Below are 144,179 nucleotides of genomic sequence, written 5' to 3'. Positions count from 1 at the left end.
ACTGAATAACACTACCTGACGATTTGTTATAATGTTTTGCTCTTCTAATCACTGAAAATATTCTATATGTAATTTGTGTTGTCTGCCCATCTAATCTCTGTAAATAATATATTTATTTGTTATTTGTAATATGTGACATGTTATGATGATTTGTTATTCCGTGGGGCTTTTCTCCCCGGGGCACCACTGAAAATGGACATGCATCCAGTTGGACTATCCTGGTCAACAAATGTAAAATAAATAAATTTTTTATATATATATATATATATATATATATATATATATATATATATATATATGGGTCTACTTCAGAATGTCGACCGTTCAGAATGCTGACCTTCATATGGTCGACACCATATGATCGACATTCCAAAAGACCAGCATCCTGAAATAGCACCATTTACCTACCTGTAAACACAGTAAAACTGTTATGCAGGGGGGCAAGCACCCCTACACCTTCCACATCCCCTGCTACTTAAATATTCTCACTCCAAGATCACACTACAGTGTAGGAAAGGGGAATCTCCCAGTCCCACACTGTAGTGGGATCTCCACTATCATTTGTCAGCCTTTCAAACATTCGCTTATATGGTGTCGGCCATATGAGTTTAGAACATTTGAAAGTTCGAACAAATGAAGGGCTCCCATACATATATATATATATATATATATATATATATATATATATATATATATATATATATATATATATATATATATATATATATATATATATATATATATATATATATATATAGTTTGCTATCAAATTTTAGATTGGCACTTGCTGTTTTTATAATGCTGATCTGAAAACCGTTCGACTCCGCAGTAGCGAATGGTAGTGTGCATTCGCTAATGTAGAATCAAAGTTCTGATAACAGATCGCACTAGAGTGGGGATTGGGAAATGTACCCTTTTTTCACTGTAGTGTGATCTCAAAGTTGGAATATAAAATATGTAAGTGGGTGGGTGCAGGAGGGCTTGGCCCCTTGCAAAAATGTTACTGGTAACACAGACTTTCGACATTGAAACTTCCGGTGTTCTAATGTCAATTCCATGTTACCATTTCCAAAATTCTGGTAATTCATTAATACCAATTTTGGCAAACTGATTCAATCAAAAGGTGGAAAATTATTTTGATTTCCAATATTTTGATAGTAAACCTCTCTCTCTCTCTCTACATATATATATATATATATATATATATATATATATATATATATATATATATATATATATATATATATATATATATATATATATATATATACATACATACACACATGCACACAAATATACACAAAGATGTGGTAGGACTGAAAACATATAAACTAACACAACAGATTATATATGCATTTACAAAATCTTATGCAAAACAGTTTTGGTTCCACAAAGGTAGTGAAAAGGTGTACTAATAGCATTCTGTTAAACTTCAGATCCTGAAATTAAATTACATTACATTATTTTGAAAGATAAATATGCACACATTGGACACAAAGGACAGGAATAAAGTAGAATTAGTAACAATGACCTGAGAACACTTCAGCAAGAACTTACAAATGATTGTATTTGTAATTCACCAGGTCATTAAAGTAAGAGGAGATTCCTCAGAACTGGAGACGTGCACTTGTTCCACCCATATTTAAGGGAAAGTGGAACAGGACAACCCCAGGTTCACACAGACCCATAACTTAAGATTGGGGCCATACACTTGTGCAAACAATATTTAGTTGATAGGGAAACACGACAAACCCAGAGTCACAAAGACCCATAACTTAAGAATGGAGACATGCACTTATTACACCCATATTTAAGGGACAGAGAAACAGGTCAAGAATAGAGTCACAAAGACCCCTAACTTAAGATTGGAGACATGCACTTGATCAAACCATATTTAAGGACAGGAGGGCAGGACAAACCCAGAGTCACAGAGACCCATAACTTTACTTTGTTTCTATCGAAAAGTAATGGAGAAAGTTGGTTATTTTACATAATGTATCATCAGCATTGAAAATACTAGCACTTGAAGCTCTATATAAGTATGCACATAGGTTCATAGGTTCATAGAACATGAGACAATTGCAACATAGTCTCTGGATGCCTATTTTAACCATGTTGGCTGCAATAACAGTCCGAAAGTGCAGTTTCATGGTTTCAATTGCTTGCTACTGTGGGCTGTATGGTGAGTAGTGTCTTAGAGATTATTAGTAGTTGCTTAACTGGAGTGCTATCTATCTAAAATGAGTAATACAAGTCTATACACAAACTAATTTATCGCTTTGCATGACTACTGACTATTAAGTTGCTCATACCTTTTGGTGTAGGTTGTATTGAAAAAGATTAGGTTCTGCGTTTGTACAGTGCACAGTTAAATGGCAATGTGCAAGAAGCAGTGTCTTGCAAACACAAGCAACTTATAATAGCAGATAATACAAGAACTTTGGTTAATCCATTGGCCAATAGCAAAACAGCGCAATTCAAAGTTGTACAAGCAGTCAGAGGCCTATAAATGGCTTAGTTCTTCCTCTACTCTCACTAGCATTTAAACCAGAGCAGTTCTGACTTGGATCACATGGCTGGCTGTGTGACACTGAGTGATAAAGCTCTGAGTATGATCCAGACATCCAGAGTTTGAGCTTTGCATTGGGTGCTGGAAGAGGCATGTGGAATGGATAGTCATGTGTAGTGAACTGTGGTTCTCCAGTAGTTGATGGGAGAGAATGTTCAGGTTGATCATTTACTACCCAGTAAATGTGGACTTGCAAGGCACTGAAATAGCCATGTATAGGAACATGGGCCTGATGCTTCAAAGCAGGTGATAATAGCATTCATTACTGTGTGGGTGGTACCATGATCCTTCACATGGAGGATATAGGATTCCCCACTGTGACAAGCCTACTCATGCCAATCACCAGGGGTGGGGTAAGGGCCTAAAACAGAAATGTCATTATTGCTATGATGCTTGCATATGTAAAAGCTATGTCCATGGTTGTCTGGATGATGGGCCATCATGGAAGGCTCTTCTCGCACAGGGGACTTTCTAGTTTTGGTTGGCAGACTTGCTCAGGACAAATCATGGGAACAGCTTGATAGTCTGCAGGCACTGAGGTAAAAAGCACCTAGAACTAGGGAAAAAATTCTTCAAAAATACTACAAGGTCACATGGTGGCACTGCACTATAGGCACATCACTTGGTCACAGGGAAAATGTGCCACCATGTGACTTTGTAGTATTTTTGAAGAATTTTTTCCCTAGTTCTAAGTGCTTTTTACCTCAGTGCCTGCAGACTATCAAGCTAGCAAACTAGTTTACATGTCAGTGTTTCATCTACAAATTCAGAGTCTGCTGCCCTTGAAGGATTATTTGTCTACATTACATTCAAAAATTGGTAAGCTGGTCGTCATACCAGTCAACCTCTTAGAGCAAGAAATCTGGACAAAGTCATAAATAAAAGTGGGACAAATGCCCAAAAATAGGGACATTTTTTAAATATTGCTATTACAGGCTTAGAAAGTTGATAGAATAACGGGCTTTGCTTTAGCATGCATTTCCTGAAGGGTATGAAGTCTAAAACTCCAATGTATGTCATTATTTGCTAACTTCAGTCTTTAATGACTTCCTACTTATTTGCCAGAAAACCACAATTTTATGAAAAACAGACCGAAAATATGAGGCAAAAATCTAGACATTCTGCGAAAATCTGTATAGTTGAGGTATGCGTGGTAGTTCTGCAACAGAGAATGACTAAAATACTGACGTGTTCATAGTTACTAGGCATCTTACACAATGGAGGACATTCTCAGGAATGCAGAACCCCATATCCTCCCCTTAAAATGCACCGAATAATCAGCAACTATAGCATTACATACCATACTTCAATACCTCGCCTCCATACCTTTCAACCGCTTAGCACAAGAAATCTGGACAAAGCATTATTTAATGGGGGGGGGGATAGGGACAGATTATAAATATTGCTCTTATAGACTTAGAAATTGCTAGAGTAACAGCATTTGTTGTAACATGCATTTTCTGAAGGAAATGAAGTCTGAAATTCAAATGTATGGCACTATTTAGTTATTTCAATCCTCAGTGATTTGCTATAAACCCACAAATTTTCTTTGGAGTAAGCCAAAAATATGAGGCAAAAATCTGGACATTCTACAAAATAACTGGACATTTTAGAGGTAGGCATACATCTCAACCTCTTAGTACAAGACATCTGCAGAAAGCCTCAAATAATGTGGATACAATGGCCCAAAATAGGGATATATTTTTAAGTGTTGCTCCTTTTAACTTAGAAAGTTGCTAGAATGACAGGATTTGTGTTGGTATGCATATTCTGAAGGATATGAAGTCTAAAACTCATATATATGTCATTATTTATTGACTTCAGTCCTCCCCTCTGATTTGACACAAAACCTGGAATTGTTTTAAAAACAGACCAAAGCTACATGTCTAAATCAGGACAGTTCATAGATAGTATAGTGTTCTTAACCAAGGGTTCCCACATCGAATCCCAACCCTGCTCAATAGCCATATATCACTACGTCCACTTTCACCTTCAAACCAATGAACTCATTCTATATAAAACAACTCAAACACAAACCATGCTCAGCTTCAGATGATGACCTTCCAAGTGAGTACCTTAAAATAGCAGCCATTAGCATTGCCCATCTTTTCTCAATCTGCATAAATGGGTCAGTCTTGGAATCTCATGTTCCCTTTCTTTGGAAACAATCACACATTATCCATCTACACAAAGTAGGAAATTCAACAGACATCACTAACCTTACGCCTATAGTGATCTTAGGTTCATGGGAGTATAGTAGGCTAATTTCCTTGAAGTCAGAATCAAATTGTGTATGCTGGGTTTATGAGGTGAATACTTTAACTACCATGCTAAACCCATCCTCTATGAAACACTTGAAAAACATGGCTTCCATGCCTCCCATAGTACTAACACTGCACTTCTAACCATTATAGATACTGTTAATAAAGAAAGAGATAATGACAAACTAGTCTCCTGTTCTTTCTATACTTGTCGCAGCCTTCAATACAATTTGCACAGCAAACATCTACTTCAGATGTCCCCATTAGGTGTATCACAGAGCACACTTCTATGGTTCAAAAGCTACTTGTGCAATAGGTATCAGTCAGTAAAATGGCACTTTACCCTCTCTCCATACCTCCCAGTCACCACCAGTGTACCACAAGGTCTTCTCCTCTTTACCACACTAGCGCACTCCACTGAGCCACACAACAAGCTTCCCTAATACAATATGCTGATGACTCCACACTCATGTGTGCATCAGATAACTTGGCACATCTCCAAAAAATTACTCAGGAAGTTGTAACAGACACTGAAACATGGCTTGTAACTCACATCTCATGCATAGTTTCACCCAAAGCGCTCTCTCATGAAAAACAACATTTAGAATCCTCTCACTTAATAATACATCATCTGAAGTGCCTTCTAATAGCAAATAATGAGGGCGGATAGTGGATGCTCATAAGTAATATTGAATAATAATAACAGTAATGATAAAAATGGATAACGGCTAAATTTGCAGATGACTGCAAGCTAGGAACAGCCACTGAATCCTCAAATGACTTGGCCACTTGGCCATCCTGTAGAGAGGTTTGCCTCAAATAAATAACTGGTGTCAAAATCATGGTGTGAAACCACATACCAAAAAATGCATTACTGTACCTTTTGGGAAGTCATCTGCCCCTGGCCACTACCTCATTGACAATACACCCGAAGACTTGAACCAGTTGTTCAGAATTTGTGAACTTATGTGGACAGTGACTTAACTTTTGAATAAACCAAGCAGAAACTTTGCAGTGTGGAGGGTGTGAAGTTCACTCCTTGAAATATGCTATGCACCTAGTTCACTAATAAAAATCGAATTTTAAAATACGTAGTACAAAATAAAATAAAGAGTTGAGTTAAGAATGGAATATGCTTTATTGAAACACACAATCAAGTGATCCTAGTCAAGTATAATGAAAATGAAGTTTCTGCTTGGTTTATTAGTCAACTAGGTGCACAACATATTTCAAGGAGTGAACTTCACACCTTCCACACTGCAGAGTTTCTGCTTGGTTTGTCTTTGACCCAGTATACTTTGCATACTGGGTTTTCTGAGACTTTGAGGAATACCACAGATTTTTCTTTTGACTTAAATTTTGACCAGCGTGTGTTTGTTCAGGGAAGAAAGTCCTTCTATATTGCATAGATTATAAATTAATTGATTGTGTCTAGATCTAGGGATGTCATTGAAACCTTAACTCAGCCTTCATTCGGCTAGTCATTGCACATAATGCTCCCTTTGGCTTATATCTGTTCAGACACATGCAACAACTGGAGCTCTCACAAAGATACCTTACTAAAAGGATACAAGGCCTAAACAACAGGTCCTACATGGACTGACTGAACCCCCTGTCACTACACTCGGTATCCTACAGACTCCTAGGATGTGACCTGTGTCTGCCATAGAAGGCATCTGCTGACCTATTACTAATGGACTTAATGCACATCAGTAAGTCAAATGGCATCAGAAATACTTTGCATAGGCATCTAAACCTCTTCTGCAACATTAAGAGAACAGTTTGGAAGGACAGGTATATTTCGCAGAGGATACCATTGCTGTGGAAAAAACTCCCCATCCACATAAAACAAAGTTCATCCCTGTCTGTTTTCAAGTGCAACTTAGAAATATGGATGGGAAACAGAAAATTTACCCCAGAACTGCCCCATGCACTGCAAATGGGCAGATACAGCTCCTAAATGCTTTATCCTAGGCATGGGTCCACTCAAATTATATGTGGTATGATCCCAGTTATTCTCATTAGGGCTAATATGCAATTATCAACCATGGAACAGGCAAGGACAATCTATAACCAAATGGGATAAGTTATTTCAAACACAAAAAGGGAAATTAGGTAGGTAAAATGGCTTGCAAGATCAGCTAGTCTAGTACTTACCTTACCTATGAACCTATAATCTTACATTTGACATGCACATACAAAAATGCATAGAAATACTGACCAAAAACTTGGAAGCTTTAGAGATCCAAAAACATTTTCACCAAGACAACTAAAGCTATACTCACCACTACTTATCACATCCCCAAACTAGTTTATGAAGCATCCATTCTTACTAACTTCCAAGCAGCACTAACAGCAGAATTTGAGCAATGCAATTGTAAAGTGTCTAAATTTGCAGCAAATGCCTCTTTCAGAACCCACTACTATATAGTATTGAAAGCCTAAATTGGTTAGAACTAACCCATCAACTGACATACACAGAGCTTCTTCCCACCTACAACATTAGCCAGCAATCATCTGCTTGTCTAGCACTAAATACCATTCTATACAACTATATTCATATTCCATCATTATGATTCAGTGAGGAAACATTTTGCTGCCCACATCCCTATCAAATCTGCAGAGCATGATCTATATTTATACCATTTTGCTAAGGCCTGGGACTCCTTACCTATATCCATCAGATCAATACCCTCCCTCCAGTCCTTCAAAACCATTCAGAAGTAGTTCTTAGCCAAAATCTGTCTCTGTTTTTCCCGACCTCAGCATCAAGATAACAATATTCCTAAATATGAACAAGTTCCTATTCATACCTTACACCTCCTTACTTCCCCTTTTCACTCACTTCCTAACTTTATCTTGATACGTAATAATTATTTTTTTTCCCGAACTTCATATTGCAATTCCTGTATGTATTATACTAGTTTACACCTTTAACTTCTAAGCACTGTCTAAAGACTCTCTGATAATTAAATTATTGTTATATAATTTGTAATTGTTTTAACTAATTTTGTCACATTATGTCCACATTGATATAATTATTTAAACTGTAGAAGTTTTTTTTTGAGGGTTTTAAAATTGTTTTCAAAATGTTTTTGATAAACTGTGGAACATTTCTCCATGGGCCTCCAATAAAAATGGACACTTACCCAGTTAGACTTTACAGACGTCAGTAAACAAATATTATGCTTGGCCTCATCCTTACAAATGTTTCCTCTGCCTACACACTACAAATATAATATAATATAAATGATCCCTACTAGATAAGTGAATTTACGTTTCACCGAAACGTAAATTCGCTAGCTGATTTACGGGAAAGTGCGTTTAATTGAAAACACACTTTCGTGTAAATCCAGCAAATAAAAAAAACACTTTAAACACATTTATGTAGGGGGGAGCCCCCCTGCACCCCCCCACTTTAATATTCTCACTCCGAGATCGCACTACAGTGGGGAAAAGGGAATATTCCCTCATCCCCACTGTACCACGATCTCAACAATAATTTCCTTACTTGTACATCAACACTAAATGTTGATGTACAAGTAAGGATACATTTCACCTCTTTTCTTTCTTTTTTTCTTTTTTGACAGCTGTATTTACACGAAAGTGCATTTTCGGCAAAACGCACTTTCGTGTAAATCAGCTCGCGGGCATACGTTTCAGTAAAATGTAAGTTTGCAAAATTCAAGTAGATCCAATATAATATAATATAATATAATATGATATGATATGATATGATATACAACTTGTGATTACAACTACCTAAATGAAAACCAAGAAAAAACTGCAACCATATAAGGACATCTTTGGAAATAACTGTTCACCCACACCACAACAAAAATCATTAGACTGAAAAAATGCAAAAGCAATATTACTGGTCATTAACTACTTCATACTGCCCAACTATCCCTGATTTGCATACTGAGTACTTTACAGACATCACCCATAGACCTGTAAACCAAGTGTACTTTTTGTCCCACAAAGTTTTCACTACTACCTGATAGCCCTACCTCCATAGATTAATCCCTAAAAGAGAGCAGCTGTCCAATTTGGCTTAACTGCCTACTCTAGCCCTAACTGAACTTACTGATTTTTTTGGCATTCTCATCTCCTCTCTGCTGGTATTGCTCCTTCTATCTTCTTCTCTTCATATTGCCAACTTGTAAAGCAAATTTCACACTCCTCAAAACCGAGGTGGAATCCTTCAAAGCCCCCGGGCCTGTGGAAAATATGGCCCAGACCGCAGAATCCTTTATAAACGCATTCTATGAATGCCTTCAGGAATGCATGGATCATGCAATCCCAAATAAAACCAAGACCCAATCCTCCAAAGGCAGACGTCCTGTCTGGTGGACCCCAGCCATAAACAAACTATACAATAGAAGGAGGAAGCTACTACATGATGGAGCAAAATCCCAAAAAGGGATACACTTCTGGTCTGGAGCATAGAGTCCCCATGTTGGTGAACAGATCACACTGGTTAACACATTCAGATAAATACATGCATTGAAATGCATAAGACATTTTAAACAGCTCAGCATTTAAACTTCTGATTCAATTAAATGAAAGGCAGTACAAAGCCAGAAACTAAGGCACTTAGCACCCCATCAAGTTGGATATGACCACTTTCACCTCTGCTGGCAACCAATGTTTAATTCAGTATGTCCAAGATCAAAAACACTTAACAGAAAGCCAAGGATGACTGTAGCAATTTTAGAATAATTAACATGCAAACCAATTGACTCAGGCTTCTCTTACCACAAACTGAGAATTATGTAACTATTTTTATGTATTTACTCAATGTTTTGCTTAATGTAACAAACTTTAAGAAAGGGAGTTTTCAGTGGAGACTGATAGCTGCAGAAAATGCTAATAAAGCTCTGTATACAGTTCTAAGTGCCCTATGTATAGGCTTGTAACACACTTGGAAGAGATGTGACAAAAATTAATTTCAGTGAAAATCAGGGGCACCACAAATATCAGCTGCCCAAGAGGAAAGTTGAGAAACAGAGGTTGGCATGAGAAGAAACACATTCATTTTAATGATGTGCTCCCCCTGCAAGAACCAAAACCTCTAAATGTATGAGTTGGGTTAAGCTTACAGAAACGGACATGTCAGGATGGCCTGAAACACCAAAGCAAAAAGTACAGTCAAGTATTTTGACTAATGTACTTTTTTGTTGTAGTCAAGTAAACATGTTATGGTCTTGAAATGCACTCACCAATGCACATACTGTCTGTAAAAATACCATGCCTATACCTTTTCTCCGAGTCTCTTGACACACTGCAAAAGATCTAAGCCTTAGTGCAGACAAGACGGCACATACTCCTTCTCTACTCCCACATACTGCAACCCCATACAGGTCACCCAAGAGTCACCAGGAAAGCAGGCCTATGCAAGTTATGCCCACTAACTCTGCTTCCATGCAAGGATGTGACTTAGTCATATGTCATAGGCTCATAGAAGCTGCACATCAATTAAGGTGCAAGGACATTTCAGTTTTGCCAGTACTGACCCTTAAGCCTTTCCTCTCTTTTCAAGAAGGGTCAAGTCATTCATACCAGAGACGAATATATCCTTTTTAAAGGCAGACAGTGTCACACTGTTTAACTTGTAGAGTTAGTTTGTTGTACAGAGGTGGGCAAGCACTGTGTTAGAAATCTATATCTCCACCATGTGCATTTACTTGCTGGAGTAGATTTATATCTTATGGTCCTAGTATTAGTTGGGCTATTTGGTTTTTGGATGTATAAGAGTTTCTGGATTACTGGATCCACTGTAACCAGCAAGGCCTCCTTGCTCCATCACAGTAGCACATGAGAACCCTGCCCCTAATTCGAACCTGCATTTGAAATAAAAAAAAAAAAAGCTGTACCCATAACACTACCACCTCAGAAAACAGTTGGAACTCGCATCACACACATGTACGTGGGCACACACACAAACACATGCACACTGAATTTATCCCATAACCTAACCCTAAACACTCTCAGTCACATACACACTCTTAATCTATCCTCTTACCCAATCTGTCCCCTAAACCTATAACACACACACACACACACACACACACACACACACACACACACACACACACACACACACACACATATGAACAAGTAAATAGTTTCATAGTTTCATAGTATAGTACTAGGCTATCGGCCCTGGGGCATTTGTAAGCCTAGCCATAGTGATGTGGCTTTTGCCACCCCATGAAATGGTACAAAAAATGTACAGAATAAATTTAGAATACTGTGCCTCTGTCTAGTAGTGACACAATGAAGGTCCCCTTATATAACAGAATTAGTTTACTGTGCCCCTGTCTAGCAGTGACACAGATGTGACCCCTGGGGTAAACTTACGATCTCCCATCCACTCATCAAGATTTCTCTTGAAAAGATTCATTGAGGGGCTCTACCTAATACGAACTGGGATCGTGTTCCAAAGCATGGAAAGCCTCTGGGTTATGAATCTATCCCTCCAGCATGTCCTATTCATACTTGTGCCGAGGTTTAAGTCTTTAGCTCTCGTGGTCCTGATGGATTTGGATTTTTTGAGGTGGAGCATGTCCATCAGATCCTGATTGGACATGGCCTTGTACATCAGGCAGAGATCACCTCTGAGCAGGCGGTATGCTACTGAATAGAGCTGAAGTTTCTTTAGTCTGGCAGAATAAGACATATGTTGGAGACCCTTGTTCCTCTTGGTGAGGTACTTTTGTGGTCTCTCCAGCTGTTGCAAATGCCGGGTGAGGTACATACCAAATGGGGCATTGTACTCAATCATGGGTCTGATGAGGGAGGAATATAGGGTACAATGACATCCTTGGATCTGGATGTGAATCCCTTCATGATGAGGTGTGCAAGGTAGAATGTTTTTCTAACCACTTTGGCAACGTGGGTGTCAAATGAGAGGTCGCTGTCAACTTGGGTCCCTAGGTCTCTGATTACTTTTTCCGTACTCAGTGGGTTGCTGTCTATGTGATAATTTGTGGGTACTTTGTTTTCCCAAAGGGGATGACTATACATTTTTTGGCATTTAGTTTAAGGCCGTGACTCCGGCACCAGTTGTCCGTTTCTGTGAGGCCTTTTTGTAGGATGTGTGTGTCTGCTGGTGTATCGACTATGGCGCCTAGTTTGTAGTCATCTGCGAACTTTGTCAGCCACAGCCCTCCCATGTTTGCTTTAACATCTGAGAAATAAATGCCGAACAAGAGGGGTCCCTGGACAGATCCCTGTGGGACACCACTTGTGACTGGCTTTGAGTCTGACATTGCTCCAGTGATTTTAACTTTATTGGTTCTGTCCTTTAGCCAGTTTGCAACCCATCTAGTGACATAAGGGTTTACTTTTAAGCTGTTGAGCTTATCTATGATGCCTGAGTGGGGTATTGTGTCGAAGGCCTTAGCCAAGTCCAGGTATGCTGTATGGACTGCTTTGCCCTCATCAATGGCTCTAGTGACTGTTTCGAAAAAGTCAACCAGGTTTAAAAGGCAGGATCTGCCCTTTACAAAGCTGAACTGGGTGGGGTCCAGTGTCTGTAGGTCCCCTATGTCTCTGTTTATGAGTTCCATAATGATTCTTTCCATAGCTTTGCAGACCAGGCTGGTTAAGCTTATGGGGTAGTTTCCAGGGTCTGTAGAGGCACCCCTTGTGGAGTGGGACCACTGTTGCTGTACGCCAGTGTTCAGGTACATATCCTGAAGTAAGGCTAAGGTTAAATAGCATTTTTATGTGTGGGTTTAGCTCCTCTTGAGTTCACGTAACACGCAACCCGGGATACCGTCAGGTCCCATTGATGCTGTGTTTTTGCTTTGTTTAGGGCAGTTCTCACTTGGACATCTGAGATGACAGGAGATTACATTCAGCTGGGATAAGTATTTCTTCTTTTGGGGGTGAAGGAGGGAGAAATTTGCACTGAACCTGTCAGCCAGAATGTTGGCAATATCTGGGTTCAGTGTATTTTATGTTGTTGTGAACCAACTCTGAGCATATCTGAGGGTTTCCACCCAGGCTTCTAACATAGCTGAAGAAGGCTTTGTGGTTATCTTTAGTGTCCTTAGCGATTTTTCTCTCAAAGTTGGCCTTGGATGTTTTATGAGAGAACGTAGTTTTCTGCTAATGTTGATCAGAGATGTCTTCCCTTCATGGGATTTTGCTCTGACGCAGTAGCTTCCTTCTTTGTTATACAATTTGTTTATGGCTGAGGTCCACCAGACAGGACGCCACCTTTGGTGGAGAGGGAGTTGGATTTGTTTGGGATTGCATGATCCATGCATTCTTGGAGATGTCCATAAAAGCATTTGTGAAGGATTCGCATTGTGGGATGTGGTATCCACTGGCACAGTGGGCTTAAAGGATACCATCTCAGTCTTAAGAAGAGTGAAGTCTGCTTTTGAGAAGTTTTTCATGGTGGTCTTTTGTGCTGGGGTGGAGGTGGGATATGTATATCCAGGGTGATTAGTTTGTGGTCAGATCTCACTAGTGAGGGGTATACTTCTGGTGTGGAGCATTTTGTCCCCATGTTTGTGATGATCAGGTCTAGTATATTATCTCCCTAGTGGGAGAGGTGACTAGTTGTTCCAGTGCATTTGAATTTATGAATTCCAGGAACCTTTGGGCTAGGGTATTAGGGCTAGAATAATGTACCCAATCTATGTTTGGGTAGTTGAAGTCTCCTAGTATGATGGTATTTTGTGATACATTCATATCCTCCAATGTCTTCAGGAAGGCTGAGTGGGGTTCTTGAGATTGGGAGGGTGGTCTGTAACATGCTACCAGTTGTATAGCAGTTTTGCCTATGGTTAGTTGCACCTGTATGGTCTCTGATGCTTCATGTGTTGCTACTAACCTGGAGGTGTGGGTGTCCTTGATGAATATGGACACTCCCCCTCCCTTTGTGGTTCGGACCGGGTTTTGGGGCTGAAAAGCATGATACGAGGTATAGCCTGGTAGCTGGGGTGCTCTCTGGAGCCTTGAACCAGGTTTCAGTTACTGCACAGACGCCGATGTTCTCCATGCTGAGGAGTGCATCAAGTGCCTGCATCTTGAGATTTAGACTTCTGGCATTGAGCAGCATTACCCTTAGTTTTTTCAATTTTTGTTTTCTAAGGAGGTGGGTTTGTCTTTTGAGCCTTGCCTAAAAAGGCACTATGGGGTGGCAAGAACCTTAGCCAATATCCAGAAGCCCAGTGGTGACAGGTGTAAGCCATCCCTTAAGCAGCGTGGCTTGTCCAACATGTCATCCCAGGCAGACAGATATTGATCCCCTTAGAATGACACCAGTACTTGAGCCAATTGTTAAAGCTGATCATCTTGTCTTTGTATTGTGGTATCATTCTTGGTGAGGGCAGGATGCTGCTCAGGGTCAGGGTCATACCAGCCTGGGCTACATAATCGGAGAGCTCCTCTATGTCTCTTTTCATGTAGTCCAGGGAGGTACGTCTCAGGTCATTCACACCAGCATGGACAATGACGGAGACATATTTGTACTTGCTTTGGAGTGACTTGAGTGTGTGTGTTATGTGGCGGATCCTAGCTCCCAATAGACAGCTCACAATCACCTTCTCCTTGTTCAGTCTGGTCAGCGGGGCATCAGTGTGTCTGACTATAGAGTCACCTATTACTAGTGTATCAGGCAAGGTGTTTGGCCTTAAGGGCTGTGATTGGTTGACACACTGATTTATTGAAGTATGTGTTGCATGTGTTTTGTTTTGAGGTGGTGGATTTTTGGATGTCTGCTTTGGGATCCTCTGTTGTTTTGGTAAGTTTTTTATTAGTGCCTCCAAGTATGTCTTTGTGTTTTTATGTGTTTGGTTTGCAGTTGTGGTAGGTATATGTGGGACTGGGATTGTTGTGTGTGTGGCTGCCATCTCCTCCTGTCTGGTCATGCCAGCCCTGAGTTGAGAGAGTTCAGCCTCCAGTTTGGCTATATAGTTGCATCTCTCACATGTATTTGTGTTTGTTGGGATGAGGAAGAGATGGTTGTCTGTGTACATGAGACAATTGTAGCATTGTCTCAAGATACCCAGATTGACCAGCTGAATTGGAGACGACGCCAGTAATCTACCACTCGACATGCTAGAACAGTATAAGGGAGTGCTGTACCTTTAAGGGAAGTGGATATTCACAGGGGTGGTAAGTAGATGTAGTGCTTTACTTAGTACGAGAGTGCTTACTTAGTAGAGAAGTATTGAGAACAAGTGCTAGGCTTATAATATAGTGAGTAGTCTGGTTATACTAAGAGTAGAGCTTCCTTAAGGGAAAATTTGAAGAGCAGACTTGGCGGAGCCAGAAAAAGTTTAACCTTGTTTAACCGGCACTGCCACAACCGCGCAAAGCCGTGCAAACATGGATTTTAAACAGTGAACTACAAAAGAGCTAGAAATGGTCCAAAACAACCAATTACTACAGCTTCTTGTGCTGAGGTCACTTCCTACAGGGACAGGTAGGCTGCTCAAGGCTCCCACTCCCACTGGTGAGCAAAGAAACTTCCTTCTATCCAAGTAAGGTAATGGACAACGCAGGAACTACACCACAGCCCAGAATACAGCAATGCCTGTAAACTGGTCTAAACTAGTCGAGGAAGGCGGGAAAACAAGGATTATTTTTTGTTTTTGTTGGTAGAAACACACAGAAAATGCAGAAACAGTGATAAATTAGTTACACAGGCTAGCACACTTTAGTGGGCAGCCTCCACAGTTAAATTAAACAAACAAACAACAAACTTTCGATCAAATTCGACTAAAATGTAACTTTAAGTGCATATTTTAAAATAATGCAGCAAACAGTTAAAAAACAGTTCAAGCTAATTCAGGGTAAGGTACAGAAGCTATTCCAAGTGAAAAAAAGCAAAGATACTTAAATCCAGAAAGTAGTCACTCTTCTGAGTTCCCTGCTGCTAGGACCACTCTGCAGACCCACGAGGAGCTTGTCTGAGCAGTATAGCCAGAAAAAAACGCCCAGAGATGGATTTTAAACAGTGAACTACAAAAGAGCTAGAAATGGTCCAAAACAACCAATTACTACAGCTTCTTGTGCTGAGGTCACTTCCTACAGGGACAGGTAGGCTGCTCAAGGCTCCCCACTCCCACTGGTGAGCAAAGAAACTTCCCTCTATCCAAGTAAGGTAATGAGCAACACAAGAACTACACCACAGCCCAGAATACAGCAATGCCTTTAAACTGGTCTAAACTAGTTGAGGAAGGCGGGAAAACAATGATTATTTTTTTGTTTTTTTGGTAGAAACACACAGAAAATGCAGAAACAGTGATAAATTAGTTACACAGGCTAGCACACTTTAGTGGGCAGCCTCCACAGTTAAATTAAACAAACAAACAACAAACTTTCGATCAAATTTGACTAAAATGTAACTAAGTGCAGATTTTAAAATAATGCAGCAAACAGTTAAAAAACAGTTCAAGCTAGTTCAGGGTAAGCTACAGAAGCTATTCCAAGTGAAAAAAAAGCAAAGATACTTAAATCCAGAAAGTAGTCGCTTTTCTGAGTTCCCTGCTGCTAGGACCACTCTGCAGACCCACAAGGAGCTTGTCTGAGCAGTATAGCCAGAAAAAAACGCACAGAGGCGGATTTTAAACAGTGAACTACAAAAGAGCTAGAAATGGTCCAAAACAACCAATTACTACAGCTTCTTGTGCTGAGGTCACTTCCTACAGGGACAGGTAGGCTGCTCAAGGCTCCCCACTCCCACTGGTGAGCAAAGAAACTTCCTTCTATCCAATTAAGGTAATGGACAACACAGGAACTACACCACAGCCCAGAATACAGCAATGCCTGTAAACTGGTCTAAACTAGTCGAGGAAGGCGGGAAAACAAGGATTATTTTTTTGTTTTTTTGTTTTTTTGGTAGAAACACACAGAAAATGCAGAAACAGTGATAAATTAGTTACACAGGCTAGCACACTTTAGTGGGCAGCCTCCACAGTTAAATTAAACAAACAAACAACAAACTTTCGATCAAATTCGACTAAAATGTAACTTTAAGTGCAGATTTTAAAATAATGCAGTAAACAGTTAAAAAACAGTTCAAGCTAGTTCAGGGTAAGCTACAGAAGCTATTCCAAGTGAAAAAAAAGCAAAGATACTTAAATCCAGAAAGTAGTCGCTTTTCTGAGTTCCCTGCTGCTAGGACCACTCTGCAGACCCACGAGAAGCTTGTCTGAGCAGATCCCTAACTGTCACCACACTGACTGAACCACTATAATGTATTCAGTTTAAACAAACAGAACTGAAAAATAAACCAAAAAAGGTGAAGATCACTGCAATAGTTAATAACTGTCTAGCTGAAAAAACAGTTAAATAGGAAAGTTGTTAAATAAAAAGTTACACTTACCTTTAGTACCCAGCAGCTACAGAAATATATGATTCAGATTGAATCTTCTGTCAGTATTCTTCTGCAAACCTGGTACCTTCCAAGTAATTTTTTCAAAAAATGTAGCCATGCATCCAACACCCATGTAACAAAGCATGTCTCAACAAGACATTTTGCCTTTCATAACAGAGTAGTAAAATAAGATTTTACTAAACTCTCCTTCGGCTTTTCACTCTGACTCTTTTCAACCTATGTAACTTTGTCTCATTTTTGGGAGGGTGGCCTAATGGTTAAGGTGTTTGCCTTACAAACACAAGGTGCAGGGTTTGAGTCTCACAAGGGATAATTGGCTAGGCTTAAAATGGCTCGCAAGGGCAGTTAGCTTAGTACTAACCTATGTAACTATGTATGTAACTATGTATGACTGTGAATTCTCATTTGAGCCAAAAATCCTGCAGGAAGTTCAAAACATGCCCCTTCTTCTACAAAGCCATACCCCAACCAGTAATGGGATCTTCACCACGTTTCATAAAATGCAATTACATTCCTTTCAGTGTGAAGGAATAACAGAATGGGATTCTATCAGACATGAAGAATGAACTTCTGTCTCCAGTGCCTCATAAATGTGAATGGGAATATTTTCACCTCTTTTAACTGACTTACCAAAATAAATGGAGAAGTTTTCACCTCCTTTCACACATTAAATTGTCTCAGCCTCTGAAAAGTTTTGTTTCTATTGAATATTCAAGTTATTAATGAACTCTACAACTGCTGAAACCCAGTTTATGGTAAATCACTACATTCATATAATATCACCATCTTTACTGTAAAGTACATTCCTTGAAAACTATGCTATTATTCTTATATCAATTATAAAATGTTATTTAAAATGTAGATAATGACATAGTTTACTGAAAATGAGAATTCTGTGCGAAGACTGACATGTAAACTGCCAACAACATTTTGAACTGGTTCTGTATATGGTTGCATTGACTGCCATCAACAGTAATGATTTGCAAATTAGCATATTTCAGTGGGATCCATACAGGTGATTGCATGCCACTGTCCTTTAGAATTCAAATAACTTCAAAATAAGGCAAAAAAACTAGTCATACAGGACAAAAAAAAACTACTTTTCCACTAAACTATCCTCCCTACACAATAGCCCCAAAAAATTCTGGAAATCTGTCTCCTCTCTACTTAATCTAGACACCCTACAAAATCCTTCTCCTTCACCTGAAAAAAAATCCACAACAGATCACTCATGAATTCAATACCCATTTCATTACTACCATCCAAAAGTTAATCAAAGACCCACCACCTAACCCAAACTCCCACAACAAGAATTGTCCAACACTGCTAAACAGCAACCTCCCCTCCTCAGACAACACAAATAGCACATACTCAGCTCCCTCCTTTACTATTCAGTCAGTTCCCACCTCTCTTGTATTCAAACTCCTATCCAAACTAAAACACTGCTGACAACCCCCCCCCCCCCAATATCTACAACTGGCAGCAAAGCAATTTCATACCATATTAGCATTCTTATAAATCGCTCCATTGCTGAATGCTATGTCCTCCCCCTATGGAAAAAACCCATAATTACTCCACTTCATAAAGGTGGAAACTCCCATAACCTCTCTAATTATCGACCAATCTCCATACTCTCTCCACTATCAAAAATACTAGAAAAATGTGTACAAATTCAGCTTCTTAATTACCTATCTACCAGTAACCTCTGTGCCCCAATATAACATGGTTTTCGTCCCAACCACAACACCATGACAGCCCTACTATCTTTCACTGATACTGTTTACAAATCCATTGACACAGGACACCCCACTTCAGTAATCTTACGAGACTTATCAAAAGCTTTTGATACTGTATCCCATACTAAACTCGTAAACCAGCTATCTAAATTAGGCTGCTCCCTCACATCTCTCACTTGGTTTTCCTCTTATCTAAACAACAGGGAACAATCAGTCAAATGGCACAACCAACAATCCAACTGTCAGTCAAATAATATTGGAGTTCCACAGGGCCCCTTCTCCTTAATGCATTCATCAATGATCTCCATAAAACCACCCAACTAAGTAGCCTCATTTAATATGCAGATGATTCTACAATTATCACTACTGCCAATAATTTCTCAGATATCCTGACAACCACTCCAAAGATCTTCTCAACCATAGAAACCTGACTAAATAATGCACTACTGCTGTTAAACCCCAAATAAACCAAACTATCACTTTTCTCCACAAAACAACCAGATATACAATTCAGGATCCTCTCTCTAGACAACACTGAAATTGAAATCGTAAACACAACACAATTACTAGGTATAACTATTGATAATACGCTCACTTTTATACCACATATTCTTAATACTATAAAGAAAACTCTTTTCAAACTAGGAAAATTATACCATCATAAACTTTACCTGGACAACCATACAAAAGTTAAACTGGCCATAAAAAAAAGTTTCCTATTATGCTCAATATATTTATATACATTTTCTTCTGATTTTTCTTGATCTTGTCTCACACTATGCTTAATCTGTTTGCCCAGCTTGTTTTTTTCAGTTTTCAAAGTTGTAGTTTGACCTCTCTTCCATTTCTTATATTTTTTTGTCTCTAACGTTAATCAGATGTCTTGTTATTATGCAAATATATCCCCCTGATGTTGTATGCCTAGATCCTGATGTTAAACATTGTTTTGACTTTTTGCACTCAGACAATTTCTCTTTCAAAACTTTCCACATTCCATCTGCAGTTTTTCCACTGAACACCTCACTCCAGTTAGTTTTACATATTGACTGTTTTGCTTCCATATAATCTGTATTTAACCTTCTGTGCATTGGTTTACATTTGAGTTTGGCAGAATTATCTAATGACAAATTAACCTTAATAACCCCATCATGACTGCACATCATGATGATAAAACCTGACTTGAAGTTACAGTAATTTCTTTGGGAACACAAACACTATCTAGTATCTTCCGACCTTTGGTAGGTTTTTTTACAATCTGAAGCTATTGTTGTTCCTGTATATACTCTGTGAATAATTTCCTTACTAACGTTGTTGAATCAATATTATTCCATTCTGTTTCTGGTAAATTTAAGTCCCCAGCTAATATTATTCTTCCCTCCTGTGTTTCATGCAAGAAATGTATGAATTCCTCTAGGTCATCTGCACTTGACTTTGGTGGTCTATATACTCTAACAACTGTTAGTGTTCCAGGGTTGTCTTTATTGTCACAGTTACACAGTCTATAGTATTGGTGTTATCACTGAACATGTAATAATCACAGGTCTCATAACTATATTTAATCCCTATCATAACAACTCCACCTGATTTTTTGTTAGAATGTCTGTTACAGTAAAAACATTTATACCCTGACAGAACTGGTTTCCAGTCATTGTTCTTTAACCATGTTTCACAAACTAAAACCACACCAATCTTGTGGGAATGTAGCAAATTTTCCAATAAAAACACTTTATTATTAATGCTCCTAGCATTGACAACCATCACAGATACACTGTATTTTGCTATGTGTGAACTGTTAAATTTTAGACATGGCAAAAAACCTGCCTAGTGTTTGTCAAATATTGCATCATATCTGCTGCAAAAATTCTCTTCCCTGATCTTGACAAATGCAAACCATCCTGTCTGAACACGTGTGCCCAAATCAAGGCTTGGATGCTCTACACATTTCCATTTCTTAAAACAGGACATTTTTTCCATGTAGGTGTTTATCCAAAAAATATTTTCATTCACAGTGACATGACTATCCTTTCTATAGGTGATTTGTGAAAAATACGTCCTAACAGCAGTACAAGCTATACTATCTAAGAGGGCTGTCAGTTCCCTATTAGCAGTCAGAGAATCCTTGCAGATGACATCATTAGTACCAACATGAATAAAAACAGATCCATACTTCCTTACATTAAGGCATTCCAAGGCTTGTTTCACATCTTCTATTTTTGCTCCTGGCAAGCATAACACTACTCGATGTTCATTATCTTCTCTGCAAATATGAGTATCAGTTCCTCTAATAATTGAATCTCCAATCTCCAATTATAAGAATATCTTTGCTGGCCATCTCTGAAGAATCTTCAGCTTCTAATACAGTCATTTCTGCTCTATCAATTGTTATGAAGGACAGATCTTCATCACTATTAGTCTTATTAATCCCACTGTTTTCATTGCATATTAAATTCTCATCCAGCTGGTATTGTAAATCCACAGCTTGAGCCATGTAGTCAACATCTGTCTTTCTCTTCTTTTTTCTTACAGTAATGTTCTTCAATCCTTCCATGTTCAGTTTTGATTTCTTCCTTTTATGGCCATTTTACAGTGTGGGACTACCTACTGGTAACATTCCTAATGCTGATGTTAAATCCAGTATCCTGGATATGGTTAATTATGTTTCACAGTTTGCCAAGTATATGCTGAAATGTGGTCATGATGCTGTGGATGCTACTGTTAGAGTAGCTGCCACTTGTACTTTTGTGAGCAGGCATGCTTAGATAAGACAATTTCTTTCTCAAGATGTTAAAGCACAACTTGTAATGCACTGTTAGACAAAGATCTGTTTAGAAAGTCATTTAAAATGTTTAAAAAGCTGGCTAAAATAGGAACAAATGCAAGGTGATAACTTTTACTTTCTCTATTTCTGAAGGAATGATTCTGCTAATTCATGACCTTTTTGCAATATTCCCATTCACGAGAATATTATATTCGTAAGATTCTGTGCTCCTTCAGAGCAAAATTCAATGACAGACAGACCTTCACAAGTGGATGCTGCACAGAGAGGTTTTCTTGCAAGTAGTCCACCAATGTGGTATTCTTCAGATAAATCTGATTGCCTCTAAATACAATTGGCTAAAACTGCCCTGCTCAGGACAACCTGCAAACAGGACTGGAAGACAGATACAGTATATTTCTCAGAACATGGATATTTGTATATGTCTCCACCACCTTTTCTTGCATTTACAAAGTTTGTCTCAAGCTAAGGAAGGACCTTCTACAGATACTGCTGCTGGCCTCCATACACCTTTTAGCCCAGATAACACCAGTTCTCCCTTGTAATGCACCTGGTTAAGGGCAGCTATGGCAAACTACCTCTCTGGATGGGCTTGCTTATAGAGAACAAAGGATCATTGATACATCCACATATTCTTCTTCTTCATCTCCTTTTCCCACTAGGGGTTGCCACAGGGAAACAACAGTCCACAGAATGATTGGCAGTAGAGTTTTAACTGTGTTGAGTTGCCAGCCCTGCACCCAACCTTCCACAGAAGGCACACACTCACACTTAGGGCTAATTTAGTGTGTCCAATCCACCTGCAGCATGTCTTTAGAATGTGGGAGGAAGCCCATATGACCACAGGGAGGACAAGCAGACTTCGCACACAAGGCACCCCAGCCGAGAATTGAACCAGAGAACCTCTTGCTGTGAGGCAACAATGCTAACCGCTGCACCACTGTGGCAGCCCTGATACATCCACATATTAAAACCATGAATCTAACAATTTGGTTGTTAGACTTTATGATTCCTTATTACAGCACTAAATAAAAGGGTGTCTCCTCCACTGGATTTAAAGATTTAAATGATTTGTTAGAAAATGTAACCCAAGCTCCCTTCAAACCAGCATGTATGTCTTCTCTTAAATTTTTACCTAGAAAGAAAATTGTTGTATTTCACTGTACTCTAGCCTAAACAATTTTTTTCTGATGCACACTCAAATATAGAGTAATTCACATTGTTAAATGTGGAGCACATAGGATTTAGAGCAACAAAAGCTGGAATGTGTGTACAGTGCATTTATTTTTGCACTGTTTACTGAATGAAGTAAGGATGAAGCATTTAAAGGGGAATTTTTACTGAAGACATATGGGAGCTACTAGGTGCCGAGACTCGAACTGCATTCAGAACATTTCATCATAATTTTAGTTCATATAGTAATTTGGCATAGTCTCGTATTCACTACTCATTCATAGGCTATCCATTCTTGGACTTGCTATCTCATTCCTCTCCTGGTTTGAAAGCTACTTAAGTGAGAGGTCTCAGTCTGTAAAATGGATAAATTCCTTTCCTTCTCCTCCTTCCTCTCTGCATCCATTAGGGTCCCTCAAGAATCCATCCTTGGGCCACTGTTCTCCAGCATATTCATAAATGATCTTCATACAGCCAGCTAGCATATCACCATAATGCAGTATGCTAATGACTCTAGTCTTCTGTGCTCTGCCAGTAACATGAACAAACTACAACAAATTACACAATAATTATTTAAATCTATTGAAACACAGCATTCAAACTCTCCACTGTTTCTAAAGCCCAAAAAATGGATACCAATGCTATTCAAAACAGCACACTGAACTAAAAATTGTATTTGTACTAACCTCTTTAAATCACTCCCAGATTGATTGCCTATCCTATACTAAACTGCTAGAGGTTACTACTGAGGAAACCTGAAATGTGATATCTATACAAGGGAAGTAGTCAGAAAACATTATCTCACTTCTGCTGCAATAAAACATTTAGTTACTACCTTCATACTTGCAGCTTTTGTCTACATTTCACTAATATTGCTTAACATATAATCCCAATTTAGATCACGTCTGCAATAAAATGACTAAACTGACCACCAATATGGACAAAACATTTCACTACTGCTTGGCATTTAAACAACTCCCTTGGCTAGAATTGCCAGACTCCATACATTCTTGCAGCCAAGATTTGCACATAAACTTCTTACTGGGCCTGATTAATGCCAAGTCCTGTCTAGTATATCATAAATTTACTCCTATTGATGGGCATCTGTAGAAATTCCTGTGCATTTGGTCCACCTGAGGAGGGACGAATTCGAAACTGCTGGGTATTTTATTCATTATCCCTGTTCCATATTTATTTTTAAATATTTTTTGTGAGAGGAGGAGTCTTTGTAGGGAAGTGCAGAATGAGATTGGATACTATAGGTGCACACCAAACCAGGGAGGTTTTGGAGCAAAAATCTCTGGACATTTACCCTTTTTATGTTTTTTTTTTTAAGGAGGACACAAGTGCTGAAATGGGGACTGTCTGGCACAAAGAGGGAGTGGTAACCCTGAGAAACTTACCAGAAAAGCAAATATTTTACAAGTCAAGGGCAAAATCAGGGCCAGATAATAGCTACAGAAATGACAGAATGTGTGCAAGCAGCATATTCTGTTACTGCTTCAAATTAAAACATCCAGAGATTCCAGGGAAGTAACACAAACTTCTAAGAGGCATATTTTTGTGCTAAAGAAGCTTATTCCCGAGTTATTCATTGATTTAATATTTAGAAATTAACGCCACCATATTCTGGCGACTGGTGGTACAGCAGTAGCATCTCAATTCCAAACATCCTGCAAAAGAAAAGGCTTGTGCTTTGGGTGTGCACTGCATTCTAAATTTTGGGCTGGTTTTAAGTGTGAAGAGCCGATGGTACCATGACAGCTACAGCATCGAAAATAAATGGCAACAGTTTGTAGTTAAAGTCATATACAAACTTAACTCACAGCAGTTATTTGCTTAAAACTTTATTAGTTTTTGCAACCATTTAAAGTTCAAATTTCTGTCATTCATACTACTAACCAGTGACAGACAAGATAACTCAGCATTTAGTAGGAAAACTTAACCTGTTTAATACTGTAGTGCAAGACAAAGCTAAGGTTGGTATTAAAGTGTCTGCAAGTCCTGTCCTCCACCATCATGCTAAATAATAATAATAATAATCACATAAAAGTGAAAGGTATATAATTGTGTTGATTTTATTATTGTTATCAAAATGCAAATTAGTCATATGAAGGAAATGAAATCCATTTTATTGAAACACTGCAAATGAAATAGCACTGTAGTAGTATCAGAAATATTGAAGGTAGCTAGAGATCACAATGATGTGAATGAAATGAACTCACACAGTCTTAAGCAATTATAAGTGCTTCTTTTTTCAATACAATTTCTGTTTTTGTAGAACGATCATTCATTGTGTTTCCTAAAGAAAGTAATCGCAATGAACGATCGTTCAGGATACAGGAAAGACATTAAATATTGCTCGCATACATAATAGAATAACATGATAGAATAACAGGATTGCTGTTAGCCATTAGAGTGACTTCAACCCTCGGATGTTTGCCTCTGCATGATTGTGAGAACAAAGATAATGACCACAGTGAATGACCATTCCAAAAACTGGCATTTTAATGTAACCAGCAGTTGTTAAGCAAATATAAGCCCATGCAGAGTTTTACTTTTATGTGCTTAGCAACTGCTTCTTATATTAAAACTTTGTTTTTTAGAACGATCATTCATTGTGGTTCCTACGGAAATGAACCACAGTGAACAATTGTTCTAAAAAAGATGATTACATGTGAAGAGTTAGGACAGGAACCAAACTGAAATGATAGTTGACAGTGGGAGACAAAAGAAGGCTGGACTTTATGAAGTACAGGAAAGTGAAAAGAAAAATGACACTGTGGGTGGGCATGTGAGTGATGTACCTAAAGTGGGTCTATATTAGAAGATCGAATGTTTAGGTGATCGAACACCTAAACATCGATCTTCTAATATCGAATCTCAAAATTGTGAACGGCCCAGGGAAACAAATCCTTTGGTCACTACAACAAAACAAAATTTTACATCCAAAGTAAGTGGGGGCTGTGCCCCCCACACCCCCCTAACTAAATATACCAACTCCAAGATCGCTCTACAGTATAGGAAACAGCAAAATCCGGTGAACAGCCAAGGGAAATGTTTCCCCATGTTAAATCGGACGTTCACCATTTTTTGCTTTCGATATTAGAAGATTGATGTTTAGGTGCTCGATCACCTAAACATTCGATCTTCTAATATAGACCCCCATAAAGTGGGCGTTACTTTTGTTAGTTTTAGTTGGACCCGAATTTTAGACACTGGGATTGTCCCTTTAAGGTAGCAAGGTGGTATCTACAACCTGACATGATGTGCTAAGCTTAAGAGGGAAATGATCAGCATGGGATGTGCAGAACCACAAGTATTAAGGAGTATTCACAAAATGTTATGAAAAATATGGCATTTTCAAGTTTACATTAGTAATGCAAAAATAATATAAGATGCTGTAAGATTGGGGTGGTGTATTCAAGCAGTGAGTGTTATTAAAAATTATATTAAAATATGATGGGTAATGTGAAGACATTCTGAGATATAAATTACCTTTTGGTAAAGCAGCTGCGACTGTTACCTATATTTTCATAACTGCATTAGTTTCATAAAAGTTGTGTTACCTACAGTTGAACAAATTGTGCCATCTTATACAAACCATTAAGGCACACATTGTTTCTCACTGATACTTGCCATCCAACACAAATTGTTTGAAATATAGTGTATTTATTATATGTATAATTTGCATAGATTGGGCAATATCACAAACAACAGTAAGCTATCCACTCTTGTCATACATCCTTGGAAAGCTCTTGAACAGGTTAACAATACCCTCACTGAAATATTGTTCTATGTTGCACACTTACAGATTTATAACCTTCTGTTTGACTATAACTAGTATTTTTGGCAAACAAATACATTTTTCATTCATAAATCTGCAATATAAAATCAGTATGTACAGATACATCTGTGATACTAACACCAGTGCATAGCCCATTGTATGCCAAAGGGGTATCATATTGTACATTTTTATAACCTATACCATTTATTAGATATTGTAAAACTAAAGAAGTAAGTTTTCATTGGGGGATTTTGGAGAAAAGCTCTCAGGAAGCAAATGGTTTCCTGCCTTAGAAGATCTCATGAAGTAAAAGTGTTAAATAGCCTCCTGCTGTTCAGGATTAAACAAGTTAAGTATTATGTCGGATACTAATAAGGCTTTAAGTATCATTATGCTTTGAGTTATGTAATCAGAATTTGATTATTGGGATTGTCGTCAATGGAGAGACTGTACTAGTTATTTAATTAGATTGTTGCCGCCTCACAGCAAGAGGTTCTCTGGTTCTATTCTCAGCTGGGGTGCCTTCTGTGCGGAGTCTGTATGTCCTCCCTGTGGCCGCATGGGTTTCCTCTGGGTGCTCCAGTTTCCTCCCATATCCCAAAGACATGCTGTAGGTGGATTGGACACTCTAAAATGGCCTAAGGTGTGAGTGCGTGCACGTGTGTGTGTGTGTGTGTGTGTGTGTGTGTGTGTGTGTGTGTGTGTGTGTGTGTGTGTGTGTGCCTGTGCCTTACTGTGGAAGGTTGAGCACTGGGCTGACAACTCAACACCATAAAACTCCACCGCCAATCATGAGCAGACAGGTGATCTGCTGTAGTGACCCCTAACCAGGAAAAGCCAAAAGAAAAAGATTGCTGAATAAATGACTTGTACTTACCAAGTATCTACATAAAAAGCAGAAACAGCATTTGCCAGGCCTATTGGTAGTTACATTCAATACAATGTATTCTTTAGTAAGCCAAGGAGCATAACTGGATTTAACTCTAATAGTTCTGGGACGAGCATGTGTGTTCAGGATATCTAAGAAAGTAGCATTGAAGTATTTAACTGCTTCATCAAGGCTGAGTAGCTTGAGTGGTTCCCATTTGCAAGTTTTTAGAGTTGAGTCCTTGAGTCCAATTGAGCCCTTTATTTACACTATGAATACTCAGGGATGTAGAAACCAACTATGTATGCACACACATGTATATCTAGCTATATATGTGTATATATATATATATATATATATATATATATATATATATATATATATATATATATATATATATATATATATATATATATATATATATATATATATATATACCAATATATTTTTAGATAACTATATATGCCTATGCATATGTATGTGTGTGCAAATATGTGACATAAAGAAAAAAATTCTCAAACAATCTACCAGCTATAGCTTATAGGGAAACTAAGGTGTTTCAAATCCTTTTACAACCACTACCTCAAACTGCAGTTCTTTAAAAAAATAATTAAGTTAAATGAAAAAAAAACAGAATATCATTATGTCAGTTTACTGCCTTACTGCCTAATCAACACAGTCTAAAACTGAACAAAGCAAATTATTCAGCATAAACAAGTTTCATGGCCACTGTTCATCTTTATTAATTTATTAAGGAAGCAATTAAATTTGTTCCAGGCACAGACCAGGGAGAGAAGTGAAGAAGTTAAAATACAATCTAATACATGTTGTTATTCTCTTGTTTTGACAGCTCCATATAGAGATGTGTAACATCCAGTGATCTTACTTACCTATTTGTTAAGTGGGTAAGCCATGATACCATACAGGGCAGACAATAAACTTTCATTAGCACTTTTCCCAGAAGTCAACAAGGCAGTCAGTTGTTCATTATGGCTACAAAGGGGATGTACCTTCTTTCTATTAAGAGACAATTACAGCCTCTTTCTTTGCCATCACTGCATACCAGAAAAAAAATCAAACCATACAGACTCTGTTGCAGTTCCAGTTGCAGTTGCCGCTCTATTTCCATCATTCGGCTCCATCTGTGCAGCTGATCCTACATGATGATAGGTGAGGGATCAAGTTTTAGCAAATAATAATTTAAAGGGGCCAATGGACATTTACTCTTTCCTGATAAGTAAAGGTATCTCATCCATTGACAAGGAGGTCATAGCACCCCTGTATTCTTCCCTTATAAGGCCCATTATTGAGTATAATGCCCCTTTCGGCATGTACCTCGCAAAGCGCATGCAGCAGCTGGAGAGACCACAGAGGTTCCTCACCAGGAGAATCCAGGGCCTCAAACATCTACCATACACAGATAGGCTAAAAGCCCTATGCCTGTACTCAGTTTCATACAAACTCCTCAGAGGTGACCTCTGTCTGGCATACAAGGTGATCTTGGACCCTGCCTCGATGGGACGGCTGCATATCCGCAAGTCAAGTTACACTCGAGTAACCTGCATGCGTGGCCTCAACCTGATCTGTGACATCAACAGGACTTGTTGGTGGGACAGATTTGTGTCCCCGGGACTCCCCCCTTTGTTGAACGACTCTCTCTCCACATCAAGCAGAGTACCTCTTTACCCCTTTTTAAGTGCAGCTTGGATAACTGGGTGGGAAACAGAAAATATACCCCCTGGGATTCCACCCATGTCCATGCTGGATAGGGACATTGGGTACTGACTTGTCTAAACATGGGTTACACTCTTGGCTAGGCTTATAAGGGCTTCAGGGCCAATAGCCTAGTAACTTCCTATGATCCTATATCTTTAATTTCTAAATTTTGTGTTTTAAGGCAAATACCACTCATTAGAGTGATATATTCTTAACATCTCTGATTTTGTCTTATATTTTTACCCTTTCTCTTGTTGGACATTTGACTGTTTTGCCGAATCCCTGAGGGTCATTTATAGAGCTATCTCCATAAACCAGCTTAAAAGGTAGATAGTGGTTAATTTATTTCCGCAGTTTTTTTTTTTGTTTTCTTTTTTTTTTTTTGCAGCAAACTGACTAGGAACTGATCCTAATCGTTCAATAATGTTTGAGGACTGATGTTTGCTAAGCTGCCGAAGAAAACCTGTACTGCAGAGTGGGAGCCTAAAGAAATCATGTATACTGCCAAAATGGTATGGTTGAGGGATAATTGCTAATGGAAGAGCTTTAGCTCCTCTAGCCCCCCCCCCAGTCTATCTGCCACTGTAAGGGTTTCCCTTTAACAAAGAATTAATAAATGAAAGAGACTCATTTATGATAGGAAATGTGGATCAAGGCAGCCTTAATCAGCTTAGTGCCCCAAATGCCTTTACTGCAGTGTTGAAACTCTTCACCTGTGTGACCTTGGCAATGCCGGCACACATGCTCTGCATAGAGAAGTCCTTCCTTATGATTTACCTACAAAAGCAGGTGAATAAAAAATGGAAAACAAATTATTAGGCAGCCATATGCCACTGTACATCAGCACCTAGTTAAGCAGAAGACCGCTGGGTCATTTGTCAGAAAATGCCACCTTGTAAACTTAGAAAGTAGTATAAATAACAAAAAACTCGTGCAGCATTTGATTTTGCTTAGAATAACAAAGCTGTAACTGACTTCTAACCAACAGTGGAAGGGAACCACAAAGAACAATTTTCATGTATAGAGCATTTGTTCCACACATATTATTGAAACTCCATGTACTACTAAAATGATCCTCCACTGAGGTTAATACTGAATATATATCACCGCATAAATACAATATTTATTTACCCCCCCCAAAAAAAAAAAAAAAACTTGTAAAAGAACACATTCTAAAAGACAAAATACATAGATTGAGTTGCTCTAAAGTTATTGTCTGTGGAGACAAAATGTGAGCCAAGATGCAACAAATTTTGAATGAATAAAACCCAAATGAAAAGTGATAGGAACATAAAATTAAAGCATAGTTGACACTGGGAAGCAAAGTGGGACTGGAACTGAACATATACAGGATATTTACAAGAAGATTGACACTGTGGGTGGGAATGTGAGTGACACACTAAAGTGGGCATTACTTTGGTCAGCTACAGCTTGGACCCAAATTTTATGCACTGGGATTGTCCCTTTACCAATGTCAAAGTTATTTGTTAAGAGTTGGTAGTGTTAAAAGTAAAGGTAGCAGAATCATGCCTGTTTTCTGATAGCTTTAGTCTTGTCCAGATAAACTCTGAGCAGTCTATGCACATCTAAGGTACATAGCTCCCTCTCACTGTCAGATTGTGGACAGGGGGAAAAAAGCAGGCAAATTAATGGACTGATTAAGTGCCAAGTCATTAACCACCTTGGGCATAAAAGAAGGATTAGTACACGAGGACACCCTGTCCTCATGAAATATCAAAAAAGCTGGACAAGATGTAAGGCCTTGCAACTCAGACACCCATCTGGCAGAAGTAAGAACTAAAAAAAGAACTGTCTTCCAAGAACAATGCTGCAAAGAAGTTGAAACAGCAGGCTCAAAAGTATCCCAAGTCAGTTTCTTCATAACGAAATTAAGATCCCAGGAAGGAGCAATAGGCTTCCTGGGAGGTCTAATATTAAGGATGCCTTTAAGAAATTGCTTACCCTCAAATATAGAAGCTAACAGGGGAGTTAAAAGCAGACAAGCAGAAAGAGCTGATAAGTAGGCCTTAATTGAAGAATAGGCCAAACCAGCATTAGGTAACTCACACAAATAAGAGAGAACCAAATGAACATCCACAGTAACTGGGTCCAGGTCACGAGAAGGACACCAAATAGAAAACCTCTTCCATTTAGACAAGTAGGATTTCCTAGTAGTAGGTTTTCTGGCCTCCCACAGGACCTGCAGCATGTCCTCAGAAAAAAATGTGTCTATGAGGGATCAAAACCTACACCTACAGTGTGAGTTGAAGCATGGAGAGGTGGGAATGGATGAGAGATCCCTTGTCTTGTGTGAGTAGGTCCAGCCTGTGAGGTAACTTGTGATGACTGCCCTTGGCTAGATGCAAAAGTAGAGGGAGCCAGTGCTGTCACGGCCAAAAGGGGGTTACCAAGAAGATTTTGGGAGCATCCTGTTGAATCTTGAACAGGACTCTAGAAATGAGAGGAAGGGAGGGAATGCATAAAGAAACATCCCCTTCCAAGAAAATGAGAGGGCTCCTACATTCCATACCAGAGTACCTGGGACTAGCACAAAACAGAGAAAGTTGCCTTTTCAGAGGGAAGGCAAAAAGATCAACTTCAGGAGTACCCCACTGGTAGATAATGTCCCGAAACACATCCCTGTGAAGTATGCATTCATAGGATTGAGTAAAGGACCTGCTCAGAGTGTCTACCACAATGTTCTGATCTGAAGAAAAATAAACTTCCTGAAGAGTCACTTGATACTTGACAGCCAGATCCCGGCAAGGAAGATAAAATCTTGTTTCCCCCCTGTTTGATGACGTACCACATAACTCTGGCATTGTCCATGAATTGCTTGAGAGTCCCACAAGAGAAAAGAGGATGAAATGTTGAAGAGCCAGCACAAGAGCTCTCATCTCTTTGATGTTGATGTGCTCCTTCTGCTGACAAGGCGACCATGCTCCCTGAACCTTCAGTGAACCAAACGTTGCTTTGATTCCCACATCTGAAGCTTCTGTGAACAGATCCTGACAGGGAAGAGGAGGATGAAAAGGGAGCCCTGGATTCAGTGACAACTGCTGAATCCACCACAGAAATTCCATCTTGAGACAAGGGAGAAGAGGAACTGTAAGTCTAGAGGGTGTGCATGTTGAAGCCACACCAACTTCAGAAACCAATGGAACTTCTTTATGTGAAGTTTGGACAGGGAAACCTTCAGAATGTCAGAAGTCATGAACCATAGATCTCTGAGAAACTCCCTGGCTGTAGTGGAGGCCAGGGGAAGAAGAGTATGAAAGCAAGAAATGAGAATTAAGGCCTTTGGACGAGGCAGGAATGCCAGCATTGGCACCATCTGAATCCTGGCACCCAGAAAAACATGATCCTTAGATGGAGTCATGTATGAGTTTTTTTAAAGTTTATTGCAAACCCCAGACTTTGAAGAAGAGAAATGGTAAATATGAATATTTTGCAAAAGGACCTATGGAGAGGATGCCTGAATCAGCAGGTCACCAAGTAAGGAAATATTTGAATCCCTTGAAGCCTGCAAAAAGCAATCACAGGAGTGAAGCATTTGGTGAACACTCTTGGGGCAGTGGAAAGGCCAAAGGGCAAAGCACAGAACTGAAAATGCCAGAAAGCAACAGAGAAACACAAAAACCTCCTGAAAAGAGGATTGCTTGGAATGTGGAGGTAATCATCCTTGAGATCCAGAGACATTAGAAAGACCTGAAGTAGCAAGAGAGGAAAAAAGATCTGAAGGAGGCCTAGAACTGGTCTCCAAGTGACTTATTTTCGGGGTGCTAGAAACAACCATTCTTGAATAAAACCCCTTGAACAGTCCCCTGAGACAAGAGATCTTGAGAACCTGTGGGAAAAAAGGGAGCTGTTCCCCAGAAGGCTAAGGAATGCCCATAAAAGGAGTATGGGAATTCCACAGTGTGAAGTACCCCTGACAAATGACTGACAGAACCCAAGCATCCTGGGTGATTCGAAGACAAATAGGAAAGAGAGGTGAAGAGAAAGATGAATATAGCTGGGAACAGGTGGGTACTCAGACATCACCTGGTTTGTCAGGATAGGAAGGCTTTAGAATCCCTGCAGTCCAATTGTCCTTAGCAGCAGAAGCCTGTTTGCCACCCTTTTTACCTTTAACAGGAGGGCAAGCTTACCAATGAACAAAGGCTGGCTGAGAAGGGTAGTTTCTCTGAAATTTAGGCAAAGGAGAAACAAAGATATGTTTAAGCTCCTGTAAGGCCTTCCCCTTGTCCTGAAGAGACTTAAACAAACCAACAGCCGCTTCCACAAACAAAAGTTTAGTATCTAGAGGAGCATCCAGCAACTTAGCCGCAATATCACAGGGCAAAGGTTAAAACCTAAGCCAAGCATACTTCCTCAGTATTAAACCAAAAGCATCAGCCATAGAACAGGCATCCGCTGCATCATAACTACATCTGATAGAATGATGAATTACTTGAGAGGAAGAGTCTAGCAAGGAAAGAGCAGAAGATTTACTCTCAGAGTCTGGAAGATAAGAAAAAAGCTGACAGGCCTGAGAAAGAAGAGCCAGCATATACCTAGACATATGGGTCTAATAATTAATAGCCCTAAAAGCTATGATAGCAGATGTATAAACCTTCATACCCAACTTTTCCATGGTTCTGCTGTCCATGTCAGAAGGCAGTAACTTGTACGAAGGAAGAAACTGAGACGGCTTATCAGAGACTACAGACACGACAGGGGGGTCAGCTGCAGGACATTTGAACAAAATGGAGCAATCCTCAGGCACCCCATAAAACCTATCAGACTTCTTGGAAGCACAGGGCAGAGAATCAGGCACTTTAGAGACATTAGAAAAAACATGTAGTAAAGCAGCCAAGACAGGAGGAATAGCCGTGGGTTTAGGAGATTCCATCTGCAATAACTCATAGTACCTCTTATGGATATCAGAAACATGAGCACAATCCTATGTAAAAAATGCCATCATCCTAGAGATTGTGTCCCCAAGGGAAATTTCCTCAGTAGGAGTACCTGGACTATTAGAGTCCTCCTTCTCAGACCCATAGTCTAAAGGAGAAGGAATCTGGGTGGAATAAGTAAGGGATTCATCATCAGAATCCAACTCTTCCTCGGAAGAATTTAATTACCTGGCACTTTTAGGTGAAGAAGACCAAGGATAAGCAGGAACTGAAACACCCTGAGGAGGCCTTAATGACAGTAAAGCATTAAATAACCCCTGAGTAAAGGCCTGACACTCACTTTGTGGATTCCTATGAGCAGAAGAAAGATGATGAGTTTTCTGTTTCTTTTTTAAGGGGACGTCTGTCCTTGAAAACTGAAAGGGCCCTGACTTAGGATGGCATTCCACAACCACAATAGGAACTACTTCCCTAAGATGACACTGTGGAACCCCTCCAGACCCCTTGGAAACAATTAACCATGGTTCCCCCTGAACATCTGGAACAGATGTCTGCAAAGCCTCATCGGATGTGCTGCCCACCCGATCCTCGCCAGCCTCCAACCCGCAGCAGAGGAATCCGACAACACAACCAGGTGAGTCTCCGGGTTTGTAATAACCTCGGAAAAACTCCTGGCAGAGGTTGGACAGTGGAAGACTTACCTTTTTCACCTTCTCCTTCCCTGACTGCTGATCCTTGGGGCAGGAAGTTCCATCCATAGTTTCTTTAGCAAGCAGCTTAATGATGGTTCTCAAGATAAAGTGAAAGGGAAGTAAGCCTACTATGAAGGGTTTTTGGTACAAATGCCTGACAAATAGAACAAGACATATAGTTGTGAGGAACTCCTAGGCAAAAAAGGAACTTATCTTGGCATTCTTTATGGGGAATATGTCTTCCACATTGGCATTAGCCCTTTCTGAATGACATTAACCCCGCAAACATCACAAAATATGAAATAAAGAACAAAAACCCCAATTAGGTACTTATCTGCAATTGGGGTGAGGACTTCAGCAAACAGCAGAAATCACAGGAATTACAATAGACAAAAAAAATGGCAAAAAATGGACAGAGGCCAACAGACCGGTTAAAAACAGTGCTCAGAGTGGTGGCAAAGAACTTCTGTGGATGGTATACCTGAACATCACCTTTATGTCCTACACGACATGATGAGTATGTAGGTGATGTTCAGCATGCCTTAAAGCAATGGTAGACTTTGGTAGACTGGCCGGGCAATGGGCTTCACGTCAGGGAATCCCATAAGTAATGAATACTACAGTGATGAATGTAAATACATCATCATTTGCAAGCCCTCCTGATTCCATTTCTGTTATCTGCACCATTTTCAACAGATCCTTTTATTTCATTCTCCATTGAGACAACTAAACTCTGCATTCTGATACTCCATATTGAACAAATGTTTCTACTAATTCTTATAATTCATCTGTAAACTGTCTTTAACACTTCTGTCCTTCTCCATGCTGCTACTTCATTTAGGCCTTTTCCTTGCATACAGGCACACATTTACATGTAATAACCTCATCTGTACAGAATGTGGAAGAAGGTCAACAATAATTTAATGACATTATTACGTTGTCTATTGGACAGTGTTAACATTTTCCTCGTTCCTTCTGTAAGTGGGAGAATTATGTGCTAGTTATTATTCAAATTTCATGCTCTTTAGATACCCCCATTTGCAGCCGGATGTTTGAAGGCCTTTATTCCATAGCTCTCAGAGACAAATGTCAACAGAATCAGAGACATGTAAAATTTTAGTGCTATTAACTAGGAGCATTGACTTAATAAGAGAATATGAATTAATATACATTTGCATGAAAGTAAAAGAAGCCTGTAATTCTAATTATTGTCATTAATTATTATTAAAGGTACGTCATGACCTTTTCTCCAAGGGTCACCAGTTTTACAAGGGATTAAGCAGGACAGAGCTAAAGTTGGAGTTAAAATCAAGGACATTTTAGAGATACGTCTTACGATTTTCATTGTTTGCAGGTTACGAGGTACGTTTATCACCCCCTTCAATGAAACACACACCATTAAATAACCTTTGAAGTCAGTGATATTAATGTAGTGATTGGTGGATAATTAGATGGAGAGAGTGACAGACAGATACAATGCCCCCCACAAAAAAAAAAAAAAATATATATATATATATATATATATATATATATATATATATATATATGTATAGCCCTACTCTGGATTGGTTTTGTGGTACACCGGGCTTCCATCAGTGAAGACAGATATAAAAAGAAAACAACAAAAATTATAGTTATTTTCAATTGAAAGGACAAGGGGTATAACTTGAACCTTCATATGTACACCTGATGTTGCAGCTAATTAAAGTAAAGAATTTAGAAATAATTTTAGAAAAAAACAGTTTTAGCAAAGCCACATTACACTCAGCAGAAGTTCCTTAGAAAACAATACATTGAATTACAAGATCCTACCCCACCGCTCAACATAAAGTGTTACATTTTAGAAGTACCCTAAGCAAGCATTGCTGAGAGGTGCATTTCTCTTTCTAGTTACTCCAAGGGTGTGAGACTTCATGTGTTGCGATATCTCTCAACATGGAGTTCACCGAGAATTACTGCCACACATTTTTAACAGCTAGGGCATCAGAAAATCTCCAGGTGACAGTTTCCAGCCTGCCACCCCACCCCTTTGACAAATGCATAGCACAGGTATGCTTGCAGGGTTTCATTTATGTTACCATTAGTACTGAAACTGTCTCATACAAAGATGAACATTTGTCTAGTAAGTCAAACGGAAAAGTAAAAGACATGCTGCCTGAATCAAATCCAACTATCAAAGTGTTTCTTGGAAGGGGCAGTTAATTATGTACATGGTGCCTTATAAGGAATTCGATAATGACATAAATCATTGGAGTGTTTTTTTTTTAAATTTAGCACAGTAATGAAAATAAAAAAAAGTTCAGTGGGTGACCACTTTGACAGACTACAGTCCCACACTTCACTAAGGTTCCACTGTCAGTTAGAAAGAAGTTACCTGTTACACTATCGGACTCCCACACCAAAACACAGTATAACCTGCTAGCCAGAACTCCTTCATCCTACACCAATGTACTTATACTTTGAGTGAACTTATAACAGGCTAACTTATCTCAATCAACTACATTGGAGAGGCATTCGATGAAGCAGCTCAGGATCGTTGTACAGGTCACCTAATTGCAACATCCAGCTGCATCTCCCATGCTGTTTTTCACTAGCAAAAAATAAAAATGTTGGTAGTTTAACCCAGAAGAATCTACCGTTTTGTATGTCTTACCATTTCAATACAGTAACATTGCAGCATATATTTTTTGTTTTATCAAGTCTAACATATTTAAAAAGGAGTGTCATGCCCATGCCATCATCTACTAATGTGAAAAAAAAGATGTAACAAAGACGAAACAGCAAAAATAGGAACAGATGCTTCACTATTAATTGTTTGCCAACTGATCCAGCCGATAAAAATTTGCTTTTTAGAACGCTCGGTCATTGTGGAAATGAAATTATAGAAACGATCCACAATGAACGAGCATTGTAAAAAAATATTTTTTTACTGGCAATAGCAGCTGACAAGCACTTAATAGGTGTTCCTTCCTATTACAGCTGTTAATTGATTGTAGCTCATTTCTGCAAATATAGAAAGTGTAACGATCATGCATCATTCCCAGGAAGGCATGTGTCATATTGCAAGTATCTCACAGAGTTCCTCCTGCTTACCAAGATGCCTTTGAGCCTTACAGCAAAAAGTTTGGATTAACCATAAAGTAATGCTGGCAGTTGGGAGGATACAGGGCAAAAGAGACATGGTGCTGCAACTCATATCAAAAAGGTTACCATAATGTTCAATCCACAATCCCTTGTACTTTTCAGACTTCAAAATCCTTCAGAAAACGCACTTTAAAACAAATGCTGTTATTCTACCAACTTTCTAAGTTTATAACAGCAATATTTAAAATACGTCCTTATTTATTGAGTCATTAACTCCCACCCATGTTGTCGGTCTTTGTCCAGATTTCTTGTACTAAGAGACTAAGAGGTATGACAACGAGAAGAAATAAGATGTGTGCATTCAGTTTGCTTTTTAGAACACGCGTTCATTCTAGTTACTACAGAAATTAACCACAATGAACAATCATTCTAAAAAGTAAACTTTTAGCAGCAGGTGCAGTTGGTAAGCACTACTGAAACACTGGAGCCTATTTCAGGTGTAATCTCAATGTGCTTAATTTCTAAACATATTGCTAGGTGTAACGATTGTGCATGCATGCATCATAAGGCAAGTATAAGGCAGAGTTGCTCCAGTTTACCAACAGGTCCTCTGAGCATTTTAGAGCAAGAAGTCTGGACCATGTCTAACGCAATGGTGGCTGGTGGGAGTTGCGGGAAAACAGCAAAGAAAGGACAGATTATGAGGGATGAAAGATTCTGAATTTAACCCAAACAGTAGAACGGGACCATTCAGAGCAGAGGGCATTTGTAAAACTGCGTGCACAGTGATAATGCATGGGCACATAAATACGAAAATAATTTATCAAAAAGACAGCTACACAACAAAAGAAAATAGCGATACTTCACAAATTGGCCAGTTTAAACATGATTAACAAACAAGCAAAACGTCTGTTTTCTCCTGGTATAAAATGTTATTATGTAAGCGCTTTCGTTTGAATCCGTTTAAGTTTGGAAATTGATTCAAACGAAAGTGCTTACATAATAAAATGTTATACGGGGAGAAAACAGCCATTTTGCTTGTTTTAAACATGACTAACTCTGGAGAGGCGATGTGAGGAAACATGCAGCAAAGTTGTAAGTGTATTTAGCAACCTGATAGGAACATAAAAATAAAATGTAGTTGACACTGGGAGCCAAAGCAGTATTGCAACCGAACTTATACAGGATGTTTAAAAGCAAATTAACACTGTGGGTGGGGCATAGGTCTCAACCTCTTAAGTGGCCAATGTGGAACACAGACCCTAACAATGTGTGACAAATGGTCAAAATGTGGAACACCCTATTTTCGCACTGCGCAAAAATACACTATGGAACATGGTAGAACTGTAACATTCAATAACACTTCTCAGAGCCAAAAACCTTTGTTTGACAATCTGCAATACCATAACCACACCATAAGTAAATGAAACAGCATTCAGAAAATGTAGTAAATGTGATTTTTATTTTTTGTAAACAGACATATTGCAATTCACACAAAGTTTAGACCAAGTTAAACATCCTATCATACGTCTGATGTAGACTTATTGTATGCTGCTGTGGCTTTCTTGGCTGCCTCTAAAACATGTTTTGGCAGCTTAATATCACAGACATCCAGTTCTTCATTCATTTTAACTGCCAACAAAGAGTTCAGTGTTTTTACACTCAGAGACTGACGCAGTTCAGTTTTCACTTTCCGCACCATACTAAATGCTCTTTCCGCTTGTGTATTAGAGTGTGGTAAGCAAAGTAGACTCATCATTGGCTGCTTAAAGAGTGGCAGTTTCCCTTCAATGCAAAGGTCCCTCAGAAGGTGTGCCCAGTACTTTGATACACATGAGTGGAGCCCGTCTACTGGGCCTGTCAGATTCCCTGTGTTTATCTGATATTGGGTAAACTCGTTTATTAATTTTTCAGTCTCAACATCATTTTCACATACACCCAGACGGAAGCCAACATCTCTGACAAGTCCTGAAGAAATGTCCAATTTTTTGGCTGGATTAATAAGTAATGCAGCATCTTTCAGTAAGTGATCCTGCATGGGAAACTTTTTTAGCATTTTCTGCAGCACTGCAGCATAAAAAGCTGCAACTTTTTTATAAAAGTTAAATTCAATGACTGTGCCGGCAATATCCTCCTCATGGCTGTTCATGTACACAGACAACCCTCTCCTCCTCCCACAAAACACAAATACATGCGAGAGATGCAACTATACGGCCAAACTGGAGGCTGAGCTCTCTCAACATAGGACTGGCAAGACCAGTCAGGAGGAGAAGGTTACCACACACACTATAGACCCAGTCTCACATAGTACCATTACAACCTCAAATCATACACATAAACACACAAAGACATACTCGGAGGCTCTGATCAAAAATCTACCAAAACAGCAGAGGCCACCAAAGCAGACACCCAAACAACCACCACCTCAGAACACAACACCTGCAACGCATAGACCTCACAGTCAGAGTGTCAAACAGTCACAGCCCTTAAGGCCAAACACAATGCCAGACACACTAGTCATTGGTGACTCCATAGTCAGACACACTGACGTCCCGCTCACCAGACTGAGTAAGGAGAAGGTCACAGTAAGCTGTCTGTTGGGCGCTAGAATCCGCCACATAACGCAAGCACTCAGGTCTCTCAACAGCAGGTACAAATATGACTCAGTCATTGTCCACGCTGGTGTAAACGACCTGAGACGTACCTCCTTGGACTACATGAAAAGAGACATTGAGGAGCTCTCTGATTATGTAGCCCAGGCAGGTATGACCCTGACCTTGAGCAGTATCCTACCTTCACCAAGAATGATGCCACAATACAGAGATAAGATGATCAGCTTTAACAATTGGCTTAACACTGGTGTCATTCAAAGGGGATCCAGTATCTGTCTGCCTGGGATGACATGCTGGACAAGCCACGCTGCCGCAAGGGACGGCTTGCACCTGTCACCCCTGGGATTCGGATATTGGCAAAGGCTCTTGCCACCCCATAGTGCCTTTTTTTGGCAAGGCTCAAATTCTAAACCTACCACCCTAGAACACAAAAAAGGAAAAAAACTAAGGGTAATGCTGCTCAATGCCAGAAGTCTAAATCTCAAAATGCACGCACTCGAGGCCCTTCTCAGTATGGAGAACATCGATGTCTGTGCTGTGACAGAAACCTGGTTCAAGGCTCCTGAGAGCACCCCAGCGCTATCAGGTTTTACCTCATATCATGCGTTCCGGCCCCAAAATCCGGACAATACCAAGAAAGGAGGAGGGTATCCATATTCATCAAGGACACCCACACCTCAAGACTGGTGGTAACGCATGATGCATCGGAGACCATCCAGGTGCAATTAACTGTAGGCAAGACTGCTCTGCAAATTGTAGCATGTTACAGGCCACCCTCACAAACTCAGGAACCTCACATGGCCTTCCTGAAAACACTAGAGGGATAAATGTATCACCAAACACCATCATACTAGGTGACTTCAATTACCCTAATATAGACTGGGAACACTACTCAAGCCCAAACACCCTAGCCCAAAAGTTCCTGGACTTCATAAACTCAAATGCCATGGAACAACTAGTCACCATCCCCACAAGAGGAGATAACATACTTGATCTCATCATCACGAACATGGGAGCACAATGTTCAACACCGGAAGTATACCCCTCACTGGTGAGATCAGATCACAAACTAATCTCGCTGGAGGTCCTCATCCCAGCCCCACCTGAAATAAAAAAGACCACAGTAAAGAACTTCTCAAAAGCCCACTTCACACTTCTAAAGACTAGTGTGGTCTCCTTTAAGGCCCCCGAACCGGCGGAAAACAGTACTCAAGCCGCTGAATCACTTACAAATGCCTTCTACCAGCACCTGCAGGACTGCATGGATAAGGCAATCCCAAGCAAAACAAAGACTCTTTGTACCAAAGGCAAGCGTCCAGTCTGGTGGACCCCAGCCATAAACAAACTCTACAACAAAAGGAGGAAGCTACTACAAGATAGAGCAAAATCCTTAAAAGGTAAGACACCCTTGATCACTATAAGTAAAAACTAAGAGCTCTCATAAAATCATCCAAAGCAAATTTCGAGAGAAAAATAGCTAAAGACTCAAAAGACAATCATAAGGCCTTCTTTAGCTATGTTAGAAACCTAGGAGGAAACTCCCAGATATGCTCAGAACTAGTTCAAAATGATGTGAAGATTACTGATCCTACAGACATTGCCAACATACTGGCTGACAGGTTCAGTGCAAACTTCTCCCCTCCCCCAAAAGGAGAGATATCTATACCAAACGATTGCAGCCCCCAAACATCTCCAGCGCCCAAGTGAGAACTGCTCTCTCCAAAGCAAAAAACACAGCATCCATGGGACCTGATGGTGTCCCCGGCTGTGTGCTCCACAAACTCAATGAGGAATTAAACCCACAGCTAGGACAGCTGTTTAATCAAAGTCTTACCTCTGGATACGTACCCAGGAGTGGCGCACTGCAACTGTGGTACCACTTCACAAAGGCGGTGCCTCCACCGACCCTGGAAATTACCAGCCCATTAGCTTGACAAGCCTTATCTGCAAAGCCATGGAGAGGATCATAATGGACCTCATAAATAAAGACATAGGGAATTTGCAGACTTTGGATCCAACCCAGTTTGGCTTTGTCAAAGGCAGATCATGCCTTTTAAACTTGGTTGACTTTTTCAAACAGTCACCAAAGCCATTGATGAGGGAAAGGCAGTCCATACAGCCTACCTCGATCTGGCTAAGGCCTTCGATACAATACCCCACTCGGGTATCATTGAAAAACTCATCAGCTTAAATGTTAACCCATACATCACAAGATGGGTTGCAAACTGGCTGAGTGACAGAACCCACAGGGTCAGAGTTGCTGGCGCCATGTCAGACTCAAAGCCTGTCACAAGTGGTGTCCCACAGGGCTCAGTCCTGGGCCCACTCTTGTTTGGCATCTACTTTTCGGAAGTACAAGCAAACACAGGAGGGTTATGGCTGACAAAGTTTGCAGATGACTGCAAACTGGGCGCCATAGTAGAAAACACATCTGACACAGATATCCTTCAGAAGGGTCTCACAGAAATGGATAACTGGTGCCAGAGCCACGGCCTAAAGTTAAATGCCAAAAAATGCATAGTCATACCCTTCGGGAAAAACAAGGTTACCCCTACCTACCAAATAGGTGGCAATCCACTGAGCACAGAAGAAGTTATCAGGGACCTGGGGACCCAGGTTGATAGTAGTCTGTCATTCGACACCCATGTAGCTAAAGTAGTCAGGAAGACCTTCTACATTGCCCACCTTATCATGAAGGGATTCTCATCTAGATCAAGGGAGGTCATAGTCTCCCTTTACTCATCACTCATCAGACCAATGATTGAGTACAATGCTCCATTCGGAATGTATCTGACCCGACACTTGCAGCAGCTGGAGAGGCCACAAAGTTCCTCACCAAAAGGATAAAGGGTCTCAAAATCTGTCCTATGCTGCCCGACTGAAAGAACTCCAGCTCTATTCAGTCGCTACCACTTGCTCAGAGGTGACCTTTGCCTAACATACAAGGCCATGTCAAACCCAGATTTGATGAATATGCTTCACCTCAAAAATCTAGATCCATCAGAGCCACAAGGGCGGAGACTTAAACCTCGACACGGCTATTAATAGGACGTGCTGGAGGGATAGATTCATCACCCAAAGACTCCCTATGCTGTGGAACAAAATCCCGGTACATGTGAGGCAGAGCACCTCGCTGGCCTTGTTCAAGAGAAATCTTGACCAATGGATGGGAGATCGCAGATATACCCCAGGGATTACCTCAGTGTCACTGCTCGACAGAGGCACAGCAAAATAATGGGTATAGTTCCCCATACTAAAGGGGTGGCGTAAGCCACAAAACGATGGGCTAGGCTTGTAAATGCCCTCGGGCAGATAGCCTAGTATGAACCTATGAACCTATGAACCTATGTACTGCTTGACTTCATAGCCAATACGAAGTTCACTATTTGGTAGAACACAGCTACTGTCAGTCAACACTGACACATTACTGTGTTTGATTAGTCTGACAGCAGATGCAGGTCTGAGGAGTCTGCCAGGATACTTCTGCAGGAGTTTATGCACAGTGGCATGCAGTGTCAGTAGCTGACTTTCTCTACTCTGAAGCTGTATGTTGAACTCCAGTAAGGGTTCCAGTGCATACTTAAGGAACATAAAAATCATATGCACTTCATGACTCTACAAGTTTTTAGAAATTAAGTCAATCTTAGCAGACCTTGGCTCTGCAGACAGAAAATACGAATTTAGAGCTGGCCACATGTCCAGGGTTCTGTTAATAACCTTACCAAGACTGAGCCATCTAGTAGGTGCATGTCTAATGATCTTGAGGGGGTCAGTATCTGTGAACAAAGAAAATTCCTGCAGTTTTTGTTGTCTTTGTGCACTGGAACTGAAATGGCAGTACAGATCTGATACAAGTTCTTCAACTGGTAAATGTAGTGCTTTCACAGCAGCCTTACTACAGAGATCTGCCAAGTGGCAGAGACACACCATGTTTACAATTGTGGGCTTCACCGCCTTTAAATGAGACAGCACAGAATTGTGTTTTCCAATCATTGAGGCAGCATTGGCTGAAGAAAAGCCCACAATGTTGGAAACTGGAATGTTAAATTTTGTCAGGCTGGACATTAAAGAATCAAACATTGCTTGTCCAGTTCCTGACACACATTCTGGCATATCAAGGAACCTTGTCACATTTTTGCTTGCCTTTTCATTAAGGTAACTAACAAGGATGACTAATAGTTTGTCATCTCCCATGTCTGTGCTTTGGTCCATATACACACAGAATGGTGATTTCTGGCAGGCTGCTGCAGCATCATTCTGGTAATGAGGCCCCAGCACATCCCGTGCAATGCATGCTGCCTTTGTCACTCCACATGTCATTTTCATAGTTTCATAGTTTCATAGTATAATACTAGGCTATCTGCCCTGGGGCATTTGTAAGCCTAGCCATAGTGATGTGGCTTTTGCCACCCCATGAAATGGTACAAAAATGTACAGAATAAATCTAGAATACTGTGCCTCTGTCTAGTAGTGACACAATGAAGGTCCCCTTATATAATAGAATTAGTTTACTGTGCCCCTGTCTAGCAGTGATCCAGATGTGACCCCTGGGGTAAATTTTCGATCTCCCATCCACTCATCAAGATTTTTCTTGAAGAGAGTTAGTGAGGGGCTCTGCCTAATATGAACTGGGATCCTGTTCCAAAGCATGGGAAGCCTTTGGGTTATGAATCTATCCCTCCAGCATGTCCTATTCATACTTGTGCCGAGGTTTAAGTCTTTAGCTCTCGTGGTCCTGATGGATTTGGATTTTTTGAGGTGGAGCATGTCCATCAAATCCTGATTGGACATGGCCTTGTAAGTCAGGCAGAGATCACCCCTGAGCAGGCGGTATGCCACTGAATAGAGCTGAAGTTTCTTTAGTCTGGTGGAATAAGACATATGTTGGAGACCCTTGATCCTTTTGGTGAGGTACTTCTGTGGTCTCTCCAGCTGTTGCAAGTGCCGGGTGAGGTACATACCAAATGGGGCATTGTACTCAATCATGGGTCTGATGAGGGAGGAATATAAGGGTACAATGACATCCTTGGATCTGGATGTGAATCCCTTCATGATGAGGTGTGCAAGGTAGAATGTTTTTCTAACCACTTTGGCAATGTGGGTGTCAAATGAGAGGTCGCTGTCTACTTGGGTCCCTTGGTCTCTGATTACTTTTTCCGTACTCAGTGGGTTGCTGTCTATGTGATAATTTGTGGGTACTTTGTTTTTTCCAAAAGGGATGACTATACATTTTTTGGCATTTAGTTTAAGGCCGTGACTACGGCACCAGTTGTCCGTTTCAGTGAGACCTTTTTGTAGGATGTGTGTGTCAGCTGGTGTATCGACTATGGCACCTAGTTTGCAGTCATCTGTGAACTTTGTCAGCCACAGCCCTCCCATGTTTTCTTTAACATCTGAGAAATAAATGCTGAACAAGAGGGGTCCCAGGACAGATCCCTGTGGGACACCACTTGTGACTGGCTTTGAGTCTGACATTGCTCCAGCGATTTTAACTTTATGGGTTCTGTCCTTTAGCCAGTTTGCAACCCATCTAGTGACATAGGGGTTTACTTTTAAGCTGTTTAGCTTATCTATGATGCCTGAGTGGGGTATTGTGTCGAAGGCCTTAGCCAAGTCCAGGTATGCTGTATGGACTGCTTTGCCCTCATCAATGGCTCTAGTGACTGTTTTGAAAAAGTCAACCAGGTTTAAAAGGCAGGATCTGCCCTTCACAAAGCCGAACTGGGTGGGGTCAAGTGTCTGTAGGTCCCCTATGTCTCTGTTTATGAGTTCCATAATGATTCCTTCCATAGCTTTGCAGACCAGGCTAGTTAAGCTTATGGGGCGGTAGTTTCCAGGGTCTGTAGAGGCACCCCCCTTGTGGAGTGGGACCACTGTTGCTGTACGCCAGTGTACAGGTACATAACCCGAAGTAAGGCTAAGATTAAATAGCATTTTTATGTGTGGGTTTAGCTCCTCTTGGAGTTCTCGTAACACGCACCCCGGGATACCGTCAGGTCCCATTGATGCTGTGTTTTTTGCTTTGTTTAGGGCGGTTCTCACTTGGACATCTGAGATGACAGGGAAATTACATTCAGCTGGGATAAGTATTTCTTCTTTTGGGGGTGAAGGAGGCGAGAAGTTTGCACTGAATCTGTCAGCCAGAATGTTAGCAATATATGTGGGTTCAGTGTATTTTTTGTTGTTGTGAACCAACTCAGAGCATATCTGAGGGTTTCCGCCCAGGTTTCTAACATAGCTGAAGAAGGCTTTGTGGTTATCTTTAGTGTCCTTAGCTATTTTTCTCTCAAAGTTTGCCTTGGATGTTTTTATGAGAGAACGTAGTTTTCTGCTAATGTTGATCAGAGACGTCTTCCTTTCATGGGATTTCGCTCTGACGTGCAGTAGCTTCCTTCTTTTGTTATACAATTTGTTTATGGCTTAGGTCCACCAGACAGGACGCTGACATTTGGTGGAGAGGGACTTGGATTTGTTTGGGATTGCATGATCCATGCATTCCTGGATATGTCCATAGAAAGCATTTGTGAACATCTTGATCCTCTCCACACTTCTTCATAAATTTCAGGATGTGTTCTCCTGCTGCAAATGATAAGTTGTGTTTAGCAAGGAGAGACACAAAACCAACCTCTGCCTCAACCACCTTTGTACTTGCTAAATTCTGTAGTCCAAAGAAATCCACCATAGATCTTCCAGCTGCATGCTTGCAATTCTGCCTGTGTTTCTCACTGTTAGCATGTTGTTGCAGGTCATGTCGTCCCCCATGATGGATTGTGAAATCTGTGTTACAAGTCTTGCAGAAGGCAAATTTCACTCCGCGCCTACTCATAGAAAGCCAGTCAAAGGCACTTGCCCAACTTGGCTAAAAAATTATGTATCTTCTCTTCTTTGGGGTGTGAGCTGTATCTACATCCCTGTCCTCACTGTAGTCTGGGTAATCTATACCTAGCAGGTTTGCAAAACACAGTGGTGTTAAAACAATAAAACAAATGGGGCTACAGTGCAGAAAGGAAAATTAGAAGATGTCCTCAATATCAAAGATATAAGACAATAGGGCTATAACCTACCCATATCACTGGAAGTTTCCTGACTTTGCACCCTCTTCTCTTGCTCATCTCTGCTCCTTTTGTTTACTGTAAAGGCCTGCATGCTTCACTTCCTTGCCTCAATGACACTTTCAATCCTCTGGTGCTCACTTGCCCACCTAACCAGTGTTGCAGAAGGGAAGAATGACTTTCATGACATTTAGTACTCAAAACATCTTTGATTATATCTCAAAATCCATGCCAAGGAACACATCCAGCTTAACAAAGGCACTTACACACATGACAATACTACTTGCAAATACTACTTACATTTTACATTCACCACTTTAGATGTGTTCTACCCCTGTCCTACAGCCAGGTGTGTGCCTGGCAAAGATGCCTAAAAAGGTACTTAAAACCAGGGCCCTCTGTACTTATACAATAATGTGCCATTTAAGACATCAAAGAATGCAGGATCAAGTTGCACAAAGGTCTACAGAAAACAAAACTGGATATGTTACAGCATCTCATTACTAAAACTCACTTTTGACATCCATCCTGACATACTTCTCAACTTAGTGCAAGAAAACTGGACAAAGCCCAACACAAGGGGGACAAGCAGCACAGAGACTTTAAATATTGCTCTTAACCTTAGAAATACTCTTATAAACCTAGAAAGTTTATCACACATTGTTAGGGTCTGTGTTCCACATTAGCCACTTAAGAGGTTGAGACCTATGGTGACAAGCAGCAAAAACATACAAACACTTTAAAAACTGCTCTTAATAAACCTAGAAAATTGCTAGAACAGGACCTGCCTTTGCATACAGTTTCTCCAAAAACAAAGTCAATTAGTTTCAGAGACGTATGAGGGTGACAAGCAGCAAAAACATACAAACACTAAATATTGCTATTATAAACCTAGAAAGTTGCTATATGAGGACATGTCTTTGCATACAGTTTCTCAAAAAAAGGCAATTACTTTGAGACGTACTAGTGGACAAGCAGTGGAAACAGGCAAACATTTTAAAATATTGCTCTTATAAACCTAGAAAGGGCAATTACTTCCAGAGACGTACTAGGGTGACAAGCAGCAAAAACATGCAAACACTTTAAAAACTGCTCTTAAACTTAGAAAATTCCTAGAACAGGACCTATCTTTGCATACAGTTTCTCCAAAAACAAAGTCAATTAGTTTCAGAGACGTATGAGGTGACAAGCAGCAAAAACATACAAACACTTTAAATATTGCTATTATAAACCTAGAAAGTTGCTAGAAGAGGACATGTCTTTGCATACAGTTTCTCCAAAAAAAAGGCAATTACTTTGAGACGTACTAGTGGACAAGCAGCAGAAACAGGCAAAAATTTTAAAATATTGCTCTTATAAACCTAGAAAGTTGCTAGAACAAGGACCTGTCATGTCCCCCCCCCCAAAAAAAAAAATATAAAATAGACATTAGGGATAAGTAGCAGAAACAAACACTTTAATATTGCTGTTTTAAACTTAGAAAAGTTTCTAGAACAGGATCTGTGGGATAAGCAGCACAAAATACAGACTAAACATTGCTTACACACTAAGAAAGTTACTAAAATCACAGGGTCTGTGCTAGCATAAGGGAAAGGAAACATTTGCAACCATTACAGCCTAAAGCACTTACCTCTGCTCTGCCTACCACTTCAGCTGAGCAGAGCTCACAATTCAAATACACAAACTCAAATCCCGGTTATCCAGCAGCACAGCAGAAAGAAAAATCTCAGCCCTTCAGTTGTATAACACCGTAAACGGACTTGCCGAGTCACCTCTCCTGGCAGGCTAACTTCCACCGACTCCCGTCCGTCTTCTTTCTTTTCCCCGGCCCTGATGTCTTTGATCTGGAGACTGCAACTGGCACCACTCCTTCCTTCAGCCTAGTGTGTTAAAACACCAACGAATCCAACGATCGACGAAAAAAAAGTAAAATTCCCCTGCTTCCTGGAAGCCTTTTTCAAGCCAATATTTTGGCACAAAAAGGCTTCCAGGAACATGATTGGTCTCTATTTGGGAGCTCTCATTGGCTCCCGTCCTCCTCAGATTCCCTGCTTGATTGGCTCGTAGACTGAGTTTGTGATTGGCCGTAAATGCGGTCTACAAGCCAATCAAAAACTGCAGAGCATAGCCAATGCGGAAGGGTAGCAGAGCTATGCATTGGTCTGTATACCCCAATGCCGATTGGCAGTAATTGCGGTACACAAACCAATCAAAAGCCTTGTAGCGGAGCCACAGCTGTTCAATGCGGAACAGCGGAACAGTGGCTTTGCTCTTCATTAAATGCAGAGCGTTCTGCATAATCTGGAGCACTTGGATGCTCAGGGGTGGGGATGTGAGTGACATAGTAAAATGGGCGTTACTGTAGCTAGCTATAGCTTGGACCCGAATTTTAAACTCTGGGATTGTCCCTTTAATATAGTAGCAGCTGCAGAGAGGCATTTGCTTCTTTATAATTTATTTATTTATTGACAACGGATTACTGAGAAAGTCTGAATAGGTAGGAGCCCATTTTCAGTTGATGCCGAGGGAGAAAAGTTCCAAAGTGTTAAAAAACATTTTTAAGACAAACCTTTTACAGTCTTTGAAAATAATACAAAAACATCAACAGTTTAAATAATTATACCAAATTGGACATATTATGAAAACTTTAGCTAAGAAGAGATACAAGTTATATGACAAAGGTTTAATATTTAGAGAAATTTTAGCCAGCTTAGAGAGAAGTTAAAGGTAAGTTAGTATAATACAAACAGGAATTGCAATATGAAGTGAAAGAAAAGCAGGCTCATTGTATATTTAGAGCAAATGCCAGGGGAGAGAAATTGATAGAAATAAGGAAGTGAGTGAAGAAGGGAGACTAAGAAGGTCTAATGCAGTGATGGCGAACCTGTGACACGCGTGTCAAAGGTGACACACCATGACGTTTTGGGTGACACGCCAGTGATCACCAACACTCAAGTTACCAAAGACACTGTTTTTGCATTCATTGGTCGTGGGAAGTGCATTGAATTATTTTGTGCCAGGAGCCAGTTCAACAACACTGTTGCAAAGGTAAGGAAGTTATTAACTTCAAAGACTATTTTGGTATACTGTCTCAATAGAGTCTGCAAAGGGCAAGTAGTCTGCATTTCTAAGTGTGTGCTGTTTTACATTCCTCTCAATCATCCTTATTAATCCCTAATAAAACTGCTACTTTTTACACTTAATAATAACAATAATTAGATTCATAGACTTATTTTACTTCAGAAAATATATATTAATTCATGCTCATTTTTTCTTTCATTGTCTCAAATTAATAGTATTAGTAGTTTAAAACTGTCCATGTCTCTTATTCCTAGATTTGTCCCTGATTCTGTTGAGATTTATCCCTGATGTATTGAGAGCTAAGCTGTTTTATTTATTTTTATTTATTCATTCATTTATTTTATTTATTTATTTTTGTTTGGGGGGCAACACACCAGCAGAGTCAAGGTAGGCAAGTCCCGTATTTTTGACATGCTGGTGTAATGTATGGCTGTATGTTCAAATTTAGGGATACAGTTTATCCTGGTGTTGAACAATAACAGAGCCAGCTTTTGGCTAGGAAGTCTTTTAGAATGGTTTTAAAGGATGGGAGGGAGAGTATTGACCTGATGGATACAGGTAAGGGGTACCAGGTTTTACCCACATGGTATGAGTATAGACTATGTCCAGCAGATTTGATAGAGTGGACAGGCAGGATTTTTTGGTCATTGGATCATAATGACTAACTGGGAACATAGTTGTGCAGAATGTTACTTAGTGTTGCCCAAGCAGATGGATTCTGAATAATTTTATAGGAGGTAAGAAGCTGTATATATGTTAGCTGCTGGATTAGTTCTAACCCATTTAGACTTTTTAGTGCTATACAGTGGTGGGTTCTGAAAGGGGCATTTGCTGCAAATTTAGCAACTTTGTTATAGCATTGTTCAAGTTTTGATTTTTGTGATGCCTGAAGGTTAGTAAGGATGGGAGCACCATAAATAACTATGGGGAAAAGATAAGTAGTGGCAAGTGTAGTGCTTTAGTTGCATCGATAAGAACATTTTTGGCTTTATAAAACATCAAGTTTTGATGAGTTTTTCTTATGCAATTTTGTATAGGTAGGTTGAATTTAAGATTACATTCATAATTATCCCTACTAATTTGCTATGAGTAATGACTTCAGTGGTTGTATTATCAACAGAGAGAGAGGGAGAGGACTTTAAATTCTGCATTTTCATGAGAGAGGAATTTGGGGAAAAAGTAGTTTTTTTTTTTTCAATGGGTTCTGCATGAGTTGAGAGTTACAAAACTATGTTTCACTTGCTGTTAAAGCTTCCTGAGTAATTTTTTGGAGGTGTGCCACATTGTCAGTTGTGCAAATGAGTGTGGAGGCATCTGCATACTGCATTGCAAAGGCCTGTTTTGTGGATGTATGGTGAGTGTTGGTAAGAAAGTTAAAGAGTAGGGGACGAAGGGTAGAGCCTTATGGTACACTGGTGGTGACTAGGAGGCAAGGAGAGAGGGTGGAGTGCCATTTTACTGACTGATACCTACTGGATAGGTAACTTTTGAACCATAGGAAGGTTGGCTGAGAGAAACCTAATGAGGACATTTGAAGTAAAAGGGGATGTCACATACTTATTATGTGAAGCAGTGTGCCTTTTTTGGATGTGAGTCATATGGCAAGTGATTTTGTGACTTGTGATCAAATGCTTAATAGTGAAGCAACACTGTACATCTCATGTTTCTTTAGGTCCTCATGCCTTGGTCTGAGGCATTAACTAACAAATCCTCTTCCACTACTCATCTCACACACATCATAGATTCTTTAGACAGACCTTGCCATTTTTGTTATGACTATTAATAAATGTAGATTTATGGTACATATTTATAAGGGGATAATGCTTTTATATCTATTTCCATTGGTAACTACAGTGGCATCAGTAGTAGCCGAGCCTTCTGAGAGAAAAACTTGTTAGTTTCATTCCTTTATACTCTACTTTATCTCAGTTGTTTGCTTCAATTTGTAAAGTCTGCCTTCACTTTTTAGTTCATTTAATTTAACTCATCTTTCCTGTACATTCCACTGCAATACATTGACCTGACTGTTTTACTTTAGGCATTCACTTAAGCTTGCACCTACCCAATAGTACCCTTGGAGGGTATACAGGTCCTTGATAAGGCAAAATATTTTTTCATGTATGGTAATAAACATTTGAGCTGTGCCTCAGTCTAATAAAGCCAAGCAAAATTATGCATAAGTCTAAGTACTTTTTGGTAGGGGAAAATGAATCATGGCCAAGGTGATATCTGCTTCCTTATTTCCATAGCTTAGTGATTTTGTCATCTTTGTTCTGTTTATTGTCAATAGTAGGAGATATGAGCTTCAGTTCTTGGTTGGTGTGACTACTGGATACTCCTCAGTACAGGTCTCATGGCAGTATCTGGCTAGTGCTGGTCATACTATAATCTTTGGCTTGGCTACTCACCCTCAGCACAGACACTCTGATTCACTTCTGTATGCTTTAAACTTACTTGTGTTATATTATTGCTACTCATTACTAATGCTTTTAGCTGCAGTAGTAGCTAAAGTTTATATGCTTTGCTACTACAAGTTACATTTGTTAATACTAATGTATCTTGCATTCCTTTGATATTACTTTATTTAGCTCCTTTTCTTTATGCACATTAATAGCCATTTCTATTTGAAACTCACTGGAAGGAACCCGAAAAAACTCAGGCAATTGTTGATAATTTTCAGATGTCAAATTAAATATAATTGAACCTGCAATTGTTTTTCGGTAATGTGAAAATACATATATAAACTTGCAACTCCATTTTAGATGACAATGCAACAAAGCTGAGGGATGGACAAAAAGTGTATAATCTTGCAGCAATGTTTTCTGTGAAAAGTAGCAGTGATGTAGAGCATAAAGCATTGTGAAAGGCCATGTGAATAAGATTGCACAATACATGCTAATGTTTTGCTCTGAGTTTCAGCTAACTGCAAAGTGACCTGCTTTTTCTCTCAGGGGGTTGGCAGCCAGAAGCAAAGACATACACTCCCCCCTCCCACACACACACATATACACATGCACTTACAAGTAGCCAGACTGAAGAGGAAATAGCTAGCTGAGGCCTGTTGCTTGCAGTTTGCATTTTGCATAAACACCTGGGCCAGGAGGCAGGAACCTGTTAACCTGATGCTAGACAGAATGAGATTTTTGGGGAAGACTTGTATTAAATGTATATAGCTAAGTAGTCTCTCATCCTGAGACACCTCTGCAGAGTCAAGTGATGTATCTTTTGCTGTGAAGACCCACCTGTTAATTTGGACTCAGCTTGAAGAAATCATTTTGGGAACAGTACTTTCTACTGTCTTGGATGTTAAGACAGGTCAGGTAATTATTATATCGTTATGAGATATTTATGTGGCTTACACTGACTTTTTCTTGTACAAAACTGTTTATTTTATGTTTCTTTTTGCAACTGCTTATCTCTCTACAAATTTAAATATTGTTATGTTACATCTCTCTCTGAATTTAAACTGCATTCTTCAATTTTCTTTTAGAATAAAACATATTTATTTAATTTTAAAAGCTAGTGGATGATTATGTATTAACTAACTGATAGAAGAATAATGAAATCTTGCAGCACTGGCATCCGCCTCTGAAGCAGAGAAACACTATTCCAACTAACACTGTTATCAGGTCTTATATTATATATGGATTACTTTCAAGTGTATACATTAACTGGAGTTTTATATCATGACTAAATTAAAATATATCCAATAACTCATGACCAAACAGCATGCATCAGGAATTTTTATTAGAGTATCATAAACATAGTCTTAAGCCTTTGTTAAAGCCTTCAAAGAGCTTCAAAATCAGTGTCTTGTCTTTCGGCTTTTCCCGGTTAGGGGTCGCCACAGCGGAACTCCGGTCCGCTAATAATTGGCAGTAGATTTTTACGTGCTGGCTTGCTGGGCCTAACGCACAACCTTCAATGAAGGAACGCCCATTCATGCATGTCGCCACACAGAAGACGTTCTAACTGAGAATCGAACGGGCAACGTCTAACTGTGAGGCTACAACGCTACCGCAGCACCACCACTGCTAGTTTCAACATCAGTGTAAAAACACAAAATCAAGCATTGCTGAAGAAGATGCCTCTTTATTTCAGTTATGTCACTAAACTTTAGAGGAAAATACTGCTCCCAGTAGAACAAATAGATAAGCGAAGAGACTTCAAATCCAAATTAAAACAATATCTGACTGACTCCAGTCTGTACTCATGTACTTCACCACAGTAAGTATCATATCTATAAGAAACCTGGCTTATAGATACCTTTAAGCACAAATCACAAGCTGCTTACATAGCTATTTTATTTTACAACCAATTCTCCACAACTTTCTCTATTTTCCCTCAGTTTTCAAGTTCTCATTTTTCCTTCTCATCTCTCCATTTCTTTAAATTGTATGATTAAATTACAATATTTGAATTTTAAAAAATGAATACCACTGGCAAAGATCTTTCTGTTAATATCAGGCATCCTTAGAATTCTATTAATTAAACTATTTTTTTTGCTGCTTCTATTCTTAATGTTGTATTTCATTAGCATTTTACATATTAGATCATTATTGTATGCTGTCTTTGTTTTGTTGTAGTGTTTTCCTTCTAACTCTGTGTAACAGAACATTACTGCATATATGTTTATTCTTATTGTTTGAAGTTATTCTTCCCATGTCTTGACTGAAAGTTTTTTTTTTCTTGCCTGGTCAGACTATCCAAGGCAATAAAAATAAACAAACAAACAAACAAATAAATTAAATAAATAAAGTTACAACTGTATAATGTCAGCATGCAGTTAACCTATCATATTTACCCAGTTGATTTCCCAATTTAACATTCTAGGTTTCAGCTTAACATACTGTGAAATATAAGCTGATTCTTTATATTGTACATGCCTGTTAAGGTCCATTGTTAATTCCACTAAGATGTTAGTTTTTAAGAGGCTTAAGAGAGTTGTGATGCAGAGTGTGTGATTCATGAGAAGAAAAGTTATTGCTTGTGGTTCCTAGAAATGATTGTGTATGTGTGTGTGTGTGTATGCACAATATTTGGTTCTTAGGTATTATCACAGCCACGTTGTTTGTATATTTGACTCCTTCCATTCTCCATAGTTACGCATTGCGGTTAGCAAATAATGACTACAATTACAGTTACGGGCTTCTTTCATGTCAGAAAATTCAATTTTTTATTTTGTGCCCTCTTTCTGTCATCTTTTTATGGGGTAGAGTAATTCTAGTTTAAGCAATAAGTGCCTGTGTTACACACCTGAAATGCAGCAAATATATAACTGAAGGGAAATCGCTTTTTGACTTGCAGTGCAAACCTTTTAGTTTATTTCAGAAGTTACTTACTTCATAGTTTTGATGTATTTCAGTTATATTTCTTATTCATGAGTCCTTCACAGTAAGCAACTATTGCTCACTGACGTGCTACTCCGGATGAGTGATGCACATATGTTAAACACCCTCATCTCTAGGCATAGTATGAATGTGGGTCTCCTCAGTTTAAAGTGTACCCTGATTTACAGTCCAATGAGTGTTAGTAACAGCTGGTGCATTTTTTTAAACCGGACTTGCAGACACATTGATTATACTGACGGAGGCGTTTGCCAAAATCGGTGTATGTTTATGTCAGACCACTGTTGCGACGTGGTTGCGATAATATGCAAGTACCCAATATTTATTAAAATTACAGTGACTACGGATAGACTATCACTATAAGGCATTGCTCTTAGCACTTATATCCTGTAATTCAACTTTGTGTTTGTTCAGTATGAACCCTATTTGCATGTTGAGGCTGTGGGCCCATAACCCAGTGAAAAAGTGCATATTTTCTGTACAGTCTTAAGGCCAGACTGCATATTTATTCATATTGATTTATATTGATTTTGATTTATATACTGTAGTATACTGAACACTCTGGAGACTCTGTGATTTACATGCAGTTTATTTAAAGAACAAGAATGCTAACTCAAAGCTATTTCCAATAAAAAGAAAAACAGAATCTACTGTTCAGGACATCTGCAGTTCAGTTTACATTTTACAGTCCATATAGTTCATTTTCTTGATGCTGCAGCTCAGAATCAGCTATATTTAATCTGCAAGCATTTCTACAACTTCAACTAATGGCAAAATACTTACAGCCCAAATTTTCACCATTTTGTTTCTTCAGGCATTTGTGATCAATGATGTGGTTCCTCTGCATTTTGTTAGAAATGTGGTAGCATGAAAGAGTGATGACAAAGGGCAGAGAGGAAAAGGACAGGTGAGAGGAACTATAGCTACCCTTCCCCAACCTCAGCTTTCATCTCTTGCTTTTCTTTGTAGTAATTAGAAAATCCTCAGTAAATCTTCATTGTTGCACACATTCATTCTTTTCATAGCTTTGTTTTCCCTTCTTGCGCTCTTCTGTATGGTGTCTTTATAGAGTCATTCCCATTCCTCTCGCTCTCTCTTTACTTTACCCATTCTGGGTTGTCTCCTGTAGGCTATTCGGTCTCTCTGACCAAAAAAAAATAATTTCAGGTGCACAATTTCCTATTCCCCTCTTAACTCTATTCTTCAACTTATCTGTTCTTTCACTTGTGTACTTTCTTATCACTTTCACTTTTTCCGTATTTTTTTTCCCTTTCTTTGCTTACATACAGAATGACCATTCATAGTTCTGGAGCTTCCTTGCTACTTTTTGGTATCTTATTAAATCAGACCTCTGGCTTGTGTTCTTGCAGTTGTCTGCAGTCACTCTATATATTATTCCACCATCCACTCTCAGCTCTCACCTCTACCAAGGCCATTAACTATCTTAACAAACATAGAGTAACAGTATCAGTGTCTGGAAGGGTCAATTCCTTGTTAATATCCTGTTAGACAACAATATGCATGTGTAACTGGAACTGGTAATACAATTATTTACATAGAGGATTATGACTGGGTCACCGATCATAACCTGCTTATAATGTGTGTGAGACATGAATGCCAAGAAATTCACCCTGAGAGCAAAGCTGGAGAGGTGAATCTTGGCATCCATGTCAAGAACATATAATTTAGGGTTATTATCCGTGAGATAATCAGAATTCTTTGTAGTGCATGAAGCTTTTTTTTGCTCCATATACTACTATTTAAAGGTGAAAATCATGAAGTGTTTTCCTGGCTTTCAAAGCTGTAAAAGACTTAGCAAGCACTATCAGAGAGGTTGTGTAATGTAGCGCATTACATTTACACTTCCATATCTCTCAACTGTCAAGATTTTTGCAGGACATCCACATTATTGCTTGATATTTTTGGTTTGTTCTTCATAAAATATGTGATTTTTGGATGAACCACTGAGGTTTGAAGTCACTAAATAATGACAAATATTTGAGTTTCAGCATTCACATTCTTCAGACTATGCAGGTGAGCACACTTTCAATTATTCTAGCAACTTTCGTAATTTTTTTTTTTACAAGAAGTGTATGGACATGTTAAGGGAATATTGAAACATGGCTGTTCATCTAGTACTGCCTCGCATCAGCCTTCTACATTTGATGTAGTGCTACACATAGGATAAACCAGTGGTGTTTACTCCTAGGGATTTCATCCTGGCATATTTCAAAGGGAAACTTGATTACAATGAATGGACAATTATTACAAATCTGCTCAATGATGATGCAGTTCTTGATTACCTTTGTCTGAGGCTTCTAAAAGTGCTTGCTAAACATCGTACGGCTAGGAGAGTAAGAGTCAATGAAGTCTGTCTCATGTGGTTCACCCCTGGACTTTTATGAAAATTGATGGACCATTTTTTTATGGAGTCAACAGCAGAGTGTGGTTTAGAATCCATCTATGGTAAATTATATCAACTTAGAAATGTATGCAACAAAAGAGAGCCTTGTGGTCAAACCACAACATATATAGGTTCATAGGTTCATAGGTAGGTACTAGGCTATCTGCCCACAGGCATTTATAAGCCTAGCCAGAATGTGTTGGCTTTCGCTGCCCCCTTACATTAGTTCCCTGTGCGTCTGTCCAGCAGAGCCATTGAAGTGATCCCCGAGGTAAACATTCTGTTTCCCATCCACTCGTCAAGGTTTCTTTTGAAGAGTGTTACCGAGGAGCTCTGCCTAATGTAGATTGGGATCTTGTTCCAAAGCATGGGAAGTCTCTGGGACAGAAATCTATCCCTCCAGCATGTCCTATTTATTGTTGTGGTGAGGTTTAGATCCCTAGAACGTGTGGCTTGAGGGGATAAGGTTTTCTTTAGGTGGAGCATGTCCATCAATTCTGGGTTGGACATGGCCTTGTATGTCAGGCAGAGATCACCTCTGAGTAGGTGGTATGCAACCGAGTACAACTGGAGTTTCTTCAGTCGAGCTGCATAGGGTATCTGTTTGAGGCCAGTGATCCTCTTGGTGAGGTACTTCTGTGGTCTTTCCAGCTGTTGTTGCAAGTGTCTTGTAAGGTACATCCCAAATGGGGTGTTGTACTCTATGATGGGTCTGATGAGTGATGAGTAGAGGGGCACAATGACTTCTTTTGATCTGGATGTGAACCCTTTTGTGATTGGGGGGCCACGTAGAAGGATTTTCTAACCACTTTGGCAATGTGATTATCAAATGTGAGATTACTATTTACTTGAGTCCCCAGATCCCTTATTACATCTTCTGTATTTAGGGGACTACCACCTATGTGGTAGTTTGTGGGTACTTTGTTTTTTCCAAAGGGGATGACTATGCACTTTTTGGCATTTAGCTTGAGGCCATGATTTTGACACCAGGTATCCGTCTCAGTGAGACCCTTTTGGAGGATGTCTGTGTCAGCCAGAGAGTCAGTTATAGCCCCTAGTTTGTAGTTGTCTGTGTACCTGGTCAGCCATAGTCCTCCTGTGCTTGCCTGTACCTCTGAGAAGTATATGCTGAACAGGAGGGGTCCTAGGACTGAGCCCTGAGGAATGCCACTTGTAACTGGTTTAGTCGGACCTAGATCCCACAACTCTCACCATGTGGGTTCTGTGGTTGAGCCAGTTGGCAACCCATCTTGTGACGTAGGGGGTTTTGTTCAGGCTGGTGAGCTTGTCTATAATACCAGAATGGGGAATGCTGTTGAAGGCCTTAGCAAGGTCTAGGTAGGCTGTGTGTACCACCTTTCCCTCATCTATAGCCTTGGTAACTGTCTCAAAGAAGTCCACCAGGTTTAGGAGGCATGATCCACCCTTAACAAAGCCGGGCTGGGTAGGGTCCAGTGTTTGGAGGTTCCCAATGTTTCTGTTAATGAGTTCCATGATGATGCACTAAGGCATATCCTTGCAGACCAAGCTAGTCAGGCTTATAGGGCGATAGTTCCCGGGGTCTGTTGTGGCTCCACCTTTGTGGAGCGGAATAACCATTGCTGTGCGCCACTCTATGGGTACATAGCCTGTGGAGAGGCTGAGTCTGAACAGTGTTTTTAGGTGAGGGGTTAGTTCATCTTTGAGCTCATGTAGGACGCAGCCTGGGACACCGTCCGGTCCCATTGATGCTGTGTTTTTGGCTTTCAATAGGGCTGTTTTAACCTGAGTGTCTGTGATTTCAGGGACTCTACATTCTTCTGGTATAGTTATGGGCCCTTTTGGGGGTGAGAGGGGGGTGAAGTTTGCGCTGAACCTGTCTGCCAGGATGTTGGCGATATCGGTCGGTTCAATGTATTTTGTGCCATTCTGCACTAACTCCGAGCAGATCTGAGCATTGCCACTTAGATTCTTGACATAGCTAAAGAATGCCTTGTGGTTATCTTTGGAGTTCTTGGCAATTTTTCTTTCAAAGCTAGCCTTGGATGATTTTATGAGGGATCATAGTTTCTTGCTGATACTGATCAGGGATGTCTTCCCTTCTTGGGATTTTACTCTTTTCTGTACTACTTTCCTCCTTCTATTGTATAGCTTGTTTATGGCAGGAGTCCACCAGACTGGTTTCCTTTTCTTAGAGGAGTGAGTCTTGGTTTTGCTTGGGATGGCATAATCCATGAATTCTTGTAGGTGCCCATAGAATGCATTAATTAAGGATTTTGCAGCTTGGACAACATTATCCTTCACCATGGGGGCTTTGAAACTTTCCACCTCGGTTTTAAGTAATGTGAAGTTTACTTCTGAAAAGTTTTTCACGGTGGTTTTCTTGTCCGGGGGTGGGGGCGGAATGTATATATCCAAAGTGATTTCTTTATAGTCAGATCTAACCAGCGAGGGGTTGACCTCTGGTGTGGAACACCAGTCACCCATGTTGGTGATGACCAGATCCAATATGTTGTCACCTCTGGTGGGAGTGTTGACAAGTTGAACCAGGGCATTTGAGTTTATAAATTCTAGGAAATGTTGGGCAAGGGAGTTAGTACTTGAGTAGTTCTCCCAGTTAATTTTTGGGTAATTAAAATCACCCAATATTAGGGTGTTTGGTAGGACCTTTATGTTTCCAAGTGTTTCCAGAAACACGGAATGGGGGTCCTGGGACATGGTGGGTGATCTGTAGCAAGCTACAATTTGAATTGCAGTTTTTCCCATTGTTAGTTACACGTGGATGATCTCTGAAGCATCATGCTGTGCCACTAACCTGGAGTTGTGGGTATCCTTGATGAATATGGATACGCCCCCGCCTTTTGTATTTCGGTTTGGGTTCTGTGGCTGAAATGTATGGTATGAGTTGTAGCCTGGTAGTGCTGGGATGCTATCTGGAGCCTTAAACCAGGTTTCTGTTACTACACATATATCGATTTTCTCAATACTGAGGAGCACCTTGAGTGCATGCATTTTGAGGTTTAGACTTCTGGCATTGAGTAGCATTACCCTCAGTTTTTTGTTTCTTGTGCTATTTACGGTGGTGGGTTTGTCTTTTGAGCCTTGCCTAAAAAAATGCACTATGGGGGTGACAAGAGCCTTGGCCAGTATTCGAAAGCCTAAGGGTGACAGGTGCAAGCCATCTCTAGTGAAGCAGCGTGGCTTGTTGAGCATGTCATCCCAGGTGGGCAGACACTGGATCCCCTTTGAATGACACCAGAAACTTAGCCAATTGTTGAAATCGAGATTTTTTTCTTTATACCATGGTATAATTCTTGGTGAGAGTAGGATGCTACTCAGGGTCAGGGTCATACCGGCCTGGGCTACATGATCAGAGAGCTCTTCCATGTCTCTTTTCATGTAGTCCAGGGAGGTATGGCTCCGGTCATTCACACCAACATGCACGACAGAGTCATATTTGTACTTGTTCTGGAGTGACCTTAGTGCTTGTGTTATGCGGCAGATCCTGGCACCTGACAGGCAGCTAACAGTAACTTTCTCCTTATTCAGCCTTGTGAGTGGGACGTCAGTGTGCCTGACTATAGAGTCACCTATTACTAGTGTGTTGGGTACATTATTTTACCTCAAGGGCTGTGATTGCATGGCACACTGGTTTTGTGAAGTATGTGTTTCATGGTTTGTGTTGGGGGGGTGGAGGTTGCTTGGATGTTTGCTTTGGAGGTCTCTGTTGCTTTTGCAGATTTTTATTTAGAGCCTCCGAGTATGTTTTCATGTATTTATGTGTGTTTTTTGCCGGTGCTGCTTTAATGGGTCTATGTGAGACTGGTGGTGTGATGCAAGTATTTCCCTTCTCCTCTTGACCGTCTGATCCAGTCTTGGGTTGAGAGAGCTTAGCCTCCAGTTTGGCTGTATAATTGAATCTCTGTACAGTACAAGAGGGTCTAGTGCTAGGGTTTATAAGTGCTTGCTATAAGTTTTGAGCAAGTGCCGGGCTGCGAAATGAATGGCTTGAGTGCTTAAGTTGAAAGTTTGTCTAGTTTCAAGGGAAAAATTGAAGAGGAGACTTTGTGGAGCCAGGAATAGTTTTACCCTAGCTGGCCGGCGCCGCCCGGCACGCAAAACCGGGCAAATATGGTATTTATAGCAGGGAAATGAAAGAGATAGAAATTAGCCCAAAATTGCCAATAAACTACTAATTTCTGTGCTGAAACCACTCCTCCTGGGACTGATAGGCTGTTCAAAGCTCCCCTCTCTCACAGGTGAACAGAGAACTTCCTTCTATCCAAGTAAGGTATGGGCAAACACAGAGATTTGTAACACAGCCCTGAATTCAGCACTAACCTGAAAACTGGACTATACTAGCTTAGAAAGGCAGGAAACAAGTATATATATATTTCTGGTTTGTTTTGTTTTGCTTTTTTTTTTTTTTTTTTTTTTTTTTTTTTTTTTTTTTAGAAAATAAAGCAGATACACTCAAAAAACACTTTAAATGCACAGAAAAGGATATTTATTGTTATATATCGCAGAGCAGAGTTGTAGTCAATGCCCCTAGTAATAAAGTAGGAAGAAACACAAATACAGTAAAAGCAGATGAATAAAGCGCAATTATATATATATATATATATATATATATATATATATATATAAAACAACAGAAAACGAACAAACTAATTTAAACAAGTTACCCAATTAACCAGAAAAAAAAGCTCAAAACTGAGCCCCGTTCCAGCAGTCTTCAATCAGACAGGTTCTAACTGCACACCCCTGCTTACTAGGGTGCAGGGGAACCTTCTCCAAAAAAGGCCTGGATCAGTGCTCAAGTTATACAAACAAAGCTAGATTCAGCAGGCCTGAATCTGGTCTATGCTACAGCAACAAGCCGCACCAGTTTCAGAAAGAAACAGTTCAAATAAGCAGGCACAATAAGCCTGTGACTAGAAATTCCCAGATCAGAAGGGCGGAATCCAGCCTCTCCTCCCACAAGAGTGCAGACCACAAACCTTCTTAATGTAGAATAACTGGCCTGAAGCCCAAGTGCTTAAGCCAGAACCAATACACTTTTAGAATAGCAGACACTGGGCCTTCAGTCAGCAATTCCTAGCTTAGAAGGATGTAAGCTACCTGTCCTGCCACAACAGTGCAGACCACAAACCTTCTTAATGTAAAACAGCCTGTATGAATCCCAAGCGCTTAAACCAAAAGACAGAATAACAGTTACAATTTAATCAGGCTACTACCAAGCAGTAATAAATGCAGTAGAATAAATAAAATTGAGTACTTTTAAGAAAAGCAAAATAAAGTAGGAGGAAAGACAAATGCAGTAAAAGCAAATGAATAAAGTGCAAGGATAGAGGAAGGAAGAACATAAGTGGGCTGGCCTTCTCAAATCTTCTCTCTGTATTAAGTAGAGTGAAAACTAGACTCAGAATATGATCTTACTGTACTCGGTTAAGTGAGCAAATGAGATGGACCCAGGAGGAGTGTTCTAATACAGACTTACAGGAGGGGCGGGTTCAGGTGTTTCTTGAGGTGCTGGATTTACAAAGAAATAAGGGGTGAGATAGGACTGGACCTTTCATGGCTCAAAAAGCTAGGCACGTGGGACTGATAAGGGAAAAATAAAAGTGTAGGGTGACTTCCTTGGCTCTTGAACATATTCCCTTGATAGCTAACTGGGACAGATAGAAAAATGTCCTGACTATGGTGGAAACATAATGATTGAATGAGAAAGAGTTGTCCACAAAAGTATCCATGTCTCTTACAACCATCTCTGTCTGAAGAGGAGTGCCATTGTCAAAATGCTTCTATGCTCCACTTTTATGCATTTAACTTGAGAACTATTTTAGTACACAGTGTATGTGCATATTGCAACCCTTGCCAGAGTTGCTTAGTATTAGTGGATGTATACTGGATTGGATGTCTGCAAAATAAATGCCAAACAGGAAATGGCCTAGGATGGATATTTGTGGTTCCTCACTTATTGCAAATTTACATTCAGAGAGTGTACCAGCAACTTTCACAACTTTGGATCTGTTGGATATCTAGTTTGCAATCCAGGGAACAACACAAGAGTTTACATTTAGTTTGTCTATTTTTTTCAAATTATAATATATTTTTCAGCGGTGTCGGCCATGTTATGATAAGCAATGTTCACAGAGTACCTACTGCCTACAGGTTCTGTAACCCTTTCAAAGAAGCCTAAAGGGGTTCAGAAGCCAGGAAATGCACTTCACAGAACCAAACTCAGTGGGCTCTAGTTCGAGTTGCCTATGTCTACATAAATGAATGACCCTATGATATATTCCATGGCTATGCATACAGTATATGGCTGGTGATGTGTCCCTATGTGTGGGGGAGTTACAGTGGCCGTTTCCCAGGCATCATGCCCAAACCCTGTAGATAGGCTGCGGTTGAATAGTTTACAGCTCTGACAATTGACACTGATGTGAATTCAACCCAGTATGTTGTCTGGTCCCATAGAAGTATTATTTTTAGCATTTGACAGGATTTGATTCAGTTCTGACTCATATATACATATATTTTTTATTTTAGTTGGTAAATTTTAAATTCTGCTAGTCCCCTGAATTGCTCAGTATAGAGTACTCCCTTGTGACTATAGACCAGGATATGTAAGTTACTGATACACTGGCTGGGATATGTAGAGGTGCATATCACACCTGTGCAGTGCTAACACTGAGGGGCTTACTGCACAAAGCATATGAAAGCTAATGAGGGACAAAATAGGGAAGGGATAGTTCCAGGATACCAAACAAAAGGCCACATAATAATGTAGATGGGCAGCAGTAAACAGACAGTGTAATGCTACAGCATCATACTGGTGGAGCAGTGCTAGTATAGTATGCATGAGTGATGTGCAGGCTATTATAATAAAGCTGTGTCTCTTATCTTGAAGTAGTACACAGGCTATGTGCAATGCTACACAGTGATAGGTAAGGCAGCATATAGCAGCAGAGCACCCAACAGGAACAGCAATGTGGTTGTGTACATCAATATGTCCATCCTGTTCATCATAGAAATGAGGTGGAAATGGATAGCTAGAATAGGGCAATGCAGCAAACAGAGGTAAAACACAAGGGTAAGCAGTATGGAACAGATGGTAGGGGGAATTGGATATACTTTTGGTGGGATGGTTCACATTTTCTTTATAAAAGAGAAGGGTAAATGGGAAAGGTAACAATAAATGGCTTTGGTTAAGATAAAGAGAGAACTTCAAGTAGCATGTGCTCTCAGACAAATAGGGAACATGAACACAGACAGACAGTGGTGGTGTAAACATTAAAGGGGGAGGTGAACAGTGGATAGACAGAGAGAGTTGACAATCTGTGATGGGAGGACTGAACAGTGGATAGACAGAGAGAGTTGACAATCTGTGATGGGAGGACTGAACTTCAATCAAGGTTATGACACAGAAGCAACAGGTAACACTTTGAAGGGGAAAGGGTGGGCCTCTTGCATGGCTGGCTGGCAGCCCATTTCAGTGGGACAACACATCCAGGCACCAAACACCTGGGTGACTGATGTAATGGGCTAGTTGCTCTTCCAGGGTCTCAATGACCAGGGCTCACCGATCAAGTGACTCACCTCTGCAATGAGGTCCATGTTGCTGATCTGGTTGTCCAACTGCCAGTACACCTCAGCAGCCAACAGCCTCTCCACCTGCTACTGTGTCACCATGGGTGACATTCCTTGCATGTCTTTAGAAGAGGAGCCTTCATCTCCTCTTGAGAGGCTGAAACAGAAGGTAGCATGGAACTCTCTCCATATTGCCACTAGCAGACGGGCCTTCACCCACCTGTTTGAGGCTGAAGCAGAAGGCACCATGTAAGCCATGTCATCTGCTGCTGAGGATCCTTCACCCCCCATCCCTGAGAAGCAGATATGGAAGGCACTGAAGACCCAGTGACAGCTGCAGCAGCTGGCTAGATTAAGGTAATGTGGATACACTATCTTTTCTGTCTCAGCTGACCTACATATTGGAGACAGAAATAGAAAAAAAAATTCTAAGCTACACATATGACATGAGCAGGATTGCAGCTGTATTTTTTATTTATTTGGATTTCGTAAGAAGGGTTGAATGCTAATCCCAAATTGGCACATTTTAGGCTCAGCATATGAGAAAACACCATACATAAAAGAATCAGATGTTGAAATATGTTGAAACAAATAATACAAGCAGTACATTAGGTACATCATTGAATATAATGACCTATTTGGCATTTATCTGTCCCTAGCCTTAAGCAGCACTTTACCTTCAGCTAGGATGATGCCTCAATACAAACATAAAATGACTGACTTCGATAATTGGCTTAGTTTCTGGTGTTATTCCAAGGGGATACAGTATCTGTCAGCCTGGGATGACATGATCAACAGACCTTAATGCTTTGCCAGAGATAGTCTTCATCTATCACCCCTGGGATTTTGGCTAGTGGCCAAGGATCTTGCCACCCCCATAGTGCCTTTTTTAGGCAGTGTCTCAAGGACAAAATTTCAGATGTAAAAACTCCATCTAAAAACAACCTCAAGGATTTGCTGCTAAATGCCAGGAGTCTGAACATGAAACTGCATTCACTGGAAGCAGTCTTCACCTTCGAAGACATAAACATTTGTGCAGTCACGGAGACCTGGTTCAAGGCTGTGGAGAGCACTCCAGCCATATCAGGCTACACCTCCTTTCACATGCTTAGACCACAAACTGAAGGTGTGAAAACTAAAGGAGGCAGTGTATCAATATTCATTAAAGATAAATACACCTCCAGGCTGGTTAGACAGTATGATTCCCTAGAGATACTTCAGGTGCAATTAACTGTTGGTAGGACACCTATTCAAGTCACTGCCAGCTACAGGACCCCCTCCATGAATCAGGACACCCACTCTGCCTGTTTGGATCTACTTGAGTTTCTCAAGATACATCCAAACACCATGGTTTTGGGTGACTTTAACTACTCATCCATTGACTAGGAAAATTACTCGTGCACAAACTCACTTGCCAAAAGGTTCCTCAACTTCATAAACTCCAGTGCCATGGACCAGCTAGTTGACACCCCCACAAGGGGTGCCAACATCCTGGATCTGGTGCTTAGCAATATGGGGCACCACTGTAGCACCCCCACTGTGAGGTCTTCCCTGGTGAGATCTGACCACAAATCAGTCTCATTTGAAGTAACTATCCGCCCCCCCCAACACCAACTAAACTAAAAAACTTTCCAAAAGCAGATTATAACCTCTTAAGGGATGGTATAAATTGCTTCACTGCACCTCAGATGGAACTGGCAACTATGCTGAGTTCTGCACAAATGCTTTATGTAAACATCTGTATAACTGCATTGGCTCGGCCATACCTGATAGAACCAAAACAACCTCCTCAAGGAAGACAAACCTGTCTGATGGACAACTGCCATTAACAGGCTTTACAATAACAGGAAGACATTTCTGTCTAAGAGTAAGAGGGAGTGAGCCCTAAACTGGAAACACTCCCTCCCCAGCTTAAACAAGCAAATAAGACTTCTTGTGAAGTCCTCCAAAGCTAACTATGAATCCAAATTAGCTTCCTCAACTAAGGACAACCATAAGGAGTTCTTTAGTTACATCCATAAAATAAAACAAAAGGCCCAGATTTATGCCGAACTGGTAGTTAATGATATCACATATACCGAGCCTGTGGACATTGCTAATCTTTTAGCTGACAGGCTCTGTGAAAACTTCACTCTCGTCCCCACCACACTTACCTCAAGACATTCCTACCACCTGTCCTCTACCTTGTATCTCTAAAGAGTAGGTTGTGAATGCCCTCTCTAAGATCAAAAACACAGCATCCATGGGACCTGATAAAGCCCAGGCTGCATCCAACATGAGCTCAAACAAGAATTAGCAATGTCATTGGGTACTCGTTTCAATCACAGTCTAAGCACTGGCTTCATCCTAGCTGAATGGAAAAAATGCACTATTATGCTCCTGCACAAATGTGGTACTTCCACTAACCCTGGGAACTATAGACCTAGTAGCTTGACTAACCTTATCTGCAAGGCCATGGAGAGAATCATCATGGACCTTGTCAACAAAGATATTGGTAATCTCCAAACTGTTGACCCTACTCAATCTGGATTTGTCAAAGGGAGATCATGCCTGCTAAACCTGTGGACTTCTTCAAGACAGTCACCAAGGCCCTTGATCAGGGGAAATCGGTGCATACAGCCTACCTAGACTTAGCCAAGGCTTTTGACACTATCCTCTACTCAGGTATAATTGACAAACTTACCCAGCTAGCTATCAACCCAAATATCATTAGATGGGTCGCTAACTGTCTCACAGATAGAACCCATATAGTCAAAATAGGGGACTCCACCTCTAACAGCAGACCTGTAACCAGTGGTGTTCCACAGGGATCTGTACTGGGACCTCTACTCATCATCAGCCCCCTTTTTCTCATTTTTCTACATGAGTCGGGGTATCATGTTAATTGTCACCAACTCCCTCAATTTAGTGTCACACTCCTGCCTTCTTCAACACTCATGCCTGACTGTCGCAGATCTACTTTCACACAATCCATCCACCTCTTTGCTGGACGCCCTCGCTTCCTCTTACCTTCTTCCTGTCTGTCCCAAATCTTCCTCACCAGATTGTCTTCTGCTTTTCTACACGTGCCCAAACCACTGTAATCTGTTCTCTTTGATCTTCTCGGCAATTGGAGCTACTCTGGCTTCTGCTCTGATATTCTCATTTCTTCTTCTGTCCCACAGTGTGCATCATATCACCTATCTCAGGCACTTAATTTCCATCACCTCTAGCTTCTTCAACTGTTCTGCCTTTACTGCCCATGTTTCTGTACCATACAGTAGTACTGGTCACACCACTGTCTTGTACACCTTACTTTACAGCTTCTTTGGCATTCTTCTGTCATAGACTACACCTGATACTCTATGCCAGTTGGCTGCAGCCCCTCTGATTTTAGCTTTGACCTCTTCATTTAGACTACCCTTCTCCTCAACTACTCCTCTCAGATATTTGAAGCTATTTACCTGTTCCACTATCTTCCCTTCTATCTCTATTCTCAGCTTCTTCTGATTTCCCCAGTTTGCTGCCATTACCACCGTCTTATCTGTGCTTAGTTTCATCCCATGTGCCTTCAGATTTGCATTCCATTCTCCTATCCTTTGCTGAAGTTCTAGCTCAGAGTCTGACTGTACTGCCACATTGTCTGCATACAGCAGCTTTGTTGATCTGTCCCCTCCCACCTGTGTGCTAATGTAGTCCATCACCAGTATGAACAGCAGTGGGCTCAGAGCTGAACCCTGATGTACACTCACACCCACTGGGAACCCCTCTGTGAGGCCGAACACTGTTTGTACTTGAGTCATTGGGTCCTTGTACATAACCTGCACTAATTCTACCAATGTTCTGGGACTTCAAACCGCCACAGTACTGCCCAGATCAGCTTTCTTGGGACCCTGTCATATGCTTTCTCCAAGTCTGTGAATGCCCAGTTGGACTCTTGCCTCATCTCTAGCTTCTTCTCAACTATCTGTCTCAATGCAAACATCAGGTCAATTGTGCTGCATCCTGATCTGAATCCAAACTGCCCATCTTACATTCTGCTACTCTGCGTATCCGTTCATCAATCACCCTCTCCAGAACTTTCATGCAATGTGATGGGAGTTTGATGCCTTTGTACTGCCCACAGTTGTGGAAGTTCCCTTTGTTCTTGTACACTGGCACAAGTATGCATATTCTCCAGTCATCTGGGATACACCATTCTCTCCACACTGCTATTAGTACCCTCAGGAGCCATTTCTCCCCTGTCTTACCCAGCATCTTTATCATATCTGCTGTGACCTCATCTGAGCCTGCTGCTTTCCCTGACTTCATTTTCCTTAGTGCTGTTCTTACTTCTTGTAGGCTGGGCTCCTCTTCTTCTCTCATTGTAGGCTGTTTCTGGGGCAGTACAGCTTCTGTGGGGTTTTCTTCATTCAGAAGCTGCTGGAAATACTCCTTCCATCTGCCTTTGATGTCCTCTGGGCTGGTGAGCAGGTTGTTGCTGGTATCCCTTATGAAGGGTGTCTGACTATCTTCTTTATCTTTCTGTCTTTGCCTTGCAACCTGATATAGTTTCTGCCCCTTACTGAGTCACTTTTCAGAGGTTGGTACAGTGCCTCCCATGCCCTAATCTTTGCTATAGCAACTTCTTTCTTAGCTTCTTTGTTAGCCAACCAGTGGTCCTTCCTAGCCTGGACAGTCTTTTCTGTCTCCCCTTCTTCCTGCACTCCTTTTTTCTATTGATGACTTCCTGGACTTCTGCATTCCACCACCAGCTTTCCTTATGTACATTATTTCCATACCTGGCCGGCCAAATATCTTTTCTCTAGTACTAATACATGCTGTTTTTAGGCGCTGCCATTCTTCTTCAACTCCACCTATTTCCTTCTATTCTTGGGGTGCTAGAGCCCTCAGTAATTCATTGAACTGTTGTACTTTCTCTCCAGTCAACTTCCAGGTCTTCAGCCTGGTCTCTGTTGACCTTAGAGCCTTCTCTGACCACTGCTTGCAGCTGATTGTGGCAACTAGTAGTTTATGCTGTGGGCCAATTCACTGGGGATGACTTTGCAATCATGGATTCTGCCCCAGTGCCTTTTCCTTACTAGGAGAAAGTCTAGCTGAGTTGCATGTTGACTTCTCTTGTATGTGATCTTGTGACTCTCTCTCTTTCTGAACCATGTGTTGGCTACTATCAAGCCATTTGCCAGATAGAAGTCTAGAATGGCTTCTGCTTCTTTATTCCTGTTGCCCCACCCATGTGGACCCAGGCAGTGTATCCAGGCAGTCCTCATATTCTCTTCTGTCTGTCCCGATATGTGCATTCAATTCACCCATTATCAACACCAATTCAAGTTGTCCTGCTTTATCTAGTAGGTCCTGCAACTGTTGTCTGAATGCACTCTTTTCCTCACTATCACAACCCTGCTGTGGGGCATAGGCTGAGATTATGAATACTGCCCTATCATTACACTGGAGTCTGACTGCCATGAGTCTGTCATTAATTCTGATGATATCCCTTACTGCCTTCTGAAGCGTCTCTCTCACCACAATTCCTACACCATTTCTTGCCTGCCCTCCACCTGAGTAGTAGACTCTGGATCCCAAACCAAGTGGCTTTGCTGCACTGCTCTTCCATCTCATCTCCTGGAAACATAGGATGTCCAGCTGGGTCTATATTACAATGTCGAGCTCACAGGAGATTGAACATTGCAATATCAAACCGTAAACTTTGAAATCCAATAATAACGAATACACAGAACAGCGATTATAATAGCTGTTCTGTGACAAAAAAAAATAATTACACTTTAAACTTAAACTAAAGTCCCCCACACCCCCCAACATGGGGGGCTGTGCCCCCCCTACTTAAATATACCAACTCTGAGATTGCACCACAGTGGAGGAAATAGCAAAGCCCCGAAAACGGCCCACTGATTTTTTTCCTTGGGAAAAAAATTGGTGTGCCGTGATTTTGCTATTTTCGTATTTTGAAAGTTTGGGTTCGATATTACAACGTTCCAACTCCTGTGAGTTCGATGCTGTAATATAGACCCTGTCAAGCCTGCTCCGTATCATCATGTCATCCACTTCCAAGCTGTGTCCTGTCAGTGAACCTACATTAAGCATAGCAATTCTCAGTTCATGTTTGACAGGTTGGTTGCTTTTACATCCAGCTTTTGCTTGGGCTTTATGGCGGGCACACGCTAGCCAATAGGGGCACATATACCATTCCCACCATTAGCACGGTCCCTGGCATGGGTCAGCATAGTCCAGGTCCTCAACCCACTTATCACCAGTAACTATCCATGCCCATTTTTGGTGACATTAGTCAACATGACCGAATCACCTAGAGCCATATTTTACACCGAGTGGCTAGCCCTGCCATGGCACGCAGTCTGTGATCCATGTTCTCCTATCTTGAGGATACTGCACACTACAGTACATGCCCAAAGTGGTTGGTCTGTACAACTCTTCCCCCTACAGGGCACCATGTAGAGTCTGTGCTGCTGTCCACAGCTCCATTCATTGGTGAGTTTGAGATGGAAACAGCCAGCACATTTTTTTGGACATGTGAGAAACCCCATGGAGACACAGGGAAAACATGCAAACTCCAAACAGGCATTGGTTGGAGGTCAGAATCGAACCTTGCACCTTGTACATGGGAGGCGAAGATCTTAACCACTAAGCTGTCTGTACTGGGACCCCTACTCTTTGAAATATGTTTCTCCAAAGTGCAAGCTAAAACTAAAGGTCTGTGGCTGACAAAGTTTGCTGATGACTGCAAACTAGGAGCGGTCATAGAATCTCCAAACAATGTCAACATCCTACAAGAGGGTCTTACACAAACAAATGATTAGTGCCAAAGTCATGGCCTTAAACTCAATGTAAAAAATGCATTATTATCCCTTTCAGTAATGGCAATGTTCCTGCTAAATACCACATCAGTAACAACACTCTAGGTATGCACTCAGTGGTGAGACACCTGGGCACACAGGTTGACGGCAATCTTACATTTGATCACCATGTCTCCACAGTGGTAAGAAGCGCATTCTATATGGCTCATCTCATAAGTAAGGGCATTGCCTCCAGAGAAAAAGACGTTATAACCTCCCTGTACTCTTCCCTCATCAGTCCAATAATTGAATACAATGCTCCTTTTGGTATATACATTTTTAAGTACCTGCAGCAATTGGAGAGACCACCAAGGTTCCTCCCAAGGAAAAGTTAAGGTCTTCAATATCTGTCCTATGAGGATCATCTGAAATCACTGTCACTTTATTCTGTTTCATACAGACTACTTATAGGCAATCTCTGGCTTGCATACAAGGCAATCTTTGACCCTGCTTTACTGGAAATGCTGCATATCCCTAAGTGAAATGGTACATGTGTTACTCATTCTAATGGCATTAACCTGGTATGTGACATTAATAGAACCTGCTGGAGGGAGAGAGATTTGTCTCCCAGTGGTTACCACACCTTTGGAACAGACTCCTGCTTCACGTCAAGCAGAGCACCTCATTGGACCTCTTGAAAGGCAATCTGGACAATTGGATGGGTAACTGTAAATTCATCCCAGGGATTCCACGTATATCCCTCTTGGACAGGGGTGATAGGTGCAGATCGTGGAAATAAGGGTAAAATTTGGCTAGGTTTGTAAGGGCCCTAGGATCATTAGCCTAGTGACCTCCTATGATCTTATGATCCTATGATCTGTCCAGACACATACAAGAAGTGGAAAACCCACAGGAATACCTCACTAAAAGGATACGATACTATGTTCTACACGGATTGACTCAAAGTTCTGTCACTGTATTTGGTATCCTACAGACTGCTAAGAGATGACCTGTGTCTGGCATACAAGGGATTGTCCAACCTAATACTGATGGATTTACTGCACATCAGTAAGTCAAACAGCATCACAAATACTCTGTCAAGGGATCTACAACTTCAGTAGAATGGCTTGGTGGTACAGGTATAGTTTTTAGAGGATACTGCTGGTCTGGAACAAACTGCCACCCACGTAAAACAAAGCTCATCTCTACCCATATTCAAGAGCAACTTGGATGTTTGGTACTAATGACCAGAGGCAGCTCCTAAATGCTTTATCTTATTCATGGGTCCCCCCAAATTACCTATGGTATGATCTTAGTTATTCTCAGTAAGGGTGATATATAATTATGGACCATGGGATGGGTAAGGCAAATCTAACACCAAAAGGGATAGGTTAATTCAAGCACCAAAAGGGAAATTGGCTAGGCTTAAAATGGCTCACAAAGGCAGCTAGCCTATTACATACCTATGAACCTATATATATATTGCATTGTAAATCATGGATAAAATGCACAAGTATAGTTTACACGACTTTGTAAGAGTCCTACCGGAGGAAATATTTTAAATGGAAGTGAGAGAGAGACTGCTTTAAGTTATATACATGATAAAATAGTTATGTATAGTAGATTAGGAGCCATCACAACAGCTTGTGTATATTTGTGTTAGAGGACAGGATTATTAGTGGTAGGTTGTAAATTTGGAGATGAGAATGTCTGTGACTAGTGCTTGACAGGCAACTGCAACAGCAGGCAGAACATCTTATTACAATGTTTAGGTGGGCAAGCCATTTGCCGACTACCTTGTCTGTATGTGGAGTGGAAGTTAAAGATGAGTAAACATGAGACTAAGGTATTTTTGTTCTGTCATATTCAGGATTTTACAATAGTTAGTGTTACTACAGCCCTAATGTCATCACCACTGATTTGTAAAGATTAGTCTTGAACCTGTTGTTTTTAAGAGTATTTAAGGTGGTCTGAAACCTTTCAAAGCTGTCACAACTGAGAGTTACAGCACCAAGCTTGAAAGAATCTGCAAGGTAAACCCAATAGTTTTCTGCAAAAAGTTAGAGTAGTATCTCAAATACCAAATTTCCAAAAGGCAAGAGATTTGTGGACCTTGCTGGTCACAATCTGCCAGCTAGATATATGAATAGAAATCTGTAACGAGGACGCAATACTTTCAGTTATATAACCATTTATTAATCTGAGTAACATAATATAGACATACTGGAAGTAATGCAAGTTTGGCTATAAGTTTGTCATTGGACTGGTATAAAATAGTAGCTGAATTTACATACATAGCTGGTTTTAGGCAGCAGCGAATCCTGCAGTCGCTGGGGGGGCCCTACCACATCAAGTTGTCTTATCTTGGTATTTTGTAACATATCTGTCAAACCAAAAAAAGCTAGTACAGCAGTTGTGTTTAGGTAATAAAACCAGGTGGGTAATAATTCTTATTTGTATCTCTTTTAAAAGTCAAAGATATCTCTGGTTATAGTAACAGTATTTTATCAAGTAATCAGCTTTACAATTACATTAAATATTTTACCATTGACATAGTGCCCCTGACTTAGTTAAACCCTGCTGATGGACATTCTGTCCACTAAAACTAACCAGCTTTAGGTGACTGCATTGCCTGTGGCTGCAGAGGGAGGAGGCTTAATCATCCTTGACTATGTGGGCCCCACAAAAGCTGCTGCAGTTTAGGGGAAAATGAAGAGAAAACAAGTATTAATTTCCTGGTTATGCACTTTAACCTGAACAGGGCTGTGATATGATCCTGTTTGGATAAAGCTGGTAATAGGTTCATAGGATGATACTAGGCTATTGGCCCAGAGGCCCTTCTAAGCCTAGCCAAGAATTTCCCCATAATCCCACAAAGTCAGCATCTGTTTCCCCTGTCCAGCAGGGACAGTGGGATCCCAGGGGTGTATTTTCTGTTTTCCATCCAGTTGTCCATGTTCCTCTTAAAGAGGGCTAGTAAGGTACTCTGCTTGGTATAGAGAGGGAGTCTATTCCAAAGATGGGGGAGTCTTTGGGATACAAATCTATCCCACCAAGTTCTATTAATGTCACAGACCAGGGAGAGGCCTTGCGTGCAGATTGTGCAAGTGGATTTTGACTTATGGCTATGCAGCAACTCCATCAAGGCTGAGTCTGAAACAGCCTTGTATGCCAGACACAGGTCACCTCTGAGCAGTCTGTATGAGACTGAGTAGAGGGACAGGGTTCTTAGCCTATCTGTATAGGGCAGAAATTTGAAACCCTGGATTTTCCTGGTCAGGAACCTCTGTGGTCTCTCCAGCTGATGCATGTGCTTGGCAAGGTACATGCTGAAGGGGGCATTGTACTTGATAATGGGTCTGATAAGGGGAGGAGTATAGGGATGTTATAATTTCCTTGTTCATGAATGAAATACACTTACTTATGAGGTGGGCCATGTAGAAAGCCTTCCGTACAATGGAGGTAATGTGGCGGTTAAAAGTCAGGTTGCTATCAACCTGGGTGGCCAAGTCCCTCATGATTGATTGTGTACTTAGTACATTCTTATTAATGTGATAATTAGTGGGGATGCCATTTTCCCCAAAGGGGATAATGATGCATTTCTTGGCATTCAGTTTGAGGCTATGCTTCTGGGAGCAGTCATTAGTTTGGGTAGAACCCTCTTGGAGGATGTTCAGATCAGTAGGGGAATTTAAGACAGCACCCAGCTTGCAGTTATCTGCAAACTTTGTCAGCCACAGACCACTGATTTTGGCTTGCACCTCAGAAAAGTATAACCCAAATAGTAGAGGCCTCAAGACTGATCCTTGGGGTATGCCACTCATTATGGGGTCACTACTAGAGGTGGCTTCCCCTATTTTTGACTGTGTGGGTCCTATCAGTGAACTGGTTAGCTACCCATCTGGTAACATACAGGTTGATGCCTAGCTGGGAGAGTTTATCTATTATGCCTGAGTGGGGAATAGTGCCGAAGGCTTTGGCTAGGTCAAGGTAGGCAGTCTGCACTGTCTTCTGCTCGTCCATGGCTTTTGTGACTGTTTTGAAGAAGGTGACCAAGTTTTACAGGCATGATCTCCCTTTGACAAAACCAAACTGTGTGGGATCAAGTGTTTGGAGGTTGCCAATGTCCTTGTTTATAAGGTTCATGATAATTCATTCCATGGCCTTGCAGATCAGGATAGTTAAGCTGATGGGCCTATAATTGCCTGGGTCGGTGGACGCTCCACCTTTTTGTATAGGGATGACAATGGCTGTCCTCCTTTTGGCTGGAACAAAGCTGGAGCTCACACTTTGGTTGAATAGGGTGCCTAATGGTGCTGAGAGCTCTTGCCATGTAGGACGCAGTCAGGGATGTTGTCGGGTCCCACGGAGGCTGTATTTTTTGCCTTTGAGAGGGTATTAAAGACCTGCTGCCTGGTGATGAGGGGAGGGGGGCATGTGCTGGGGATGTCCTGGTTTACTGATAGGGGGGATGGGGGGGGTGAAGTTTTCACTGAACCTGTCTGCCAGAAAGTTGGCTTTGTCTATGGCATTTGTGTGTGTGACTTTCCTGACCACCAATTCAGAGCAGATTTGGGTGTTGCTTTTGAGATTGTGGATGTATGTGAAGAAGGCCTTCTGAATGTCCTTAGCGGATGTGGCCAAGTTGGACTTGAAGTTAGCCTTAGAGGATTTCACCAGTGACCTTATTTGCTTGCTCAGACAAAGGAGAGATTGATTCCAACTTGGCACCTGCTCCTTCTTGGACCTGGACATCAATTTTTCTTTTCTTTTAGTATAGAGTTTGTTTATTGCTGTTGTCCACCAGACAGGTTTACTCTTCCTTGAGGAAAATATTTTGGTTTTATCAAGTATTGCTGAGTCCATGCAGCTATGTAGGTGCTCATATAGTGTTTTGGTGTAGGCCTGGATATTAGTGCTAGTTCCAGCTGAAGGAACGGTGCCTGTGAAGCTGCTTATACCTGCTCTCAGGAGGTTGTTGTCAGGTTTGGAAAAGTTTTTTTGTTTGACCCTGGTGGTGGGGGCAGGGTCAGGGGAGAAGATCACTTCGAAAGTGATACCTTTATGGTTGGATCTTACCAAGGAGGATGACACTCTAGGGGTGCTATGATGGCTAATCATGTTAGTTAATACCAGGGCCTGGATATTTTCACTTCTTGTGGGGGTGGTGACCAGCTGATCCAATGCATTGGCATAGACGAAGTCGAGGAATCTCTGGGTGTTCGTGTTTGGGCTAGAATAGGTCTTCCACATGAGAAAGGTAAGCACTGGAGAGATCATCAGCCCAGAGTGACTGATCTCAGTGCAAACCTTAGATTTTAAGAAGAGCTGGTGCTTACAATCTCTAGGGATGGTTTTCTTTTATAGGGAGTTTTATAAATACTAGCATAACACCAGATACTATAATTCTCAACTTCTTTGCTGAATAATTCAGTGCAGTGCCAAAAATAATAGCAGAAAAAAGTATCAAAATCAGGAACACATTTTAGATATTACTCTAATTCACTTAAAAAGTTAATAGAATAACAACTTTTGCATCAACATGCATTTTTTGGACAATAAGAACTATAAAATTCTGATGTCTGGTTTTATTGACTGTACATAATCATGAATGATTTACCAGTCAATCAAACTTTTTTGAAAGACAGAGCAAAATTATAAGCAAAGTCAGGGAAGGTCTGTTAGATCAGGGAGGGTGGCAAGTTTGTCTATTACTCCTTAATGAGGTAAATAAAAGTGAATTACCCTTGCTGCTGTTTGACAACTTCTAATCGACAGTCACTGATCTAGTGTGGCAGTACCAGCATTACACAATGTATTGCTATTTGCGGAAATAAGTACATAACTAGTATTGCTATGGGTTTTGTGTGTGTGTGTGTGTGTGTGTGTGTGTGTGTGTGTGTGTGTGTGTGTGTGTGTGTGTGTGTGTGTGTGTGTGTGTGTGTGTGTGTGTGTTGTGTGTGTGTGTGTGTTGTGTGTGTGTGTGTGTGTGTGTGTGTAAAATAGTACTGATTTTTATCTGTGTACACACCTAATAATGATTATGCTATTTAAGATGAACAAGGCTGTTACATAACCCTGTTAGAATAAAGCTGATAATGGCCTCTGCTCTCAATCACACCCATTCTAAAACCAGTCTTGCTCAGATGTGTGTGTGTACAGAAAGCTGCTCTAGGTTATGGGGGAAGTTGGAGATAATGTGGTTATTGCTTCTTTAATTTTCGTCACTGTCAACCTTTAGACGTGTGCACAGGAGATCATTATAGCTTGTGTCTGGGCTGAGGACAGTGTGGTCATTGATTCTTTTACCTTTTTCACAGACCTCAGAAGTGTACAAAGAAGGTTACTATAGCTTTTGTAGGGGCGGTGTACTGCCTAGGAGCAGCAAAGTAGAATACATTACTTGAATCATTTGTTTTTTTTCACTTTCTTCAAAAATCACATATCAGGCATGTATGGCAGTTAGGTGTGAGGAGTGAAGAGGCATAGTATGTGTATGTATGACAACTTGAAATACATGACTCTGGTAATTTTAATCTCTGCTCTCATCCCAATCTAACACTAGAAGGATGTATAAGTAGTGACTGTCTTTTTTTTTTTTTTTTTTTAGTATGGGGGTTAGGGAAGCAGGAGGAGGACTGGAGGGTGTGTGTGTGTGTGTGTGTGTGTGTGTGTGTGTGTGTGTGTGTGTGTGTGCTTGTGTGTAGGGAGGCTGAAACAGTTGGTTTAGGGCACCATTTCACCTAAATCCATCTCTGTACAGAGTTGTTTTAATGTATCATTGTTGCAATTGAATGCCTGTAACTGTAAATGCCCCTTTGTGAGATGGGCCAACATATTGTGGTACATAGGCCTGTTGAAATGTAAAAGCACTGTAGCCTCAGGTCAGTCTGTGCATACTACTCCTACAAGTTTGCATGAATTAAAAGTTTGCTTAGGGGTGGCAGTGACACTTAGACTAGAAGTGCCTGGGGGACCCCAACTTGACATTTGCTGGGGTCCCCCAAAATGCTAACACCAGCCCTGTTTACATAGGCAACAGTAACAGGAAAAATAGCACTAGTTGCTCCTGTAATATAATTATAAAAGCTGATCAAGTTTGAGAAGCAGGATTTGTTGGTCTACTCTGCTGCTCTATAGTTCTTGTATAGATCAGGCAATTAGTTCACAACTGACCTTTCAAAGCCTTAGCCTGTAATACTAAAACTCATGGTACCTACTGCAGATCAGGAAGTCAAAATGACATCACAGATACTCAGTCCAGGAATCTGCAACATCAAAAGAATGGTTTGGAGGTACAGGTTGATGAGGTCAGAGCTGTCACTACCATCCTTAAAATGGTACAATCTGCTTATTTCTACGTGCGGAACATAAGTAAATAAACTGTCCTTTATTTTTGGTGAATAAGCATTATGGAGTACTCAAAAATCAAATACATTGCAATAGCTATCCATAAACGTTCCAATAAATGTTGCATTATACAATTGATGCAAAATGGGCAAAGCAGATATTTTAATTTGTATATTGGTATGCCTGAAATGCCATTTTTATCCATGATAGAGATTTTCTTAACCACGAGAAGTATAATAGGTATACAAGAAACAAATGAATTTATATATGATCCAAAACAGGTAACATGAGCACTGAAGTTCTGCAAGGTTCACAGTTGGGCATATCCCTGCTCTGATAAATGTAGATGTCTTGATTTAGCAGCATCTGTATTACATATTGAATAACTAACAGATCTCATCTGGGACTGAATTACAGTGCTACAACACCTAAGCTATTGTTAATTGCATCATAATATATGCTACATTAGTTGAGATTGTTGCTTCTAATATGTATTATTTTTATTAGCATATCCATAGAACAACTTTTTGTAATACCTTAACAGTCTAGCAAAAAACAGATCACAAGAAGCACTGGTTATCACAGCAGTTTTTTTTTTGAGATTGAGATTTTTTTATATAAATTACTGTGTCACTTAAGGTAGATTCCTTTATATACTATGAATGTGTTTCTTGTTATGTATCTTGTTGATTTCATAATTCCACCCAGCTGTGCTTCCTTTATTTTTCTACTCCATGTTGACTATTTCAGTATTTTTTCTTATTTTTAATTTTTTTGTTATATCAGTATACTTAGTACTTAAAGAAGATACCTTCCTTTATGGACTATGAATGTGGTTCTTGTTACACATTTTGCTGATTCCATCAAAGTGGTGCTCCTTTATATTTTTCCAACATTTTGTATAACTACTGGGATGTATTTTCAATTAGTAGTATATGTTTTTAATGAGCAAGAATCAAGAATTAGCTAGAGTAGTGGATAAAACTGTCATTAATCCATTTCTAGTGTACAAGTTCATCTTTTATATCTCCACAATCTACTCTGGAATAGTTCTTAAAAGTACTACCACTCTGGGCTGCTCCTCTATGAGCTGTAATTGAGATTGTGATACTTTCATGGCCAAGTTTTCCCAAAGGAAGAATGCTCTCACCCTAATAAGTAATCTTGGAGTTTACAGAAGTAATATTTCAGACATTAGCCACCTTTTATACCACTTCACAGTTGATTTGAAGTTGTGCCTATTGCCAAAGTCGAGGAAAATATTTTTGGAAATAATTTTGCTATAACATGGCCTCCATTAGCTATTTGGATAATTGAAGTCCCCCAGAATAATGAAAAATCTCTCAAGACGGAGAGTGATAAAACTGCTAAGTACTGAATGAGTAAAAGTACTGAACATGCATTATTAACAAGCAATTGAATAAACTCAGATATGGAGAAGCTGTAACTGACAGCAATTTGAAAAAAAATCCTATAAAAATGGATAAATACCCACCCACTGGTTTTGGTTTTGTCAGATTGCATTAATAATTGTCAGTCTACTCTGTAGGCTGCTTCTTAAAATCAGCAAACAACATCACTTTCCAGTATCTAGAAAGGAAAAAAAATCAGTCTATCCAGGTTTATCTCCATTCTCAGACAGATTAAATGGTGTAATCAAAAGTACCTAAATCTTGATTTATCCGGATATGTCTTTAACAATTACTTCTAAAACATACTGAAGATAGAGGATTATGATCGGGTCTCTGATCATAACCAGCTGATGTGTTTGAGACATGAATGCTGGGAAATTCACCTGAAAAGTCTTGAGTAGTGAAACTTGACATCCATGTCGAGAATACATAACACGGGTTTATAGTCAGTGAACTGATCCTAATTTTTTGTAGTGCATAGAGCTTTACCTGCTGTGTGTGTATAACCAGTTACTGAAAAAAATGAAGGAGTGTGACGTTAACTGCCTTTCAAATACTTTGAAAGCTGGTAAAGCACTTAGGGTCTGTATGACATCTTCGACTTTTTGGAAAGTAGAAAGTCATATGGTTGAGACCATATATTCAACTTTCCGAAAAGTTGAAGCTTCTGCATGGAGATCACAGTACAGTGGGGACTGAGGAATTTACCCTTTTCTCCACTGTAGTGCAATCTTGGAGCTGCTATATATAATTTGCAAGTGTCCCCCACATCAGACAGGAAGCAAGGAAAAATTATGTGCACCCCTGTAGAGCTAATTGCATTAAAAGCTGTTTGGTACTTTGTATTGACACAGCTCCTAAGATGAAGATCTACTTTAACTAACTTGGTTGACTTTTATGATCAGGTAACTCTAGTTACAAATTTACCATGCAGAGCAATATTTCTCAAACTTACCAAAGCATTTGATTCACTTCTTCATGATGCAAAACATACCGCCTTGATAAACACCTGATATAGTTCATATTTCATTTACTGGATAATGAGTTAACTTACTGGAAGGTCACAATCAGTAGTTATTCAAGGATGCACTTCACATATTATGAATGTGCATGTAGGGGCTAATCAGGGTTCAGTACTGGAACTTATTTTATTTAAATTTGTCTTTTCATGTATTTTGAAACAGGACTCATGCTGGTTAAATAACTATGTGAATATTTGCAAAATTGTTTTCATTATCGATAACGGCAAAGATTATCAAGATTTGCATCAATACTTGTTTAATATTGCAAAATGGGTAACAGACTTAGGAATTTTTTAGTATTGACAAATACAAAATGATATACTTTGGTAAAATGACTACAAGAAAATCTGTTTATACTAGGCAAAAATACATTACTAGAAGTTTTTGTTTGTAAGAATTTGTGTCCATGATGGTGGAGCAGTTATCTTTGTTGCCTCCCAGCAAGAAGTTCTCTGATTTGATTCTCAGCTGATGTGCCTTCTGTTTGGTGTCTGCATGTCCTTCCTGTGGTCATGTGGGTTTCCTCTGGGTACTCTGGTTTCCTCCCACATTCCAAAGACATGTAATACGTAGATTGGACTCTCTAAACTGGCTGTAGAAACATGTAGACGTAATGACCAAAAAAGCTATGAGACAGTTAAGAACTTTGTTAGAGAACAACTTTAATAGAGACTGTGTGATTAATGTATGCAAATCATTCATATAACCTATTTGGGAATATAATAGCTTGTTTTGCATTTACACTTCCAGACAGTTGAATTAGTTGGAATCCATTCTAAGAAAGTTTACTAAAAGAATCAAACTACTGCTCAACTTGAACCATGAAGAAAGATCCCAACAAACAAATCTTTCTTCACTACATTATCAATATTACAGGGAATTAATAGCATACAAAGCAACAAATGCAAAGATTTTTATTTTATTTTTTGTTGACCGGGTTAGTTCCATGAGTCTAGTAACTTCCTTTCAGGGAAGACCCAAGGTGGTATTTATTCTACTAGGGGAAATTTGGCCAGGTTATCATAAGACTTTCCAAACTCAATGTTGCGGTAAGTGGGACTCATTTTCCAGGAGCAGTCCTTGTTTCCATTCCAGGTGCAGAGGTGGCCTGGAGGAATAGGGTAGCAGATGGAGAGTGAAGAAAATAATGGAGTGGTGAGAGAAATGGAGGAGAAAGCAAATATCAAGGCTGGATAATGTGTATAGGATTCTAATGAAATGTGTCAAAGAAATCTGTTTAATGGAGATGAGTTAGCAAATGATGGATGTATAATTACAACCCTCCAGTTGTGCGGGTTGCGGTATGATTTATTAAGAAACGGTGAAGCAGAGAGAGCTAGAAAATGAAGGAGATGTTTTCTGGGGGACATTATGAAGAAAATACAAAAGGAGGGTGCAGAGACAATCCTGTAGAATAGTGGTGAGATGGAAAAGAAAATGTATGCTTAGAAAGTAAAAGAAGGCAAAAGGGGGGGGGTAGAAAAAAGAAGGCATAAGAAAATAAGTAGTAAGTATTCAAAGTAAAGAAGACAAAGAAATAGAAGGGCATGAAGTGTTGAACAATTATCAGATCCTTCGAGTATAAAAGCACATGAGGTAAGAGCATTTTATGACATTATATTTGAGACTGTTTTTTCAATGGAGATTTTTCTTGGAGAATATGAAAAAAAGAAAGATTGTAACCCATGGAATCTTTGTGATAAAAGCATTTAAAAGGGAAACAAAAAAGTAAATTCATATACGATTTTGAACACAGGTGGAAAGAGAGACTTTGAAAGGACATTTGGAAACTTCATGCAATGAAATACTGGACATTGCAAAAGTTTATGACAAAAGTGGTTTATGGACTGGTGGATGTCATTGTAATATTGTGCTAAAAAAGAAACAGAAAAAAAAAAATATATATATATATATATATATATATATATATATATATATATATATATATATATACACACCAAGCATGATACATGTGGAGGGGAATAGGGCTGTCATAGAATACTGGGGACAAACAAAGCATGCATTTTGTGGAAAAGAAGGACATTTGATAAGTGACTGTGATAAAAGAAAATGAATTTGTGGAGAAATTGACATGTTGAAAAAAAGTGAATTGAAATGTCGTAATGTAACAAAATTTGATATTTACGGATGGATTGCAAACATGAAAATAAGAGTAAGGAAAATATAAAAGAAACAGAAAAAAATGAACAAAGAGAAAACAATTTTGAATTAGAAATAGAAGAAATATTAGATGCGAAAAAAATAATAAAAAGGACATAGAAGAGGGTTCTGAAATAAGTGATGAAGAAGACATAAATCAAGAGGTAGTAAAAGAACAAAGAATTCTATTGGTAAAAGGGTAAAAGACAGAAATAAATTTAAAGGGTTAAGTGCAAAAAAATGAAATGGATGAAAAAGAATAGATGTTGTTAACAACTGGGAGTTAGAATAATGGTTAGGGTGTTTGACTTACAGACACAAGGTACAGTGTTTGATTCTCACCTTTGGGAGGCTTAAAGTTGCCTCTTAAGAAAACCAGGTCAATAATTAGCTATAAAACCATGAATATATGGACAAGGGAAACTGAAAATTTTAAATCGCTTTCTGTAAATGTGAATACTAATAAGAATACAGTAAGAAGAATAGGGATTTTGGAGTGGTGTAACACATGTGACATAGATGTAATTACATTACAATTTACAAGGTTTGTAACAAATGAAGAAAGATTACAAACAGAGAAACTATGGGGAGGAAAGATAATCTGGAATTTGGGAAATAAGAGTTGTTCTGGAATAGCTGTATTATGCAGAAATACAGTAAAGATATTAGATGTGACTTTAGCAAACAATGGTAAGATTAACCTTTGTAGATTTAAAAAGGAAAGAAGTTTGTAGAATTACAATATTATATGCTTATACAAATTGTAAAGAAAGAGAAAGCTTGTTTCATCAGATATTAGACTATGTAGTGATAAATATGCATTTTATAATAACAGAGGACTTTAATTATAATTTAAGAGGCAACAGTAAAAAGAAAGATAATGATATAAAAATGTTAGAAGTTGTAAGAGCTGGTAAATTACAGCTTTGGGACAACATTTCATTGACTTACAAAAGGAGTATGTATAGAACTGAAATAGATTATTTTGTAGTATGAGGTTTGCTGTTAGGTGAAGGGGAGGTAGTTGAAACAGGATTTTCTAATCACCTTGCAATATAGTTAGAGAAAAAGGAAAACAGGAAATATATATATAAATAGGCAAAGGAATAAAAAGGATAATGAGAAAGCATAGAATGAGGAAGGAAATAGATTAGCAATACATTATGGAAAGATCATATTAGTGTGAGAACATTTTATACAAATTGTTCTGAATGGTGGATGATATTTAAGGAAAAATATACAAAATGTTTTTTTACAGTGGCAATATGATGTGAGAAAAGTAGAAAATGAAAAATATAACATAAAATGATGAATTGGAAGATTTAGAACATAATGACAGAAAGAACATTGTCAAAGAAAAAGAATTATATGAAAGAAGTCAAGAAAAAAATGCAAGAACTGTTATATATATAAATATATTTTTACAAGGAAAAAGAGAAGATTAGTAAAAGAAGATGACAGTCTAACGAGAGATATAACAATGTAAAGGGAGAAATAGGAAGAACTCCAGAAAAGATTATGATTACTGTAGTACAACATGTACAAGAAATGTTTAAAGAGAAAAGAAGGAAGAAAAAACATGGAAAGTAAAAAAGTTAACAGAAAAAGAAAAAAAAAAGAGTTGGAAAAGGACATTTCTTCAAAACAGCTAGATAAAGTATTATGATAAGTAAATATAGATTTGGCTGCAAGCCAAATGGAATAGGGTATGAAATGTCTACAAATTAATGAAACTGTGAAAAATTTATGTTTTAAAGATTTTGAATGAATGGTTACAAGAAGGTTTTATGTATAAAGAATTATGTGGTGAAATACTTAAATTCATATGCAAGGAGGAAGATAGAAGATAAAAAATGAAGACTGATAGGGTTGAATAATAATGATTATAAGATCTTTATGAAAATAATACAGAAGAGATTTGAAAATTAAATGGAAAATGTTATGGAAATAGTATATATATATATATATATATATATATATATATATATATATATATATATATATTATAAAGGGGAAGGGTTGTCAAGAATTATTAATGATAGAGAAATTGTGGATGATTTGCATAGAAAGAAGAAACAATAATCATGATAGAAGACTGTAATACAGCATTAGATACAATTGGACATAAAATCTTAGGGGTAATAATGAAAGAATATAATATAATAGAGAAAGAGACGTCAGTGTATAGTAATAATAAAGTAAAAAATGCTTGTAAATGGATGGTTAAGCCAAGAGGTACATACAAGAGTGGTGTAAGACAGGGATATCCAATGAGTTGTATGATTATTTACATTAGTTATGAACATGATAATATATGAAATAAATTACAAAATGAAGGAAGTGAGATATATAAAACCTGAAGGGTTAAGAATTCTAGTTATGTTAACATACACATATGACATTATAATAATTGCAAAAAAAAACCTGTTTGGATAAAATTAATAATAATTTGCACACATGAGTCTCTAGAGGTGATAGGAATGGCTTTAAATAAAAAGGAAAGTAAAGGCTTAGGTGATGTAGGAAAGACAGAGGATATACATTTTACAATGAATGAAATTTATGTGCTAGGTCTAAATTTTTGGGAATAAAGATTAAGTAGAATTTAATGAGAAAAAAAACATAAAAAAATAAAACAAATCTCTCTTTTCTAGAGAAATATAAATTATTATTCAGAAAAAAAGGCTTATTTGATAAATTAAGTACTGAAGGGAAAAACATCATACTTAGCAAGTGTATTAATGTTGTCAACCATATTTGAAAATGAATTATTGCAAATATTTTTTTCATTTACGTACATACATACATACAAATATTTCTAGAAGGGGCATTGATGCCCTTCTAGCTGGGAAATATAACAAAGCACTTGATCCCATAGTTGTTGTTTGTTTGTCTTTTCGTCTTTTCCCGGTTAGGGGTTGCCACATGATTGGCAGTAGATTTTTATTGTGCCGAGTTGCCAGCCTGACACCCAACCTTCAGCAAAGGCACACCCATTCACGCATGCCTTTCGGAGGCCACTCGACCGCAGAGAGGACATGCAGACTCCACACAGAAGGCACTCCAGCCGAGAATAGAACAGGAGAACCTCTTGCTGTGAGGCAACAATGCTACCGCTGTAGATCCCATAGTAATGTCTTAAAATATCTAAACTAGTACTTGCTTTAATGTAATTTGGTAGTCTGTTCTATGCATCAGCTACTCTCTCAGAGAACCAATTAGTACACTTCTCATGCCTACAGAATCTTCTACGCAGGTTGTCTGATGATTCTCTAGTACTTTTTGATAACCTCAAACATTCCCACAGATAGTCGTCTATAAATGTCCAATATCCCTGAATAAGGTCTCCTCTTAGATATCTGTAAGATACACTGTACACATTCAGATATTTTAGTCTTTTATAATAACTTAAAATTTCACATCATTGGATACCATTGGTATATTTCTGCTGTATTCTTTCCAGTTTACTCATACCTTGATGTCTTATAAGGTTTCCATATTGTTATTCCATACTCAAGTTTGTGTCTAATGTAACTAACAAACAATGACATCATCATTTATGATTTCCTAGACTTTATAAATCTCTTTATACAATCTATAGTGCTATAACTATCATTAACCAATTGGTTGATTTAATTAGAAAAACACAAACTGGATCTATGCATATACTCAGGTCCTTAAATGAATCTACAGTTTCAATCATTGTGTGCTGTATCAAATATTCGCCTTTCAATTTATGTCTCCCAAATCTTATATGCTTAGTTTTTGATGTATTTATCAGCATATTATTTTCCTGTGCCCAAATGGTCATTTTAGTCAAGTTCATTTGCAGACATGCCTTATCTGTAACACATGTAATCAGTTTAACCAATTTCAGATCATTTGCATATAGACTGTAGAATACCTCAGATGAAAAATATAGGTCTGAAAGATACACTCTAAACAAGTAAGAGCCTAGGACAGAGCCCTGTGGGACACCCTGACTGCAACCAAGGATTTCACCTGTCCAGTTGCTGTATGATACTTGCTATGTCCTATTTGTAAGCCATGCAGCTATCCATCTTATCAAGAGTACATCAGTACCTACTTGTACTAATTTATTAATCAGTATTTTGTGTATGAGTCTGTCAAATTCTGAAGTTAAAGCTATATAAATTATATCACAGCACATTTTTTCATTCATAGCTGTAATTAAATTGTTATAGAATATCATCTTACAGGTGGTAATAGATCTGTTTTCAACATATGCATGCTGATATATGGTTTTAAGTCCCAACCTATCCAGTTCTGACAATAACCTATTCAATATTACCTTTTCCATTATTTTTCCACAACACGAAAGTAGACTTAAGGGTCTATATGACTCTGGGTTTGTCCTACTCCTCTTTCCTTTGAAGACAGGTTTACTAAGCGGATGTCTCCAATCTTGATGAATCTCCCCATATTTATATGAACTAGTGAATGATAGATATAATGGTACTGTAAGTTCTTGCTGAAGTTTTCTCAGGTCATTGTCACTAATTCTGTTTCCTCCCTGTGCTTTGTTTGGATCCAGTCTGCGCAGTTCCTTTTCAATATAATCTAATTTAATTCCAGTATCTGGGGTTACCTGGATGTCACTAGGACAATGTATCACCCCTTTTGTGAAGCCAAACTGTTTTGCATAACATATTGTAAATATAGCTATAATCTGTTGTGTCTGAGAATAAATTTTAGAATCTGCCCACAGTTTATCAATTTGTGTGTCTTTGCTACTTCCACATCTTATATATGTATAAAAATGTTTCCTATTATGCTCAGTATCTTTTTATACATTTTCTTCAAATTTTTCTTGATCTTGTCTCACACTGTGCTTAATCTGTTTGTCCAGCTTGTTTATTTCAGTTTTCAAAGTTGAACATTACGTGCTTAGTGGTGCAGCCTAAGTAACGAGTCATATCATAATGGCATTTTTCATTTGTATTTTTGAGTCACAAATTATTTTAAATCCACTAAACTTTTAATATTAAAGTTTTGAAAAGTAACAATCATTATTTTAATGCAGTTGATTTCTTAATTTGAAATTTTTCTGTGTTTTTAATGAGTTGTGCAAGAAATGAACATGTGTTGTAGCATATGCTTAAGTACTCATGACTTGCAATTTATGTGTATTCTTATTTTAGCTTTCTTACTTTTTCTTGGCATGAGGAAATTACTAGACCATAATGGAGATAAGAAGCCAAATAAAGTGTGAATGACACATGTTGATATATTTAGTGGTTAAACTTCATTAAATGAAAGAGAATGAATTTGAAGTGTGATCAGAAATGTAATTTCTGCAGCAAACCATTTCAGTTCAAAAATGTTAATCTGAAAGAATATAATAATTACTACCATGGCACACTGAGTACATCTGATAGCTGCTAGAAATCTGATACTGGGTAGAATGTATCTGAATGTCGTCCACAGTCCCCAGATGGTCATGTATTCTGTAGATTGTAAACAAGACTGAAATCGGGGTTAATACAGTTTTATGTCAGAGCTCAGTATACTGTTTATATTTTGCGTTTGTTCATTAGTGACTCAGAAGCCATGACATGGTATAATGCCATACAGCAGCTTACAAAAGTATGAACACGCTTATAGCATGACAGAAAACTAGTAGGTCTAAAAACTTCAAGAGTTTATATATACATGGAATTTCACAGATGTATCAAAAGAATGTACATAGAGAAATGGAACACGTATAATTATGTCCATTATTTGCAACATTTATGGGTATATTTCCATATCTGACACAGAAGCATTCAAATTTTCTAGAGATTTTAAATGGCATGTTGCACTATTGTGATAAACCTTGTAGGCGAAAAGAGATCAACAATAAGACCAGCCATGAGAGAGCCTTCATTGTGTAATACCTTAAACGTCATGCAGTGGAGGCCACTGAGATATATGCAAATGACCCCTGAAAGACATACTGGTGTTTTAGCTACATGGCTTCTGAATGCCCATGACTTTTTACTTTTTAAGTCTTAATAGGTACACTTAGGCCAATAAAGTCAAACCCCACTAGTTGCAGACATGCCATGTTTCAGTCTTTTTCTTATCAGGTCAGTAGAGCATAAGCAGATTCTTGTATGGATATTTTGCAGGGACCCTAATGTTTATGGACATCAGACTTGACCTTAAGCTGTGTGCTTCTAAAGAATAGCCAAACAACCCACTTGTACTGATGAGGTCAGAAAAAGACTGAAACATGGTATGTCTGTAGTTAGTGGGGTTTGGTTGTACCGGTTTGAATGCACCCATAAATGCTTAAAAAGTAACAAATGAAAAGTCATGGGCATGAAGAAGCCATGTAGCTGAAAATCTGCTTGAAAAAAAAATTGAAAGACAGTGAAGTATCTGGATTGGCTGAGTCTTTACTGATGTTTATATATATATATATATATATATATATATATATATATATATAAAACATATATATATATATATATATATATATATATATATATATATATATATAAGGCCATATATATAAAGGATGGGGTTATATAATATATATATAATGGAAGGGGGAATCATCGTGTTGAAGCTTTAGCTGGTTGTGTTCACCTAAGTGGAGATTCAGACAGTTATCAGTTGTTTTGCCAAGAACACACAGCGGAAGAACACAAAGTTACATTTCCTTTTTACTTTATAGTCAATGGGAAATGTTTTCTGTGTTTCCATTGATTTTCTTCTGTTTAGCCTTATTTAAACAAATTTTAGATTTGAGTGTGAGGTTTGTTTTAGGTGGCTGATGTGTTTTGTAAGGGGGCCAGTATCTATTTTGTGTATGCAGAATGTACATTTTACTTTACTTTATGCAGAGTGACATAATTGTACTAGAATTAGGAGACATCTAGCTGCTTTGATTACTTGGCAAGAGTATACAAAACATTATTTATCAAAATTAAATGTATGTATGTACACAGTGAAGTAAATAAACATTTTAGTCATACCCTTTATATGGAGTCTACTGTTAGGATAAAAAATAAATTAGTAAAATAAATAACATTATGTGATATCTGATAAAGTAGGGCAAGTGTTCTATACAGCATGCTTGAAATGTATAACCAATTAAAAGGCACTTTTGAATAGTAATAGAATAGGCTGTTTCCTTTGTAAAACAACTTAGATTGACAGAGATGGTACTGAATTAGTTTACTATTTTTATAGAATTCTGCATTAGTAGGTATAATTTAATAATATTTTTATTTATTTGCTTAAGTATTTAATAACCCAGCTGCTGGGGGATGCACAAGCCAGTGCATTTCTTTGTGCCAGTCCCAAGCCCCGATAAATGGGGAGGATTACGTCAGGAAGGGTATCCGTTGTAAAACCTCTGCCAAATAACATATGCAGACAACAATACAGATTTCCATACTGGATCGGTTGAGGCCTGGGTTAACAACGACCACCACCAGTACTGTTAGCCAACAGGATACTGGCAGAAATTGGGCTACTGTTGGCCGAAGGAGAAGAGGGGGAAGGCATGCCTGAAAGCAGAAAGAGAGGAGGAAGGTTAGGAGTGTGGTAGTGAGGGCAAGAACTTTGAATGTTGGCAGTATGACTGGTATAGGGAGAGAGCTAGCTGATATGACGGAGACAAGAAAGGTTGATATATTGTGTGTGAAAGAGACCAGATGGAAGGGGAATAAGGCCAGGTGTATAGAAGGTGGGTTCAAATTGTTCTATCATGGTGTGAATGGGAGGAGGGGAAATGGGGTAGGGGTTATCCTGAAGGAACAGTATGCCAAGAGTGTTTTGGAGGCGAAAACAGTGTTGGATAGAGTGATGTTTATGAAGCTGGAAATTGATGGTGTAATGATGAATGTTGTTAGTGCATATGCTCTGCGATGGATGAGAAAGAAAAATTTTGGAGTCAGTTGAATGAAGTGGTGGTGAGTGTATCCATGGGTGAGAGACTGGTGATTGGAGTGGATTTCAATGGACATGTTGGTGAAGGGAACAGAGGGGATGAGGAATTGATGGGTGTTAAGGAGAGGAATGCAGAAGGTCAGATGGTAGTGGATTTTGCGAAAAGGATGGACACGGCTGTGGTGAATACGTATTTTAAGAAGAGGGAGGAGCATAGGGTGACATACAAGAGTGGAGGAAGATGCACACAGGTGGATTATATCCTATGAAGGAGGGCAAATCTGAAGGAGATTGGGGACTGTAAAGTGGTGACAGGGGAAAGTGTAGTTAGGCAGCATAGAATGGTGGTCTGTAGGATGATGTTGGTGATCAAGAAGAGGAGGACAAGTGCGAGACCAGTGCCAAGGATCAAATGGTGGAAGTTGAAAAAGGGTGATTGTGAGGTGGAGTTCAATGAAGAGTTAAAACAGGCACTGGGGGGCAGTGAAGAGTTACAGAATAGTTGGGTAACTACAGCAGAGATGGTAAGGGAGACAGCTAGAAAGGTGCTTGGTGTGACATCTGGACAGAGGAAGGAGGACAAGGAGACCTGGTGGTGGAATGAGGAAGTACAGGCGAGTATACAGAAGAAGAGGCTGGCAAAGAAGAAATGGAATTGTCAGAGAGATGAAGAAAGTAGACAGGAGTATAAGGAAATGAGGTGCATGGCAAAGAGAGAGGTGGCGAAGGCTAAGGATAAGGCATATGGAGAGTTGTATGAAAGGTTGCACACTAAAGAGGGAGAAAAGGCATGTACCAATTGGCTAGACAGAGGGACCGAGCTGGGAAAGATGTGCATCAGGTAAGGGTGATAAAGGATAGAGAGGGAAATGTACTCACAAATGAGGAGAGTGTGTTTAGCAGATGGAAAGAGTACTTTGAGGGGCTGATGAATGAAGAGAATGAGAGAGAGAGAGAAGGTTGGATAATGTGGGGATAGTGAAACAGGAAGTGAAACAGATTAGCAAGGAGGAAGTATGGACAGCTATGAAGAGGATGAAGAATGGAAAAGCTATTGGTCCAGATGAGGAGACCCTGGAGAGGTGGTGATATACTCTAGAGAGGAGAGAAATGAAGGTCAGCAGGACTAAGATAGAATATGTGTGTGTGAATGAGAGGGAGGATAGAGGAATGGTGAGGATGCAGGGAGTAGAGTTGGCAAAGGTGGATTAGTTTCAACAGTTCAGAGTAATGGTGAGTGTGAAGAGAGTTGAAGAAGAGAGTATGGGCAGGGTGGAATGGGTGAAGAAGAGTGTCAGGAGTGATTATTGACAGACGGGTACCAGTAAGAGTGAAAGGGAAGGTCTACAAGAGGGTAGTGAGACCAGCTATGTTGTATGGGTTGGACATGGTGGCATTGACAAAAAGGCAGGAGTCAGAGCTGGAAGTGGCAGAATTAAAAATGTTAAGATTCGCACTGGGTGTGACAAGGATGGACAAGATTAGGAATCAGTATATTAGAGGGTCAGCTCAGGTCAGATGGTTTGGAGACAAAGTCAGAGAGGCAAGGTTGCATTGGTTTGGATGTGCTGAGGAGGGATGCTCGGTATATTGGGAAAAGGATGCTAAGCTGCCAGGTAAGAGGAAAAGAGGAAGGCCTAAGTTAAGGTTTATGGATGTGGTGAGAGAGGACATGCAGGTGGTTGGTGTGACAGAGCAAGATGCAGAGGACAGGAAGAAATGGAAACAAATGATCCGCTGTGGCGACATCTAACGAGAACAGCCGAAAGAGGAGAAGATTTGCTTAAGTATTTAATAAGAATTTCAGACTAATGCCTTCCTAAATACCATTCATACAGGATTTGCTGACCTCCTTACTCAACCCTTAAGGAATAGGAGGGTTAATGAGAGTGACATTATCTCCACATAGGGTTACCACCTGTCCCACTTTGTGAGGGACAGTCCCTCTTTGGGCAGTTGTGTCCTGCTAAAAAAGTGTAAAAACATGAATTGTCCTGAGATTTTAGGACAAAATTAGTTCCTATATTTTATGCGATAGTTGCATAAAACAGTTATTCTGTATCTGAAACACCTAAATGTTATAAGAAACAGAATAAGCAACTAAAATACTACAAGAATAACCTTTTATTTAGGCAAAAAAGGGAAGTTCTGTCCTTTTTACTGGCCGTGAGCATGTTTTGGCCTGCAAAATCTGATGTTTGTACCAAAAATGTCCCACTTTGGGCATTTAAAAAGGTGGCAACCCTATCTCCACATGAATGGTATTACTGCAAATGTCGTTTGAAGTTATTGATGACTGAGGATTTTCTTATACTGAGATGTACCAGGTATTGGTGTAAATGCAGTATTCTAACCATGCATCATGTATTGCTTTGCATTCTTAAAAAATGCCATTCTTTATAGTAGAGTCTTATCTCTTTTATCCAAAGGGATGCCTTGTACAGATTTCCTTAGTGAGATTCATGCTTACTCACAGCTGTGAACTCTGCTTTACACTGGATTCATTACCTCTTCTACAAGAATGCCTCTGCCAATTTCTAACATGTGTAGACTAGATCCTTAAAATACAAATCTCAATTTTAGTTATCCAAACTCTTATACCACTGTATCATCTACTGCATTCAAGGTCTGAGAATAATCTTTATTTCTTAGCCCTAGTGTAAAAATCAGTAAAAAAATCTCCTTCCCTTTAATAATAGAACGAGTGTATGGTAACTATTTGTTGCTTTCTGTCAGAGAACATATTCAGTAGATCTATAAGTAGCTACCCCACAACATGTAAGAATTTTCATCTCACTGATATAATAAATATTTGAAATTTAATAATACTCTGAAATCTGCTTAAAAATAGCTTAGCACATTATCACTGTAAGGTGTGTAAGGGTGTAGAAACATAACTTGGAATCCATTTGCCTCAATATGTAATGCTAGAATGATTCAAGTTTGGTTTATTTGGTAATGCTAACAGTTCCTTTAACAGCACAAGTTAAAGCTTTAAAATTGCTAAATGAACATCTTAGATATAGCTGGTATTGAATGCAACACTGGTAAGGTTTTATCAGCGTTTCTGTAAATACTTCTATCAAACTGCCTTTTATCAGCACAATAGAAATATATTCACTGCCATTTTTTTTGTGAGAATAAAAATGGCAAACTTCAGTAAATGTAGATTTGCATGTACTGTGAAGAAGTGGCAGCAAGAAAAAGAAAAGTTTTTTTTCATTACATTTACTATTTTAGAATATAAAAGGGGTTTGCTGTACTACCTGGTGAACTCTAGTATCTTTGTGCTGCACTGTATGTGTTATATAGTTATGCTCTAATACACTTTTATGAGTGCAATATGTTCTGCTTTATTGCCATCAGATGTTGCACTTGCCTGGACAGTCAATTATTGTGTTTTATTTTATTATTTCTACACTTTTGTTATTGCAGTCCCTCCACTGATGGCAAGTTGAGTTCGACTGCTTCTGAGGCAGCTTACGGTCTCTCATGAGTATCTGCCCACTTCAGTCTGAAGTGTGAAGCAGTGTTAATCGGTATGACCCCATGGATGTCATGGCAACCTTCTTCCATGGATTGATAATACAAGTTTATGTAGGAAGTTGGGGGATCAGAGAACTGCCATACATACATACATACTACACAGGACTGTTGGCTTCAGTGGTGGAAACCCTATGTGCTGACCCCAGTTATGGCGGAGACTGCAAAGTCAAGAGGCATGGATTAAGGGATGTCTCTTATTTGCTTTACACTTAGGGTGTCAATGCCTCATCCATCTGTAAGCCTAGTACACCCACCTTTGAGTGTCCTGGGCTCAAATGAGAAAAAGAAAGAGTTCTGTCTGCAACCCCTCCACCCAAAGACAGCCAAACAGGCAGCCCTGTCATTCTTCTCTTCCATGCCAACTCCAGCAGGTGGGGCACCTTGTTCTTAGTCAGGGCTTTATCCACCTATAGCTACAAACTTGGAGCTGGCTGCTATTTATATAGTTGTGGTGCATTTCTCCCCAGACCTTCCATGTGAATGGGTTCATGTTCAGTGGGACTTCACAAATAGAAATAATACTTTACTTGAAGGGTTAGCTGTTTAACACTTGTAATTTATTAATGTTACCTTATATACAAATCATTTATTGGGTTGTGTTTGCAAGTGGACAGTTCTCCGAATTTTGATTGAATAAAAAAAAAAAAAAAAAAAAAAAAAGAATTGGAAGTGGAATTTCACCTCCACTCTTTACTTTGATGTGGGCAAAATCTCTTTAACTCCATGCAAGTGACTTTGTTCAGTGTATCTGTTTCCTAATAATTAATTCTTGTCTTGCTGCACTTAAGGGAAAAGATAATAAACATCTTTACGCATTTATTTATTTATGTTTGCTAATTCTCTAGGTGAGCTGGTCCAAAATCCTTTTCAGTCATGACTCGGGCATTTTGACAATGAGAGTATAATATAATTAACACAGTAATAAATAACAAGCTCAACATAATGTGAATAAAGCATTGAAGAATAGCATATATAATACAGAAACAATGCAGTACCATTCAAGCAAAAGAATTAAAAGAGCAAAATATTGTAATCCTCAATTTTACAAATAGTGAATATAATACACAATTGCATATGTTCTTAAAACTTTATAAAATAATTGTTTATTGCAATGTGATGGTTTATAACACAGGATGTATTCTTTTGAAGGGACATTTTAGAAGCATTAATTTATTTGCAGATTAGTCAATATGCAGGAAACAAATGGGTTTCTAGGTTTCAGCAAGAAGATGTACAAGATTGCTTCTGAAGAGTGTGCATTCTTTAGTTTACTGAATTTCCTGTAGAAGAGAGGCCCAAGAAGACAGGTGCAATTTTAAAGAGAGATTTGTAGCTTCATTTACCAAGAATACAGTTTCAGATTTAGTGCCTTTCACATTCGTGACAGTCTCAGCAAATGTATACTTCTAAAAATGGATACTACAGTGCCCAGTATAGCTACTTATAAATAATCATTACAATGTAATGAATAAAGCAGCACATTAAAGAAAAGAAATGGCTCAACAAGCAAACCACCAGTAGATGACCAGGGAATGGGTTGGGGGTGCGAAGGTGGCAAAGTGTTTAACGCTGACAAATGTGAGTAGCCAGTTTGAGAAGGCTTCTAGTCTTGTGGTAAGTCTAATGTCAGAGGCTAAGGATTAGTATTATAAAGGCACATTTCCAAAAAGGTGAATAAATACTGTGGAGTCTGAAAGTGAGGAGAATGCTGACTTCAGGTTAAAGCAAAACTCATAATGAGCCTTTGGAACTTGTAGGGATAAATAGGAGAGATTCATTGGGGTTGCAGGAATAAAAGGGCCATGTTTATAAATTTTTTATTAGAGATTGTGAAGTCACAGTTATAGTTTACAACATGCCCTTCATTGAATCAGCTGCAATTTGTGGTCAAAAGACAACTTCTACACCTGTTAGATCAGTTGCAGAGCTTTCCTAACCAGTAAGTTCTTTCTTTTTGACATACTCATCCCAAGTATTGCCTTATGTTCCAATCATCTGTCCATTTTCAGTGCTTTCTTTATCCTGTCCCAGATCATGGGGAGCTGCATGCATTCCTGACAAATAACGTGTTAGGCAGAAATCCTGAATGGATCATACACAGTCCTTTGCAGGCTATAAGTAGATTCACATGCTGTACACATCTGTGGGCATTTTGTTAAATTGCCAGTTCACCTGCTTACATACCTTTGGCTGTGGGAAGAAAGTGGGGGCCTTAGCAACAACCATCTAGGATAGAGAGATGATCTAACTCTCCATAGATCACTGAGGTTAAAAAACAGGTGCTGTGATACAGCAATGCTAACTGCCACACCACTGTACTAGCCATATGTGTCCCACGCATCCTTGAAGTAATTTATTAATTCCGACCATGCTGCTTTCCCAGATGGGTAATTGTAAATAAAGTCGAGATGTGCAGTGTGTGCAGCTCACGCTTTGGATGTAGCACTGTATAAATACATTTCAGTAACAGACAGAGACTAGATGCACAATGCTGCATTCAGATCCCTAGGTGAAACCCCAGTTTGGGAAGAGTTGCTGACATAATCCCAGGATGTTGTACCACGTATTATAGAAAAACTGATTTCAGATGCTGCTGACAGTACAAAAGGATTCAAGCTATGAGTCAGTGTGAAAGTTTTAGAGTCCTCACAAGTAGAGTGAAAACTGAAGCTGGTATGCTTAGCTCAGACTAACTGTGGCATTGTATCTACCATATTTTTTTTTCTTACAATAAGGAACGGTCATTATTATGGAGATAGCAGCCAAGAAAGTGTCACTCCAAATAAGAAGAGTCCTCCATATACAAATTCTGCATAACTGGACTCTCTCTTCAAAGAATGGAATGAATCAATTGCAGGCTGGAAGGCACTGTATGCAAAGGGATGGCTTTCAGCTGCATTTGAATAATCATTTGGAGGGCAATACCCTTTCACACAGCCATGCATTTTCATATGATGGTACTTCACAGTAGATTTTACCCTCCTCTCCTCTAACCTAACTCAACCACTAAGATCCTTTGCTCCTTTTCACATTTCTAATTGATTTTATTCTAATTTCTCAAAATGTTTGAAATGTTTGTACATTTTATAAATTAATACATTCGATTTATTATGTATCAAAAGCATTATTCTACCATTGTACTGTTTTCTTGTCACTTATGTATTATTGTAATCTTGTCTATTTTGTATGTCTGGTCATTTTTTGTTCCAAAATTGATATGGAAGTTGATCAGAAATCATCAGTGCTCTAGCCCAGTAAACAAATTCAAATAAATAAATAAATAAATAAATAAATACATAAAACAGCATAAGAAATGTGGAAGAAGATGTGGAGGTAAGAAAAATACATCAGATTTCTTAGGGTCAGATCTGCACACGTGAAGAACCACAGCTAACAAAATAATGTTTATATTTTTTTGAGATTCCTGAAATACAGAAAAACGCCTATATGCAAAGATTCTTACAGATGGCATTTGTAATATCTTATATGATGAATCTTGATTGTAAGGGTGTAAATCTTACCTGTTAAACTAGACAGCCATGTAAATAGTTTTGTTTTGTTGTTATATTATGATTGTTGAAGTTATTTGTTGTTAACCTGTATAAATTGTATATAAAAATTTTAAAGTTGTAGAAAAAATATATCTATTTGAAAAATTCAATAAAAATATTAAAAAATAAAAAGATGCTGTTTGAGAGATGTGTGGTCATCTTGAATAAAGAAAGTGGGCACAGTGAGAAAAGAAGAAGAAGAGTTATGTCCAGTCAAATACTACCACCAAGCTAGTTAATTATTTCATAAACTGTAGTGTTAAAGATTTCTTGTTTATAGTCTCAGTGAAGGGGAAAGAGTGGCACAGGGTTCAGGGACACAGGGGTATTTCTAACAAAATGTCAGCAAAGTGGAAAGTATAGGGATCCCTGAAAGTTTACCTGGATTTAGGGGATTGACTGACTCCTGTGTTGGGGCTGGACTAACACCCTCCCCCAGGATGGGTAAGAAAGCACTGGCTGCTCATTTTTATTCTTCCTTGGCAGGCTGCTCCAGTGATCAAGGCACAAGCAGAGCTCATATAATCTGGGGAACAGTCAGGGCTAACATCTCTATGCCACTGACCCAGCCTTTGTGCAGCTTTTCCTGTGCCTTGTTGTAAACAACTTTCAGCAGATGCCCGCCATTCAGCAACTTTAAATATTTTATGGTAGACTGAAATTAAAGTTTTTTTTTTAATTTAAAAATGACTTTATGCTTTTTGAAGATATGTTGAGCTGTAAAAGCAGACATACTAACAGTTTATATAGCTATTGCGGGTACTGATATACCAGAAATGCTATTTTGATGTATCGTCTATGCACCCCATATTATGGTAAAACTGACAGAGTTGTGTGTACGTGACATATTAGTAAATCTTTGTAGTGATATGGTTTGAAGTAAAGCACCTGAAGGGTGTGGTGAAAAGAATGATTGAAATGCTTTTGGTGCTAAAAATGTTTATCTCTCATAGACAAAGATTTTGTGACCAAGACTCTTGAGGAACCCTGACCAGAGGAAGCTGTGCAGCATCAGATACTTACCTGTGGATTTACTCGAACCGTACCAGGATTTACCCAAGGAAGCATCAGGAGCCAAATTGTTGATGTATTTTAGGCAGCTTTACTAGGGCTGCTATACCCAGCCAGTGAACTGTAACGAATCCTGTATTTCATGGTGAGTGTTTAAAAAGTGGACTTGGACTGTAAATAACAAGAAACTTGTGAAAGGAAAAGAAACGTGTTTTGATTGAAGTTAAAAATTAACTTTACTTTGTTTTTTACCACAGATAAACCGCACTTCACACAAAGAAACTGTCTCCAGTGATTGCTGCTTGATACACTATGATTTTCAGTGGGCACAGTTTGGTGAGTATATACCAAACTGTACTGCGTTTTTCTATTCCTGCACTTGGAAAGAGAGAACCATTGCTATTTTCTGTTTTATCCCACCCAGAAAGCAATGGTGAATTTTTTTCTGTTCAGTGAGTGAACTGCTATATTTTTCAAAACATGGAGAAACTCATAGACCCTCTGGTACAGACCAACATACATATTCATCACCATGTGATGGCTCTTCAGAAGAGAAGTCTGTCTTTTAAGGATGGGAGTGAAGCTACAGACTAACATTTTTATCAGTCTCTATGAATAAATGACCATACAAAGACCACACCACCACTAAAGAATCTCTGTAAGGATGATAACATCAAATTGCACTTCATTGTCTTCATAAGAGATGCCACCCAGGAGAACTGGGCTTGATCTGATTGGGATAATTACAATAGAAGCACTCAAACCATGGCTTCCTAGGCAGACAGGAACTGGATCCCCTTGGAATAACACCCAAAACTAAGCCAATTATTGAAATCAATCATTTGTGTTTATACTGTGGTACCATTCTAGGTGAGCGTAGTATGCTGCTCAAGGTTAGGGAGATACCTGCCTGGGACACATAATCAGAGAGTTCGACCATGTCTCTCTTCATAAAGTCCACTGAGGTACATCTGAGGTCATTCACACCAACATGAACTAGGACAGAGTCATAATGGTACTTGTTACTGAGAGACCTGAGTGCATGATTGATTTGTTGAATCCTGGTACTGGACAGACAGCTGACTGTGACTTTCTCCTTGTCCAACTTGGTGAGTGAGACATATGTGTGTCTCACTATTGAGTCTCCAATGACAAGAAAATTATTTTTTTGTGTATTATGTCTTATGGGCTTGATGGCTGAAACACTGGTGTTACTATGTGTCATGGGTGCTGTGGAGAATGTGTTAGCTGTAGCAGACTTGTGCTTTGGAGGTCTCTGGTGTTTTGGTAAGTTTTTCGAGAGAACCTCTGCATATTTGGTATTACTTTTTTGATACATACTATGTGTATGAGTAGTGGTATGTGTATGAATAGTGGTACTATGTGAATATGTAGTGGTGAGTGAGTTGACAACCTTCTCTATGTTACTGTTTTGAGTGAGAGAGAGCATGGATTCTAGATTCTTGATGTAAATAAATCTCTCGCACTCTGTACTAGACTGTGTTATTAGTAGTGGGTTATATGCTTACATGAGGCAATTGCAACACTGCCTCAAGAGACCCAAGTCAACAAGGTTGGCAGGAGAAAGAAGGGTAGTACAACTGTTCATAAAGCTAGGTTGAAGACTGTTGTCACTAGGGGTGGCTTTTCAGAAACGATTATGGAGGAGCTTGGCGAATAGATATTTCTGCCTGGGTTTTAAGGGAAAATTTGTTGACTTTAACTGCCGACTTTGGCGCACAGTTGAGCGGTAGTGCGTGGTGCTGCTTGACATGCAAACAAGCAGAAACCTGCTCATATGCAGGGCCTAAATGCCAGAAGCTAAAACTTGAAAAAAAAAACTCTAACAAAATTCAAAACGACCAATGAGGATGCTTATTCCAAGTCCTAGACCAGCCTCCCTTTACCAGTCAGGTGCCAGTCAAAGACTATTCTCTCTCAAAAGTGCAGATAGGCCCCTTCCATTCCAAGATAGCCTGGAAAATTTGTTCCGAACAAACAAACCACTACAAACAGTTCCAGAAACAGCAGGCCTGGCTCTGGACTATGCTACAGCTACTAGCTACCCTAGCTTCAGCGGGAAACACTACAGAATATTTAATACAGCAGAAAAGTAGCAGTGAGAAACTGAAAAAAAATGTTTAAAGCAGCAGAAACTCAGCCAGGAGGCTCTAAATAATGATGTAAACAGTTAACAGATCAGATAATTAAGTACTGCTTGGGGGGGGGGGGGGGGACCAGAGCAGGCAGAACAGATAGCTTTAAAACAGTGAAAAAATACCAGTAAATACTTAACAAACAGTGGAAACAACAAAAAAGCTTGCTTAACAGTGATAGCAATAAAATTTGATTTTACAGGCACAGTGTAGTAACCAATTGCAGTATAGTGTAGTTTAGTACACAGTAAATAAATACAGTATAAAAGTAGGTGACAAGTAATAAAAATTGCAGTAAATAGCATAAATAAACAGAAAAATAGTCAACATATGTTTTTAGAAAGCTCAGAAGCCCCTAGTCATCTGGTATCTCAGCTCAGAGTTGTGGCTTTTAGCTCACGTCACTTCAGCTCAGTAGAAACAAGCAGAAACCTGCTTAGATGCAGGGCGTAAATACCAGAAGCTAAAACTTGAAAAAAAAAATAACAAAATTCAAAAGGAGCAATGAAGATGCTTATTCCAAGCCCTAGACTGGCCTCCCTTTACCAGTCAGGTGACCGTCAAACACAGTTCTCTCACTAAAGTGCAGCTAGGCCCCTTCCAATTCAAGATGCCTGGAAAATGTTCTCAGAACAAACAGACCACGACAAACAGTTCCAGAAGCAGCAGGCCTGGATATGGACTATGCTACAGCTAGTAGCTACCCTAGTTTCAGTGAGAAATACTAGAGAATATTTAGCAAAGCAGAAAAATAGCAGTGAGACACTGAACAAAAATGTTTAAAACAGCAGAAAATCATCCAGGAAGCTCTAAAGAATGATTTAAACAGTTAACAGATCAGTTAATTAAGTACTGCTTGGTGGGAAAAGTAGAGCAGGCAGAACAGACAGCTTTAAAACAGTGCAAAAATACCAGTAAATACTTAACAAACAGTGGAAACAATAAAAAAGCTTGCTAAACAGTAAAACAGCAATAAACTTCTATTTTACAGGCATAGTGTAGCAGTCAGTTGCAGTATAACAGTGTAGTTTAGTACACAGTAAATAAATACAGTATAAAAGTATGCAGCAGGCAATAAAAAATGCAGTAAATAGTATAAATAAGCAGAAAAATAGGCAACTTATGTTTTTTGGAAACTCAAAAGCCTCTAGTCATCTGGTATCTCAGATCAGAGTTTTGGCTGATAGCCCACCTCAGCTCAGCTTGGTACAAACAAGCAGAACTCTGCTCGGATGCAGGACCTAAATAGCAGAAGCTAAAACTTGAACAAAAAACTCTAACAAAATTCAAAAGAACCAGTGAGGATGCTTATTCCAAGCACTAGATCGGCCTCCCTTTACCAGTCAGGTGCCAATCAAACACAATTCTCTCATAAAAGTACAGATAGGCCTCTTCCAATCCAAGATGGCCTGGAAAATATCCTTGAAAATATCCTTGATTCTTGTGCTAAGGTCTGCGTGGTTTGTGGTTACCACTTTTTTGTGAGTAGCATAGAGCTATAATTCTTGTTACATTTATATTGTTGTCAAATACCTGAGGGGTAAGCTCAACAAAAATGTTTATAATTGCTGGGATGAGGAGCTTTATGGAGATGAAAAAGACTGGTCTTGATGTTTGCTAGTTTAATGGTTTATTCTATACTGTGGTCTTTAATTTTTTATCATAATCAGATGTCTTGAGATGGATTCACTTTGCAATCCCGAATTTCAGTATTTTGAACTTACAAAGCCGAAAACACTAAATCCCAAAACCCCATAACCACAAAATTTAAAATCCCAAACGTACAATACACATACAGCACACACATGCACATACACAAAACTTCCCCCACAATCAATCAGATAATCCTACACTACAGATAAGTTGGGGGGCAACCCCCCCTGCACCCCCCATGTGAGGGGCTGTGCCCCACACATCCCCGTACTTAAATATACTAACTCCTAGATCGCACAGACACAAAGGAAACTCACACCCACACATTTCACAGTCCCTCACACACACACACACACACACACACACACACACACACACACACACACACACACACACACACATACATCACAGTCACAACACACACTGACACACACTAAAGCCCATAACCAGCACACATACACATACATACTTACCTAAACTTCCACCCATTCATTCACACACTGCACCACCAGAAGCTCTAATTCAAAATCTCAGAGTTTCGGAATTTTGAATTTTGCGCTTCTGTGTTTTCGTGATTTTGTGATTCGGGTATATAATTTTGAAATACTGAAATTTGGGATTTCAGTATTTCGAAATTATAAAGTGGACCTGTTGAGATATATACAGTCAATAATGTTGCTATAAGTGCTGGATGGGGAGATCTGTGTATGCCCTTAACTAACCCTTTTATTTTCTCAGTAGCATGTATATTAAAATTGAGGAGCCTAATGAGATAGAGCTTAGTTTTTACAAGTTTTTATAAGTTTTTATATGATCTTTATATGATATATTTTGTATTTCATAAGTAGTTTATATGTATTTTTTAAATATATTTATATATATACATATTTAAACTAAATGTCTTCATTATTCGCATACTTAGAAGTTTTTAATGGATAAACTGAGCATTTTTAAATTAATTCATTTCAATCTGATCATGTGATTATAACAGGTGGAGTTATTAATTGAGGGGTTGTATTTAAGTGAGTATATTGGTGATGTTTTTCTGTCTGAAGAAGTACAGATATTATTCTGTACGAAAACGCTAACATTATTGTATCTAATAAATATTTTTTGGAATTTTCCTTCCTGGAGTGCTCTTTGTCCCTAGCCATTGCCTTCTGTGTAGAGTCTGCATGTCCACTGTCTCAGTGTGTGTTCTATTTATAGGTGCTGGTTTTCTCCAACACCCCAAACACATAACATATATGAATTTCATTCCTCCAATTTGCCTGTACGTAGATATGTAGTGTGTGTGTGTGTGTGTGTGTGTGTGTGTGTGTGTGTGTGTGTGTGTGTGTGTGTGCGCGTTCATGCACATATCTGCAAGAAAATAATTTATTTTATCTGTGGGCTCAGAGTATTGGCAGGCAGATGCACAACTCTTCTGGGTAGTATAAAAATACTTACATTTCAAAAATTTAGGCATAAAATTCATTACAATACATCTAGACCCTCAACGCTTTTGGTGGCCCCCAAACCCAGGTTACATACATGGATTTTGACACAAGCTTTAGTAGGAGCCTCTACCACAGACCTCTACTACTGTAAAGCCTGCCCTGAGTATAGCGGGACAGAAAGACATTGTAGTAAGGTGTGTGTGTGTGTGTGCAGGGTGGGGGATTGGACAGTATAGTCATTATTTCTTTAACTTTCCTTGCAATCAAACTTAAGAAGTGTGCAGAGGAAGTCTGCATAGCTTGTGTGGGGTCTGAGGACCAACATTGTCATTATTTGTTTTAATTTTCCTCACCATCAAACTTCAGAGCTGAAACACGGCTGTTGTCACTATTTCATTTGTTAGTGTCCAATGCTTATGTTTACATGTTGTTTATGGCTTATTGTACTTTACTGCATATAGTCGTTGAATATGTTATTTGAACTAGGCATATTGAGATGTAGTTTGTTAAAAGGGGTGGAGTCACCTAATGCAAAGAGAGGATGGCTACATTAAATCAGGGGTGTGGCTTAATATCAGGAAATGTCAGGATGTAAAGGTAGTAACCGTACTTGGTCCTGAATATAGCCCTAGGAATGATCAGGCAGCAGCAGCCTGACAGATACACTGTTCAAAATACATAGTCCTGATAAAGGAATAGAATAGATGCAGATACTCTAAAAGGAATTACAATCTGGTTTTGACAAGAAGGGCAAGAAGAACCTGTATATTACCATAAACAAGTTATCTAGTAGTACCAGAGAAAAGTCAGTGCAAAAAACTGAAAAGGAAGCATACATAGTGAGTGACATGGAACTTTGTCAGAAGATTCCAGTCTTTAATATAATGAAGGATGTCTGTGTGGAGACAATGAAGAAGAGATCTTTATTGATAAATCCACTAAGAAAAAATGGAACTTGAATAGAGTCCACTGTTAACCTCTGAAATGTCAAATAGGACTCAAAGTAGCAGGCACTTAACATACAGACGTTACTTAGGCAAACATTATGGATCAAAAAAAGTAGAAGTCTTGGTATGATTTGTCTTTTGTAGAGGAAGAAATAAATGAAGAAACACCTATACCTGAATTCATATTCAAAGAAGCTACAACCTCTACTTCACATTAATGTACTGAAAAAACTCCAGCTTTACTCCGTCACATATCGCCTACTCAGAGGCGATCTCTGTCTAACATACAAAGCTACGTCAAACGCAGAGCTGCTGGACATGCTCCACGTAAAGAAATCCTAATCCCTCTGAGCTACATGCTCTAGGGACCTAAACCTTGTCACCACAATAAACAGAACATGCTGGAGGGATAGATTCCTGTCCCAGAGACTTTCCATACTCTGGAACAAACTATATCAAACAAGCTCCTCATTATCACTCTTCAAGAAAAATCTTGATGATTGGATGGGAGATAGGAAATTCACCCCGGGATCACTTCTATGGCTCTGCTCGACAAGGGCACAGGAAAATAATTTTCTTGGGTGGCGAAAGCCAGGGTACCTTTTTGGCTAGGCTTATATAGCCCCTTGGGCCAATAGCCTAGTACCTACCTATGAACCTATAAAACCAACTGTTCCTGACTCGGCAGATTTTCAGATAAAGAATGAAAATTTTAGGAAAGCAGACTGGAATAACATTACAGTAAATAGGGCTAGAGAAAATCTGGACAGAACAGAACGGGAACATATGAGTAGATTGGCCCATTCCATACTCATATTTTAGTTAAATAATGATTTGCTCTACATGGTAAACAAAGACAAATACAAAGTATTGCACCATATGTTAGATACATATTTTCTGGCACAGTCTTATTTTGTGATGACATTTAGGGATGGTCAAAATCAAAGCTAGAATTTTAGCTAGATCTTATTGAACAGGTGTAGTGAAACACATTGCAAACTTCAGTGTAACTTGCCTAGAATGTCAAATGCATTACTACATCCTGGGTTAAGATGTCTGCTGATACCTAAGCCTATTACTGAAATCCTATTTAACCAGATAGCCATTGATATTGTAGGCCCATCAGTAAAGACCAGTAATGGCTGCCATTATATATTCCATTGAATGACTCTGCCTCTGAGTTTCCTGAAGCAGCACTACTGTGAATATTCAATGATAAGGCTATAAACAGAGAACTACTGCTACTTTTCTCCAGAGCAGACATTCCTAATTTTAATTATTGTATGATAAACATTTCTGAGGCTTGTTTGACATTGCAAAGGACACTTGGAAGAGGAAACATCCTTGTTTAGAAGAGTGACAGCACACTTTATATATCTTCAAGATAAGTTAAAGGAGAACCACACCCACAGACTCAAAAGACATGTTTATTTCATCACAGTTTCCTACATTTTAACATCACTCTGGGACTATTTACAGGTTTTTAAATATTTTTATACATAATTTCTGAGTCTGACCACATGGGCCCTAGCTTCCTGAAGTGATCAGGATTGTTTAGTCTGCCTCTAGGTATCCCACAAGGCAGTGCTTGTCTGTAAAAAATTACATCATGTAGGCCTCTTTCTTCCTAAAGCTCCTGTCACTGCATTGATTTCACATGCATACACTGCTGTCTTTTAGTCAGTTGGTTTTAAGTAACATTTCATGCTGTTCAATGACTACTTAAAACACAAACAGTGCAAATGCCTCAGAACAGAGTTTTGAAGTGCTTTTTACTGCTGCTTCTTTTTAGAATGGCTAAACTGCAGTCTTTTGTGAACCATGGAGCGGCCTTAGGTCAACTGGTGCCTTAGGCAAAAGGGCTCCACGGCGCCCCCCACTACACCACCCGGTGCCCCCATCCTGGTCTAACTACATTAAATAAATACTGGAAAAGTGCCCCTGCTAGAGCGGCGCCCTAGGCAGCCGCCTAGTTGGCCTATGCCTAAGGCCGGCTATGTGTAATACTTCGACTCATCTCCCATCCCCTTCACACCTAACTTCCCTAGCTGTCAAAGTGATAATGGTAATTTGAGCTATCTGCTGTTATTGGCAACTCACAGCAGGAGACTTGACTCATGTACCATTTCCTTGGTTCTAATCTTTACTTTCTGTATGGGTAGGGGAAGGACCAGGGAGCTATGACATTACAGCATGGGTGTTTTTTTTAGGATGGTCATGGTGATGTCAATTTGTGGAGGGGAATTGGCCAGAAAACTACCTGTATTCATTGGCCTTGATCACAAAAATGAATTGGAGACTATAGCAAGCTTTTCCAGGGTGGGATAAATGTTTTTTTGAAAGTGAAACCACTGCAGTACAGTAGGGTACTGTGCTAGTAGAGAGAAACAGTTAATTTAAAATATTTTAAATGCTGTATTGTTGTTTATTCATAGCAGGGACTGTAAATAGGAAGAAAAAAAGGCAGAGAAGTTGAGTATTTAATAATAGAATCCCGTTGTTGTCCTTTAAAATTGTTAGGCGAATAGTTAAGGAACATATGCAGCAGCACGGGTGGTGAAGCAGAAGGTGTACAGTAAAAATGGTATACTTAGTTTAAAACTGGACAAAATGTAAGTAATAGTTTCCTCTTCTGAAAATTACTTCCTAGTGAAATGGCAAGGACTTTTTGATATGGCAGAGAAAATCAACAAAGTGAACTAAGAAAAAAGACAGACCGGAAAGAGAAAACCAGAACAAACATATCACAATGTGCTAAAACCATGCATGAAAGTTGAAGCTTCTGTAGTCAGCTTGTGAGCTTAAACAGAAATCAATAGTGAGGTATTAGGGAAGTCTAGCCTTGCTTTTTAGTTAGATGATACTTTGTCTAATGCCCATAAACAAGACACAAGAAACAAGAGTTTTACTAATATATAAAGAGTTTTTGGAACTTCCTAGTAGAACGAATTTAATACAGCATCATATTGCAGGCGTGCCAGGGGAGAAGGTAAACATAAAAATACATAGTATACCAGAGTTCTAAAGGAAAATAAGTAATTAAAAAGAGGAGTAAATGTGGAGTCCCAAGGGGAGAGGAACATTCCCTAAGATTTAGTAGTGATTTCCAAAGCACTGAATGAGGTATTAAAGTATGACACTTACTCAGTGTTCAAAGTTGAACTCAGAGAGAGAGAGAGAGAGAGAGAGAGAGAGAGAGAGAGAGAGAGAGAGAGAGAGAGAGAGAAAATATGTAAGAGAAGTTTTTTGATTACCCCACTTACCCCCAAAGCTAAGAAGAAGACAGCATAATAGGTCTTTTTCATTGTACAGTATCAGAGGTGTAGTTGGTTCAACCAGTGCCCTGGGCCAATGATATGAACCTGTACTCTATGCCTCAGCTCTTCAAGTGAACAGCAAATAAAACAAAAAAAAAAAAACACTTCACTGTAATAAGCCGATCCCTACATTATAAATGATTGGCTTACCATAGCTAGATTTATACCTCCCCAGCTCTTCCACTGAACAGCAAAAAGAAAAAAAAGGATGTTACTGCTACTGGCACACCAACAAGGTGGCCAGATGCACGATGCATGACCCCCCCCCCCCCTTGCACCAGCCATTCAGGTTCCATTTCTGTGCCATTTCCTCAATCCTCCTTCAACATATTTTATTAAAAAAATAATTCTTCTTTTAAACTGTGGCAAACTGTTCTTTTCCCTCTACTGATAATTCAGTTTTGGATCACAAATCCTCCATGCAGTAAAATAACAGTAAAACTTTTTATGCAAAATGAGAAGCTTTTAATAGTAAACCCCTTTTTTCAGCATTTATGATTTATTATAGTTTGTAATATACAAAGCCAACCATATTAGTTTTCCTGCTATAACATTTTAGTGTTAAGATAGCATAAAATATTATGAACCTCAATGTTTAAATTAAACAGTGTAGTACAAGTTGAATACAGCTATCTAATTTATGTAGTACTAATAGGCTTTCACATTAAATATTCATGCAAATATAAAAGTAGTCTCTAAAATTTATGACTGGCACACTTTGCAATATAGACACAGAAGGCAGCAGCACTCTGGTTTCATTTTAATTAAACTACAATGCACTAATGTTTAAACAGAGGCTTAGAGCCCTGGCCCTTTTTATGAAACAAAGATCTGCCCTTGGGATTGTATTTTGTTGCTGGTAAAGGAAGTCTGACTGTCTTACTGCAAATTTCTTGCTTTCTTTGTTGCCTGATTGTTTCTTATTCTTCTTTAACTTTGTAGTGACAATCTACATGACCAGTCAGAAAGACTTTTCATTTATAATACTAAATTACTGTAGGATGAATGCATTGCTGAATTCCTGTATGCTTTTGGAGCATTTTGTTTGTTTATTTTTGGTCAGTTTGTATTTTTGCTCCATGTGGATGACCAAGTCTCAGAAAATGGTGGTCTAGATAAAATTCTTTTATTTGTTTTTCTGAATCATATCTTAGTTCTATTATATTCTATCTTTGGTATATATTTAGATATAAAGTAATGCTCTCATTTGTTAAATTGCAGAAATCACAGTAGATGACATTATGAAATAGTTGTGGCATGTCAAAAGGGGCAGAGCAATATGTATCTATGTGAGTGGGTATGTGTTCGTTTTCTCTTTGAAGTGTCGGTATGCATCAAAGGCACACCCTGGTTTGAAATGGTACAAGGAGAAGTGGGGTGAATTTATAAGGCCATGTGTGCCATATGGTTGCTAAGGACTCTCGTCTGTCATTAAAAACAGGATGCATAATGAAGATTAATATGTGTTGTTATGGAGGGTGTCTTTAGGTTATGGGCGGCCACGGTGGTGCAGTGGTTAGCATTGCTGCCTCACAGCAAGAGGTTCTCCGGTTCGATCCTTGGCTGGGGTGCCTTCTGTGTGGAGTCTGCATGTCCTCCCTGTGGTCGCGTGGGTTTCCTCCGGGTGCTCCGGTTTCCTCCCACATCCCAAAGACATGCTGCAGGTGGATTGGACACTCTAAATTGGCCCTAGGTGTGCGTGTGAGTGTGCCTTCTGTGGAAGGTTGGGCGCCGGGCTGGCAACTCGACACCGTAAAACTCCACTGCCATTCAATGTGCGGACAAGGTGATCCGCTGTGGCGACCCCTAACCGGGAAAAGCTGAAAGAAGAAGAAGAAGATGGAGGGTGTCTTTAGGTTATAAACACAGGTAAACTGTACAAATGTGAGGTATGATAATACCAACAATGAAATTGAGATAGTTCTTTAGAATTTATACGGTTTGTTGGAGAGTTAATGGATAAACAGTTATGGGATCCATGCATGTTATGTCATGTGATTATATTTACTATTGAATCATCACTGAGAATGCAGTGATGCTGACAATGTACAATGATTTATACTGTGTTTGCAAGTGTAAGAATGGTGTTTATCTTGTAATAATGTATGTTTATCTAAAACACTCAATAAAATATATTTTTTACATCCCATAGGACCTACTCCAGTGGTTTCTGTACCTGTATCCAATCTGTCCATTTTTAATACACGGACAAGAACTAAATATTCCTGGGCTAGATAAAAGCTCTCCAGCCCATTTGCTCCTATCCCCCTTGGTGGTACAGCTGACCCCCCTCCTGTGACTGGTTATCTGAGCTTCACTACATGTTGCTGCTGCAAGAAGTATACTTCTGCACACTGAATTCGGAAGGAGGAAAGTGAAATGGAGGAATTGTATAGAAAGAATAATGGTTTGCACTGCATAATAATTTAATAGGGAAAGAGAAATGGGTACAAAGTAGTCATATACCACAGGCCAATGTGTGGAAGTGTCAAAGAAAGATTGCTAACATAAATCCTGCCATATTGATGTAATGATAATTAAAATGTCAATGACATAACACCAGTGTTATGCATATAAATAAAAATAGACGTGCTAACAAAGGGTGTGATAGGGATATGCAGCTGCAGTGTAACAAAAGGGAGATAATATTTGATAAACATGTTAATAATATGAGTCAAGGTATTTGATAAACATGTTGATAATATGATAAGTCAAGGTAACAGCAAGGGTGGAAGATACATTATAGGATGAATGCATAGACTGCAGTTATTGCACATGAATTGTATATACAGGGAATGTATGTATACAAGACAGCACCACAGCTATATTCCCCACCTCAGCATGTATACATAAGAACAAATGTACTTACAGCTGTAATGTTATGTAAATCACAATTGGTCATGAGTTCAAAGAAATATGTGACACTCATAGGAAAGGTGTTTATCACCTATAGACATGTAATAGACAAGCAAGTGTTGTGTAGTCATGTAAATGCTAAATCATAATATAATAGCACACAACATACATAACTGACAAATGGCCACACAGATCGGGTGACATTTCATGATTTCAGGTTTTACATTGTTAACTTGCAAACATCTCAGGCATCATTATATAGGGCATGTTCACAGAGAATAACAGGGTGCAGTAACATAACAGCAATTCAACAGCACCAACACACAAGAAAGTGTTGTAACACAGAACCAATTCCAGTTTCTGATGGTCGGGCTGCATGCCATACAGTAAGTAACATTTACAGATTGCCTCATTTGCTGTTAAGCTGTATAAAGTGACAAAAAAACAACATTAGTAATAAAGGAATGTCTAGATTAGGAAATGCAATACAGAGCATAATTCTTTTGAGAATAGTTAATGCCTCTGAGCAATGAATGACATAATAAACATTTGCATCATGTCATTTCTGAACACACACCAAGACAGATATCAGACAGATACATAACAATCATGTATGCCACAGAAGTACGCATATCAGTTATGTCGTGAAGAACACCCTTGAAGGGCTTACAGCACTTTCCTATCATAAGGGGTATGGATGCCCTACCTTGTATGACAAGACCTGAAAAATGTGGCTGTATAAATGTGCTGTAACTATTGTCTGTGTGTAAGCCACTGTTGTATGACAGACATGTTACAAGATTCAAACATCTGCCTATTATTCTAGGCTTTTTCCAGAACTCTGTTTTGACTGCATGTGCCACATCAGATAGCAATGGAGGCTGTCATAAATAACTGAATTTAATGTATGCATTAAGAAAGGCATTGTGAATATAATATAAACAATTAGATTTAGTCAGAATGCTGGGAAGGAGCTACACATTACTGTCTACACAACAGTGAGCAGTATAACACCAATGCTTCTTTGACAAGGAAGCTGTTTCCATTGTGAAGTACACATACTGTCCCAAAATTGAAACACAATCTATCTGTGTAGGTATGCTATACAAGCCAATACTCAATGAACATGCCACAGGAGAATGCACAGCACGATATGCCCCAGATAATGCCCAAATAACCATTTCACTGCCATGCAGTCACAACCTTTGATGCTATATCATTGTCCAACATAAAAATGGATAGTAATCACTAGATACAATGGTGTTTATGTAACTTCAGTACATTCATGTAATGTTGCCCTTATAGGAATTGAACAGCAAGTTGCGTGATTCTACCAACTAATTACATGTGGATGAACCAAAAGTGCCACAGTGGAAGTCTTAACACAACTGTGACACTCCACCTGTGTCATCTTATTACATCATATGTATGTGTCATAAACAATCTCTTTGATTTTGGTGGATTTATAGTCGTTGGTGTGCTACCTTCCATCGTTTTTGTGATTCTTGGTGTTTATCGGGTGGACCTGAGTTGCAGTTTGACTGTGTATTTTGAACACAGTAGCATGAGTACGGAAGTGCAAGAAGAAGTGAGCCAGACGCGTAAGCTCATTGGCCAATTGACAGAACTAATCGACCTGCTTACTCCTTTGTGTCAAACCTTACTGCCTGGTAAGGCAGCGATACACTCTGATGGCGGTATATCCGAGAGACTCTTGGGGCCAACGTCCAAAAGAAAGAGGGAGCTTATTGGCGGTGAAGATGCAGCCGGCGACCCTGAGGACATTGAAGGGACGAGTTTTAACCCCATGAGAACGCCTAGTGTTTTGGTGAAAGGAACGGAAAGAACTGAAATGACGGAAAGGAACTATAGTTCGCAGGGGGCTAGACCGAAGTCTTCATTGCTATCTAAAGGTACTGTTGTTTTGGAATATCAAACCACAAATGAGTGGTTAAAGAAAGATTATTTATTTAAAGATGACAATCAGCAAGCTTACAAAAACCGTACTGAAGGTCGTTCTTATGCAGCTAAATTAAATGAACTAACTAAACTAATGACACAATACAGGACATTGAGTATTGAGAATGCATATCTCAATGAATGTTTATTTAAAGAGATAGTCCCTAAGGGGCTTAGGATGTATAAATATCCCAATAATGTGGAGAATGGTTCATTGTTTCATGAAAATTTGGTGAAAGTGTTTAATAAATGTGGGCTGGAAGTAGTCCAGCTGATTATAGACGACAATGTTAGAAGACAGGAAATATTGGGAAAAGAAATTCATGAATTAGATTTATGTATCAAGAATGATTTAATTTTCAATATTGGAGAAGAGAAAGAAAAGTATTTTAAGATTCGAAATGACATAGACTCTAAATGTGAAATTATCATACAGCGCAAAATGGGAAAACTGGATAGGGATATCAAAGAATATAATAATAATACCAGTTACCCCAAACCTGCATACATCAATAGTAAAAGAAACAATTATACTTTTAAGAATCAAATGTTTCATCAACAGAATTATAATAAGAGAGACAACGAAGAGGGATGGGGGAGAATGGAAATGTATGATGAAGAATTTCCCCCTTTAAGGAACAATGGAGATGAAGTTCAACCACCCCAGGCTAAGAGAGGAAATTTTCACATGAGAGGGGGGAGAAGGGGGAGGGGAAGATATTAAGTTGTATCCCCTCATCCAGTACAAAGTTGAATGATTCCCAAGATATTATTTTTAATAAAGACAAAGGTACATATAGAGGTTTCTCTATTTATAACTTCAGTGATGTTTTGTTAACTAAGGATCATTTTAATTTGTTGAGTAAGGGTTTAAAGTATATTCCAACTAAGAAAGGGGAAGTAGCAGGAACTATATTAGATATCAAATTATTTATTAGGAAAATTAATTTGTCTATCCTAACTACAAGAGCTGGGTTTAAAAGAAATGAGAGTGAAGGGGTAAGATTGACTAGGAGTTCTGTATATAACCCACCACTTTTACCGCAGCTTAAGAACTTAGAACATGTATTAGAAAAAGAAGTTAGAAAAGTAAGGGGCAATAATAGACTTAATTATAATTTGACAGAAAAGGAAAATGAAATATTAAATGAATTAAAATATAATGAGAGTGTGAGAATCATGAAACCGGATAAGGGAGGGGGTATTGTAATCATGGATAAAATATTGTATGAAGCTAAAATGAATTCTATTTTGGGAGACGAAAGTAAATACAGTATAGTATCAAAGAATGAAATTGAAATAGCATATAAAAAGATTGATATGGTGTTAGAAAACTTGTTAATTGAGAAAGTAATTGATGTTAGGACACATAGATATCTTGAAAATAGAAACCCGAGAATAGCCACTATCTTCGGGATTCCCAAAACTCATAAGGATGAAGATAACCCCCCCCCCCCTTAGACCCATAGTTACATCTGAGGGAGCTAAGACAGTACCCTTGGCTAAATACGTAGATGAAAAAGCAAAGCACATTTGGGTCGACAATAAAACTATATTAAAAGATTCATGGGACTTTTTAAGGGAACTCACACCTGAAGTATATAAAGAAGATTTAATATTTATAACAATTGACATTATAGACCTGTTTTCTTGTATCCCTTATAAGGAAGGGATGGATTATTTTGAGGAAAGCATCTATTTAGATCATAAAATGACACACGAAGATAAGGTAGCTACAGTTGCTCTCATGGATACCGTATTGAAATATAATTTTTTAATATTCGATGGTGAATTTTATCAACAAATTAGTGGGGTGTCCATGGGAGCAGCATGTGCTCCCACGTATGCGAATATAGTTCTTTCAAAATGGGAAGAAAAATATGTCATTAATTCCAGTTTTAATAAATACTGGACATTATACCACAGATTCTTGGATGATATAGTGATTTTCTGGACTGGAGGAATACAAAAATTCCATGAGTTCTTTGAATATATTAGTTTGTCTACAAAGTTCTTGAAATTTACGTATGTCATAAATAAGGACATTTTAAACTACTTAGATGTAGAGGTTATTAAAATAGACCAAAAATTTGAAACTAGGGTTTTTAGAAAAGCCACATATTGTAATTCCTACCTGCATTATAATAGTTCCCACCCCTCACATTGTAAGAAAAACATAGTCAAAGGACAGTTTGTGAGGGGTTCAAGGATGACGAGTAGGGACATAGACTTCACACAAGAATGTGATAAATTGGAAACTATGTTCCTAGAAAGGGGTTATCCAATTAATTTTATTCAGGACATTAGGAAAGAAGTGGAAATTGGTAGGAAGGATAGATTTCAACCCATCAAAGGAATAATGGAGAATATGAACTTGAATGAAAATAAGTGTGGAAAAGGGAATGATAAAAATACACAAAAAAGATTAATAGTAGAGTTCAATTCTATTAATAGGAATATAAAAAGTATAATAAATAAGGAATGGGAGAAATTTATATCCTTCACAGATATGGAAGAAATTAAATATATGACACCCCTTGTCATATATAAAAATCCAATATGTATACGTAACATGTTTAAAAGTAAAACAATGAATAATAGAGTAACATGTTATAGGAAGAAAGGCACCTTCAAATGTGGAAGGTGCAAACAATGTCCATATATAATGAACGCAGAAAAGATAAGTATTGTAAGTAGGAATATGAAATTAAGAGGTAGGGATCATTATAGTTGTGACACCCAAGGAGTGGTATATATAGCTATTTGTCAGAAATGTTTTTCATTTTATATAGGGAAGACTGAGAGGTCCCTAAAAAGACGTATATATGAACACATTTACGACATTAGTAGGTCTAAAGAGACAAATGCTTTATATAAGCATTGTATAGACTGTAAGGAAGCTAATTATTTATGGTTTATAATAGAGCAAGTCAAACGTGATATAAGAGGGGGCCCATGGGAAGACATTCTGGAGAATAAGGAACTGTGGTGGCAAGTGAGATTAGATGCAAGTAGAAAACCGGGTCTTAATGATATGGTTTCTGTGAAACCATTATTAAAGCTAAAGGCTAACAAAGTATGAAAAAATGAATGAAGTTTCAATAAGAATGATCCTGGTAACAACAACAATATTTTAATTTGATATTTTAACATTTTAAATACATTTTAAATATATTAATATGTTTATTATAAATTATGTATAAATTATATAAAATTTATTTATTTATTTATAAGTAATCTAACAATATTTATTTAGATTGTTATAGTAAGTTATAAATAGGTCAATTAATTTTTATAATTGTTATTATTTTTGTAAGTGTAAAAATGAAATTTGGTATGGTATTGCAGAATTTGCACACTAGATGGAGCTGTTTCACAAGAGTCTTTGAATGATTTCAGAAGTCTTGATATATGAATATGTATTAGTCCTGTTAAATATTCATGAATGGTCAAACAGGATTGGTGTATTTGAATCTTATTTTTAATTGTATGGATGAATTTATTGGATAATTTGTTATTAATTAAAGTATAAAAATGGAAAGGTTTTAATAGGTAGTTGTCTGATGAAGTCCTGGTGGAGAGGGACGAAAACGCGTGTTTCTGTATGGTTATGTGAAGAGCGTTAATAAATTCAATATAAAATCTTTTTTGGCACTCTTTCTGCGACTCTAGTAGCATTTTGGTGGATTTATAGTCGTTGGTGTGCTACCTTCCATCGTTTTTGTGATCCATTGTGAAGTACACATACTGTCCCAAAATTGAAACACAATCTATCTGTATAGGTATGCTATACAAGCCAATACTCAATGAACATGCCACAGGAGAATGCACAGCACGATATGCCCCAGATAATGCCCAAATAACCATTTCACTGCCATGCAGTCACAACCTTTGATGCTATATCATTGTCCAACATAAAAATGGATAGTAATCACTAGATACAATGGTGTTTATGTAACTTCAGTACATTCATGTAATGTTGCCCTTATAGGAATTGAACAGCAAGTTGCGTGATTCTACCAACTAATTACATGTGGATGAACCAAAAGTGCCACAGTGGAAGTCTTAACACAACTGTGACACTCCACCTGTGTCATCTTATTACATCATATGTATGTGTCATAAACAATCTCTTTGAGATAAAAGGGATGGTGGACACCTCTCCCATGTTAAAAGTACACTTCATAAATGTGGATGTCATTCATGCATTACAGTATAAGGCTCAACAATGTTAACAGCCACTGAATGATGTTAAACACATGAGCATCTGACAACAGAAAATGCATGATGTTGTATAGGATGAATATACCATGGTAGAAATGCCACTATAATTGTGAGATATGTCCATATGACAAGGCATTACATCATGTTATTGCTGCAAGGGATATGTGTGCCTGCAATTGCTGTACTAAGGCAACAACATACAGCATGTCATCTCATTTCCTTGTGCCAGAGGATAACTCTTCCTACATAAGTTATGTAAGGAAAATGTAATCAGATGTCATCATTATTCTGAATAAAAGCAGTGCTATATGAGAAATTATCATAGCTTTTTGTAAAAGGAGTAAACCATCTATGTGTGCACACAGCAGATGTGTTGGACAACAGTGTTAGTGACATGTACAGTCACAATAAGTCTGATATAACATAGTCTGAGCAGTAATGGTTGGATTTAAACTTACTACCTAAGATCACAAACTACGGATTAGTGCCTGAATCACATGTGCCACATGATATACTGAGGTACAACTGGGTTAGTGCACAGTTAAATGGATGACATCACCACTGTTTATTAGCTAGATGTTTATGCTAAAAAGTGGTTGAAGTGCAAAATAACAATGCATAGCTACACATCATATATTTGTCTTTGAAGGGTAGTATACACAGTATGATTGTGAAAGACAGACTCACAGATGGCCTCAAATATCCGATATATCTAGTTACACAATGTACAAAGCACACTATCAAAGACATGCAATACAGGGGAATTTGCACACCAGCTGTGAGATACTGCAGTTATTTTAGCATTATGTTATCACTGCGTGACCCAAATGTTTTTTTCCCCTGTGGATGCTACAGTTTGCTAATGTAACACTGTGCCACTGTAAATCCATCTCATAAGTGGCAGAGTACATAAAGGTGGTTGTGAGCTGGCCAATGGTACATGACAATAATCACGGTCACACTATTTAAGCAGGGGTGGACCTGAATTACCTAGCTATCTAGATATACCATCTATACAGCACATTATCAGAAACCAACACCACAGGAGAATAATGAGTACAAGTGAGGCATACAGTGTCTATGAAGGGATGAGATCAGCATTGTATTAACCACAAAAAGAGCCAGCAAAAAGGTGTAAATTCCCTATTTTAATCAGATAAAACCAAGTGATATTGCATGACGAAGGCAGAGGGAAATATAAACCTTACTACCTGCCCCAAACCGGTTTCGGCCGTAATAGCCTTCTTCAATGAGGAAAAAAACATGAACAACATAACATACATATATTTATATATACACCATGCAACTGTTCATTGGTCCATCATAAATGCCCATTAAGTCCAGGTGGAAACAAAGCTCCTAGCTTAATAATCCATTTACATTCTTTAAAATCAAGTATATTGTGCCATCCTGAGTTGTCCCTGCATTTCCCAACAATACAATCAATAACAATAAAATGAAAAAATGCAGTATTGTGTTTACACACATCTTTATACAAAGCATTTGTAGAATGTTTGTTTTTAATATCACTAAGATGCTCCCCAATTCTGAGACGAAAAGGTTTAGATGTTTGTCTCACATAAAATGAGGAGCATGAACATGTAGCTAAGTAGATTTCCCACTCTGTACTGCAATTAGCCCAAAAATTAATGTCAAAAACCAGACATATTCCGGCTACTGAATTCCTTTGTTTAATAACCTTAGAGCAATGAATACAATGTCCACAAGGCATACAGCCTATTAGTGGGTCACCTGTAAGTGTACGTTGAGTGGAGATCAATGGACCAGGTCCCACCTTCTTATAATGACTAAAGAGGGAGCCTAATGTATGTCCTCTCCTAAAGGAAAAGGAACATCTGTTACCCAGAAATGGGTGTAATCTGTCCTCGGACAAAAGTAAAAGTATGTTCCAGTGTCTGTTAATGATGTTCATGAACCCCTGTGTGTTATGTCCATATGTGGTCACTAAACAGACCAGTTGACTAGAAAGGCCCTTAGGTTTCTCCTTATATTGGAGAAGTTTGGTTCTGTTGTGGGTAGAAGCCCAATGACAAGCAGTACTAACTACCCCAGGGTTGTAGCCTCTCTCATGAAATCGTTGTATTAAATCATCCCTGGTATCCTCATAGGAGTCCTGGCTGGAGCAGATCCTTTTGACCCAGAGGAACAGAGATTTGGGGATATTCCGGATGCTATGTTGGGGGTGGAAGCTGGTGGCATGCAAAAATGAATCATATTTGGGATATTTCCTATAGAACCATGTAGCTAAGTTATCATCGGGGTTCCTATTGACTTCAACATCAAGAAAAACAATCTTCGACCTATGGAAATTCACTTTGAATTCAATTCCCCATTTGTTATCATTAAGATAACCAATGAACTCATGCAGATAAATGTCATACAATCTCCAAACCACCCAACAATCATCAAGATATCGCCGCCAAATATCTATTTCCTCAATATATAAATTATGACTAGAGTCATAGATAAGTTCCTCCTCAATATAGGCCATAAACAGGTCTGCATAGGTATGTGCAAAAGATGCACCCATTGCTGTACGTTTGACCTGCCAAAAGCATTGGTCCTGAGAATAAAATACATTACTAGTAAGGACATGCTCAGCCAGACACACTAAAAATGTGTTGAAACCTGGTTGGTGTAGTCCTGATCTCCCCAGCCAAAATTCCAAGGCCAGTAAACCCGCCCATTGTGGGATATTTGTATAGAGAGAGGTAACATCCAAGGTGCACATTAACCAATGTGGTTCCAATTGCATGTCTGATATAATGTCAAGAAATTGTGTAGTATCCTGAATTCGGGACCATACCATAGAGAGTAATGATTTTAAGTAGTGTGTTAAATATTCAGAAAGTGGTTCAGTGATGGATTCCTGCCCTGATACTATAGGTCTACCAGGAGGGCATCTAGCGTCCTTGTGTATTTTGGGTAATAGATAGAAATACTGCTTACTCAGGGAAAAGAACTGTAAGTTGATGCCTATCTGAGTCGGTGATAATGCCCTCTTCCCTGGGCTTACTCAAAAAATAATCAATTTTGGTCTCGAAGTGATGGGTTGGATCCAGGGGCATGGCCTTATAATATCTGCTGAGCAAACCAAGTCCTATGCACGAGGGAATGCACGGTCCAAACCAAGTAGAAAGCACCAAATAGACCAGCAAGGCAGCACAGAGTTCAATAAATTTATTAGATACTGGTATAAATAACAAACTAGTTTCGGCAAACAGCCTTCTTCAGTGTAAAACAGTATAGTCAAGTTCATTTGGGTCATCATTTAAATACATATCAAGAGCCAATCAAAAATTGAGCTCATGAATATTCATAAATTTGAAACATATTTTTAAGCACTTGAAATTTGTCATACAAATATACAGTGGAAAATATATATACTAGTGAAGTCCGTCCTTAACAGGAAAGATAACCACCAAATAAATACATACATAAAATTAAACAAGTTGTTAGTATATTGTGGCATGTCCATCTAGCCATGTATTCATACTCATATTCATATTTTTGTCATTCTGTATTTGATTAGCCACTGGCACTAGCTATTGAGCAATTCTTCATTAAAGGCACCAAAGGTATTATATATCAAGTACTTATATTGAGAGGGCTCAGACATGCTATATTAAAAAAGGGCATGTGTTTGAGGGGTTGAATTGTATATACGCGTGTGTGTGTATATGGGTTTGCAGTAGGCAAAACAAGTAATAAGCATTATACAAAATATGAAAATTTAACCAACAATGGTAAAGGGTAAGACCCTAAACATAAAGGCTTGAACAATTCTTCATTGAAGGCACCAAAGGTATTATATATCAAGTACTTATATTGAGAGGGCTCAGACATGCTATATCAAAAAAGGGCATGTGTTTGAGGGGTTGAATTGTATATACGCGTGTATGTATATGTGGGTTAGCAGTAGGCAAAACAAGCATTATACAAAATATGAAAATTTGACCAACAATGGTAAGGGTAAGACCCTGAACATAAAGGCTTGACTTCCAGGACTAGAGGTATGATAATAAGTGCAACTAGTTTTAGGTGATGTTAAACTAACATATATAAATGCTTAGTCAAAAGACCGGCATATTAGGTACCTGTTAATCCTACAACCACAGGAATACAGATTGACCATTAACTACACTTGGACACCGCCCATGTCATAAATAATATTGCGGGATGGCCCAAATGGTTCAATATCCAGAACCCTGATCAATACCGAACCAGAGTATTTTAAGGTTCATAATCCATATATATAACGACATATAAAAAAGAGACAAATAAAATCCACAACTTAGTGTCCTATTTGTCAATATACTATTACAGACTAACCATGTTCTCCTATAAATGATCATTCAGTCCTGGATGAAATAGACCCCCCAATGTAGTAATCCAATATTTCTCTTTTTGGTCCAGTAACCCATGCCAACCCTGTTTGTTGGTTCTGTCTCCAGAAATACGATCAATGACCATAAAGGTGAACCTAGCCTGAGGATGTTTTAGTGTATGTTGATATAAGGCGCTGGTCTCCTTATGGTTTTTTATATCACTGCGGTGTTCATTCATTCTAAATCTCAAAGCTCTAGAGGTTTGTCCAACATAAAATCCCCCACAATAACAGGAGGCCAGGTACACCACCCAATCGCTACTACAGTTACCAAAGATCTTAATATCAAAAACTCTACTTGTATTACGACTGGTAAACTCCTTGGATTTGAGCATATGTTGGCAGGAACCACAGTGGCCACAAGGGAATGAACCAATAAGTTCATCACCATGAAGTGTCAATTGTTTATAAATAGTCCCCCCACTTGCCATATGTTTAAAATGTGAAAAGTAGGAGCCTAGGGTTTTACCACGTTTGTATGAAAAAAGACAACGGGGTCCCAAAATACTTTGCAACTTGTCATTGGCCAATAGAATATTCCAATGTTTATTGATAATGTTTCTGATCATATTAATGTTTCTACCATAAGTGGTGATGAATCTGACACATGTATTGCGGGAGGATTGATTTTTGTTCTTATTCTGATAATGTAATAAGTCATCCCTCTCAAGACTGTTAGCTCTACTCTGAGCAGACACAATATCGAATCTATCATATCCCCTATTGGTAAACCTCTGACTGAGATCCCTACTGGCCAATTGATATTCCTCAATGTTGGAACTGAGACGTTTGATACGTATAAATTGGGATATGGGAATACTCCTGATAGTGTGACGGGGATGTAAACTTGATGCATGTAACAAGGTGTTATATTGCGGGTACTTGCGGAAAACCCTCGTAGACAATGCACTTATTATCATACCTCTAGTCCTGGAAGTCAAGCCTTTATGTTCAGGGTCTTACCCTTACCATTGTTGGTCAAATTTTCATATTTTGTATAATGCTTGTTTTGCCTACTGCTAACCCACATATACATACACGCGTATATACAATTCAACCCCTCAAACACATGCCCTTTTTTGATATAGCATGTCTGAGCCCTCTCAATATAAGTACTTGATATATAATACCTTTGGTGCCTTCAATGAAGAATTGTTCAAGCCTCTATGTTTGGGGTCTTACCCTTTACCATTGTTGGTCAAATTTTCATATTTTGTATAATGCTTATTACTTGTTTTGCCTACTGCAAATCCACATATACACACACGCGTATATACAATTCAATCCCTCAAACACATGCCCTTTTTTAATATAGCATGTCTGAGCCCTCTCAATATAAGTACTTGATATATAATACCTTTGGTGCCTTTATTGAAGAATTGTTCAATAGCTAGTGCCAGTGGCTAATCAAATACAGAATGACAAAAATATGAATATGAGTATGAATACATGGCTAGATGGACATGCCACAATATACTAACAACTTGTGTAATTTTATGTATGTATTTATTTGGTGGTTATCTTTCCTGTTAAGGACGGACTTCACTAGTATATATATTTTCCACTGTATATTTGTATGACAAATTTCAAGTGCTTAAAAATATGTTTCAAATTTATGAATATTCATGAGCTCAATTTTTGATTGGCTCTTGATATGTATTTAAATGATGACCCAAATGAACTTGACTATACTGTTTTACACTGAAGAAGGCTGTTTGCCGAAACTAGTTTGTTATTTATACCAGTATCTAATAAATTTATTGAACTCTGTGCTGCCTTGCTGGTCTATTTGGTGCTTATAATATCTGCTGTCACCAAGTTTCCTCAAAACTTCAGCCTTATAATCAACCCAATCCTGAACCACTATCACCCCACCCTTATCTGCTGGTATAATGACAATCTCCTTATTGTTCCTCAAACTCTCAATACATTGTTCTTCATCCTTAGAAAGGTTGTTATAGGAATACTGAAATTCCCTAAGGTTACAATGCTAATCTTTAAGAACGTTAGCCTGGAACATGGATACTGTATGTGACATAGGTGGTTTAAAAGTTGATCTCTTAAATTTAAAGTCATGAACATCCTGATTAGTTTAATTTTCAAAAAACAATTTGAGATTCAACAAACAACAGAAATTGACCACATCCTATGCTAGGGTATATTCTGGAACAAAAAAAGCTGGGGCCAAAATTAAGACCTCTGTTCAGAACTTTAATTTCCAATTCAGAGAGGTGTACAGATGAAATATTATGAACATTCATAAAATTAACTAATGTTCGGTCATTAGTTTCAACAGACCCTCCAAGCTGTCTACTGGTCTGGTACTTTTTGTGCTTCCTCCCTGCTCGTCGCTTAGGCCTGACCCCAAAGGGTGTGACAAACTCCGTCTCTTGGGATCAGATGAGGCGTTTGTGTGGTTTCCCTCCCCTTCAGTGTTAGAAGATGTCTCATCCCCTGATGTATAACTGAATGACTCAGAATGCCTTTTTAAAATAGATTTGGGTCTTTTTCTCTTAGGAGCAGAAAATTTCCTGTCTGGAAACCTAAAAGTAAAATTTCTGGGTGTTTCAAAAGGTTTACCACTCTCATAATCTCCTACATCTCTTTGAAACTTCTCGAGTTTCTTTTCCTTTAGGCTATGTTCAAGTTTGAGTAACTCAGCAGTTAGCTGATTAACACAAGAGGTAAAAGACCCTGTTGATTCAAATTTGTTGGCCTCCAAACATAACACTTCAACCTCATTGATCCCTTGTTTAACAGCCCGTTCATAAAAACTCGCTAGGGCATCCACAAACCCCATAGAGGCAGATTGTTGAATATTGGTACATTCATGAGTTAATGACTCATCAATATTTTGCACAAGGGGCTGTACCTTAACCCTAAGACCCCATGGAGTAACCTTTTTGAGTTGGTAAGCCTTAAATAGGCGTAGATGCCAAACATTTGTTCGGAGTCCCTTCATACTTTTACCCAACTTGAGAAAAATGTTTTTACATTGTGTATCAGGGTCATGATCCAAACCCCTTGATTGATTATCATTATTGGATGGGCCTAGCCCAAAAACTGCCAGGTCATTCATGTCTGAAGCAAGACCTCAGATTAATGGAACCAAAGCCATATTGCACAACAATGACAAAATGTAAAAGGAAAGGGAACAGTTAAACCCACCAACAATAATAATAACACAAGAGCCCTTAAATTAAGGCATTCAAAACAGACTATTTAGAAAAAAAAAAAAAAAAAATATATATATATATATATATATATATATGAAGAGGTTAGACACAAACCAGGTCCCAAATAAATGAAAAGGTAACTATAGTGTGTCAATCATATATACCATATAGATAAACAAATTGTGTTCATTGGTGTGAATTATAACTGATTAGAAACAAGCATTTATTGGCTCTGACTCAAAAGGAAACCTACCGATCAAAACACAATAGTGATACAATAGCTAGCCCTTGTGGTAATATTTTAGTATTCATTCACTATTGAACAAAAAAATCCACAATGCTGCGTATCACTGCCATCAAAATCAAAAACTAAGATATAAACCATGTATAAGCGAACCAGAATTAATTCAATAGCTTTAGATATGGAAACAGACATTCGTTAATTCCAAATCAGAAGAATGACTTCCCATCAGTTTGAAATAGCGATACTGTAGCTAGCCCTTGTGGTGATGCTAAAAGCATTCGTCTTCCCTTAAAACCAAATAACCACAATGCTGCGTACCACTATAATCAAAAGCCACGAACTGGAAAAAAACAAGAAAAAAACACACACACCAAAAACACAACCTGAAAAATATAAAAAATAATTTCTTGGCTTTAATGGCCGACACAAAAAAATACAGAAACCATACATATATATGGGACCAGAAGAATGTGTCTAAACCCTTAAACCAATAAATAGTATGTCAGCTATTGTGAAATGGAATAACAGTCCCTAAATAATTTAATTAAAAAGATATGCAACATGGCCCGTTCAAGATAAAAATGATAAACCACCAAGAAGAGACAACTCAGATCCACACCAGTGATAGATTTAGTGCTTTCGTTTTTTAATAAAAACGTCTTCAGAATCACAGTTACACAAACACTGACCCAACAAATACCTTCACAACCCTCCATATTACCATAATTAATTGCTGACCATAATTAATTAAACCCTTGTATATAGTTATATTAAAGAAACACATACAGAATTTAGTAAATCACATACACATACATATATAAAACATATATAAATGAAAATCAATATAATGAAATGTATTGCTATAATATGTTTACAAATATCCCTCTGTCTTTAGTCTGAGGAGAGTGCTGACAGAAACATTGGTGTTCAAACCTGGATAATATGTTGCATTTGTTCTTAATTGCCATCTAAGTTCCCTAGATTCCAGATAATCATTCAGGGGTCCACCCCTATCCCCTAAAGTCACTTGTTCAAGGACTGAAAACTTAAAAGAATGACCATCATTATTTTTAACATGAACAGCTAACACATTTTTTATTTCCTGTTTTTTGATGTCATAGAAATGTTGATACATTCTACTCCTAAGGGCATTAATAGTTTTGCCAGTATAGAAACAAGGGCACTGAGTGTACATTCCTATATATACTACTGCCTTGCTACTACAGGAAAACTTATTTTTATGTTTAAATTTACCAAAATTTGGAATATTTATTTAGTTTCCTTATATAATAGACTGACATTGTAAGCAGAAACCACATTTGAACATACCTTTAGTTCCAGAATAAAACTCTGTTGTATTCTCCAACATGTTTTTTATAGTGGTGTCTTTTCTATACACTATGTTGGGTCCCATACCCACTATATCCAAATACTCCTTACTGGTGTTGAATAAATTCCAATTATGTTGGATAATTTTCATGATATTATTATAATGTATATTAAATTTAAATGTACCAACCCTATTGAATATTTTATTCTCATTTTTAGTCTTCTCTGTCATAGTGGCATCAATAGCTTTACCTAATAGTGGGAAAAATAATCCATTTCTCTTTTTGTAATTACCTCCTGTAGTGTATTATCTACAAATTCTCCAGGATATCCCCTGTTAACTAATATCCCCTTAAGGGTGCTAATTTGATCCAGGAATTCATGTTTTTCAGATACCATCCTGGCTAATCTAACCCCCTGTCCTTTTACTAATGCCTTCTTCTGATGTAAAGGGTGGAAACTACTGAAGTGCAATAGTGTATTAGAGTAGGTAGGTTTTCTATAGATGGTAGTCTCAAACTGTTGCCCCTTTTTGTTTTTACCAATAGTGATATCCAAATAATTAATTTTCTCATGAGAAATGGTGTGAGAAAATTTCAAGAAATCAGTACTATTCTCAATAAATTCAAGGAACTCCTTAAGTGTGTCCTCACTATCGTTCCAGATAATAAAGATATCGTCCAAATAATGGCCGTAGTATTTCCAAAACTATGCATATGGACTTGTGAATATAAATTCTGTTTTCCAAAATGCTAAGACAGAATTTGCAAAAAGAGGGGCACAAGTGGCCCCCATTGCTACCCCTTTACACTGCTTAAATAGCTGTTGTTCAAAAACAATGGTGTTAGTCTCTAGGACAAGTTCCATCAATGTCCTAATAGTGAGAATATGATCATGTCCTAAATCAGTGTGACGACATAGAAATAAATAAAACCATTCGGTACCAGTTTCATGAGGAATTATAGAGAACAAGTCCTTGACATCTATTGTTATAAAAATTAGATTATGATTATATAGCTCCTTGTTTAACTTTTTCAAAAGGTCCCAAGAGTCTTTAACTATCCAATGGCAATTACCCAAAATATTTTTAAGTTGTGTGTCAATAAATTGTGTGTCAATAAATGGTAATATGGAGGGTTGTGAGGGTATTTATTGGGTCAGTGTTTGTGTAACTGTGATATTGAAGAAGTTTTTATTAAAAATCAAAAGCGCTAAATCTATCACTGGTGTGGATCTGAGTTGTCTCTTCTTGGTGGTTTATCAGTTTTTGTGTGCCTTTCTGTGGTGCTATCAAGATAAAAATGAATAATCTGTCCCAAAAATGTGGTATATATAGATATATATATATATATATATATATATATATATATATATATATATATTGAACTGACCCCCAATTAACATAGACCAATTGGTAAGCCCAAATCTATCCAAGGAAAACCGAGCTATTTGACTCAAATATGTACATGAAATAGTTAGCCTAATAAGCATAACATATACTCATGGGCATCATAAATAGCTCAACACATTTAAAATCAAAATCCTCAAGTTAAAAAGCTTATTTGGAATGTAACTTGCCCATATAATAAACTGACATACAATGTCAATATATATCAAGTACATACTGACTTCATACAGGGCCTACGAACATATGTAATGAAAAAGCAGATGGATATACTTAATAATATCCAAATATGTCCAGAAAGACTTCAAACCAATGTCTCTTGCTGTAAACAATTCAAGACAAAGTCAGCTGTAGCAATCCTGTTCATAAAGATTTTTTTATAAAAACACAAGATGGGAAAACACAACCATCAATGTCTAATATGTGCAAACCAATCCTAAATTCATTTACAGTCACTCACACACACACACACACACACACACGCTTTTCACTTCTACTTTCTACCTATGTTCACATTCTAGAGAATAGTATAAGAAGCACAAGCACCATAGCAGAAGTCTGACTCTTAAGGGGAGAGAGTGCACTTTTTTCGGGATGAGCTCATCAATGTGTTTCAGAGAAAATGATTCCGTAAAAAGTCAGATAAGAGAGCTATATGCACATTTAAAAGCCTTCTCCTCAGGGAAAGGGGATGCAGCACCAATCATTACGCATACATACACACACACACACACACACACACACACACACACACACACACACACACACACACACACACACACACATTTCACATGTTGAGCACTGGACTTCTTACTTATGTAGTTATGCAATCTAGAAAGCACTGTATTAGTCATAAACACCACAGGAGAAGTCAGATTCAGGTCTATGTTCAGCTATCAAAAACGCAACCCCTCGAATGGCTAAATATCATATGTAAATCAGCAATACAAAACATTACCGAACATGTGTAGCTTTGAAAATAAATTCATCAAATGGTCATAGTTGGCTAACACTGCGAACACAACCAACCAAGGTTGGGGGCTTTGCCCACCACATCCCCCAATGTGTGGGGCTGCACCCGTTGCACCCCCCCAACTATATATAGCAACTCCGAGATCACACTACAATGGGGAATAGGGCAAATTTCAAAGGTGTCCTTCACCTACTTTATGCATAGCATTATTTCCTGGTTGTTGGCCAACTATGGTCATTCGATGAATTTATTTTTGAAGTTACACGTTTGGTAATATCCTGTATTGTGGTTTTATGTATGATATTTAGCTGTTTGAGGGTTTGTGTTTCCAATAGCCGAACATAGACCCATCTGATTCTTAAGCAGAGAAAGTGCACTTTTGCCAGGATGACTTCCTCAGGGTGTTTCATAGAAGATTTTTCAGTAAAAAATTGGGGTAAAAAAGCTGTGTGAGGAGTGAAATGTATTCTTCACAGGGGAAGTGGATACAGCACCAAGTGTTACACATACATACATTTTCCATGCTGAGAATCAAACATAATCTAGAAAGTACTGGATTAGTCACAAGTGCCATTGGATAAGTCTGGCTCTTAAAGGGAAGAGTGCACTTTTGTCAAGATGACCTCATTAGTGTGTTTCATAAAGGATTTTTCAGTTACAAATGGGACAAGGAAGCTGAGTGATGGGTTAAATGTGTTCTTCTCAGGAGAAGCATATATATATATATATATATATATATATATATCACCAAGAATTACATACACTCACTCACAAAAATTTCCCTTGCTGAGCATTGAACCTCCAACCTATCTATTTATACATTCTGGAGGGCACTGTATTAGTTGCAAGTGCCACAGGAGAAGTATGGTTCTTAAGGGGAGTGATAGCACTTTTGTCAGGATGGCCTCATCAGTGTGTTTCACTGTAGATGTTTCAGTAAAAAGTGGGAGAAGGGAGCTGTGTGAAGAATTAAATGTATTCTTCTAAGTGGATACAGCACCAAGTGTTACACACATTTAGACAGACAGACAGTACAACAAACAAACACACACACACACACACACACAGACACATACACACAAATGTTTTCCATGGAACCTCATACCTATTTACACAACCTAGAGAGCATGGTATTAGTCGCCACAGGAAAAATCTGAATCTAAAGGGGAGAGAGTGCACATTTGTCAGGATGGCCTCATCAGTGTGTTTCATAGAGGATGTTTCAGTAAAAAGTGGGATAAAAGAGCTGTGTGAAGAGTTAAATTAATACTTCTCAGGGGAAGTGAATAAAGCACCAACATTACACACACTCACACAGTTATAAGTTTTCCATGCTAAGCACTTAACCTTTTACCTATTTATTTAAATAATCTACAGAGCCCTGTATTAGTTGCAAGTGACACAGAAGAAGACTGATTTTAAGATTGTGAAATAGTACATTTGAACTTCTTGAAAATACACTATTTATAGCAGATGGTAATGCATATCACAGGCTGTACAACAAATGCATATGTGTGCACAGGACACTGTAACATCACTATGGTTGTCACATGTAACGGCATACTTCTGTACTAAAATTTAAATACTGCTCTTTATGTATAGTGCATTACTGTGAGGGCATTGACATGCTTCACTTTATGGGATGCCATAGACATTTGCTGTTTTACACCAGTGGATTATCAATCAAGCTTTCTGTCAACTCCATGTTGGAGTGATTGCACATTTGTTTTGTCTCATACTTGCACTATGCACATTGCCAAGACAAACGTTCAAGTCATATATAGGACAGTGTACTGCAGAATAACAATGATGTATTATGTGAGAATAGGTTAACCAAACTGGTAACACTGTTTCAAGTGTAAATACTGTAGAGCAGACATACATTAAATGACTGAATGAACTAAGTCAACATCATTCTGAAATCAAGATCACCTGTTGACAAATATTGTGAAACCTAAAACCATAATTATTTGAATTTATTTTTTTTATATTTCATAGTCTTTGAATGCAGTTCTGCCTAGCTGAAATGTGCTGCTGATAGCAAAGCATTAGCCCATGTGCATTCATATCTTGAAGTGTTGAATTTATAATGGGAATTAGCAGTACTCTATGTTTCTCTGTGCTGACTTTAATACAAAGATTAATACAAGACAGACTTCACAATAGGGAACAGGCAAATCAATAGAGCAGCAGGATAATGATGTGTTAAAGAAAGGCATGGCCAACATTTACAGCCACAGGAGTCAGACAAGACATCCTGAAATGCTTTTCGGCCATCTGGATTCAAACCTTTAGAGCTCTGTAAGAAAAACCTTTATAATTGAGAATTATCTAATCATGCCACATTGGAAGTCCTACTTCTCATAGTTTACATTTGACAGCAGATTTCATTAAAAATTAATGTATGTATTCATCTTTATTACCCAATTGACCACTGTAATTTATACATCCAACTCTTCAACTTGTTAAAAAGTACATTTAACTTAATATGTGTAGCTAAGCACAGCAGCGTGAAATGCTACAGAGTAATACAGCCATTGTCAATAAAATTGTGACTCTGGCACCAGACACTGTGTAAATGCAGAGCCGGAAGCATAACGATGCAGAAGGGAATAGATAAATTCACTGGATGAGATAGAGGAAGGGACAAAGTAGCTCAGTCCAGAAGAAGGATACTGATGGATCATAACAATATTTACTTAACAGATAGACATCAAACAGTATACAAAATAGTCAGTAACACTTGGATAATGGCTGGATTAGAACCTTTGAAAGTAGTAAAAAATAAATCTATTTGTATGTATGAGCACATCCTCATCACACCACAAAGGGATTATTCCATCAAAACATTTAAATAAAACAAATGAAGCATACTGACAACTTACTGAAGCAGATGGGTTACCAGAAAGAGACTGAGACAGATGTAGAGAGGAATAATAACAATATGTTTAGTGGGACATATAGGAACATCTGCATGGTGTGTTAATCTTTCTTATTACATCATCAATCATTTGTCATGCTCTGTACAATAAAATGCTTGCTATAGGAGAAATAAGGGGTAGCAGAGTGCTGAAAACATGAAGACAGAAGTAGGATAACATTGGCTTACTAGCTTTCCCTTTTGTTGCTGCAATGTTTTGACATAAGATGTTTTGCTGCACTCTTGAAATGGTATGTTAATTAAATGTTGTATATGGTGAGAAATACAGACTTTTGAAGTTAAATATATGAAATGACAAGAATTAATACATCGACATACAGCTCTAATCAAACTCATGACACTATGCAAAAACTTTAGTATACAAATAGGATAATTTTCCTATTTCATTACATATAGCAGCTTAAGAACTGCTAAATTAACTGTTTCACAGCATTAACTTTAATTTGCCTTTACTCTGACAATGCAGCAGATTTAAGGAAATATATGTGGAAGTTACCAAACTACTGCAGATTAAATTGAATATATCAGTTTTGCAATAAGACGTTAAACAGCATTCACTGTCAGTCAGCATTGCTGAGCTATGCCAACCTCTGCACAAATGCTGCGGGTATAAAATGAAGGATTTTCCACGGGCCATTTCTGTACATGTAGGTTGTGTGTGAAGATATTTTCTGACTAGATTAAACATGTGAAAAAGCGGCTGATAGGACAGTGGTGAAAATGATGGTTGGTGAACAGAGGGTAGAACACAGGGAAAGAATACAAGAATATGTAGGAGGGTTTTGATAGAGCACCATAGCCAGCTACTTCCTCACAGCACAAATGTACAATTGTACATGCAGTTTCATGACTTTGAAGAGTCACCACACCAGTGATGGGTGATGACAACAGAATACTATTGTAATTATAGGGACAATTGGACCAAATCAAGTGTATCAAGGTGATGCATAGGCAAAGTGGAGAGCTATGGATGGGGCGCATTTTTTGGTGGGATAGGTGCTCATTTTTTGGGAGAGAGAGTAATGCTGGTAAAGGTGCTTAGGAATGAGTGGGACAGTTAGGGTGGGTCAGGAAGCATGCACAGACATACTGGACATACAAAACAGGCAGGGATGGTAATAGATACAAATGGTTGGAGGACACCATGAATGTGGATAGGCAGGGGACATTGGTAAAGCAACCATGCCCAGCTTGGCAACAGTAAGAATCTAGTCTTCACCCTCAGAACTCACTGGCTCCTGCAGCAGCTCCCTGGGTCAGTGCAAAATGTGGTATCATCTTTGCAGTGAGATGCAGGACATTTTCAATCCTGCTAATATGTGCACGAATGAGCCTTTTCATGATCTCCTCCATCAGCCCTACCAGCTCCTGCTGAGTGACAAAATCATCACCTCCATTGGAACTACTTCTGGAGAGTACCACTGTACCAGCAACCAGGGCAGCTCTACCTGATGCAGTTGGAGTAGGTAGGGCACAGGTTGCGGAGGCAGCACTGACAAGTTGTGAACCCGAAGTGCTGGGTGTCTATCCTGCCATCTGCAGAGGTACAGTGGGCCAAAACACAGTGGATGATCTACATATTTGTGCTTTTGGTCATTTGTTTTTCAGCAGCAAGCTATATAAACAGCATATTTTTATTAAATTATACCCCCTAAAAAGAGAGATGGGGTAGGGAAGACAAAAAAGAAATAACATGTCACAATACTGTATTTTTTCAATAAACTTTGTTTGCCAATACATAAACAATTATGATAATTTACTATTGTACACCCTTGCCACATCCATTTATAATGAAAACTTATGTCATAAAATAAACAAATCTCACTGCTATAACCAAGAGCAGCGCTCACTTTTCTATGATAGATAGGAAATAAACATTTAGATGTAATAATTGCAATTACCAATAATTAGATTCTTCTGGACATAATATTACTTTTATTATTTTATAAATACTTATCCAGTAGTAAAAAGTAATTACTACTGGTTATTGAAGTCATACACAGTTAAGCTGTTGTTCTCATTGAGGGAATGAAAAGAAATTTCTGCTTGAATATTGGCCCAAGTCATACTTACCCTGTCCCTCTTTGAGGCAAGTTAATCTCTCCTGGGAGACTTTGTGGTTTGCAGCTATTTCCTCTATTGCTGTACACTACAAACATAATATATATGAAAGCATAATGAGTACCTGCATTAGCTGTCTAGATCATTAATGTCATATCATAGACAGGTTATAGGTCAGTATTTTAAGCAGCCTAAAGAACATTTTCAGTTTTTTTCTTATGTAGGGAAATGCTGCCAAGTAGGGAGCGAATGCAAATTAAAATTAAAAAAAAAACATATTGTAAGTAATTGCAATGTGATGTGTAAACAGGATTCAATGTGTCATGTGCCTTATTTCTCTCAATCCACTTCAATCAAACCTTGAGCTACAGAGAAAATTACATGACAGGTATACTTTCTTCATTGACTATTGTCTAGAGTGCTGCCAGCTGTGGAATGCTGCCAGGCTGGTTTGCTTTCCATAAGACAAGCCTAAAATAAAGTTTTCAATTTTCCTTAGGCAATGAGCCATGCTTGTGTGCTGCTGATTGGACAGCAAATGGAAAAAGAATTAGAAGAAGATATTTGATAGAGAAAAAAAGCTGACTAATTTAAATGCAATCAATGGATATACAGAGCAATGTGAGAAGTACATTCAAGTGACAAATTCATCCTTTCACATCTCATTGCAACATCAGAAATGCACTTTGTGGAACACATTATCAGACCTGTAGATAATGACAACTAATGTGAAAGTGGACACACAACAGCTCACATGTTGTTAGCAATGCTGACAATATTTGCTTCTGAAGTAACAAAATTGTATCACAAAATGTGATTTATTCAGACCACCCTCTGTAAATATATCATTTAAGTGGACTTGAACCATGCATCAGCTGTCCTTTTTCTCTAAACGCATTGCAATTACACCTTCTGCCACAGAGAAAGTTTCCTGACAGTTGTATTTTCTTCACTGAGTACTATTCAGATTGCTGATAGCCACCCAATGCCTGGCTGGTTTGTGTCACATAAGGTAGCCTAAACTAAATTGTTTGCTTTTTTCTTAAGCTGTGAAACTTCATTTCATACTGCCAGATGATGTATAAATGGAGAAGGCAATATTTATCAGAAGCATTTGCATAACTTTATTGGAATAAAACTTTGAAGAAACGTGAAATTAATCACATTATATATGTAGCAGTGAGCAGAGCTACCACTGCATTACACTGATACATTCAGCTTTCTCACATCTCCTTACCACATTAGTACTATCATATATGTATAACAATATCATGACTTTAGCTAACATCATTGGAATGGAGAAGGACACAGGGAACAGAAGAAATTATTTCATTGTTCACACAGCACACATAATTAATATTGACATAATTTCAAATGACTTATCTGTCACTTTTAATCAATATTGACCTTATTTGAGTTTCCCACATTGACAAATTTATACACGAAAATGAGTACCAGGATTTACTATCTCCTCCCTCAGTAAAATGCTCTGTGAACACGTTTTGAACCCTGCATCACCTGTACTGTTTCTGTAAGCTCAATAAATTTATACATTATGTCATACAGATAGGGGTGTGACAACTTGAATTTCTTCACTCGGTACCATCTAGGCAGCTAAGGAAAGCATAACAATGCCAATCTGCTATTCTGCTATTAATGGCAGTCAAAATAAAATTTGTCAGTTTTTACCTTGGGCAATGACATGACTACTGCCAGTCAATGGTCTGCAATGCCAAATGGTAGACAAATGGTAAAGGAAAAAAATCAGCATCATGTACTTTAATGCACATTTCCAATGTTTAATCAACTTTGTTATCTTGCAACAGGAACGTTTATACATTTGATCCCTCAGACAAGGGTAGTAAGAAAAATCATTGAAGAATATTTCCGATATTTGTCACAAACACAAACATGTATATGTAAGGAGAAAAAATGTTTAGATATACTGACAATGTGACATTGTATCAAGCCATATCAAATGTACAACCGAAACAAGTTATGACAGGTGTCTTTTCTCATTTGACAGTAAATATCTGGATGATTGTGATATTGCCAACAGTTAGGATGCTACATGTGCTCACATAATATTAAAAAAGACTGCGAACACTGCATGTATATTCCTTTCTTTCCTTATGGTGCCTCATTCCCTTATCTGTGCTTTGTTCATAGCAGTACTCTGTTTTATTACATATGTTATCTGTATCACTGCTTAAAGTACTCTTTTGATTATGAACACTTCTTACTAAGGGACAACAACTGTGGTCATTAAAGCCAGTAATTGAATGTTAGGAATGTTGGTCTACTAAATTAGTGAGTGTACTTTCACACTTTTTGTTAAGTCTCTTCTCCCTGACACACCCTCAGTAATTATTCATCAAAGAGGGGAGGCTATGAAACCTTGATTATTTCTGCAGTCCAGGTAATCATAGGCACTTGCAAGCCATTAGCAGGTAACACTTCCCAATGCTTGTCCTTACAGTGCTAAGGTGTGTACATGTAATTGAGTAGCTCCTTATATCATGTTTACATTCTCTACATTTAGTGCAGATTGTAGTATTCGGGAATGTTTGCTTTTTTTCTTTTCAGGGAATTTTTTTTTTATTAAACAAGAAACATCTTTATTAAATTATCATGCATGATAAAGGCCATGTTACATTTATATAAATGAAAATAAACCATAGCAACACAATCTCAGTTGCAAATATTATACATTCAAAACTGTGCCCACACAACTGTAGCTGCAAAGATTATACATTACTTTTAATATATCCAGTCATTGTTAGTCAACCATTACAAAGCTCATTCAAATCATTCCTTCATTAACTTGTTTATCAGTTTTGGTTTGTCAATACCAAAAGTTATGGAGTCCGATACCTTATCTATTTCTCAGGCCTTACTAACTGAAGTGGACTTGAATGAAATACATAGATCCATAGGCAATTTAACATAGCTTGTTTAGCAGCTCACATAAAGGATGGACAGTCTTTTTCCAAATGGTATCTTAACATTGGGGTAATGCTCATGCCAATTCCATTTCTTTGGGACAACCAATGAGGCGGATGGAAATCAGCTTGGCAACCACCACCAACAATATTTCAAATTATGTGGCCCAGAACAGGGAGGAGAATGACAGCAACTAAATGGATTTACAAAACTCAATGAATGGCTACGACAAAAAATTGAGTTAACTACTGATAAAAAAACCTAATGGGGCCACATTGTACGAAAGACTTGTTGAGTAAGAATATAAATTATTAAAGCTAAATAAATTAAAATTAGAAAACTCCTATCTCATGGAATCTATAAAAACAAATAGTGTACAAAAGGGATTTAAAATGTGGTGTTACCTGATTGGGTTAATTAGGAACTCATCATTGCACAATAACTTATTGTTGCTTTTTGACCATCATGGATGTGAGTATGCGGAGCTCCTAGTAAAATATAATTCAAAGCTTATTGAGGAGCTGACCATGGAACTCAATATTTTAGATAATATTATTACCAAAGACTTATCTTATGAGCAACATAAAATTGAAAATGTGTGTGTGTTTAATAACATAGATGAGCATATTCTTAAAATGAAAAACAGGAAGATTAACAAATTAGAAAGGGAAAGTCAGGTTTATAACAACGTTGTTGCCTACCAAAATCCACTTGAATCCCAAGAATGGGTAGGAAATATAACAATAATAACAATAATAACAGTGCTGCTTTTGCTGCTTCTAATAATAACAATAGTTCTAGACTTAATAATGAAGCCGAAAGTTCTGTTGACAATCCTTTAAACTTTCCACCATTTCACTGTTCCGAACAGCTGAAGGGGCGGAATCAAAAGAACCAATGGGCAGCAATGAATTTAGCCACAACCCACCCACACATATCCACCACAATACAAACCAGCTTGGGGGAACAGAACCTCGAGGAAAACAAACTAGTGAATGAACTGGAGATTTTGCCTGATTTACTAGAAGTGACTGAACAATTTTTTCCATTATTGCAAATATAACTGGGGGCTTTAAGATTTTTAATTTTAGTACTGTGGCTATTGCTACTGAACATGCAGAGTTATTTGCAAAGGGACTTACCTTTGTTTCTGTTAAAAAAGCTAATATTGCTAATACAGTTATGGACTTGAAGTTATTCATAAGGAAATTGAACTTCAATATTTTGTCTAATGAAGTGACTATTAGTGACAACATGCTGAAAATTCCTAGTACATTTAATCCACCTATGGATCCATTATTACAACTTTTTAAAAAGTGTTGTGAATTTCATCTTAGGAAAATGTTATTAGCTAGGAGAATGTATGAACATACCATTACTATTTATTTATTTTATTTTATTTTACATTTGTTGACCGGGAGAGTCCAACTGGATTACAAGTCCATTTTCAGTGAAGGCCCAGGGAGAAAAGCTCCAAGAGAACAATTTTTTACAAAACATAGTTTTAAGGACAGACTTTTGACATACAATTTCCATAGAAGAGACTTTGACATACATATTAACTAACATATAGGATACATTCATTCTCTACAATATAATATTACATTTTAGAAGATATTCCTAAGTTTAGGATTCCTGTGATAGATTTACTATCAGAGTAAAAGCAGAGAGATGTAGAATAAGGATCCGAGAGAGCAGATGATGCTCGCTATAGTTGAGGAGGATAACAAATTGATTCACTATATGTCTTCACCTGGTTTTAGTTGAGAAGGATACATTGATTTACAATATGTCTTGTCCTAGCTTAATTGCTTATGGAGAGCTCAACATTGCTGGGGTAGTTTTCCCTAAGTCCTGGAGAGATGGGATGAGCAGTAGATTAACAGTCCTAAGTGGGTACAGTACTATTAACAATTCCAAAACTGAAGAAAAACAAACTGTCAAAAAACAAACCAAAAGGTTCCGGACCAGCATGTGTAAAACTCCAAAGGTTTATTAGAAAATGTAAAAGTAAAGCGCTTTTCGTCTCCCTTAGTAGGAAGACTTCTTCAGACAAAGGAAAAAATCATCAAACACAATTTAAAACCCAAAAAAAGGGGTGTGTGTTACAAAATTACAAACAGCTGCCTTAATTGAACCCACTGACATACCTTCACATTTAAAGTTATATTACATTAAAAGCATAAATAAATGTCCACTTAGTGTAGACAGGGTGTCAAACATAAAAAAGTTTCAGAAAAGAAACATGAACTTGATAAAAGTAACCAAGAATGTCTTAGTGTAGATTCATGAACCTAATCAAGTGTAAATACTGTTTGTTTCCCCTAAAATACATTTTAACAAACAACTTTTCATAGGGTAAAACAAAACTCATACAGAATCTTGTGATTAAAAAGAAAATAAAATGAAGTAATGCTTGCAACCAAATATAATATCCATTCCTTTACAGAAAAGGTAGTAAGGAGTACACATCTCTAATGCATAATGAAGAATCAATAATAAATTAATAAATAAACAGTGAAACTCAACTAGGAGTCTGCAATAAGCGGAATTTCAAAGGCGTTTCCAATAAAAGAAATGTTATTTCTAATATTAAATAACCGAATATGTTTATTTCTGTGTTAAAAATCTAACACAGAAATTGCTTGTCATTTCAACGCCAACAGAATGCAACAACAGTATATGAAAAAGATTTTTTTTTTAAATGTTCCTTGAGCAATGGGTAAAGCACCAAGCTGTGATGAGAACACTTTCTAAGCTTTAGTATGCACAGTTGTAGCAGCCAAAACAAATCAAAATGCAGCTGTTTCAGAAAAAATATGGCAAGGCATTGCTTGAAAGACACGTCCAAATCAAAACAAACAAACCGCCGGATTCACAAGACGGTGCTTCATTCAAGAACTATGCAGGTACTAAGCATGCGAAAAAGGCGGATAGCCAAACAAATGAAAAATCAGTTCACAATCGTGCCCATGAATACGGCACATTGTTCTGCAAATGAGTTTGTACTATGTGTGAAAAAGGTAATAAAGTAGCAGAAGACAAAAAAAAAAAAAGTACTATGATTGGTTGGCTTAGCAGAGTTACTTAGGTTAGGTGAAGTGTTCTAATGACACATTAGCCATGGGAGATACAGGAGCACAGTTGATTATTCAAAAAGTGAGTTTTAACAAGTTTCTTGAACTGTGATGGGGATTTGTTGTCAGTTATGTGGGCAGGAAGGTAGTTCCAGGTTTTTGCTATACAGTGGCTGTAGACAGACTTACCAGCTTCATTGTTATATTTGGTTACTTTGAGGAGGTTATGTGTGCTAGACCTCAACGGCCTGGCGGTTGTATAGGGCTGCAAAAGATTTTGTAGGGCTGGGGTGTTTTCAGAGTTATGTATTATTTTGTGGGCTAGTGATAGTGGTAGTTCTAGCCAACTGAGTTTTTTTTAGGCATTCACAGTGATGTGTTCTGATGGGAGAGGTTGTAGCAAATCTGGCTATCTTATTATAACAACTATCAAGTTTGTTTAGGTTGGATTTGCGGAGATTTGTAAGCATGGGGGAGGCATAACGTAGGGTGGATAGTAGGTGAGTCCTCACTATTGTAGTTTTGGAGTGGTCAGTGAGGAATTCTTTATTGCGATACAGTAGGGCAAGTTTTTTATGTACTTTTTTATAGTTATAGGCCAAGTTTTTTATGTACTTTTTTATAGTTATAGAAATATGTAGGTCATATCTAAGGTCATTATCTATTTCAACCCCTAAGAGTTTGGTATGATTTGTGGGGGTGATTGTGGTCTTGTTAAATGAGGAGATGAAGAAAGAATCAGTGAGAGGTGTGGCTCTGTGGGAGTTAAAGAGTAGTAGCTTTGTTTTACTTGGGTTCAGAATGAGCCTTTGGTTTGTAATCCAAGTTTCTGCTAGGGAAAGGCATTCTTGTGTTAGGGAGTGAAGGATGTCGATTGATTTGGCTGCGCATATTATGGTGGGATCATCTTCATATTGCACTATTGAGGATTTAGGAATACTGTTTGGGCGCTGATTGGTGAAGAGGGTAAAAAGAAGTGGCCCCAGGATGGAGCCTTGGGGTACTACTAGGGAGACTGGTAGGGAAGGGGAGAGTTGGTTTTGCCACATAACAGCTTGTTTCCTTCCCTATAGGTAGTTGTTTGAACCAGGAGATGTCAGGGGTGGTAAGGTTTAGAGTTGCTAATGAAATAAGGAGTTTATTGTGGTTAACCATATCGAATGCTTTGGAAAAGTAAAGTAAGGTGGCAGATACAAGGAGTCCATTGTTTCCGTGAGTATTGACAATGCTGGTGAATTCTGTTAGTGTGGTGGAGGTGCTATGGAAGGGTCTAAAGCCATGTTTTTGTGTTGCTATTAGATTATTTTCTAGGAGATATTTCATTAGTTGCTTGTGTATTACCCTCTCTAAAATTTTAGATAAAGGGGGTAGTATGGCTATAGGGCGGTAGTAGAGAAAGACACATTAGTGAACAACTTAAAGCCCTCGATATTAGATTAATGAAACCAGATAAGGGGGAAGGGCTGGTTATTATGGAGAAATGTAATTATTTGGAGAAGATGTATAGTATTTTATTTGAAGTTAAATACATTCAAGTCTTTTTGAACCAGCTGAATTTTGCATATAGGAAAATTAGAAATCAGTTAAATGATATGATGTTGTTTGAACAAATTACCAAGGAAGAATTTCAATATCTAATGTACCAAATCTAACTACCCCAACTATTTTTGGGGTTCCAAAAATGCATAAAGACATCAATAACCCTCATTGCATCTGATTATTGACCCATGTGGTTCGATAATCCACCCTTTAGCTAAATTTTTAGATGTGAAGTTAAAAATGTATGTTTAGGGAGAGCAACATCTGTGTAGGCATTCCTGGGATTTTTTGAGTAATTATAATAACTTGGAATATCATACAAATGACATTTTAATAACTATTGATTAAAAAAAAATCTATATACTGTCATCCCACATGAAACTGGCTTGGAATGGTTCACTGAATACTTGCTAATATAAGGAATATTGCAGGATAAAATACATTTATTTGAAGAAGTATTTGAAATAACACTCAAAAATAATTTCATTTATTTTGATGGACTATATTTCTGCCAAAAGAATGAGATAGCAATGGGTCTCCCTGTGGCTCTCTAGTGGCTAACATAATTATATTAAAGTGGGAATGTAAGTTCTTATTTAAAAGTGAACTCACGAGTGAATGCAGGCTATATGTGAGGTACCTGGACATAATTTTTATCATCTGAAAGGGTCAAAAAGAAAATATCCAGGGTTTTTTCAGTTACATTAATGGCACTACCAGTTTCCTAAAATTGATAGGCCAGATGAATATAGTCTACTTGGATGTACTTTTAGAAAAGGATGAACAGAATCATAGAT

At 38.5% G+C, this 144,179-nt stretch overlaps 1 long non-coding RNA gene across 2 annotated transcripts; it reads left to right on the top strand.

Annotated features, from left to right (window-relative positions):
- The first annotated feature begins 53,708 nt into the window (after nt 1-53,708).
- On the top strand, nt 53,709-114,319 carry LOC122815631. Of its 2 annotated transcripts, none has more exons than XR_006366976.1 (4): nt 53,709-53,984; nt 100,678-100,880; nt 100,993-101,071; nt 112,400-114,319. It is a non-coding gene; the product is annotated as an uncharacterized LOC122815631 (long non-coding RNA). The 2 variants fall into 2 exon arrangements; XR_006366977.1 differs by having other exon boundaries at nt 53,709-53,989.
- Nucleotides 114,320-144,179: the final 29,860 nt, after the last annotated feature.

Source organism: Protopterus annectens, chromosome 11.part0 (assembly GCF_019279795.1).
Source record: "Protopterus annectens isolate FY-2018-M chromosome 11.part0, PAN1.0, whole genome shotgun sequence".
Lineage (NCBI taxonomy): Eukaryota > Metazoa > Chordata > Ceratodontiformes > Protopteridae > Protopterus > Protopterus annectens.
This window is presented reverse-complemented; position numbering and strand designations above follow the sequence as displayed.